Genomic DNA, 144,179 nt, shown 5'->3' on the forward strand with positions numbered 1-144,179 from the left:
CAGACGATCCCGCAGGTTTAGAAGCCGGATGTGGTCCTGGGCTGGTGTGGTTACACGTGGTCTGCGTTTGTGAGGCCAGTTGGACGTACTGCCAAATTCTCTAAAACGAAGTTGGAGGCGGCTTATGGTAGAGAAATTAACATTAAATTATCTGGCAACAGCTCTGTGGACAGTCCTGCAGTTAGCATGCCAGTTGCACGCTCCCTCAAAACTTGAGACATCTGTGGCATTGTGTTGTGTGGCAAAACTTCACATTTTAGAGTGGCCTTTTATTGTCCCCAGCACCTGTGTAATGATCATGATGTTTAATCAGCTTCTTGATATGCCACACCTGTCAGGTGGATGGATTATCTTGGCAAAGGAAAAATGCTCACTAACAGGGTTGTAAATGAATTTGTTCTCAAAAGTTGAGAGAAATAAGCTTTTTGTGCACATGGAACATTTCTTGGATCTTTTATTTCAGCTCATGAAACATTGGACCAACACTTTACATGTTGTGTTTGTATTTTTGATCAGTGTATATGAACAAGGTGAAATATATTTCAGTCATAGTGTCAGAATTCACTGCTGTATTAAAGAAATTCAGAGTTAACTTGTTGACATGCGTGATGTATTGTTGTCTCTACCTTCTTGCCCTTTGTGTTGTTGTCTGTGCATAATAATGTTTGTACCATGTTTTGTTCTGTTACCATGTTGTGCTGCTGCCATGTTGTGTTGCTACCATGTTGTTGTCATGTTGTGTTGCTACCATGCTGTGTTGTTACCATGCTGTGTTGTCATGTGTTGCTGTCATGCTATGTTGTTGTCTTAGGTCTCTCTTTAATGTAGTGTTGTGTTGTCTCTCTTCTCGTGATGTGTGTTTTGTCCTATATTTTTAGGAGGCCTTTTGCCTTTTGGTAGGCCGTCATTGTAAATAAGAATTTGTTCTTAAACTGACTTGCCTAGTTAAATAAAGGTTAAACAAAAATAAATAAATAACCAGGCCAGCGCAGTGCAGTGCAGCTCGTTAAAATAAACAGGTTCTGTTGCAGATTTAAAGCCAGATTAACTCATTGCTGAATGTATCCATAATCATGAACGAGTAAGCATTGACAAGAATCCACCTGGTCACCCATCAATCCCATCAAACACCTTAACTCCAACAATTACATTGTTTTAAATAAATCAAAATAGTAAACAAAGTATACATATGCCTTTTATACATAACATATAAATATCAGAATTTGAGTCAACATTAAATGATTTATTCATCAATGCCACAAACCTGGGACATCGAAGAGCCCCCATATGAATGATTATTACTATCCAAGAGTGCACAGAATCTTCTGCTTTTCCATTTGAGAAATTAGACCAGCACTAATAACACAAAATGTAAAACAGCATATTGAGATTTTGGTGGGTGAGTTACAAATGGAAGATCTGGATGCGTAAGGTAGGTTTTATGTAAAATTGTACATAAAATGTATGTAAAACTCCAGCAGAATGAGAAACACACTTAACAGACTCAAAACAAGGATGCCCAGACTAAATGCAGCTATATCAACAGCCGTCTTGTCAATTTAGGTCCATATTGCTGATGTCAATTGTGAGCACTGCATTTTCAGTCTGTACCCCAAAATATGACAGCATAATACAGGTGAGAAAAAGTAGCAAAAACAATACACCACAACACTTTTAAAACGTGTTCCTGAGTCTAGATGTCATCAAATCGGGAGAAGTACAAGTGAAGGAAGCAGCAGAGGGAAAATGGGTGAAGGTAGGGCGGGTTTATAGAGATAAGATGGAGAGTTCCAAATTGTCTGAAGTTGAGGGACCATGGGCCAAAAAAGGCATAGTGTGGAATAAGGGGTAGCTAGAGAGATGGTTTGCCATGGAACAAACATAAAATGGGGTGCTGGTGTTCTTCTGAACCCCTTTTAGGTCATTATCACAAATATCCAAACCCTGTCCAGTCATAGTCGAGGTTTCAGTTGCAGCATTCAGATCGGGGTCATAGTGTGTATGTGAATCACAATATTAAAGGTGCACTATGCAGAAAACACTCCGCCATTTTCTGGTTGCTAAAATTCTAATAGTTCGCCTAATTTCAGTTTATGTGACAAAACATGAACTGATTTGGTATGTTGATTATTGATTGTTAGAGCTGCGCTGGTACAAAACGCTTCACACACTTCCTGCATTGACTGAAAAAGACCAAAGCAGGAGAACAGTGTTCCAGGTTGAAACAGCTTACCTAGTAGAGAGATGATAAGACTCAGGCACACCCATTGGTTCTGTAATAGAGAAGGTGCAAATAAGGTTTGCAATTTGACATCAACAACATTACAGTAATTCTACCTCAAAAACAAATGTGTGAATACCAACTAAATTCATGGATTGACTTTTTTTTCTGCCCATTCCTAAAAGCATTTGGAGATTGGCATGTAGGCTATTTGGCACGCACAGTTAGGCCCTAAAGTTCAGGTTTAGCATACGCGCTAATGCCAGATAGCCTAAAATAATGAGATAAAAAAACTCTGTGTAACCTATAGATGTAAATTGCACAAGAATGACACATGTATGGAGGTATTGTTTTCTCTTTATTCAACCTGCCACGTCACCCACCAGCCTTCCAACAACACAGTATTTCATGACCCTACACCCATCCCGCAAATATAACCACGGGGACTACTGGTAAAAGTCACACCGTGCATCACTAGGCTACTGCCTCTCAGACCTTTGCAACATTTGTTTCAATTTTCAAATGCGATCTCCACTGGCCCAGAGTCAGGACGAGACAGACAGCTTTTCTCTGAGTGGCGTAGTCATGCATCATCAGCATATTTTTTATCCAAAGACATGTCAATAGAATAACAGGTCAAATGAAATGCAGCTGTTTAGCTGTCTCTCCAGTTTCAGTCTGAACTTGGAAGTGATTATGTTAGCTGTGTAGTTGGCTATAGCAAGAGAGAAGAGCCTGCAAAGCGTGCCAATAGAACGAACCGCAATGGAACGAACAACGAGTCAGTTTGACTGGCAACCCTAGATTTGTGTCGGGGACTACAGTATAATCTCACGGAGGGATGAAATAGTACCATATAAATACATTTGTCAAAATAACGTTTTCATTTAATTGGTAACTCTGTTGTAGAGAAGCAATTGTGCCACGCCCTCTCATATAAAACTGCTTTAATGTATGCTTCATAATACACAGTTAACGTAAAATCGTTACCTAAAATAGAATTCCAATAATAATATCGACATGAAAAGAATTTTGGGTTTTGTATCTACCAGACATGATCATCATTCATCAAAACATTACATTTGTTAAGGCTGAACTCCCAACGTGATGTTTATCAAATAACATGATGTTCAGTCATCTCACAGACATTCAGTGTATCAAAAGGTGCTCCAAGGTCTAAACTTGTCCATTACAAGACCTTTGTTTTCTGTTTCAGTTGCAATTTTGTGACGTGTGCACTAATGAATATGACCCATTCTCTAATCCACTGCAGTGTGTCCATCTCACCTGCTGGATGGGCAGCTCATGCAGTCCTCCTTCTCAGGACCTGTGCACTTATAGCAGGTGGCATTTCCAATACCTGCTCAGGTACTCACCTGAAAACAGAGAGGGAGAATATACTTACACAACCCTACCTAGGACCTACTAGAACTCATATCACACACCTGACACCTATCTGTGGTATGACAAATACCCTTTTTATACTACTGAGCTGAGCAGTGTCATGCCGAAACGAGATGCACTGCGCTGGCCTGGTTATTTATTTATTTTTACTTAACCTTTATTTAACTAGGCAAGTCAGTTAAGAACAAATTGTTACTTACAATGACGGCCTACCAAAATGCAAAAGGCCTCCTGCGGGGACGAGGGCTGGGATAAAAATAAATTATATATATAAATATAGGACAAAACACACATCACGACAAGAGAGACAACACAACACTACATAAAGAGAGAGCTAAGACAACAACATAGCAAGGCAGCAACACATGACAACACAGCATGGTAGCAACACAACATGGTAGCAGCACAAAACATGGTACAAACATTGTTGGGCACAGTCAACAGCACAAAGGGCAAGAAGGTAGAGACAACAATACATCACACAAAGCAGCCACAACTGTCAGTAAGAGTGCCCATGATTGAGTCTTTCAATGAAGAGATTGAGATAAACTGTCCAATTTGAGTGTTTGTTGCAGCTCGTTCCAGTCGCTAGCTGCAGCGAACTGAAAAGAGGAGCGACCCAGGGATGTGTGTGCTTTGGGAACCTTTAACAGAATGTAGCCTTTTCTGGGTTTTTGGAGTCATACCTTGTGGGATTGGCGATAGTCTGAGAAAAATGTAGGGAGTCCCATTGCTTTAGGACTTGGTCAGGTGGTTTAAGCATGTCCCAGTTTAGGTCACCTAGCAGGACAAATTCAGACTTAGTGTAAGGGGCCAGGACAGAGCTTAGGGCAGGTAGGGTACAGGCTGTTGCTGATGGAGGACGATAGCACCCAGCAACAGTCAACAAAGAGCTATTTGAAAGTTGAATGCTTAAAACCAGCAAATCAAATTGTTTGGGGACAGACTTGGTGGAGACAACTGAGCACTGAAGGTGATCCTTGGTAAAGATTGCCACTCCCCAAACTTTGGAAGATCTGTCTTGTTGAAAAAGGTTATAACCAGAAAGGTTAACATCAGTATTCAAAACACTCTTCCTTAACCACGTCTCAGTAATGACCAACACATCTGGATCGGAGCTCTGAACCCACACTTTCAATTGATCCATTTTAGGTAATAAACTTCAAGTGTTAACGTGTAAAAACCCAGGCTTTTACGAGCAGAAATCAGTGAAGCAGATATCAGAGCACAAGTCAGAATTGGGGTTAGCAACAGTAGATGGGCCAGGGTGTACATGCACATTTCCAGATATAATCAGCAGTAATACAATCAAGGCACGGCAGAGTACAGGGAGAGCTCTGCAGTGCTGATTTATGACATCTGAATGTGCATCAGATGGCAACAAGATCATATTGTACAGCAATTTCATTAGGTAACATGAATACAAAGCCGGCGAGAGGTGGTTAGAATAGGATGAGAGGCCAAACGTCCGTGTAACCAATACTGCGTTGGCAGAAGAAATATCAGCCCCAAAATATCAGCCAGCGGAGAGAAGCACGAGACTGAACTTCACTCTTTCTAGAGTTTTCCCCTTTAGTTAATACTAAAGCCACAGTAGCCTACATGGCCTCTGTTAAAACTGTAACATAAAGCAGGTACAGCCTCAGTGTTTACAGTAAACGCGCACCGGAAGTTGCACAGAATTTTCACAATGTTAGAGGGAACATTGGCTGTGACACCCCCACTCCAACCTCCACCCTCTGTCAGTCATGTCCTACCACACGTGGGGGGCGGGTCACAGCCTTCCGAGGGTAGCAGTGCGAGGTCACTGACTGTGTGCTCTGGCTTTCTGAGAAAAGCTGAATTGTTTTCAGGGGCTAAACAAAAGCATCTCTTTGTGCTATAAATACAGTGGGCAGAAGCTCCCGTTCAGATGAGCCTGGGCTACTGCCATACAAATAGCCCCTCTCCCCAACACACACACACACGGGAGGGGTGGAACAAACGACTATAACCGCTCAAAGAAAGAAAGAAAGTGTCACTTTGGAGAAGCGGAGTTGTTGGAGTGATGCAGTTGGCTGACCCTCAGAGGGCAATCTCTGACAGCAGAAAAAGCATTTTGCGCTGCCTGTTATGGACCCTAGATACCAGACCTGGATTCCTATTTACAGTGCATTTGGAAAGTATTCAGACCCCTTGACTTTTCCACATTTTATTACGTTACAGCCGTATTCTAAAATGGATTAAATAAAAATGATCTAAACACAATACCCCTTAACGACAAAGCAAACAGGGTTTTAGAAATGATTGCACATTTATTTAAAAAAAATCTGAAATACCTTATTTACTTAAGTATTCAGACCCTTTGCTATGAGACTCGAAATTGAGCTCAGATGCATCCTGTTTTCATTGATCGTCCTTGAGATGTTTCTACAACTTGATTGGAGTTCACCTGTGGTAAATTATATTGATTGGACATGATTTGGAAAGGCACACACCTATTTATTTAAAGGTACGACAGTTAACAGTGCATGTCAGAGCAAAAACCAAGCCATGAGGTCGAAGGAATTGTCTGTAGAGCTCCGAGACAGGATTGTGTCAGGGCACAGATCTGAGGAAGGGTACCAAAAAGATTTCTGCAGCATTGAAGGTCCCCACGAACACAGTGGCCTCCATCATTCTTAAATTGAAGAAGTTTGGAACTACCAAGAATCTTCCTAAAGCTGGCCGCCTGGCCAAACTGAGCAATCAGGGGAGCAGGGCCTTGGTCAGGGAGGTGACCAAGAACCCAATGGTCACTCTGACAGAGCTACAGAGTTCCTCTGTGGAGATGGGAGAACCTCCCAGAAGGACAAACATCTCTGCAGCCCTCCACCAATCAGGCTTTTATGGTAGAGTGGCCAGACGGAAGCCACTGCTCAGTAAAAGGCACATGACAGCCCGCTTGGAGTTTGCCAACAGGCACCTAAAGGACTCTCAGACCATGAAAAACAAGATTCTCTGGTCTGATGAAATCAAGATTTAAATCTTTGGCCTGAATGCCAAGCGTCATGTCTCGATGAAACCTGGTACCATCCCTACGGTGAAGCAAGGTGCTGGCAGCATCATGCTGTTGGGATATTTTTCAGGGGCAGGGACTGGGAGACTAGTCAGGACGGAGGCAAAGATGAACGGAGCAAAGTACAGATAGATCCTTGATGAAAACATGCTCCAGAGCGCTCTGGACATCAGACTGGGGCAAAGTTCACCTGGAAAAAGTAAAGTGGTCTGAATACTTTTCCGAATGCACTGTATATCATTCACAAGTATTCTTGATTTAATCTCTACATATACTAAATAATATACAGTACCAGTCAAAAGTTTGGACACACCTACTCATTCAGGGGTTTTTCTTCATTTTTACTATTTTCTACATTGTATAATAATAGTGAAGACATCAAAACTATGAAATAACACATAAGGAATCATGTAGTAACCAAAAAAAAGTGTTAAACAAATCAAAATATATTTTATATTCTTCAAAGTAGCCACCCTTTGCCTTGATGACAGCTTTGCACACTCTTGGCATTCTCTCAACCAGCTTCACCAGGAATGCTTTTCCAACAGTCTTGAAAGAGTTCCCACATATGCTGAGCACTTGTTGGCTGCTTTTCCTTCGCGCTGCGGTCCAACTCGTCCCAAACCATCTCAATTGGGTTTAGGTCGGGTGATTGTGGAGGCCCGGTCATCTGATGCAGCACTCCATCACTCTCCTTCTTGGTCAAATATCCCTTACACAGCCTGGGGGTGTGTTGGGTCATTGTCCTGTTCAAAAACAAATGATACTCCCACTAAGCGCAAACCTGATGGGATGGCGTATCGCTGCAGAATACTGTGGTAATCATGCTGGTTAAGAGTGCCTTGAATTCTACAGTGTCACCAGCAAAGCACCCCCACACCATCACACCTTCTCCTCCATGCTTCACGGTGGGAACCACACATGCGGAGATCATCCTTTCACCTACTCTGCATCTCACAAAGACACAGCGGTTGGAACCAAAAATCTCAAATTTGGGCTCATCAGACGAAAGGGCAGATTTCCACCAGTCTAATGTCCACTGCTCGTGTTTCTTGGCACAAGCAAGTCTCTTCTTCTTATTAGTGTCCTTTAGTAGTGGTTTCTTTGCAGCATTTCGACCATGAAGGCCTGATTCACGCAGTCTCCTCTAAACAGTTGAAGTTGAGATGTGTCTGTTACTTTAACTTTGTGAAGCATTTCTTTGGGCTGCAATCTGAGGTGCAGTTAACTCTAATGAACTTATCCTCTGCAGCAGAGGTAACTCTGGGTCTTCCTTTCCTGTGACAGTCCTCATGGAGCTAATTTCATCATAGCGCTTGATGTTTTTTGCGACTGCACTGCTCAAAGTTCTTGAAATGTTCCGCATTGACTGACCTTCATGTCTTAAAGTAATGATCGACTGTCGTTTCTCTTTGCTCCCGAGTGGTGCAGCGGTCTAAGTCACTGCATCTCAGTGCAAGAGGCGTCACTACAGTCCCTGGTTCGAATCCTGGCTCTATCACATCCGGCTGTGATTGGGAGTCCCATAGGGCGACGCACACATGGCCCAGTGTCGTCTGGGGTAGGCCGTCATTGTAAATAAGGATTTGTTCTTAACTGACTTGCCTAGTTAAATAAATTATTTGAGCTGTTCTTGCCATAATATGGACTTGGTCTTTTACCAAATCGGGCTATCTTCTGTATACCACCCCTACCTTGTCACAACACAACTGATTGGCTCAAATGCATGAAGAAGGAAGGAAATTCAACAAATTGACTTTTAACAAGGCACACCTGTTAATTGAAATGAAGCTGGTGGAGAGAATGTCAAGAGTGTGCAAAGCTGTTATCAAGGCAAAGGGTGGCTACTTTGAAGAATCTCAAATATATTTTGATTTGTTTAACACTTTTTTGGTTACTACATGATTCCATGTGTTATTTCATAGTTTTGATGCTTTCACTAATATTCTACAATGTAGAACAAATGTAAACCCTTGAATGAGTAGGTGTGTCAAATTTTGACTGGTACTGCATGTGTGAAATTTGTTTTGATTTAGAATGGACCATTATCAGGCACCTGTCTCGAACAGGGGCAGTGGAAAAAAATACATGTCATCTGTGTACTTACAGAGCGAACTGGTTCACTTTCATGCCAGTCAAGTAGGCTATACTCCTGTTGTAAAGAGAAGCAATGTGCTTAATATTAGGAAAGTTGAGAAATAAATATAGTAGGCATAGCTTATAGAAAGCTAATGGGATCCTCTTTTTAATCGAGGCCATGAAGTGTTTGACTCGATTTTCCATTGATGTCGGAGTGATTAGAGGGACAATAGAGTGCTGAGTACCAGGCAGTTAACAAGTTTGGTAGGCTACTAATGACCATCAGCAGCATCAGACCTGGGAGAAGCCTAATTACCGTGACTAAGAGGTCACGTGGAATTTGACTGTCATCATGACTCGTGACCGCCAGCGTGGCTGTAATACGGTCTACGTAACAGCCATTAGCTGATGCCGATTTTTTAAATAATTTGCCTACTTCACCCATTATTTTCTTTTTGCAAAAATGTTTTGTGTAGATCCAGTAGTTAGCTACACTGCTGCATGGCAAAAAAAGTAATGAACTATTAAAAACACTACGTAGATTTTAATTATGTGTTGGACAAAAGTCTCTTCGGATCAAAATGTCTGCTAATGGGACCAAATACAATTATATTAGATACATCCTGTAACTTCTTGCTAAAACTTGAACTTACAGGAACATAATGTTGAGTAAGGAACAGGCTGGGAGGTTTATCATACAACCAGTGTTGTGTTCATTAGGGCTCACAACAGAAAACGTTTTATAACTTTTCATAATGTAAAACTAAAACTTGCATTTCTTATAAAACAATTCCAGGTAGTCCCTCCCTGTTTCAGCTAGTTATTTTTCCATTTTGTGTCTAATAAACACGACCCAAATAAAGTGGGGGAAATTATTAAATTCACAACGACCATAAATGACCAACAGAGCCTAGCAGAAAAAACGACAAAAAGATAAACAGATTAACCATTTTAATAAAAAAATAACATTGAAGTAAAAAAAATCCCAGACTAGGTCTTGGAGGAGTAATGCCATTAATATATATATATAAATAACATTGACACTGGTGTACAATAATAACAACCTAGTACTCTGATACCAACTATCTAAGTAATCTAAGTAATCTTCAACAATGACCAAGAATACATTTTTGTTCATCCAAAGGGATCAATCAATTTTTATTTCAAATCAAAATCATCAGTACAACACAACTACAGTAATTGTTCAAAAGGTATAAACCCACATTGAGAATCTTTATTGGAACACAGTGCTGTATCCACCTCAGTATGCCTTCTGGAACAGGATTTATCAACAGGTTTTTCCTCAACCACTACAAAAGTTGAGTCCCATAGCCTGTATATGACAGAGACAGACCGTGGTTACATTTTGCAGCACCAACCATTGTCATGGACTCTCAGAGGCGCTTACAACCTGAGTCGTGTTCATCGGAGCACACAACAGAAAACATTTCAATACGTCATGCAATCTGTTTTCTTCCGTTTGGTGCCTAATGAGCATGACCTTTATGAAATGCATGCCGTTTGCTAAAGTGTCACGGACATGTCTTGAATGTGTGGCAGCTCGCAAGGATAGAATAAAATTGAAATGAAGTCCACCAAAAACATCTATCATATCAAAATCGTTAGATGATCAAGGTCAATACAGTACCAACTCTGTTTGAATGCAATGACGTAACCGTGCAATGTTGTGGAATAAAGCCCTGATCGTGCTGCTGTTTGTGAAAGTGCAATGGCCCCATAGTCTCATGTAGCAGTAAGATATGGGTCTTGTTCATTAGGGCACGCAATTGTAAAAAAATTTACCAAAAAAAAAAAAAGTGTTTCCTATTGGACGAGATCAGGTAGTCCCTACCTGTTTAAGTCATTTTTCTTACGTTTTGTGCCTAATAAACATGACCCCGATTTAGGTAATGTGGTGTGGAATGATTTGTCTGAACCTAAGTGAGTCAAAGGTACCTGTAACATTTCCTCTCTCACACGCACACACTACCTGAAACATAGATGACAGTTTAGCAACCTCTAATTCCTGTGGCACACAATGGCTACATGTAGAATGGGGACATGATTTTCGCAACTATCAATTCAAGTGTTTGCACAATCCTGCTGTGTGCGTGCGCGTGCGTTCATGTGCGCATGTATCCTCACTTAGCAGATAGCAAACTTAACCCAGACAGTTTTCACATTATTGAGTGAGCTTTTACGTTTATTTACAAACACACAGCCGGGAGTTGGTACGTTCATCAGCTTTCACCTGTGCATTGTTAATCTTGACGAGGAGGGGAACACGAAGGGAAACAGATTCACAAGGTTCCTCCGGCAACCTACACATCCTACACTGGAAAAGGGTACAATTATTTTGGCATCGATGCTTTGGTCACAAAATACCGACACATTATTTGTTTTCATTTTTTTAGTAAGGCCCAGTTGCTACTGTCGCCCTGACCACATGTCCCAGAACAGGAAAAGGTAGGTTTGTTGTAGTTCTGTCATCACACCTCCGACGTAGTCCCTTAAGAGGCACATATTTTCTTATAAATTATGTAACTGAGTGAGCAGGCTGGGGTAGAGGGGTGCCGCCCCCCCCCATCCCCTTCGCGGGATGTCCAGTCACCCTTTTAGCGAGCATGTTCTACAGCACAGTTGCTGCAGCACTTTCCTCTGGCACAGATTGTTCTTTTTCACGAGCACACAGAAACTGCCTTCCGCCCAAAATTCTTCATTTGCTTTCCACCGACCAGGAAGAAGAGATGGGGACGACGACACGCAGAACCGTGGGATTGGTCAGGAGAGGGGTCAGGTGACAGATTTTGATCCATGAGAGATGTGAAGTTCATTGGAGGGGAAAGATTGTAGTCCAGCAGGAATGATTGGATCCATGTCAGAAAGTTAAAACAGACATTTTGGGAAAAATAGAAAAACATTTAAATTAGTTTCAAACAGGGACAATTTCAAGTGATTTTTCATCAGAGATGACTTTGCACACAAGAAGTGGGTCGCCAGTCTGTTGTAACCTCAATTTGAAATAATGGACATTTAAACTTGCAGTGCACTCAAAAACCAAGAGAGTGTCTTGAGTTGGTTACAAGCTGAAGTGATTCATTACCAGATAGTCAATAAAACACTTTCTCTTGGTTTCAGTGGGTCATGGACAGACTGGGGATGACACTTTGAATACAATCAGAACATCTTAAGAAAGTTCTTGACCATAGAGATGCCACAAATCCTGTTTTACTAACTACAGTACAAACACCCCAGTACAGTAGGTAGAGTTTGTTTTACGAACCACAAATAAACTCATAAAAGCAGAAGGCAAAGAAATGGATTGGCCTTAATGCCGTTGCCCACGCGTTCACAGACGCAATAATGGCAAAGATAGGGGTGGGCTTTCTTTTCAACTCTATGGTCACGACTCACAAACATCATTTCTCGCAGACAAATGGGCCCTGTAGGCTAGGGCTGAAAAGGTTAGCTGAGTCACCGGAATGCCAAAAACATTTTAAACACGCACAATTTAGACAAGATGTAAAAGGGAGATTGGGATAGATTAGGTAGGAGTGAATACACGAGCAAAAGATCGCGACAAAAAAGGGCCTACTAAAAAGGTAGGAGAGAATATGGAAAAGAGCGATAACGAGAGAATGTGACAGATGAGTGTGAGGGGCAGATAGGAAGAAAACTAGATGAGAGGGGAGAGCTAAGAAAGTCTACGGAAGTCTAAGGAAGCTGCGACCTGCGCAGTGACCAGCCACCGCTAGAACGAGCTCCTGAAATAAAGAGTCTATGATATACATTAGAGGGGTCTCTAGTACTCACCATCTTTGCAGATGGTGCTGACCACACACACTCCTGCCTCTAGGTTATAGCCGTTCACACAGGTGCTGCAGTTCGTCTCGCCGGGCCCTGTGCAGGAGTAGCAGCTGTGGTCACACCTGGGGGAGGGGGGGGGGGGGGGGGGGGGGGGGGGGCTAGAGCTAAAGTTTGGGCAATTGAAGGCACACTTTCCACAAAGCCTGTGAGTAGAGGTAGAGGATTAAAGGAGGAAACAGCAGGTTTAAGGGACCATAGATATAGGACAGATGTTTGGAAGATTAGAGGCCGGTTTGAGGCAGTTAAACATGCCAGGATAAACATGCCAGGTTTGTAGGGAGGTGTCAAAAGTGAGGAGGAAGTGGAAGGTGTGGAATTTGTGCGCGTCAATCCGACTCACTTCCTGCAGGACTTGTTGACGTCGCCATTGTCCAAGGTCTGCTCGGCCATGTAGTATCCCACGCTGCATGTGGACACACAGCGCCACTCCTCCATTAAGTAGCTCTCTGCACACTTGATACACGCCTCCATCCCCGTGCCTGCAGAGAGACGGTGAGCAGTGCAGAGACTTCACTTTGGGCAAAAGATAGAAATTTACTTTGGGCAACTGAGTAGTAGTAGGCCCCATCTTTCCTTTGTGAAAGAAGCGTTACCTGCACAGGTGGCACACACTTGGTGGCACGGCACGCAGGTCCTCCTGTGGCCATTGTAGTAGGTCCCGGGGTCACAGGTCATCTGACATCTATTCCCCTGAAGACTGGAGAGAGCAATACACTGAATTACACATTCACACATTAGTACACAACGCACCTCTCTAGCAACCGGTCTCTCTTTTTCCTACATTAGTCTGACACCATAAACGAAATCATACACTATACATAGTCCAGTGGTTTTTAAATCCCTTCTCTGGGACCCCCCACACGTTTCAAAACATTTTTTGTAGCCCTGAACTAGCTCACCTGATTCGCCTTTTCAAGGGCTTGATGATTAGTTGACAAGTTGAATCAGGTGTGCTAGCTGTGGAATAGTTAAAATACTTGGAACGGCTAGAGAGGATTGTTCAGAAAAGTCTGTTCAAGAACAGCAGGTTCTAAACCTCATTCTGAGAAGTTGCTGTGAGGACATGTTTCTGTGGTGCACTGAGCTGAAAAACAGCTGGGCTGGGTTATATTAGTTCCATTTCCCAGAAAGGATTTGGGTTTCTGTCCTCCCTCTTTCCTGTGAATGGTGAAGAGGAGTGACTGTCTGTGGTCTTGCGGCATTCGGAAGGATTACTGCACACGTTACCACCTCTGTCTCAGACAGCACTGAACACTAGCAGAAGCAACCCGAGGCAGGCTGGGTTCAAGACCACAACGTTCTGAGATGCTGCAAAGTGTTTTGCCCTCGATCTAACTGGAACGGTAATCAAGATGATCAAAAGCCACCAAAAACTCCACGAGACACGTCAAAATGGTTCACTGGACTGTTTGGTGATTCGACTACTACTAGAAACCAGCAGCGGGTGAGGGAAGGGATGTTGGAAAGTGGGTTTGCCTTGGCGTACCTCGTCCCTGGTTTGCATTCGGTGCAGATATTAGACGTGATGCACTTCTTGCAGATTTCATTGCATCTCCTGCACATGTTGGAATCTGTAACGCAAGAGAAGACAACGTCTAGTCACGTAGGGACCAAAGAGGCATTGGGAGGGTTAGGAGGATTGGTGTGGGGGTCAGAGGTGAGTGAGGGAGAAGAGGCTGAGTTTGAGGATGGTGGAGGAGGGGGTGGGTTCAAATCTGGGCCTCAAGGTTTTCAGCTCTGCTGGTTTTCTTACTTCCCCTCTTCTCTGGGACTGATTCAATCAATCAATTAATCAAATCAATCCACCGCCTACCGGGGAGAAAAGAAAACTGGAAGTATTTCAGACTTCGAGACCTATATTAGAATAATCCTTGTGTGTGTGTGTAGGTGTGTGTGTGTGCGTGTAGACCTGGACTTGCCGTGGTCCAGATAGAAGCCGTCCACACAGCTGGCCACGCAGGTGTTGGAACCCTCGTTAAGGTGGAAGCCCGGCCTGCAGGTGGAGCACTGGTCGCTACGACTACCAACACATGTCTCACACACAGACGAACACTTCTTACAGCGCTTCCTGTCGTCGCGGAAAAACCCGGAGGGGCACTCCGATACGCACGTCCTGCAGCGGAGAGAGGGAGGAGGAGAGGGTAGATACGGACGGAAGGAGGGAGGAGAGATAGAGGAGAAATATGTGTCATTATCATTGCGGTTATCGGCTTACGGGAACAGGCTAGAGAAAAGAAACTGAGTGCGAGGCTGGATTTTTGCACTCTGACCACTGTGATAAATCTCAATCCACACGATTCCAGAATAACAACCCCTCTCCCCCTGGGGGAGCAGACAAAGTTCGCGGCCTGAAGTTATACACATCATATGTTTGTGCGCGTATCGGCTTATATGGCTGCATTTGAGAGTGCGAGTGTGTGCGTTGGAGTGTGCGTTTCTGTACGGTGAACAGGTGCATTCTTTTAACGCACATCTGCAGAGATGACTCCATAAACCTCCTTTGCAGCCTTCGCTCCCACACTGTTAAAAAACAAACAAAAAAACCAAAAGGTGAAACCGTGTGCTCCAAAATTTCCCTCCCACGTTGGCTCACCCTCCCCCTGCCAACCCCACCCACACCAGTTTGGCGAGGTCATCAAAGAGAAACATACGGATATAATTATGAGCATTAAAACGACACCCCCCCCCCCCCCCCCCCACCCATTTCTTTCCACCCTTCCCAAACCCCCACTCCAGCACTCCGGGGTTGGAAGTAGTGGGAAAACACTGTGTTCTTAGGAGGGCTAATGATGAAGTTTTACAGAACAAGACAGAGCAGCCAAGCCCTCACAGGCTGTCTCCAGGTACCTGCAGGCTTCTTGTTTATTAGTGTACTGTGTTCGGCTGCTCGCAAAGACAACAGGTAATCACAGTGGACTTCACGGTATGCCCTACTGAACACGTCTTGTCACGACAGTTCTCACTGTGTGTCAATGATCGGGTAACCCCCCACTTCAATCAGTGCAAATGAGTGAGAGAAGGTGCAACATTCCTAATACTGCAGTCCGACCAATGACTATCGCCTAAATCATGAACAACATCCGATGTTGGTGAATTCAGGGGGGCAAATATATTTTTTTAAAGCTGTTTTTAATGGGGACAAGAGCAGAAGTCCCTCCCCGTTTCAGTCCGTTTTCTTCAGTTGGTGTCTAATGAACATGACCCAGCTTTTGGCCTGCAGGAGAAAGCCAGAACACTGACATGCTAACCTGGTGTTGTTCTTGAACTTGAGGAAGTAATGGAGGCAGTTGATGCACTGGTGAGGTCCGGGGCCTTCACAGCCGTTCTCGTTGCACTCACTGTCACAGAGCCCTGGTAAAGAGGATTTGTTAAACAGAGCATTATGGGTACTGTAGTTTCTCATGTTACAAGGGTGGAGACTTTATGAATGAGACAAAAACGGACTAAAGGGAGGTGACTGGTATTCCATCCAGTGAGCGAGTGAGTGTGTAAGGTGTTCCTTGTTGTGCTGAAGGCAGGAGAATGTTATGTCTAACGAGCGTATATAAAAGTTGGGGTCATAATGTTATGTTCTGTTGCCATGGCTGTGTGCTGTGGCTTATCAAACAGGCTAATGAGTATCAGCTGCCTCACTGTAACCTCAAATATGCTCACATTGGGCAGCAGGTAGCGTAGAGTTTAGAGTGTGGGGTCAGTAACCGAAAGGTTGCGCATTCTAATCTGTCGATGTGGACGTATCCCTAACTGCTCCAGAGTCGCCGTCGATAATAGCAGAGCCTTTCCGCGACCCCACTCTCCGAAGGTTTCTCCAATGCTTCCCACAACTGTTGAGCGTGAAAACCCAGCAGCATTGCAGTTCTTGACACAAACCGGTGGCACTTACTACCACACCCCCTGTTCAAAGGCACTTCAATCTTTTGTCTTGCCCATTCACCCTCTGAATGGCACACATACACAATCCATGTGTCAATTGTCTCAAGGCTTAAAAATCATTCTCTAACCTGTCGTCTCCTCCCCTTCATCTACACTGACTGAAGTGGATTTAACAAGTGACATCAATAAGGGATCATAGCTTTCACCTGTATTCACTTGGTCAGCCTAAGTCATGGAAAGAGCAGGTTTTGTACTCAGTGTATAAGCACCCACCAAATTATTATTATTAGTTTACGAGAGAGGGAACCCAAGGAGGTAAACAGAGGGGGAGAGAACAGCGAGAGAGAGAAAGAGAACAGAGAAGGAGGACGAGAACAGAGAAGAGGGAGATAACAGAAAGGGGTAGCAAGTGAAGGAGAGAACAGAGAGAGGGAGAACGAGAGGGAGAGAGAACAGAGATGGTAGAAAGTAAAGGAGAGAGCAGAGCGAGAGATAGGGAGAAAACAGAAAAAGGTACAGAGATCTGCAAGGAAAGCGGTTCAAGGTAGTGCGAGAGGAACAATAAAGAGGTAGCAAACAGAGAGTTAGAGAACAGACAGAGAGGTAGAGAACAGACAGAGAGGTAGAGAACAGACAGAGAGGTAGAGAACAGACAGAGAGGTAGAGAACAGACAGAGAGGTAGAGAGAATCAAATGTGTATTCTATATAGGTTCACTTGGTGTAAGTGCCTGGCCCTGATCCTTTTCCCTTCCCACTTAGTCTCTCCTCCGTTTGCTCCCCCCTTTCCTACTACGTCTCCCTTATAACAATATTCTTGTATTCTGTCCTCCATCTCTTTTTCCTTACAGTTCCTCCCTCCGTCATCTTCCCCACTCACCGTTGTACTCCTCAATGAACTCTTCGTCTGCAGGGGGCTCGGCCGAGCGGGGCTTGTCGCTGCGCATGGAGGAGTACGGGTGCACAGAGGTGCCATAAAGCACCAGGGACCACTCCTTCAGCTTGCCTGGGGGTTGTGTCGCCCAGCACAGCAGACAGACAGACAGACAAAGAGAGAGAGAAAGAAAAGGACACATCGGTATACTGCTAAGCAATATAACTGTGGTTATCTCGAGTATCATTTAAAAAAAGAGGCAATCCTAAGTCAAAACAATAAAGTGGTCTCCCCGCCCCTGTTCCGGTTAAAAGCTTAGGGATGGGCCTGGAGAAATGTAACCACTCTCAAATTCAAAGACAGAGCTATGGATGCAAGACCTGACCATCTATGACATCAAAATGATCGTTTTAACCATATAGTGTTTGTTTACATTGTTTACAAACATTGGAGGAAAACAAGCTCATATTTGGGGTTCTGATGGGGTACGACAGTTGAACTAAGCTCATGAGGCATTTATGTTATATTCTTCACAAATCAATGGGTACATATCATTAATTTCTAAGTTCAAAAATGGATGCAGCAATAGCAGATTGCCCCTTTAAGGGGATAGTTGACTTTTTTAAAGCATATTTTCCATTGGTACGGTCACTCCTTTAGACAGAGTGGCTTCTCTAGTCTACTGTACCTGGGACCTTCTGGCTGCGGAGCTGCGAGGGGGAGTCATGGATCTCCAGGATCCAGTCCCCAGCCGCCTTCTCCCCCCAGCAGTGAGTGGTCATAAACTCCCAGTTCTTAAAACCCTCCATGGAGTGGTCAAACAACCTAGAGGAAAGCACACAGGGACCACACTGTTCGACCACATTCAGACAACACACTGGAAAGACACAGAAGTAGAACGTTTCTTCATTCCTGGTCCTGGGAAGCCACAGGAGCAGGCAGGCTTTTTTTATATTCCGGTCCAGTACCAACACACCTGGTTCAACTAATCAACGGCTTAAGGATTGGTCGAATCTGTTGTGTTAGTGCCAGGAAGAAACGCTGGTGTGTAGAGTGTGAGAGGAATAGAACTGAAGGGGAGGTTCACCTGTTGGCGAGCAGCTGGGACTTGGTTCCCGAGGGCGACGTGAGGTTGATAGACAGGTCGCCACGGCGTGGGTGCGTGATGGTGATGCGTACGACCACATGCTCCAGGTAGATGACATGGTGGTTGAAGTTGTCGATGCAGCCGGTGGCCTTGTACACGGAGCGCACCAGGTGCTCTGGGCGGATCGTCCTGCACGCAGAGGGAAGCAACCAATCAGATGTCAGTGTCAGAGCAGTCACCCAATCAGAATCTAAATCTGACAAGATAGGAAGTGGAACTCACAGAGTAAACGAGCCAGGTGCTACCCAGCTATCATGGAGTATTGATTCATCTCAACACTGGGTTATTGAGCGCACACAATCAATCAATGTTCAAATATTTACTTTCAAGAGGCTCTAGTCTAGTTAATATTACTTCATTTAATTGGTCTGATTTGAATAGAATTGAATTCACAGCTGGGTCCGCAGCATATGGGCCATTAAAGAACAGACAGCAGAGTTTAGATGACCAAGCCAGAGGATGGCAGTGGGGACGGGTGACACCCTGTGTATGCTCCTAAACACGACACCAGAATCCACACTAGTGTGTGTGAGTAAATGAGTTGGGGTGTAGATCTATCTGCATGTAAGTGTGCTTGGGGCAGTGGTGTACCGTAATTTTACGGGGCCTGAGCAAGGTAACTTTCTACAATTCTACACATTTTGCCATGGGGCAAAGAGAAAAATGTAGTTTTATAGCTAATCTCCTGCAATTCTACACATTTTGCCATGACGCCGAGAGAAAATGTTGCCGTTTTAAATCTAATTTCCTGTAATTCTACACAGATTGCCATGGGTCAGAAAGAGAGAAAAAAACAGTTTTATAGTTAATCTCATACTTTAAAACTGCAATTGCGGGGGCTGTGGGGGTGTGAGGTACGCTAGTGGCTTGGGTGGGGTGCTGGGAGGAGACAAACAAACCAGATGATGACTTCCCTGGCGGGCTTCAGATTCTACGTTTTTTTCTCCAATGCTCCAAGGAGGAGAAGGCCCAGACATTACCAAATGCAATGGAGGGGCCAGCCAAGGGGTGTCTCAGTGCAGAGACCTACTGGAAGATGACGACAGGAGAACAGCTCCAGAGCAAAAACAAACTGCACTGCCAAAAGCACCCTCCGTTCTGCCCGAAAAACCTGAGGGGCCACAGCCGGCGGTCCTCAACTCACATTCTACACACACACTCTCTCAAACACACATAACCAAGATGGGCTTCCCATAAGATTCCTATGGTCTGGCCAGCATGGGGCTGAGAGATAGGGAGCTCGACTGGGGAACTAACATGAGGCGGATTGGTTCCATTCAAAGCCAGTAAACTAAACTGTGATTGGCTCTTTAATGTGTTCAACAGGAGCCCAATTAAACATCCAGCTGCAAAGGGAGAAAAAAAAAAAGCACAAAAAAAAACAAGCAGATCAAATTGTAAGGGAATGTAAGAATGATTGCAGGGTTTGGAACCAAAATTATTTTCCAATAATTTAGTTCAAAACATTTATAAAAATGTTCCTTTTTTTGTTACGACCACCAAATTAAAGTTCTGAACCAGCTCAATCCAAGAAAAAGTACCGGTTTATATTGTTCCTTTCTGTTCCTTTTTAAAACCTCAAAATATATATATTTTTTAAATTTTGCTCGACATTAAATTACTTCACCAATCAGAGCGGATAGAGCAGTTTGCTGTGGAGCGGATAAGCGATTTAATCTGTATAGTAAAGTCGTTAAGAGAAAATAGTATTTTGCCATAACAGCATGGTTTAATCCTAATGAAAGACAAAACACACACTGTGCTGCCAGTCACAGTGCAAGGCGCAAGATGCAACTGACATTTTGAGGGTGAGGAGAGAGGCTGGAGGAAGCTTGCCTTGAAGCGCTGGGCATCTTGTTATGACATGCATTATCTGAATTGGGCCCACAGAATTACACATATGGAGGAGCGGCTTCTATAGAGGAACTTTGAATGTCTTTGAACTTCCGAGTCGGTTTAAAGTTGGACCAGAGCAAAGGTTCGCTGTGTGTGCTGAGCAGACCTAGAATTAAAAACACGTCTTATCTTTTTACAGTTAATAAATCCAACGTGAACACAATAAATCCAGCTACAGTATCCTTAACTAGCATTGAAAAAGTAAATCCACTCTTCTCTAATTAAACATCTCTCCCTAATTTCTGAATTACTCTTGTAACCTATGCTTCAGAGGGGAGGGGCAGGTAGCCTACAGACACATACGCGCACACACCCACTGGCTAAGATTTCCAGCGAGCAGGCAGATGCTAGAATACGTTTCTGAGTGAGAGCTTTGCATAGGCTTTTTGTTGCAATGGAACAAAAAATGACCAGAATGTAAAAGAAAGTTATTAACCTGTTCCCATCCTTTTAAAATAACAGTTCTGTTCCGGAAGAGTATAGATCACTTTAGTTTTCAGTTCAGGTTCTGTTCCGTTCCTCAAATAATTATGTTCTCCAGTTTTATGTTCTTCTCGCTCGACCGATTCCAAGCCCTTAGATGATTGTGTGTGTGTGTGTGTGTGTGTGTGTGTGTGTGTTGTGTGTGTGCATTTTAGGGATGTGACAAATGTAAAAAATGTCTCAACTTAAACCATTTTTTATTCTCAAAAAAAAAAAAAGCATAAAATGACATGATTCACAATTCAGATATGGTCCCGCATATGTTTTTAAGGTCTCTATTGAGGGCCTCTCCTCCGTGTTCTCAGTTCTCAATACATGTGACTACATGTCCCACTCCTCATCAATGTGATGGTTCGTTGCAGTGATGTATGACAACATGTTCATAGATGTCCAACAACCGTTGTTAACGCCACATACGGTGTTGGAGAGCTCTTGCTTTGTACTTGCAGAGCAATCAACCATTGTACAATTTCTCCATCGGGGCCGTCACGGTTTTTTGACATGCCATCTTGTAGTCTGGTTCTAGATATGCCATTAGGTAATTGAGGCATACATCCTCTACCATTGACAATGGCTGCATATCAACTGCAATCAGTGCTGTGATTTTCTCACTCCGTCCCTCATCACACTGCTGCCAGCAACTGGTTGGGTCTCAAGGTGCCTCCCTTTCAGCATTGCACCTGTACTGTCACTGTAGCTCACTTCCACCTCTCAAAGTTTGCATTTCACCACCTTCTCATTTAACTTAAAGTATCGCCATACAGGACGTCGCTACTGTCGCTTCCCTGTCTCACTCTGCCATTTTACAAACTGTTAACGACGATAATTTGAAAGATGCATATTGCCTCCTACTTACCGCATTGTTGCATTAGTTCTTTTTTTATTTTTTTGTCTTGATGATGATGATGATGGATGATCGGGAGCAGTTGGTCGTTTTGTGATACCTGCACTGTGATTTTAATTGAAAAAAAAAAAAATATCTAACGTTTTCAGCTAGGGATTTTTTCTAAACGTTAACGATCCCAAAGGAATTTAAACGTCACAGCCCTAGTGTGTGTTCATGCATGCGTTTTGTATGTGTGTTTATGCATGTGTGCTAATACTTGGCTGGCTCCGCTCAGTGTGCAGAAGGAGCTTGCAGAAATCCCATACATGTGGGTACATGAAGAGCTTTTGGACAGAAACACACACATGAACACAACCCTTGGTTGCTGTTAAATATAATGTATTTCTCAATAGCTCTGAACAGATTACATTTGATTGGTTGGTTGATTGGGTAAGGACAGGTACACTAGGGAGGTGTTGGCTGTGTAGTACCTGATCTGGCGGTCGGCACTCTCTACACAGATGTGCTGGGCGGGGACCTGCTTCCATCGCTCCGCCTCCTTCACCATAGCCTCCGCATCCATCAGGCCAAAGCCATACAGGTGGCTGACTGCAAGACAGGCCCACCGTCAGTCAATCCACACAGCCAATCATAAATTGTTCAAAACCACACATCACTTCAATACATTTCACAGAACCATATACATTTCTAGTGTCTGTAAGAAGGATTTGCCCCGATAAGCACAAATGTGTTGCCTTAGTCTGAATAGTTTTTAAAAATTCCCTGATCTAAACATCCTATCCCACCAAAAAAAGAAAATCCAGACAGTTTACAAAAATGTATAACAACCTGAAATGTTTTCATGAGATAAGTATCCACTGCTTTTTTTTATGACAGAGCTTGAGTAATTTGGCCCAGAGGAATGGATAAATATCACAGCCTTGATTCAGGATTCTAGAGAATTAAGTATTGACACAAAGGAGGAGTAGATACTTATCATTTCAGATTTTTCCCCCACCTAATTTGAAAGCAAAAAATGTTTTAAGTAATAATTGTGCAAGGGCGTGGATACTTTCTCCGCCAATTTTTATTCATGCCTTAGAACAGTGGTCACTAACCTTGTCTGAGTCAAGATCACTTTGAGTCAAAATGCAAGCCAAGATCTACCGCTCAGAAATAAATACACACACACAATATATTTTTTACATAACTTAAAAAACGTAAGCCTATGCAACATTAACCAATTAAAAACAGTTCTGTAGCAATGAGGTTCGGATTGGCCAGCGGAAGTCCTATAGGTGCACTTGATTTGCTCTTTGGGCCTGCCGGGTAGGCAGAGTTCTACCTTCAGACACATGAAATGCTTCAAAATGGGAACACTTTGCCTTCCCGGTTCTAGGGCTGCTGAATGAAGTGCACCTACCACCAACAGCGCAAATCAAATAAAAACATAGGAACGCAAGGCTTTCTCATAGTTTTTTTTTTACAGAAATGTTTGGTGATCAACTAGGAATGGCTTCACGATCGACCGGTTGGTGACCACCGCCTTAGAACAACCAATCAAAACAGCCTTCCAACCAAAGCAGTATCACAGCAAAACATCAGTAAGTTAACCCAATCCACATAGCCAATCAAATATTATTTCCCCATCCCTCACTCTTTAAACCTCCGCTCTCCATTTCCTCTGGATGAACTCCCCACCTCCCTTTTCTCTCTCACTCGTTTTCCCAATCCTCTTTGAAACAGCCGCTTGGAGAAACTCCAGGACTGCAGTCTCAATCTCACACACTCACATTCCACAAACACACACACTTCTGAAGCGAAGTACTCCGCATGGAATCCCTGACAGGGAGTTGGCAGGCGCTGGGATGGTTTATGGTGAGTGACTGGGCTAAGAGTAAAGTGAAGGGTATGAAAGAGAGAGCGGAAAATGGGGTGAGTAGCTGAGGAAGGAGAGGAGGCGAGCAGTGTTAAGCACCGTTGTATCCAGCAGCGTTGGTCTTCCAGTCAGGGGCGTTGAGGTGGCCGGCTCGAGACGTCTTGACAATGATGTGCTGAACATCCCTCCACGACAACAGAGGACTGGGGGAGAAATCACAAAACACCACAGAAACATACAGGTAACCAACAATATGCACAGACTTAACACTGTTTGTGTGTGGGTGTGTGTGTAGGGTGTGTGTGTAATGTACATATGGTGCATGGGTGTTTGCGTGTAACAGAAAGAGAGTGGGAGAGTTAGGTATAGCAGATACAGTATGCCCATCCATTCACCTCCCTCCCAGCTCCAATCTCACGTGATAACCATTACAAGATGGCATCCATGTGTCCTTTGATGTAAAAACGGTGCTTATATATATTTTTTTAAGTAGGTCACCAAGTTTCCTGGGAATCCCTTCATATGCTGTCCAGATGCTCCATTATTTTCTCCCGCTCTCATCTCTCCCTCATCCGCTGAGCACAGCATTTCGGAACATTCCGAGGCCGCAGATTTTCCTAGAAAAATACTACTCCGCAAGGATATAGAGTGGGGTCTGAAATGATTGACACCCTTGATAAAGATGAGCAAAAATGACTGTATAGAATAAATCATTCAAATACTACGGTATATTGTAAGTTTAAAATGTTTGGGAAATTATATTATACTAATACAATTGATCAGAGAAAGATATTTTGTTTAACAAGTAACACAAAAAAATTCTCAAAAAAGGTAGGGGTCAAAATTATTGACACCCCCTTCCAATACCAATCAGGCCGTGATTGGGAGTCCCATAGGGCGGCGCACAATTGGCCCAGCGTCATCCGGGTTTGGCCGGTGTAGGCCGTCATTGTAAATAAGAATTTGTTCTTAACTGACTTGACTAGTTAAATAAAGGTTACATTTTAAAACCGCAGGTTTTCAATGGGTTTCAAGTCCGGAGACTGAGACGGCCATTTCAAAATGTTGATTTTGTGGCCAATTAACCATTTCTTTGTGGATTTTGATGTATGTCTAGGGTTACTGCAGACCTCATCCTCCACATACAACACCCGTTCTGCCAGTCACATTCTGTTAAAGGTCCCGAAAGCACAGACATCGCTGGGTCGCTCCTCTTTTCAGTTCGCTGCAGCTAACGACTGAAATGAGCTGCAACAAACACTCAAACTGGGCAGTTTTATCTCAATCTCTTCATTCAAAGACTCAATCATGGGCACTTTTACTGACAGTTGTGGCTGCTTTGCGTGATGTATTGTTGTCTCTAACTTCTTGCCCTTTGTGCTGTTTTCTGTGCCCAATTATGTTTGTACCATGTTGTGTTTCTACCATGTTGTTGTCATGTTGGGTTGCTGCCCTGCTATGTTGTCTTAGGGCTCTCTTTATGTAGTGTTGTCTCTCATATAATATATATATATATATATATATATATATATATATATATATATATATATATATATATATATTTTTTTATCCCAGCCCCTGTCCCCGCAGGACAGTAAATAAGAATTTGTTCTTAACTGACTTGCCTAGTTAAATAAGAAGAAGAATTAAGTTATGGTCTTGCTGGAAGACCCAGTTGCAGCCAAGTCTCAGCCTCCTGGCAGAGGCAACCAGATTTTTGGATAAAAATGTCCTGGTACTGAGTAAAGTTCATGAGGCCGTTGACCTTAACTGACCCAGGACCAGTGGAAACAAAATAGCCCCATAACATCAAAGATCCACCACCCTATTTTACAGTAGGTATGGGATTATTTTCTGTATAGGAATTGTCATTTTGACGCCAAACCCACCATTGGTGTAAGAGGCCAAAGAGCTCTATTTTTCATGTCATCTGACCAAAACACCAGTTCCAATCCAAGTGCCAACGCTGTGTCGCCAACTCCAGACATTTACAGTTGTTGGGTGACATGAACATCTGCCAATAAGGTGTCAATTTCAGACCCCACTCTATATACACTCCCCTCCAAATGTATTTTGACAGTAAAGCTAATATTTTAAATGTGGCTCTATACTCCAGCATTTTGGATTTCAGATCAATGTTTCATATGTGGCAACAACAGTACAGAATGTATTGAGGATATTTTCATACATATCCGTTTTACCGTTTAGAAATGAAGCAATTTATGCATCTAGTCCCCCCCTCTCCCGAGTAGATAAATGTTTCTGAACACTTCTAAATTAATCCTTGCCATGATTGATAAAAATCATGAATGAATCATGAATAATGGTGAGATGTCATTCAGAGGCTACAACAAAACATCATTACCAATAATAGGGGAGGTTAGCATTATTTTTTGGGGGGGGTTAATGATCTTTGCGCCTCTAACCTTCTAACTCATCATTACTCACAATTAATTCCTAATTATACATAATCATGGTAGCATCCACATGAATGTAGCAGTGTTCAGAAATATATACTCTTACTTACAATAAAAGTAACTCCAACATGGCGCAAGACATTATTCACCATTCAGTTTCCTATTGGCCAAAAAGATCATCCAAAATACAAACAAAACAAACCGCAAATGCATCCAACAAGTTTGTACCGTCACAAGCTTTTTGTGCAAGGAATATGGGACCAAATACTAAACTACTTAATACACTAAGTGAATTTGTCCAAATACTGACTTCTTCAAATGGCCAGACTAGAAACAAAGTGCTTTCATTTCTAAAACGGTAAAACAGATATGTATGAAAATACCCTCAAATAAAAAGTCACATTGTGTACTGCCTCCTAAAGGAATTTATCATGGAATAGAGAAAACCTTCACGGCTAACCAATGCCATCAACCTCTTGAACACTAGTGGGAGAGTATGTTTAAGTGTTTCACTTCCCAGGAGTCATCCGCTCTCCTGCTCGCTGTCCAACACTCACTCGGTTCACTACGTTTTCCAAAAAACTAATTGAGGTGAAAACCAGAAGCTGTCAGCATGGGCGCCAGTCATGGCATATCAATTCCATAAGGAGTTGAGAAGAGACTAGAAACAGACTGGCACTCACAGGTTAAGAAGCTATGTCTTCTGAAGGGAAAAGCAAGGGTGTCCCAACTCCAATTTACCATCCATGAAAACTCTGATTTATTGACAATTAAAACCAACCAATGTTCACTACTCCATCCATAATTCACATTCTATAAATGTTTCATTGTCATTAATGTTGTGCAATAACTAGGCCATCTAAAATCATTTGAACTCTGCCGGATAGCGCGCGCACACACACAAACTGTTCCCACAGCTCGTTTGGTCCCCACAGATCCGACATCAAACCCTGCTGATGTCGGAGAGTCTCCTCTCATGTTCTGACTGAAGTGTAATTATGGTATAAACATACGGGTGTAATATGAGGCAGAGGGGGAAGATAAGCTGGCTTTCAAATGACAGAGCAGACCTGCTCTCAGCCCCTCTCGAAAATATGTTTATCAAAGTCGGCCAGCTCTCTTTCCTATACCAGATAACCGCGGATACCATCAACAGCGCTCAAAGAGTTGTGGCCAATCTGATCCGCTTGACGAGTGTGTGTGCGGAGCAGTTGGTGTGTGTGGGTGAGTGAGAGAGCGAGAGGGTGGAGGGGGTGCAGCAGAGAAAGAAAGAGTGAAAAAAAACAGGAGAGAATTGTGATAAGCAATGTGAGCAATGGGATTGATTGACTGACTGGCTGGGTGAACTGAACTAACTGCAGTGCACAGGTAGTGCCGTGTGAATCCCTGAGTTAAGGTTAATGAGCTTACTTAGCCTCCAGGGCCAGCGCGATGATCCCAGCTGCCATAGGAGCAGACGCTGAGGTCCCCGTGTGGCTGTCTGTGCAGCGCTGCCGCAGATCTGTGGTGATCTACAGCGGGAGGGAGGAGGATGGAAAGAGAGGGGAGGGAGGGTTAAGTCCTGTGGATCAGGGGGAGATTGAGGCACACCTGAGACTGCACACATTCCAGCTTTGATACGCTGCCATGCTAGAGATGACACACATGCACACACGCACTACCCTGCTGTTCCCGAAGGTACCCAGGAAATCATTTCCCAGCCAAAGAGGACCACAGGGAGTGGAAAGGAGGGAAGTATTTTTTTGCAGGTGCCTCAGCGATCTAAGACACTGCATCGCAGTGTAGCGGCGTCACTACAGCCTGGGGTTTCATTACCGGCCGTGACTGGGAGTCCCATAGGGCGGCGCACAATTGGCCCAGCGTCGTACAGGTTATGGGAGGGTTTGGCCGGGGGGGGCTTTACTTGGCTCGTCGCACACTAGCAACTCCTTGTGGCAGGCCAGGCGCCTGCAGGCTGACTTCGGTCGTCAGTTGAACAGTGTTTCCTCCGACAAATTGGTGCAGCTGGCTTCTGGGTTAAGTGGGCGGGTGTTAAGAAGAGCGATTTGGCAAAACAGTGTATGACACGACTCTACTTTGGCCTCTCCCGAGCCCGTTCGGGAGTTGCAGCGATGAGACAAGATCGTAATCACGAAATTGGGGAGAAAAAGGAGGTAATTATTATAATTTGTTTAAAAATATAATAGTAATAAAATAAAACAAATAAAAATTGCAGGTGCAAAAAAAACATCTGTTCCCATTGCATGGCCTTAGTATATCAAGGGCGGGAGAGAGCTTAGCGTTTTGCGCCAAATTCAGTCAGTCACAATAAAAGCCATCAAAGGGATCCCTTGCTGACCGACCGGCCGGTCACTTCAGAGCTGGAAGACCATCTATAGACGCTAACATATCCCTGTTGTTGGACTGAAGACACCAAAGGGCTTAGAATGGGGAAACCAGCTTGTATCTGGGTCACAGTGAGGGAGGAAGGCCTGATTGAGAAAGCTGGGTCCTGCTGGTAGAGGATCTGGGGCTGTATTCATTAAGCGTCTCAGAGTAGGAGTGCTGATCTAGGATTGATTAGCCTTTTAGATCATAATAAATAAGATATATATGCACAGGGGGGACCTGATCCGATGCGTTTACAAATACGGGCCCTGGAGTAGGACGTTGTGTGCATGACCGTGTGTGTTGAGTGCTGGTCATTGTTCTGTGTGAGTCTGGAGAGCAGCGCTGGCCTGGCTGGTTCTTAGTGACTGCTCTCCTTCTCTCGCTCCCTCTTTCTCTGCTTGGTCTCTAGAACCTCTATTGGGAATGTGGCAAAACACTGCCAGACAAGCTGGGACAACAGTCACTGTCTGTCTGACTGTCTGCCCCAATGCACCCTGGGCCAGCGGTGGAGAGTAGGAGGGGGTTAGCCCAGGACACACAGCTTGACCCCGACACACTGACCTCATTCACCCAGCCTTGGGTTCAAAAGCCATGGGTTTTAAAAACAACCAAAGCTTGTTTGTCCACACAGGAATCGGTTACGTGTTCGTATGCCATCTAGTCAGCCTAAATGACAAAGCACATTAGTGCCCTCTCTCACACACACGTTACGTTAGTCCATCATATCCCAGGATGACTTCCACTTCTGAGTTCACAGTGGATTTTTTGGGTGACTGAAGAGTCCAATCCGAGATCCACAAACTTTATCGCAGATTTGTACCTTGTCAGCTCGGGGATTCCGAACTTGCAACCTTTCGGTTACTAGTCCAACGCTCTAACCACTAGGCTACCCTGCCGCCTCAAACCCACAGACCTGGAGGATGCCGCTGCCGACCGGTCCACCTGGCTGCAGCTCTGCCAGAGCGGTGTACAGAGGCGGGAGGAGGAGAGGAGCACAAAGAAACAGTAAAAATACCTGCCCTCGCCAACACGGACTGCGCACGGACTGCCTGCGATAAAGCTCTCTCTCCTGAGCTGTTTTTACTGTTTCTTTGTGCTCCTCTCCTCCTCCCGCCTCTGTACACCGCTCTGGCAGAGCTGCCGCCAGGTGGACCGGTCGGCAGCGGCATCCTCCAGGTCTGTGGGTTTGAGGCGGCAGGGTAGCCTAGTGGTTAGAGCGTTGGACTAGTAACCGAAAGGTTGCAAGTTCGGAATCCCCGAGCTGACAAGGTACAAATCTGTCATTCTGCCCCTGAACAAGGTAGTTAACCCACTGTTCCTAGGCCGTCATTGACAATAAGAATTTGTTCTTAACTGACTTGCCTAGTTAAATAAAAGTTTTTTTAAATGGTGCACTTCTTCAGCTGGTCCTTGTAGCGCTGCATCTGCCCCCCTACAGACCGCCGGCCAAGATGTAGCCGGCCGTACAGGATCTTCCGCGAACAAGCGCTCACAAGAAATTCTAATGACATGCCCAAGCCAGCAGTCGGTGTTTGGGTGACCATGGCCTCCATACTTTTGCAGTTGGTAAAAGCAAGGTGATTCCCAGGATTCACTGCAGGCATCTTACGTGGAATCGCTCGAGCTGCGGCGACTAAGTTGTGTGGATGGGGAGATCCCTGTTTTAGAAGACCCTGCGTCTGAGTTTCCCGAAGGCAGCTGATGCTTAATCCTGTTTAGAATTGAGGTCGATGCTGCAGTCCTCCGTGAGGATGCTGCCCAGGTATTTGAATGACGGGACTATTGCCAGTGATTTGTGTTCAATGGTGAAGACAGGCATGGTGGGTGGAGGGCTAGCTCCATTGGCAGACCACCTCGGTCTTGGTGGTGTTGATACAATCCCATCCTGCTATAGACCCTCACAGCCGTTACAAAGACAGACTGAAGGTCAACGGAGTGTGGGCCACAAGAGCTCACACACACCCCTCAACTATCAGACAGTCGTAGTTCGCTCTTCCCTCTGCTGCTGTATGTTGTGGTAAGAATGGAGGAACAGCCATACACAAGCGCACACACACAGTCTCTCTCTCTCTCTCTCTCTCTCTCTCTCTCTCTCTCTCTCTCTCTCTCTCTCTCTCTCTCTCTCTCTCTCTCTCTCTCTCTCTCTCTCTCTCTCTCTCTCTCTCTCTCTCTCTCTCTCTCTCTCTCTCTCTCTCTCTCTCTCTCTCTCTCTCTCTCTCTCTCTCTCTCTCTCTCTCTCTCTCTCTCTCTCTCTCTCTCTCTCTCTCTCTCTCTCTCTCTGAGACAGACTTACTATCTTGCGGTCGTAGTTCTCTCCGCTACTGTAGGTGGTGGTGAGGGTGGAGGAGCACTCCTCCAGGTACCAGGGCTTGCGTCCGCTCTCGGCGGTGCTGGAGATGGAGATAGTGTAGATGCTGTTGGTGTAGCCGTCACAGGAGCAGTGGTCCCGGCTCCGCCCGCCGTTCCCTGACGCCCACACAAAGATGGAGCCACGCCCCTTCCTTCCCTGGCAGGAAATCAAATCATTGTCAATTAGATCAGAGGCGGGACTTCCTGCCCGTGGGAACAAACGTTCTTCCGCCACCTGGTGCCGAAATGGTAATAGCAGGTGCACGCAGCAGTGGCAGGGGAATGAGCACATTAATTACATTAGCCCAAATTACTTAATGGAGCGGGACTATCACACAGCTTCAGTAAACAGAGATATTTACATAGAAATGCAATTACTTGAGCGGGCATCCCCAATCAAATGAAGTCAATGATGCCAAAATGCCATAATTCTATTTATATGGGTTTTTATTGGTGACTCTACTTGGCAGAGAAACTTGAGGGAGCCTACTGCTCTGTGAGCTCTGACTCACTCTCACTCAAACACACACAGGCAGACACGCATGCATGCATGCATGTACACACATCCACACACAGAGGGGATAAAAGGTGGAGGGAAGCACTTCAAAAGGCCTCTGTCAGCCATTGATAAGAGATAGAAGCCCCTCTGAGTGAGGAGAGAATCAAACGCTGAGAGAAAACTGGGACCAGCTTTGAAGGGAGAGGGAGGGGAAAAAAAGAGGGAGAGAGCGAGAAAGAGAGAAGCTGTGCGAGAAAGGAGGGGAGAGATACAGAGGGAGTGTGACAGAGAGAGACAAAGAGAGCGAGAGAGTGAAAGAGCAGGTAGGGAGATGATGACTTATTGAAGCAAGAGGGAGACCGACAAAGACGAAAAAAGAAAGAAAAAAAAGAGACAGACAGACAACCAAAAAACGTTTACGAGAAAATTAGCTCAAGATACCTAAGAGAGCGTGGGGACTGGGTCTGGGGGACCTGCACCCTCTAACCTAACAACAGCAACACACACCTCTCCCGAACAGGTCAGTAATATTTCACAAACATACGCGGGCTAACACATTTTCTCCTCCCTTCCAACTGGTTACACAGTCACATCCCCTTTCTGTAGGCCAACCTGCCACACACACCTTCAACCATCTGTCATAATAGTCCAATGGACTCTGTAGCTTCCATGCACAACAAAGACATACACTGAGAACACAAATCATTAAGAACACCTGCTCTTTCCATGACATAAACTGACCAGGTGAGTGCTATGATCTCTTTACATTTATTACATTTTAACAGATGCTCTTATCCAGAGCTACATACAGGATCAATTAGGGTTAAGTGCCTTGCTCAAGGGCACATCAACAGATTTTTCACAGTCGGCTCTGGGATTCAAACCAGCGACCTTTCAGTTATCGGCCCAACACTCTTAACCGCTAGGCTACCTGCCACCCTTATTGATGTCACTTGTTAAATCCACTTCAATCAGTGTAGATGAAAGGGAGGAGACAGAGTAAAGAATTATTTTTAAGCCTCGAGACAATTGAAACATGGATTTTGTATGTGTACCATTCAGAGGGTGACTGGGCTAGGTAAAAAAATGTAAGTGCCTTTGAGCGGGGTATGGTAGTAGGTGCCAGGCACACCGGTTTGAGTGTCAAGAACCGCTGGGTTTTTCACGCTCAACAGTTTTCCCGTGTGTATCAAGAATGGTCCCCCACCCAAAGGATATCCAGCCAACTTGACAACTATGGGAAGCACTGGACTCAATATGGGCTAGCATCCCTGTGGAACGCTTTCATCGCCTTGTAGTCCATGCCCCGACGAATTGAAGCTGTTCTGAGGGCAAAGGGAGTTCCTATTGTTTTGAATACTCAGTGTACGTAACCCACCACCAAAATCTAACCATTGTTTTACTTTCTCTATAATCAAAATGTAAGCAGCATGTCTGACTCAGCAAGGAGAGGGCACTCTGACATCATCACAAGCGACCTTGTGAAGTCAACTCCCCTCCACTTAACCCCTAGGCTAAGCTCTTCCTTTGAGCCACCTCCACAAAACGCTCATGAATATGGATACAGCACATGAATATGCTAATCAGGCCAAGCTCTTTAATCGAAATGTCTAGAAGTGCCCCCGAGGCATTGATTACACTCTGGCCGCCCAGTTACTGCCTGCGTTTGTCCAAGTCAATGTGTATTCTTCGCCCCAGTCTTCTTCTGAGAGCGAATTGGTGTTTTGATCGTGGGTATAAGTCTGTATACTTAATGTGCATGTCTACTGTGTGTGTGTGTGTGTGTGTGTGTGTGTGTGTGTGTGTGTGTGTGAGATGCACCATGCGGATGCCGTTCTCGAAGGCCTGCCTTGCCAGGGAGGCGGGGCCGTCCACGGTCTTGCCGTCGTCATCAGGACCCCAGCTGGCGCTGTAGATGTCAATGTGCTGCGGCTGCAGACTCAGAGACTTGGCCTCCACCATGTCTGTCACATCACCGTCCAGCATCCGCACCCCTGACACACACACACACACACACACACACACACACAGTGAAACAACAGTACATTTGGCACACACAGTTTACATCACACACTCAAGCACAGTTGCATAGAGTAAACCCAACACTCACCCCCTATCCGTGCGTTGTAGGCAATTCCCACAGTGCAATGGGAGTTGTTAGCAGATGCAGCAACTTCCCCAGCACAGCGTGTTCCATGCCTGGAGAGAGAGCAGGGACACTTTACATTACGCACATAAACACAGAAACACATTTCCACACTCCCACAAGCGCACATTTATAAAACTCACACAAATATGTAAACAGATACACTGAAGAACGCACAAACAGTCAGGATAGCATCGGACACCCTGCACGTTCCGGTAAAGACGCATGGCGGAGAACTAAGTGGAGTTCGACTGAGTTCAACCTACGGCCTGGAGGAACAGGCCTACTCATGGCCAGTAGCAGGGGCTGAGTCTTGTTCAGAAGGGCATGCAATGGAAAACGTTTCATAGCTTTTTCATTTTCCTCAGTTTGGTGCGTAACGAACATGGCCCTGCTGTCAGAGGCAGCAGCAGCTGCACTGGGTTACATACAGCCCTCAAATATTTTCACAATGTGAAAGAGACAAATGTTTTGCATGTCCCCGAGCCCTCAACAAACAAGGGTAACATTCCGCCACAGACTGTAGCGACAATCGGCCAGGGTCAGTGACCAGAGCAAACAAACAAGAGTGACTTTTAGGAGGACGAAGAGGCAAAGTCTCTCGCTCGGCATGACCAGCCCTCATGCCGAGAACATCTGGACCAAGCGGCCCAGAGTCGCCACTGATTGCCGTCATGGCAACCCCAGCATCTAACCCGTGGCAGGCAGACGCGCACACCCTCGCTAGCTTATGGTTTCCACTGTACTGTATTCCATCACCTGGCTAGAACCTCCCTCCACAACACAGCTCTTCCCCTATAGCGGACAAATAGTAGGGAACATCCAAATCCTTTAGCTCCGTTTGGCGTCACACAGCTCCATGTTCTGCCTGTTGCCTGCGTCTCCTCTGCGTACGCGTGTGGAGGGTGGTGTGTGTGCTCATGTTGTCTGCTCTCAGCCCATCTCTGTTCCATGCCTGCTCCGCATCACTCTGAACCACACCATTTGTAGGATGACTAAAGTTCAATGTCAATAACACACTGACTAGATCAAGGTGATTCCTTGGTTCAGCCCACAGAAGTGGACTTCTACATTATAGCAGAGATTCTATCACATGGAAATGTTCAAATTCAGCAGCGGATACGTTCCTCACACAGGAAATAAGCGGAAAGAACAGCTTGTTCTCCTCTGGAAAAAAACACACACACACAAAGGTAACACACACACACACACACACACACACACAAAGGTAACACACCACACAGCGGATGCAAGTTTAGTGTCCGTTTACTTTGAACATCTGTGAAACTGCTGGTTTAAAAGAAAGGGACGGTAGAGTGGACTGTAACCAATCCATTCTGGTCTCTTTGGTTGGTCTGGATCAGAAGTGGCGAGTCCTCATTCTTCAAATCAGTACCGTGTCATAAAATAAAGCTGGGGCAAATTGGAACTCCTACGACCACACTCGCGCGCTCCTACCACCACACTCGCGCGCTCCTACCACCACACTCGCGCGCTCCTACCACCACACTCGCAGACGTATCAGATAGGGACGTCTGGAGAGCATCAGCAGTTAGAGGGGAGCCTTCATAAAACCTCTCCCCTCTATGTTCCCCTCTATGTTCGTATGATATCGGAGACTGGACAAGTTGGGACAGTGCAAAGATACAGAATCTGTCTGAAAAGCGTGTAGTGTGTAAGCTTTAGGTAGCAGGAACACACTAATGGCTGTGTTCCAGTATCCCCTCTAGCAGCATACTGCCTAGAATAGAATAGTCCAAAAACACTCTGACAGCCAAACTGGCGCAGGACACAGGGCTCCCAGGCAGAGGAGAGTTCCACACACACACACACACACTACTACAGAACTATACAGATAGCGAGCGCAAACACACACAGCGGAGAGCGATGCTGTGACCCGGTATCTTACTTGTTCTCATTGCTGGCATCATAACGGGGCATGGGGTCCATGTCATTCCCGTTGACATCATAACTGGCCTGGTTGTCCTGGAAACAGAGGAAATACCTTCACCATCATGGTGTTCTTATGGCCGAGGGCGGAGCAGCAGAAATCGGCCAATGGCATGAATATGCAACATACCCCTACCCCATTCCAAAACCCACCCACCCACACATACCCCATTCCAAAACCCACCCACCCACACATACCCCATTCCAAAACCCACCCACCCACACATACCCCATTCCAAAACCCACCCACCCACACATACCCCATTCCAAAACCCACCCACCCACACATACCCCATTCCAAAACCCACCCACCCACACATACCCCATTCCAAAACCCACCCACCCACACATACCCCATTCCAAAACCCACCCACACATACCCCATTCCAAAACCCACCCACACATACCCCATTCCAAAACCCACCCACACATACCCCATTCCAAAACCCACCCACACATACCCCATTCCAAAACACATACATACCCCATTCCAAAACCCACCCACACATACCATTCCAAAACACATACATACCCCATTCCAAAACCCCCACACACACATACCCCATTCCAAAACCCCCCCCCACACACACACATACCCCATTCCAAACCCCCCCCCCCCCACACATACCCCATTCCAAAACCCCCATTCCAAAACCCCCACACACACACCCCATTCCAAAACCCATACATACCCCATTCCAAAACCCATACATACCCCATTCCAAAACCCCCCCACACACACATACCCCATTCCAAAACCCCCACACACACACATACCCCATTCCAAAACCCCCACACACACACCCCATTCCAAAACCCACAACCACATACCCCATTCCAAAACCCCCACACATACCCCATTCCAAAACCCACCCACACATATCCCATTCCAAAACCCACCCACACATATCCCATTCCAAAACCCATACATACCCCATTCCAAAACCCCCACACACACACATACCCCATTCCAAACCCCCCCCCCCACACACACACACACACATACCCCATTCCAAAACCCCCACACACACACCCCATTCCAAAACCCACAACCACATACCCCATTCCAAACCCCCCCCCCCACACACACATACCCCATTCCAAAACCCCCACACACACATACCCCATTCCAAAACCCACAACCACATACCCCATTCCAAAACCCCCACACACACCCCATTCCAAAACCCCCATTCCAAAACCCCCATTCCAAAACCCACAACCACACACATACCCCACTCCAAAACCCCCATTCCAAAACCCACAACCACACACACATACCCCCATTCCAAAACCCACAACCACACACACATACCCCCATTCCAAAACCCACAACCACACACACATACCCCCATTCCAAAACCCACAACCACACACACATACCCCCATTCCAAAACCCACATACCCCATTCCAAAACCCACATACCCCATTCCAAAACCCACATACCCCATTCCAAAACCCACATACCCCATTCCAAAACCCACATACCCCATTCCAAAACCCACATACCCCATTCCAAAACCCACATACCCCATTCCAAAACCCACATACCCCATTCCAAAACCCACATACCCCATTCCAAAACCCACATACCCCATTCCAAAACCCACATACCCCATTCCAAAACCCACATACCCCATTCCAAAACCCACATACCCCATTCCAAAACCCACATACATACCCCATTCCAAAACCACATACATACCCCATTCCAAAACCCACATACATACCCCATTCCAAAACCCACATACATACCCCATTCCAAAACCCACATACATACCCCATTCCAAAACCCAACCATACACATACCCCATTCCAAACCCACAACCACACACATACCCCAATCCAAAACCACAACCACACACATACCCCAATCCAAAACCACAACCACACACATACCCCAATCCAAAACCCACAACCACACACATACCCCCTCCAAAACCCACAACCACACACATACCCCCATTCCAAAACCCACAACCACACACATACCCCCATTCCAAAACCCACAACCACACACATACCCCATTCCAAAACCCACAACCACACACATACCCCATTCCAAAAACCCACAACCACACACATACCCCATTCCAAAACCCACAACCACACACATACCCCATTCCAAAACCCGCAACCACACACATACCCCATTCCAAAACCCGCAACCACACACATACCCCATTCCAAAACCCGCAACCACACACACACCCCATTCCAAAACCCACAACCACACACATACCCCATTCCAAAACCCGCAACCACACACATACCCCATTCCAAAACCCGCAACCACACACATACCCCATTCCAAAACCCACAACCACACACATACCCCATTCCAAAACCCACAACCACACACATACCCCATTCCAAAACCCACAACCACACACATACCCCATTCCAAAACCCACAACCACACACATACCCCATTCCAAAACCCACAACCACACACATACCCAATCCAAAACCCACAACCACACACATACCCCATTCCAAAACCCACAACCACACACATACCCCATTCCAAAACCCACAACCACACACATACCCCATTCCAAAACCCGCAACCACACACATACCCCATTCCAAAACCCGCAACCACACACATACCCCATTCCAAAACCCGCAACCACACACATACCCCATTCCAAAACCCGCAACCACACACATACCCCATTCCAAAACCCACAACCACACACATACCCCATTCCAAAACCCACAACCACACACATACCCCATTCCAAAACCCACAACCACACACATACCCCATTCCAAAACCCACAACCACACACATACCCCATTCCAAAACCCACAACCACACACATACCCCATTCCAAAACCCGCAACCACACACATACCCCATTCCAAAACCCACAACCACACACATACCCCATTCCAAAACCCACAACCACACACATACCCCATTCCAAAACCCACAACCACACACATACCCCATTCCAAAACCCACAACCACACACATACCCCATTCCAAAACCCACAACCACACACATACCCCATTCCAAAACCCACAACCACACACATACCCCATTCCAAAACCCACAACCACACACATACCCCATTCCAAAACCCGCAACCACACACATACCCCATTCCAAAACCCACAACCACACACATACCCCATTCCAAAACCCACAACCACACACATACCCCATTCCAAAACCCACAACCACACACATACCCCATTCCAAAACCCACAACCACACACATACCCCATTCCAAAACCCACAACCACACACATACCCCATTCCAAAACCCACAACCACACACATACCCCATTCCAAACCCACAACCACACACATACCCCATTCCAAAACCCGCAACCACACACATACCCCATTCCAAAACCCGCAACCACACACATACCCCATTCCAAAACCCGCAACCACACACATACCCCATTCCAAAACCCACAACCACACACATACCCCATTCCAAAACCCACAACCACACACATACCCCATTCCAAACCCACAACCACACACATACCCCATTCCAAAACCCACAACCACACACATACCCCATTCCAAAACCCACAACCACACACATACCCCATTCCAAAACCCACAACCACACACATACCCCATTCCAAAACCCGCAACCACACACATACCCCATTCCAAAACCCGCAACCACACACATACCCCATTCCAAAACCCGCAACCACACACATACCCCATTCCAAAACCCGCAACCACACACATACCCCATTCCAAAACCCGCAACCACACACATACCCCATTCCAAAACCCACAACCACACACATACCCCATTCCAAAACCCACAACCACACACATACCCCATTCCAAAACCCACAACCACACACATACCCCATTCCAAAACCCACAACCACACACATACCCCATTCCAAAACCCACAACCACACACATACCCCATTCCAAAACCCGCAACCACACACATACCCCATTCCAAAACCCGCAACCACACACATACCCCATTCCAAAACCCGCAACCACACACATACCCCATTCCAAAACCCGCAACCACACACATACCCCATTCCAAAACCCGCAACCACACACATACCCCATTCCAAAACCCGCAACCACACACATACCCCATTCCAAAACCCACAACCACACACATACCCCATTCCAAAACCCACAACCACACACATACCCCATTCCAAAACCCGCAACCACACACATACCCCATTCCAAAACCCGCAACCACACACATACCCCATTCCAAAACCCACAACCACACACATACCCCATTCCAAAACCCGCAACCACACACATACCCCATTCCAAAACCCGCAACCACACACATACCCCATTCCAAAACCCACAACCACACACATACCCCATTCCAAAACCCACAACCACACACATACCCCATTCCAAAACCCACAACCACACACATACCCCATTCCAAAACCCACAACCACACACATACCCCATTCCAAAACCCACAACCACACACATACCCCATTCCAAAACCCGCAACCACACACATACCCCATTCCAAAACCCGCAACCACACACATACCCCATTCCAAAACCCGCAACCACACACATACCCCATTCCAAAACCCGCAACCACACACATACCCCATTCCAAAACCCACAACCACACACATACCCCATTCCAAAACCCACAACCACACACATACCCCATTCCAAAACCCACAACCACACACATACCCCATTCCAAAACCCACAACCACACACATACCCCATTCCAAAACCCACAACCACACACATACCCCATTCCAAAACCCACAACCACACACATACCCCATTCCAAAACCCACAACCACACACATACCCCATTCCAAAACCCGCAACCACACACATACCCCATTCCAAAACCCGCAACCACACACATACCCCATTCCAAAACCCGCAACCACACACATACCCCATTCCAAAACCCGCAACCACACACATACCCCATTCCAAAACCCGCAACCACACACATACCCCATTCCAAAACCCACAACCACACACATACCCCATTCCAAAACCCGCAACCACACACATACCCCATTCCAAAACCCGCAACCACACACATACCCCATTCCAAAACCCGCAACCACACACATACCCCATTCCAAAACCCGCAACCACACACATACCCCATTCCAAAACCCACAACCACACACATACCCCATTCCAAAACCCACAACCACACACATACCCCATTCCAAAACCCGCAACCACACACATACCCCATTCCAAAACCCGCAACCACACACATACCCCATTCCAAAACCCGCAACCACACACATACCCCATTCCAAAACCCGCAACCACACACATACCCCATTCCAAAACCCGCAACCACACACATACCCCATTCCAAAACCCACAACCACACACATACCCCATTCCAAAACCCGCAACCACACACATACCCCATTCCAAAACCCACAACCACACACATACCCCATTCCAAAACCCACAACCACACACATACCCCATTCCAAAACCCGCAACCACACACATACCCCATTCCAAAACCCGCAACCACACACATACCCCATTCCAAAACCCGCAACCACACACATACCCCATTCCAAAACCCACAACCACACACATACCCCATTCCAAAACCCGCAACCACACACATACCCCATTCCAAAACCCGCAACCACACACATACCCCATTCCAAAACCCACAACCACACACATACCCCATTCCAAAACCCACAACCACACACATACCCCATTCCAAAACCCACAACCACCCACATACCCCATTCCAAAACCCACATACCCCATTCCAAAACCCACATACCCCATTCCAAAACCCACAACCACACACATACCCCATTCCAAAACCCACAACCACACACATACCCCATTCCAAAACCCACAACCACACACATACCCCATTCCAAAACCCACAACCACACACATACCCCATTCCAAAACCCACAACCACACACATACCCCATTCCAAAACCCACAACCACACACATACCCCATTCCAAAACCCACAACCACACACATACCCCATTCCAAAACCCACAACCACACACATACCCCATTCCAAAACCACAACCACACATACCCATTCAACCACAACCACACACATACCCCATTCCAAAACCCGCAACCACACACATACCCCATTCCAAAACCCGCAACCACACACATACCCCATTCCAAAACCCACAACCACACACATACCCCATTCCAAAACCCACAACCACACACATACCCCATTCCAAAACCCGCAACCACACACATACCCCATTCCAAAACCCGCAACCACACACATACCCCATTCCAAAACCCGCAACCACACACATACCCCATTCCAAAACCCGCAACCACACACATACCCCATTCCAAAACCCACAACCACACACATACCCCATTCCAAAACCCACAACCACACACATACCCCATTCCAAAACCCGCAACCACACACATACCCCATTCCAAAACCCGCAACCACACACATACCCCATTCCAAAACCCGCAACCACACACATACCCCATTCCAAAACCCGCAACCACACACATACCCCATTCCAAAACCCGCAACCACACACATACCCCATTCCAAAACCCGCAACCACACACATACCCCATTCCAAAACCCGCAACCACACACATACCCCATTCCAAAACCCGCAACCACACACATACCCCATTCCAAAACCCACAACCACACACATACCCCATTCCAAAACCCGCAACCACACACATACCCCATTCCAAAACCCGCAACCACACACATACCCCATTCCAAAACCCACAACCACACACATACCCCATTCCAAAACCCACAACCACACACATACCCCATTCCAAAACCCACAACCACACACATACCCCATTCCAAAACCCACAACCACACACATACCCCATTCCAAAACCCACAACCACACACATACCCCATTCCAAAACCCGCAACCACACACATACCCCATTCCAAAACCCGCAACCACACACATACCCCATTCCAAAACCCACAACCACACACATACCCCATTCCAAAACCCACAACCACACACATACCCCATTCCAAAACCCACAACCACACACATACCCCATTCCAAAACCCACAACCACACACATACCCCATTCCAAAACCCACAACCACACACATACCCCATTCCAAAACCCACAACCACACACATACCCCATCCCAAAACCCACAACCACACACATACCCCATTCCAAAACCCACAACCACACACATACCCCATTCCAAAACCCACAACCACACACATACCCCATTCCAAAACCCACAACCACACACATACCCCATTCCAAAACCCACAACCACACACATACCCCATTCCAAAACCCACAACCACACACATACCCCATTCCAAAACCCGCAACCACACACATACCCCATTCCAAACCCACAACCACACACATACCCCATTCCAAAACCCGCAACCACACACATACCCCATTCCAAAACCCGCAACCACACACATACCCCATTCCAAAACCCGCAACCACACACATACCCCATTCCAAAACCCGCAACCACACACATACCCCATTCCAAAACCCGCAACCACACACATACCCCATTCCAAAACCCGCAACCACACACATACCCCATTCCAAAACCCGCAACCACACACATACCCCATTCCAAAACCCGCAACCACACACATACCCCATTCCAAAACCCGCAACCACACACATACCCCATTCCAAAACCCGCAACCACACACATACCCCATTCCAAAACCCGCAACCACACACATACCCCATTCCAAAACCCGCAACCACACACATACCCCATTCCAAAACCCGCAACCACACACATACCCCATTCCAAAACCCGCAACCACACACATACCCCATTCCAAACCCACAACCACACACATACCCCATTCCAAAACCCACAACCACACACATACCCCATTCCAAAACCCACAACCACACACATACCCCATTCCAAAACCCGCAACCACACACATACCCCATTCCAAAACCCGCAACCACACACATACCCCATTCCAAAACCCGCAACCACACACATACCCCATTCCAAAACCCGCAACCACACACATACCCCATTCCAAAACCCACAACCACACACATACCCCATTCCAAAACCCGCAACCACACACATACCCCATTCCAAAACCCGCAACCACACACATACCCCATTCCAAAACCCGCAACCACACACATACCCCATTCCAAAACCCACAACCACACACATACCCCATTCCAAAACCCGCAACCACACACATACCCCATTCCAAAACCCACAACCACACACATACCCCATTCCAAAACCCACAACCACACACATACCCCATTCCAAAACCCGCAACCACACACATACCCCATTCCAAAACCCACAACCACACACATACCCCATTCCAAAACCCACAACCACACACATACCCCATTCCAAAACCCACAACCACACACATACCCCATTCCAAAACCCACAACCACACACATACCCCATTCCAAAACCCACAACCACACACATACCCCATTCCAAAACCCGCAACCACACACATACCCCATTCCAAAACCCACAACCACACACATACCCCATTCCAAAACCCACAACCACACACATACCCCATTCCAAAACCCACAACATACCCCATTCCAAAACCCACAACCACACACATACCCCATTCCAAAACCCACAACCACACACATACCCCATTCCAAAACCCACAACCACACACATACCCCATTCCAAAACCCGCAACCACACACATACCCATTCCAAAACCACAACCACACACATACCCCATTCCAAACCCACAACCACACACATACCCCATTCCAAAACCCGCAACCACACACATACCCCATTCCAAAACCCACAACCACACACATACCCCATTCCAAAACCCGCAACCACACACATACCCCATTCCAAAACCCACAACCACACACATACCCCATTCCAAACCCACAACCACACACATACCCCATTCCAAAACCCACAACCACACACATACCCCATTCCAAACCCACAACCACACACATACCCCATTCCAAAACCCACAACCACACACATACCCCATTCCAAAACCCACAACCACACACATACCCCATTCCAAAACCCACAACCACACACATACCCCATTCCAAAACCCACAACCACACACATACCCCATTCCAAAACCCACAACCACACACATACCCCATTCCAAAACCCACAACCACACATACCCCATTCCAAAACCCACAACCACACATACCCCATTCCAAAACCCACAACCACACATACCCCATTCCAAAACCCACAACCACACATACCCCAATCCAAAACCCACACATACACTGAGTGTACAAAACATTAGGAACACCTTCACTATAAGGTGTCGAAAGCATTCCACAATGATGCTGGCCCGTGTTGACGCCAATGCTTCCCACAGGCTGGATGCCCTTTGGGTGATGGACCATTCTTGAAACACACTGGAAAACATTGAGCGTGAAAACGCCAGCTGCGTTGCAGTTAACATGCCTTCTGAATGGCACACACACAATCCATGACTCAATTGTCTCAAGGCTTAAAAATCATGTTTTAACATGTCTCCTCCCTTTGATCTACACGGATTTGGATTTAACTTCTTGACGCTAGGGGTCAGATTTATAAATATTTTTATTTTTAAATAACGTTCCCAAGGTAAACGGACTATTTCTCAGGTCCAGATCGTAGAATATGCATATAATTTACAGATTAGGATAGAAAACACTCCAAAGTTTCCAAAACTGTCAAAATATTGTCTGTGAGTATAACAAAACTGATTCTGCAGGCGAAAACCTGAGGAAATATAACCCGGAAGTGATTTTTTATATATTTTTTATCTGTGTCTCCTGGCCAGTCTTTCTTCCATTTAAAGGGGTATCAACCAGATTCCTTTTCCAATGGCTTCCTCAGGCTGTGACCAGGCTTTAGACATAGTTTCAGGCTTTTATTTTGAAAAATTAGCGAGATATTTCAAAACTAATCAGGTGTCCTCTGATTAGTTCCTGCGCGCGAGAGGGGTAGCTCTCCATTTTCTTTTTCTCGCTTATTGAATAGGTTACGGTCCAGTTGAAATATTATCGATTATGTTTGTTAAAAACAACCTGAAGATTGATTATAAAAAACATTTGACATGTTTCTACGAACATTACGGACACTTTTTGGAATTTTCGTCGAACGGAATGAGGCTTTGGTTTTCTGAACATAACGCACAACCCAAATGGCATTTTTTTGTTATAAAAGTAATATTTATCGAACAAAAAGAACATTTGTTGTGTAACTGGGAGTCTCATGAGTGCAAACATCTGAAGATTATCAAAGGTAAGCGATTAATTTTATTGCTTTTCTGACCATGCTAATTTGGGGCTAGCTGTTGTAGCATTGATTGATACACTCACAAAAGCTTGGATTGCTTTCGCTGCAAAGCATATTTTCAAAATCTGACACGATAGGTGGATTAACAACAAGCTAAGCTGTGTTTTGGTATATTTTACTTGTGATTGCATGATTATAAATATTGTTAGTAATATTTTGCGCCCTGCAATTCAGCAGTTGTTTAGGAAAATGATCCCGCTAAAGGGATCCGTAGCGCAGAGAAGTTAACAGGTGAAATCGATAACGGATCATAGCTGTCACCTGGAATCACCTGGTCTATGTCTGGGAAAGAGCAGGCGTTCCTAATGTTCTGCACACTCAGTGTACATGCACCCACAAACATACAGTACACACTCACGTAGTTCTGAATGAGGTCGGGGTGGTTCCTCTCTATGCCGTCATCCAGGATGGTGACCACCACGTCTTTCCCCGTGTAGCCCCTCTTCCACGCACCCACTATGTTCATGTCTGACTGGCAGTTATGGATGTCATCGTTACAGTGCTGGAACACACACACACACACACACACACGTCACTGGAATAGTGCTGAAACAAAACTAGCAACCCACTTATGTGGTCGTTATAATCCTGGAACAAAGAGCCACATCTGTGTTGTGGCAACAGTGTGTCTCCGTGCTGTTGTGCTGCTTGTTGCTACTTGGCTATCTGCCAAACATTTCATTTTTTACTTTTAATACATTTACCAGCTTCTTAGTTTTTTCCTCGCTCTACTTTTTTCATTAAACTTTTTCACCCCGGATGCTTTATCTGGACATGGTTCTTCTACAGGACCTCCACCAGCCGAAAAAGCTAAGTAGTAACATTAACATTATGCCATCTAATTGCAGTTGCTGTACTCATAATATACAGGAGAACGATCCCCTTATGGTGAGGATAGCCGTGTTGCAAGCCCAGCTTTAGATGCAATCGTTAGGCAAGGGTCATTTCAGTGTAGGAAAGGATGAAACATCGTCTGTGCCACCAGTAAGTACAGATAGTAGTATAAATCCCCTCGCACAGTCCCCGCAGCCGGACAACTTTCTCAAGGCTTCTGGAAAGAAATGCTGTCGGTAAGCTCAACCGGTGTCGCTCATTCAGCCGACAGAAACTTTCAACAGGTTCTCCCCATTAAGCAACGAGTCGGAGTCAGAAGCCGATCCTTCTCAGGCCTCTCCTCCACCCGTTAGGGGTCTGAGCTGCCGAAGCATTTCACCATTAGCTCTGACAAATTGAAAACCCTAGTCATTGGCGACTCCATTACCCACAATATTAGACTTAAAAAGAATCATCCCGCGACGTAAAGGCTAATCTGAATATGGTGCTGGCTAAGGCTAAAACTGGCGAGTGTAGAGAGTATAGGGGTATTGTTATCCACGTCGGCACCAACGATGTTAGGATGAAACAGTCAGAGGTCACCAAGTGCAACATAGCTTCAGCGTGTAAATTAGCTAGAAAGATGTGTCGGCATCGAGTAATTGTCTTTGGCTTCCTCCCAGTTAGGGGGAGTGATGAGCTCTACAGCAGAGTCTCACAACTGGCCTGCTGAGGAGTGATGGACTCCATCCTAGCTGGAGGGGTGCTCTCATCTTATCTATGAACATAGACAAGGCTCTAACTCCTCTAGCTCCACAATGAGATAGGGTGCAGTCTGCCAGGTTAGTGGAGTCTGCCACTAGCACAGTCAGTGTAGTCAGCTCAGCTATCCCCATTGAGACAGTGTCTGTGCCTCAATCTAGGTTGAGAAAAACAAAACATGGCAGTGTTCGCTTTAGCAATCTCACTGGAATAAAGACCTCCTCCATTCCTGTCATTATTGAAAGAGATTGTGATATCTCACATTTCAAAATAGGGCTACTTAATGTTAGAACCCTCACTTCTAAGGCAGTCATAGTCAATGAACTAATCACTGATCATAATCTTGATGTGATTGGCCTGACTGAAACATGGCTCAAGCGTGATGAATTTACTGTGTTAAATGAAGTCTCTCCTCCTGGTTACACTAGTGACCATATCCCCGGCAAATCCCGCAAAGGCGAAGGTGTTGCTAACATTCACGACAGCAAATTTCAACTTACACAAAACAAATTACTGCCTTTTTGTCTTTTGAGCTTCTAGTCATGAAATATATGCAGCCAACTCAATCACTTTTTATAGATACTGTTTACAGGCCTCCTGGGCCATATACAGCGTTCCTCAATGAGTTCCCTGAATTCCGATCGGACCTTGTAGTCATACCAGATAAGGTCACCAAAAATGTAAAAATTAACATTCACATGGAAAAGTCCACAGACCCAGTCAAAGGCTTTCGGAGCAATCATCGACTCAGTGGGGTTTGTCCAACGTGTCTCCGGACCTACTCATTGCCATAGTCATACCCTGGATCAAAAGCCGTGCTATAAAATTCTCGAACAACCCAAAGATTCCCTTCCAGACTCCCTCCACCCACCCAAGGACGTTGGGGTACACAAATCGGTTAACCACCTAACTGAGGATCTACATTTAACCTTGCGTAATACCCTAGACGCAGTCGCACCCCAAAAACTAAAAACATTTGTCACAAGAAAGTTTCTCCCTGGTACACAGAAAATACCCAAGCAAGCTTCCAGAAACTTGGAACGGAAATGACGCTCCACCACACTGGAAGTCTTCCAACTAGCTTGGAAAGACAGGACCGTGCAATATCGAAGAGGCCTCACTGCTGCTCGATCATCCTATTCTTCCAACCTAATTGAGGAGAATAAGAACAATACAACATTTAATTTTGATACTGTCCACAGCTAACTAAAAAGCAGCATTCAACATGAGAGGATGGCATTCACTTCAGCAGTAATACATTCATGAACTTCTTCAATGAAAAGATCATGATCGTTAGAAAGCAAATTACAGACTCCTCTTTGAATCTGCGTATTTCTCCAAAGCTCAGTTGAGTCTGCACAGAACTGCCAGGACCTAGAATCAATGGAGACACTCAAGTTATTTAATCCGGTATCTCTTGACACATTCATGAAAACAGTCATGGCCTCTAAACTCTCAAGCTGCATACTGGACCCTATTCCAACTAAAGTACTGAAGGAGCTACTTCCTGTGCTTGGCACTCCTATGTTGAACATAATAAATGGCTCCCTATCCACCGGATGTGTACCAAACTCACTAAAAATGGCAGTAATAAAGCCTCTCTTGAAAAAGCCCCACCGTGACACAATCCCCCCCCCCCCCCCCTTTTTAAATAAAAATAAATAAATCATCCTACATCGATTCTCCCATTCCTCTTTAAAAAATGAAAAAGCTGTTACGCAGCAACTCACTGCCTTCCTGAAGACAAACAATGTATACGAAACGCTTCAGTCTGGTTTTAGACCCCATCATAGCACAGACTGCACTCGTGAAGGTGGTATATGACCTTTTAATGGCGTCAGACCAAGGCTCTGCATCTGTCCTCGTGCTCCTAGACCTTACTGACACCATCGATCACCATATTATTTTGAGATTAGAAACCCTAATTGGACTACACGGACAAGTTCTTGCCTGGTTTAGATCTTATCTGTCAGAAAGATATCAGTTCGTCTCTGTGGATGTTTAGTCCTCTGACAAATCAATTCCTCTAGGTTCTGGTTTAGGACCACCGTTGTTTTCACTAGAAAATTCTACCTCTAGGTGATGTCAGTTGGAAACATAAGGTCAACTTTTACTGCTATGCGGACGATACACAGCTGTACATTTCGATGAAACATGGTGAAGCCCCAAAATTGCCCTCCCTGGAAGCCTGTGTTTTAGACATAAGGAAGTGGATGGCGGCAAATGTTTTACTTTTAAACACGGACAAAACAAAGATGCTAGTTCTAGGTCCTAAGAAACAAAGAGATCTGCTGTTAAATCTGACAATTAATCTTGATGGTTGTACAGTCGTCACAAATAAAACTGAAGGACCTCGGTGTTACTCTGGACCCTGATCTCTCTTTTGACAAACATATCAATAATATATCAAGGACAGCATTTTCCCCCATCTTCGTAACATTGCAAAAATCAGCAACCTTTTGTCCAAAAAGCATGGATTAGCTTAAATGCATCATTTTGTCACTTCTAGATTAGACTACTGCAATGGTCTACTCTCCGGCTACCCAGATAAAGCACTAAATAAACTTCAGTTAGTGCTAAACACAGATGCTAGAATCCTGACTAGAACCAAACCATTTGATCATATTACTCCAGTGCTAGCCTCTCTACACTGGCTTCCTGTTAAGGCTAGGGCTGATTTCAAGGTTTTCCTACAAAGCACTACATGGGCTTGCTCCTACCCATCACTCCGATTTGGTCCTGACATATATACCTACACATACGCTATGGTCACAAGACGCAGGCCTCCTTATTGTCCCTAGAATTTCTACACAAACAGCTGGAGACAGGGCTTTCTCCTATAGAGCTCTATTTTTATGGAATGGTGTGCCTATCCATGTGAGAGATAAATGTCGAGACCGAGTGTAAGTCTTTACTGAAGACTTGTCTCTTCAGTAGGTCCTATGATTGAGTGTAGCCTGGCCCAGGGGTGCGAATGTGAACTGCAAGGCACGGGAGTGACGAACTGTCCATGCTGTCTCTGCCTGGCCGGCTCCCCTCTCTCTATTGGGATTCTCTGCCTCTGACCCTATTGCGGGGGCTGAGTCACTGACTTAATAGTGCTCTTCCATGCCGTGCCTAGGAGGGGTGCATCACTTGAGTGGGTTGAGTCACAGACGTGATCTTCCTGTCCAGTTTTGCGATTCCTCGGGCTCGTGCGGTGGAGGAGATCTACACAGCCTCGTCTCAGGGTAGTAAGTTGATGATATTCCTCTAGTGCTGTAGGGGCTGTGCTTTGGCAGTGGGTTTCCTGCCTGGTTGGTCCTGTCTGGGGTTATCGTCGGACGGGGCCACAGTGTCCCCCGACCCACCCCTCTCAGCCTCCGGTATCTGTGCTGCAATAGTCTATCTGCCGGGGGGTTAGGGTCAGTCTGTCTTATCTGGTGTCCTGTGTGAATTTAAGTATGCTCCCTCTAATTCTCTCTCTCCCTCCACTCCCAGAGGACCTGAGCCCTAGGATCATGCCTCAGAACTACCTGGCCTGATGACTCCTGGCTGTCCCCAGTCCAACTAGTTGTGCTGCTGCTCCAGTTTCAACTGTTTTGCCTGCGGCTATGTAACCCTGACCTGTTCACCGGACGTGCTACCTTGTCCCGGACCTGCGGTTTTCGACTCTACCGCACCTGCTGTCTCGACTTCTGAATGCTCGGCTATGAAAAGCCAACTGACATTTACTCCTGAGGTACTGACCTGTTGCATTCTCTACAACCACTGATAATTATTTGACCCTGCTGGTCATCTATGAACGTTTTAACATCTTGAAGAACAATCTGGCTTTAAATGGCCGTGTACTCTTAAAATCTCTACCCGGCACAGCCAGAAGAAGACTGGCCACACCTCAGAGCCTGGTTCCCCTCTAGGTTTCTGCATTGCTTGCTGTTTAGGGTTTTAGGCTGAGTTTCTGTATAGCACTTTGTGACACCTGCTGATGTTAAAAGGGCTTTATAAATACATTTGATTGGTTGATTGATTCCATAGCAATAGGCCCTGTTTTCGAATCCTTTGAAAATGCAACTTTCCCTCCTCCGTTCTTTGAAGTAATGATTGATCTGACATTTGTTGGACTGGTGAAAGCTATGAACTGGAATTCTTGCTTTAACCTGTCCAATCATGCTAGATAAGTTATTAGTCCAAGGAGGAGAGGAAGGAAAGGAAGCATTTTAACCGTTTTTAAATAGGTCCAGAGATGGATGGAGAAAGTCAGTTGTAGACTAATGTCCAGGTGAACAAACGTCAACAGACGTGAACATGGACAAAGACTAGTAAATCTCATACATAAACAGGAAACACTCATGACTGATTATAACCGATTATGAAACTGGACAGATAAGTGGAAGCGCAAAAGTCAAAGTATTGGCATTATCTTTGCCAAGTTAACCATTGACAGAACCCAGAAGAAGAGAAAAAGACCGGAGCGCTTACCAACTGCACAAAATAGTAATGATTTGTATGTGACTAGCAGCCACAAGTGAGTGAAGTATTCTTTCTGTGTAGAGCTGCATAGCTTGTGCAGTCTAGACGGCGTCATCTCACACTGCTGTATGCATTTAAATCCTCTCTGTGTCATTAGAAAAGGTGTGAAAAGATGTCTAGACATTAGCCGCGCTACACCCTTAGCCGCGCTAAGCCCAAGATTCACTCTCACACACACCCTGTGGACCCTCCATTAAGTGGGTCAGGGTGGTGGTGAGTCCGGTGACCCTGAGTCCTGGGGTTTGGCCTGATCTGCATACTCACGATGTACCACATACTGCTCCACTTGGCGTCGTTGAAGAAGATGGACTGGGCGGGGCTAGTCTGGGCGGGGCTGGAGAGAGGGTGAGGGGCCGCCTTGTAATCCCTCTTGATCCGCCTCTTCACCACCTGCTGCTGAATCCACTCCACCTAAAGCAGAGGGCATACCATTGGACAGTGAGTAAAAACAATATCAAACAACAAATCACTGAACAGGAATAAGAAGGGATTACGGGCAAGCATGTTTTGGGTGGACAATGGGAGATGGAGGAATATGTGTGGAGAAATACATTAACAAAGGTAAACACTGGCAGACAGACAAGTGTGCACATATGCATATGCATGTGCGCGCACACACACATCAAATCTCTCAAACCTAATGGATTTATTTCACAGAATTCCTTGGCTCATCTCAGAAATTTGGGAGCATTGGGTAGGGTTTTTTTCGATTTCAAAATCAGGATGATGGACAAGGAAATCTCAAACCTGGCCAGATTAGAGCCCTATACTTGATATGTAGCTACATAAATGACTGCTGTATCTCACTTTTGCACAAGGGTAGTGAAGTAGACAATCATATCAGAGGGAAAATATGTCAGTCTCTCCAGAGAGCGGAGGAGAGAAAAGAGAGCGGAGGGGGAAAACTGAATAAAAATGGAGAAAAGAGAGCGATGGGGTAGACCAAGAAAAACACAGGCAGAAAGATAGAGGGGGGTGGGGGACACCTAGGATGTAGTTGTGAAGTCTAAAATGGAAAGAAACAAAAAATACAAATGTAACAGTGATGGCGGGCGATCAGACTGGTGCAAAGACAAGACAGCAGGCACAAGTCTCTGCTCATTTTACTCTGTCATTAACATCAGGTTCAAAGTAACCGTTTACACACCTCACTAAGCTCAGAACAGCAGAGCCATCAGCATGTGTGTGTGTGTCTGTCTCTCTGTCTGCCTGCCTACACCATGTCTATGTCCGTGTGTTCGTGCATGACGAGTGGTAAGCCTTACGCAACAGTCCTCAGACAGTCACCTGGACAGGAGGTCGGACCCCAGCAGTCAGTCATCCATTAGCTCCCACCACTGACTTGAGAGGGAACTAAGAGGGAGAGGAACCGGATCTGAACTCTCCCTCTTCCTTCAGATGGTGAACTGGACTGGGGGCTTTTGAAATACAACAGCTTCTGCTTTGCCCCTTCTTAAGGGTTTGCAGGTGGCTCTCTCTCTATTGCAGTCTCTGCCTCTCTCACTGACTGGGTCAGTAACCAAGGGCAACCAGGATCCAAAAGGGCCAGCCGTACAGCAGGAGCGCCAGTTGAAGTCAGACGTTTGTAATGCATACTTCCTTCGTTTCTCGCTTCCTTGAAGGGATCACTGATCTGACATGAACGTATAAGTAGAAGTGATGGGGTCCTTGCCTATCCAAATCTGTTATAAATCAGTGATTACTTTGAGGAAGTCTTGTATGGCTCAGTTGGTAGAGCACGGCGCGTGCAATGCCAGGGTGGTGGGTTCGAAAATGCATCCACTCACTACTGTAAGTCGCTTTGGATAAGAGAGTCTGCTAAATAAAAACAGATATTATATATATTTTTTAAATAGGGTAAAAGGTCCCCAGGGTGAGGTCACACTCAAGCACCTCTTCTCCAAGCCACGGAGACCTGTGTGCCAACAGGTAGACCGCACAACGCACACACACAAGGCGTGCCTGCTACACCCATCGGACTCTCACACAAACACACAGAGATGACTGGCATTATACAACTAAGCATAACAATGTGATTAGTTAAATAACCGACTACACACACTGAGTCCAGAGCACCCATGATAGAGTCCTGCCCAAAATGAGACTGGCATCAGAATGATAGGACACTGATCCCTGAACAGACAGACTCCCAGCTCAGACTGCAGGGCCAGCTGACATCATTTACACATCTCCTTCCTGTCAACCCCTCACACAGAAGAGAAAGCAGAGGAAGAAGACAGGCAAAGAGAACACTGCGCTCTCTCTCTCGCCCCTCCGTGACGCCTGTCAATGCCAAACTGCCTCCTGCCCCGAGGGGAGTATTGTGGAATATGTTCAAAACGGCCAATGTTTCAAGCGAGTATAATACATCTCACATTGATGACAACTACGCTCAGCAGCACTATGGTTGGGCGACTTTTCGGCGGCGTGCTGAACTACAATTGCGCCCTGGACTGTACGCATCATCAGGGCAAGACCAACGGCGGTGCTCTGAGACTCATCGATGACCCGTCTGGGAGGCCCGCGAACACTGAGGTGGCGATCGTGACAGGCTTACCTTGGGCTCCATCGAGATGAAGCTGTGGCCACCGCGACTGGACAGCGTCGATCTTTTGATGGTCCTGCTGTGAAAGAAGTGATAGTGGTCCTTCAGGTCGCCAATCTGCCGAGGAAAACACACACCATCGGTCTACAGTAAACACACTGGTTGCATCCGAAATGGTGTGAATTAGGTTGGAATTTCAGATGCATTCACTGGTTATGTACCAAGAAGACATCAGGAGGTGGCATTATGAATGTAAATGAGACAGAAATATAAAACATTTATTTATTTATTTGGCCCTTAAGGAAGTAAAAAAACAGCAACCGAGTTTGACGGGAAACACAAACCTCCTAAACAAGACAGACAGAGACAAATAGTCTGTGTTTTTAACGGATCATTTTGTTTATGAATTATTAAGTGATTAAAAACACATCACTCTGTTACCAAATCCGAAAAGCTGTAACAAAATGACTGCAATTGAATTGGCCACAATGTGAAATCATAGTCAGTAGAGCACAGTAAAGTAAAGTATAGTTAAATACAGCACGGTAGAGTTCAGTACAGTAGAGCACACATGAGTAGAGTACAGTATAATATACTCTACTGGACTGTGCTGTCCAAACATGTGAAACATAGACGTCTATGATTGGTTCAGATTTGGTCCGGTCTGGACCAACCAAATTTGGTCTTGCTTAGGGGCGAAGCTTGATAGAATATAGCCAAGTGCAAAGTGCAATGGAGGATGTTTTGTGTACCTATTCAGATACATCACCATGAAGAGAATGACGTTCATATGCATTTCTGTTAAATACAGATCAAAAACCAGTGACGTAATTCGGTTACCAGAATTATGGATTTAACAGGTCACATCAATAAGGGATCATAGCTTTCCCCTGGATTCACCTGGTCAGTACATGTCATGGAAAAAGCAGTGTAGTTGTATGGTTTGTTAAACAATGATTTTAGCTTGGCATACATTTGAAAGTGAAAAAAAAAAAAGTCTCAGTGTCAACTGTTACAGTGGAATTTCTCATAGACCCAGAAGTCAGGCGTTTGACCGCGTCACTGTCAGAACGTGGAAGACAAGGCAACAGCAGGTAGCCTACAGGGCATTCGGAAAGTATTCAGACCTCTTGACTTTTTCCACTGTTACATTAAAGCCTTATTCTAAAATGGATGCAATTGTTTATTTTCCCCTCATCAATCTACACACAATACCCCATAATGACAAAGCAAAAACTGGTTATCATTATCAGCTGACGCCGACCAGCTGGTAAGTGTCTTCACTGACATCAACCTATCCCTGACCCAGTCTGTAATACCATTATGTTACAAGCAGAACACCATAGTCCCTGTGCCCAAGAACGCCAAGGCGACCTGTCTAAATGACTATCGCTCCGTAGCACATCTGTAACCATGAAATGCTTTGAAAGGCTGGTCATGGCTCACAACAACAGCATCATCCCAGACACCCTGGACCCACCCCGATTCGCATACGGCCCCTCAGGGGTGCTTGCTTAGTCCTCTCCTGTACTCCCTTGTCCACCCACGACTGCACGGCCGTGCACGACTCCAACAGCATCATTAAGTTCGCAGACGACAACAGTGGTAGGCCTGATCACTGATGACGATGAAACAGCCTATAGGGAGGTCAGAGACCTGGCAGAGCGGTGCCAGGACAACAACCTCTCCCTCAACGTCAGCAAGACAAAGGAGCTGATCGTGGACTACAGGAAACGGAGAGCAGAGCACGCCCCCATTCACATGGACGGGGCTATAGCGGAGCGGGTTGAGAGCTTCCAGTTCCTCAGTGTTCCACGTCACTAAGGATCTATCATGGTCTAAACACACCAACACAGTGGTGAAGGCACGGCAACACCTCCTCCCCCTCGGGAGGCTGAAAAGACTTGGCATGGGCCCTGACATTTCTACAGCTGCACCATCGAGAGCATCTTGACTGGCTTGGTATGGCAACTGCTTGGCATCCGACCGCAAGGCACTACAGTGGGTAGTGCGTACGGCCGAGCTCTCTGCCACCCAGGAACTCTATACCAGGCGATGTACTGATGCTACAGTTTACTATCCGTCAGTTTTATTCCTAGTTATATTTACATACACAACATGGCCATAAGTACACGGACACATGCTCGTTGAACATGTCATTCCAAAATCATGGGCATTAATATGGAGTAGGTTCCTCCCCTTACTCCTATAACAGCCTCCACTCTTCTGGGAAGGCTTTCTACTAGATTTTGGAACATTGCTGCTGGGACTTGCTTCCATTCAGCCACAAGAGCATTAGTGAGATCGGGCACTGATGTTGGGCGATTAGGCCTGGCTCGCAGTCAGCGTTCCAATTCACAGACCCAGAGCATTATTCCTCCTCCACCAAACTTTACAGTTGATCCTATGCATTGGGGCAGGTAGAGTTCTCCTGGCATCCGTCAAACCCAGATTTGTCCATCGGATTGCCAGATGACAGTGTTGATTCATCACTCCAGAGAACACGTTTCCACCGCTCCAGAGTTTTACACCACTCCAGCTGACGCTTGGCATTATGCATGGTGATGTTAGGCTTGTGTGTGGCTGCTTGGCCATGGAAACCCATTTCATGAAGCTTCCGACAAACAGTTATTGCGCTGACGTTGCTTCCAGCGGCAGTTTGGAACTTTGTAGTGAGCGTTGCAACCGAGGACAGACCATTTTTACACGCTTCAGCACACGGTTGGAAAGAAGGCATCCTATGACAGTGCCACTTTGAAAGTCACTGAGCTCTTCAGTACTGGCCATTCTACTGCCAGTGTTTGTCTATGGAGAGTGCATGGCTGTGTGCTCGACTTTATAGACCTATCAGCAACGGGTTTGGCTGAAATAGCAGAATACACTAATTTGAAGGACTGTCCACATACTTTTGGTCATGTAGTATATCTACCTATCTCGTATCCCTGCACATCGACTCAGTTCTGGTACCTAGTGTATAGCGAAGTTATCGTTACTCATTGCGTATCTACTACGAAGCGTTTAACATTTTCTTGTATTTCTCCATTTTCTTTCTCTCTGCATTGTTGGGAAGGGCCATAAGCATTTCACTGCTAGTCCACACATGTTGTTTACGAAACATGTGACGAATACAATTCCAAACATTTGATTTGAAATGTGATTTTATCAGGCAGACCCTTATTACTTTGAACCATGAAATACTAGACAGTAACTGTTGCGTGTGAGGCACCTGTTATTCCACCGTTGTTGAGCCTAATGACTACACTCCCCCTTCATTCAATCATTGTATGTCCCGTTTGTAATAGGCTGATCCCCGCCACACACACACACACACACACACACACACAAGCCAGATACTATCCCGGGTTCAAGTTTCAAGTTTTAATCAAGGCACATAAGAATGAAGGTAGCGCGTTCGGGCTGGCCCTGTGGGAGGACTCTCCACTGTGTCCCCGGGCCCCGTGGCTAACCTTGACATTTGAACTTCAATCCGAGTGACAACGAAACACCACGGTTCAATATCAAAATACGTTTTATTTATCAAACAAAAACACCAGTGCAGGATTTGATTTTGAAAGTCATTTTGAAAGCTATTTGAAAATATATAACTTTGAGGAGAACCACAAACATACCTGTCCCATATTCTTATAGCCATATTTGCCCGCTATCCGATCAGCGATGTCGTGTCCCCCGTTTATCCGTACAGCCCAATGGTTGGTGTAAATCCGAGCTTTGCACCGGACAGACGTAAAACCGAGCAAGAGCGCCAGGACGCACATCAAGACTATTCTCAAAGCGGCGTTCCAAACCATCTTCCCCCGAGCCTCCCGTGTGTCCCTCTTCCGACTAGGCAAACAACCAAACTTCTCTTCTTGCCGCAGGCAGTGCAAGCAAGATTGTCGTATAACTGTTCGCTCCACATAGACTACACGCAAGGAAAGAAAAAAACGGAAACCGAAAAATGCCTCAAAAGCCCGTTAGACGGTCCTGTTCTGTGTTCTCCGCGTGCATGGAGAGTTCGAAGTTTGCGTTTGTCTGAGTATTTCTCCGTAGCAGCAGTGAGGATGATATGGCTGAATCTATGGTCTGAATACAGTGCTCTGGGTTAATTTCTTTCACCCAGAACTCGGATGGTGGTTCTCATTCTCCCTTTACAGTGGCGGAAAAAAACGAGCGACACTCTGAAGAGTAAGAACGACTAATGCTGCGTTCGTAACCAAGTGGGAGATGGAAATGTACCAATTGAATTCGTAAATACCAGTTGGATACTTTCATGTGCTTTGAACTCGTTGAAAAACGCCGATATGCTATGGCCAACAAACTGCGTCACTATGAACTAAAAGTACAGCTATCATGCTTATATACAGTGCTCTGGGTTGTAACACATTATATAGTATAAATAATGTTTTGTTGCGTTTAACTGCCGAAAATGCTGTATCGAGGTAATTTCCTTAGTAGGTGAGGTCAGCATGTGTGGGAGAAGTCTGAGCTCAGGGATGATAGACGAGTTTCCCACTAGTAATTACCAATTGGATGTCAGTTCAAATGAATGTTTTCCAGGCATATGTTGTAAAATCCCACTTTCCACTTGGTTAAAAATGCAGCATAACCCTTGGTGCTGCCAGAGCTCTGCTGGGTCTTAAAGGCACACCCAATTAGATCTCAAGATGGTCTATCAGATACTGTATCTATGACTGAGAGACTGTTGTTGTTGAATAGGCCCTCTAAAAGCTATTGTTATTTGCTAATTGCTTGATATATCAGAATATTGCAGGCGGGGTTAGTGTGATTTGGAACAATGTGCCAGACTTTGTTACTTTGTAGGCTTAACTATTTAAATTGTTACAAATGATTTCTGCGCACAAAATAGGGAAAGCAACATTTTACGCACTGGGCTGGGCTTATTAGGCTTAAAAGACAAGATGGAAATGGTGAAAATCCCTTGTGTAGATTGCTATCATGAAGACCCCAAGCAAGTAATAACTAATTATTGCTGCCACCTCTCTCATCAGTGTTCAGCTTCGTTAAAGATGTTGCACAGTAGACTACAATCCACTAACATTTGTCACGGTAGTAGGCTAATGGTGTCATTATTGAGGTTGGGGTTATTTGTCAGCCAATTTGAGGCCTACTGATTACTAGGTTTTTGTTTTCGTGGCAGTTGCTTGGAGTAACTCTGCAGCAAGCCAGGGACAGTGCACACAGAAAATCTGTGTTCCGCCTCAAACACAAGTAGCAAATCAGCATAATTGCTCTAATTGCGGCCAATTTCTTGGTGAATGGACCCCGCTGTCAAATCTAACAACAAGCGGGGGACAAGAATATCTCACGGTCCTCCAAAATGAGATGAAAGGAACCAAAAACACCCCATGACCGCGAGCATTCAGTGCAGAGACGGACTTGTAATCTAAAGCATTGAAAGGAGAAAAAACAAGCAATGATTTGAGAACGAAATCAACTACCCAGCTCACGACCCCCCCCCCCCCCCCCATTCTCTGTGCGGCCTCACTGCTGTGGGGCCAAATCCAGCCCCCCCTATTCGGGAATGAACCGTGTGAACCCCACAAAACATCTTTGTCGACAGCATCTGAGAGAGCAGTAGCGAGTGACAACAAACATCGGCATTCCTGCGTACATTCCTGCTCGAGTTCATTGAAATGTTCAAGGTCGAGCCTACATCCACCATTGAGACGCCACTATTAGCCTATTTTGAACCATTGTGTGACACGGAACTAGTTGAGCTGGATAGAAACATCAAGTATGAGGCAACAGAGTTATAACAGCCTATATAACCTAAATATATTATCTTCACATAAGGGGGGCTTGGGGGTCTTTAGTTGGGGCCCATTATTGGGCTTTCCCTGTAGGGAAAAGGCCTCAGTTTTACACACCTGTACATGGAAAATGTAGATTTTTTTTTAACGTGCCCCCTCAAAAATACAAAGGCGGGTGAGGGCCAATCGTATTGCTATGCAGGGGCTATCTATGGCACAACAGATCAAACATTAGTCCTCCTACTACAGCAGCATACAGGGCCAGAGTGATTCATTCCTGAGAGGCAGTAGCCTCGTACTACCATGATGACCTTGCAAGCTTACATTCTGTTTTGCTACACAGATTCAGTGATTGATTGATGAAGTGAAAGGAGAGTGCAGCAGTGAGGCTGGTTGTGGATCAGGATAGAGAAGCAGAGCCCTGCTGGAAACCAGAGGCATGAGTTAATTACCAAGTGGCCAAGGTTAGACACATTCATAATGATCAAGACAAATCAGGAATGGAGATAGCTTTTTAATAGAAAGGACTATTAAAACTGTCTGTCTCACGCTACCTCTCTCTCTCTATCCGGACCTTTCTTCTTTCCTCTTGCTTGCACTCTCCTTCCCCACTCTCTCTCTCTGGGTTGGCTTCCAGAAAGCGAGATTGGACTTTGACCTCTGACCCAAGAGCTGTGTAGACTTCTGTAGTTGAGCACAATGGCACCAGCCACTCACCCTCCCTCGTCCTGTCTCGTTTGGTCAGAATACGGAGCTCTACATTGTGGGCCACAAGATTCTTCTTTGTTTTGTCGAAATATAATATATATATGGATACATACAGTACTACTACTTTCTATCATGTAGTTTAGAGAACACTGTCTGCACCTACACATAATTTGGGTACTTGTATATGGTAAGACAATAGTATGGGTCGTTCCACAAAATTAGTGTCTTTTGCGGCCATTTAACACTTTAAGTAGAAATTGTGCACTAATATATCATTTTAAGAGCCTGTTATATTCAATGAGGTACCCTTATTATAGACCACATGGGCTGTGTTTATACAAGCAGCCCAATTCTGATATTTTCACTAATTGGTCTTTTGACAGCTCTGAAAAATATCTGATGTGAAAAGATCTGATTAGTCAAAAGCCCAATTAGTGTAAAAACATCAGAATTGGGCTGCCTGTGTAAACACAGTCATGGAGAATTCAATAAATCCGTTTTTTAAAGCCCTAGTTATTTCGTTGCTTTGACAAAGTCAGTTCTGAAGATTATTTATTTCATGTGATTAGTGATTCATTTAAAGACAAAATCTGACAGTGTTACGTGAACTGAACTCTTGTTTTTATTTTTTTTATTCAAAATAAACATTGAACATCTAATAGTCAAATCAGTGTAAAAGCAGGTGAGCTGGTTCTACTCGTTGGCCATTTTCTGGTGGAGAACTGATCGAGCATAACACATCATCCCTGTTACCCATAGATAGACAGGCTAGAAATGTTAACACTTTATATTTGTGAAGCTTGCATTCAATTTCCCCCTCCCTGTTGCACACATACAGTGCATTCGGAATCTATTCAGACCCCTTGACTTTTTCCACAATTTGTTACGTTACAGCCTTATTCTAAAATGGATGCAATTGTTTTAATCCATTTCCTCTGAATGTCCTTGAGTGGCCCAGCCAGAGCCCGGACTTGAACCCAATCAGCTGTGCAGCAACGCTCCCCATCCAACCTGACAGAGCTTGAGAGGATCTGCAGAGAAGAATGGGAGAAACTCCCCAAATACATGTGTACCAAGCTTGTAGCGTCATACCCAAGAAGACTCAAGGCTGTAATTGCTGCCAAAGGTGCTTCAACAAAGTACTGAGTAAAGGGTCTGAATACTTATGTAAATAAGGTATTTCTGTTTTTTATTTTTAATAAATTAGCAAAAATGTCTAAAAACCTGTTTTCACTTTGTCATTATGGGGTATTGTGTGTAAATTGATGAAAAAAAGTGTATCCATTTTAGAATAAGGCTGTAACGTAACAAAATGTGGAGAAAGTCAAGGGGTCTGAATACTTTCCGAATGCACTGTAAGTATCCATTTCCCTTGTCACAAAGGGATTTATAGCTGATATAAGATTAAATCATCAATCCTGTCACTGTCCTTGTTATCCGTAATCCTTGGGACGTTCCTACCCCACTGAAGTTGAAATGTAAAATGGTTAAGGTAAGGGTTAGTGTTAGGTAAGGGTTATGATTAGGGGTTAGGGTTGCGGCGTCCCAAAGATCCCAGATAGCATCAACCACCCTGTTAGAGTGCCTGTAACTTTATTTGGCACTTCAAAAATATATTATATTAATTCAACCTCTTGAGAAGGGAAAACATGTTTTTTATTAAGTTGATGACAATGTTAAAATTGGGTGAAATTAAGTTCTGTTCCACATCTCAAAAGGCACCGGATTGGTGGAATGACCCATGTACATTCCATAAGACATTGAGTTATATTCAATGGGTATATCCAACAGCAGGAAATGTTACGTGGCTATAATAGATGTTAGCTCAAAGGTAATGATCCTGTATCTTATAGAAGCTCAGCTGTATCTTTATAATGAGTAGAACAGATTAGCAGTAGCATTTAGAATCAGCATGTTTAATGTTCCAATTTTGTTGAGCAATTTTAAGTTGACTATGGTGGAAACTCCCTCTAGTCGTACCAATAATTACACCATTCTAATGCTTTATGACTAGAAGGGTTCAAGTGCACATTTTATTATAAGCGTACAGAATCAGGATCTGGCCTAAAACAGGCACCTAATAGAAGTCCTAATTCCAAGACCGCTTTTCGCCCTCCAGTGGTGAACAACCACATTACAGAGAAGGTATTTTTGGTAGTCTGGGGTAGGATTCTGCTGTTAAAAGCCCACGCAGTGTACCACCTGTGTATTCTCATCATGAGTGATGCTCCATAGACCTGCGTGTGCTTCTCTCTCTCATGCTGAGCTGCCATATGGCATGGGAACAAACCACTAGCTGGAAACTACAGTAAGCCTGAATACAGTGCCTTCAGAAATATTTACACCCCTTGACTTCTTCCACATTTTGCTCCAGCCTGAATTTAAAATGAAGTTTAAAAAAATATGTGTCACTGGCCTACACACACACAATACCCCATAATGTCAAAGTGGAATTATGTATAAAAAAAAAAAAAAAAAAAAAATTACAAATGAAATACTAATGAAAAGCTGAAATGTCTTGAGTCAATAAGTATTCAAACCCTTTGTTATGGCAAGCCTAAATAAATTCAGAAGTAAACATTTGCTTAACAAGTAAGGATGTAGAATAAGTTGCATGGACTCACAGTGTGCATTAAGTGTTTAACATGATTTCTGAATGACTACCTCATCTCTGTAACCTACATATACAATTCTCTGTAAGGTTCCTCAGCCGAGTAGTGAATTTCAAACACATTCAACCACAAAGACCAGGGAGGTTATCCAATGCCTCACAAAGAAGGGCAGTTATTACACTTTGGATGGGGTATCAATACACCCAGTCACTACAAAAATACAGGCATCCTTCCTAACTCAGTTGCCGGAGAGGACGGAAACTGCTCAGGGATTTCACCACGAGGCCAATGGTGACTTTAAAACTGTTACAGAGTTCAACGGCTGTGATATGAGAAAACTGAGGATGGATCAACAACATTGCAGTTCCTCCACAATATTAACCTAATTGACAGAGTGAAAAGGAAGCCTGTACAAAAGGCACTAAAGTGTGTGTTTGTGTATATATATATACACTGCTCAAAAAAATAAAGGGAACACTTAAACAACACAATGTAACTCCAAGTCAATCACACTTCTGTGAAATCAAACTGTCCACTTAGGAAGCAACACTGATTGACAATAAATTTCACATGCTGTTGTGCAAATGGAATAGACAACAGGTGGAAATTATAGGCAATTAGCAAGACACAATAAAGGAGTGGTTCTGCAGGTGGTGACCACAGACCACTTCTCAGTTCCTATGCTTCCTGGCTGATGTTTTGGTCACTTTTGAATGCTGGCGGTGCTTTCACTCTAGTGGTAGCATGAGACGGAGTCTACAACCCACACAAGTGGCTCAGGTAGTGCAGCTCATCCAGGATGGCACATCAATGCGAGCTGTGGCAAGAAGGTTTGCTGTGTCTGTCAGCGTAGTGTCCAGAGCATGGAGGCGCTACCAGGAGACAGGCCAGTACATCAGGAGACGTGGAGGAGGCCGTAGGAGGGCAACAACCCAGCAGCAGGACCGCTACCTCCGCCTTTGTGCAAGGAGGAGCAGGAGGAGCACTGCCAGAGCCCTGCAAAATGACCTCCAGCAGGCCACAAATGTGCATGTGTCTGCTCAAACGGTCAGAAACAGACTCCATGAGGGTGGTATGAGGGCCCGACGTCCACAAGTGGGGGTTGTGCTTACAGCCCAACACCGTGCAGGACGTTTGGCATTTGCCAGAGAACACCAAGATTGGCAAATTCGCCACTGGCGCCCTGTGCTCTTCACAGATGAAAGCAGGTTCACACTGAGCACATGTGACAGACGTGACAGAGTCTGGAGACGCCGTGGAGAACGTTCTGCTGCCTGCAACATCCTCCAGCATGACCGGTTTGGCGGTGGGTCAGTCATGGTGTGGGGTGGCATTTCTTTGGGCGGCCGCACAGCCCTCCATGTGCTCGCCAGAGGTAGCCTGACTGCTATTAGGTACCGAGATGAGATCCTCAGACCGCTTGTGAGACCATATGCTGGTGCGGTTGGCCCTGGGGACCTCCTAATGCAAGACAATGCTAGACCTTATGTGGCTGGAGTGTGTCAGCAGTTGCTGCAAGAGGAAGGCATTGATGCTATGGACTGGCCCGCCCGTTCCCCAGACCTGAATCCAATTGAGCACATCTGGGACATCATGTCTCGCTCCATCCACCAACGCCACGTTGCACCACAGACTGTCCACCTCATCAGGAGCATGCCCAGGCGTTGTAGGGAGGTCATACAGGCACGTGGAGGCCACACACACTACTGAGCCTCATTTTGACTTGTTTTAAGGACATTACATCAAAGTTGGATCAGCCTGTAGTGTGGTTTTCCACTTTAATTTTGAGTGTGACTCCAAATCCAGACCTCCATGGGTTGATAAATTTGATTTCCATTGATCATTTTTGTGTGATTTTGTTGTCAGCACATTCAACTATGTAAAGAAAAAAGTATTTAATAAGAATATTTCATTCATTCAGATCTAGGATGTGTTATTTTAGTGTTCCCTTTATTTTTTTGAGCAGTGTATATATATATATATGTATATATATAAATACATCACAATACTGAGTACCACTCTCCATATTTTCAAGCATAGTGGTGGCTGCATCAAATCAAATTCTATTGGTCGCATACACATATTTAGCAGATGTTATTGCTGGTGTGACGAAATACTGTAGCTCCAACAGTGCAGTGATATCTGTGGAGGTCAAAAAAAAAAAAAAGAATCTGAGGTCTTGGCTGATTTCTTTTGATTTTCCCATGATGTCAAGTAAAGAGGCAGAGTTTGAAGGTAGGCCTTGAAATATATCCACAGGTACACCTCCAATTGACTCAAATGATGTCAATTAGCCTATCAGAAGCTTCTAAAGCCATGACATCATTTTCTGGAATTTTCCAAGCTGTTTAAAAGGCACAGTCAACTTAGTGTATGTAAACTTCTGACCCACTGGAATTGTGATAGTGAATTATACATGAAATAATCTGTCTATAAACAATTGTTGGAAAAAATCACTTGTGTCATGCACAAAGTAGATGTCCTAACCGACTTGCCAAAACTAGTTTAACAAGAAATTTGTGGAGTGGTTGAAAAATTAGTTTTAATGACTCCAACCTAAGTATGTAAACTTCCGACTTCAACTGTATATACAGTACATTCAAAAAGTGTTCAGACCCCTTGACTTTTTCCACATTGTTACAGCCTTATTCTAAAATGGATAAAAAAAATATTATTTTGTCATCAATCTTCACACCATACCCCATAATGACAAAGCGAAAACAGTTTTTTAAAAACAGAAATAATCTTATTTACATAAGTATTCAGACCCATTGCTATGAGACTCGAGATTGAGCTCAGGTGCATCCTGTTTCCATTGATTATCCTTGAGATGTTTCTACAACTTGGAGTCCACCTGGGGTAAATTCAATTGATTGGACATGATTTGGAAAAGAACACACCTATCTATATAAAAGGTCTCACAGTTGAAAGTGCATGTCAAAGGAAAAACCAAGCCATGAGGTCGTAGGAATTGTCCGTAGAGCTCTGAGACAGGATTGTGTCGATGCACAGATCTGGGGAAGGGTACCAAAACATTTCTGCAGCATTGAAGGTCCCCAAGAACACAGTGTCCTCCATCATTCTTAAGTGGAAGAAGTTTGGAACCACCAACACTCTTCCTAGAGCTGCCCACCTGGCCAAACTGAGTAATCGGGGAAGACGGTCCTTGGTCAGGGAGGTGACCAAGAACCCGATGGTCACTCTGACAGAGCTCCAGAGTTCCTCTGTAGAGATTGGGCAATCTTCCAGAAGGATAACCATCTCTGCAGCACTCCACCAATCAGGCCTTTATGGTATAGTGGCCAGACGGAAGCCACTCCTCAGTAAAAGGAACGACAGCCCACTTGGAGTTTGTCAAATGTACCTAAAGTCCTCTCAGACCATGACAAACAAGATTCTCTGGTCTGATGAACCCAAGATTGAACTCTTTGGCCTGAATGCAAAGTGTCACATCTGGTGTAAACCTGGCACCATCCCTACGGTGAAACATGGTGGTGGCAGCATCATGATGTTGTGGGGATGTTTTTCAGTGGCAGGGACTGCGAGACTAGTTTGGATCAAGGGAAAGATGAACAGAGCAAAGCACAGAGAGATCCATTATGAAACTCTGCTCTAGAGCACTCAGGACCTCAGGCTAGGGAGAAGGTTCACCTTCCAACAGGAGAACGACCCTAAGCACACAGCCTAGACAACGCAGAAGTGGCTACAGGACGGAGCCCGGACCTGAACGAGCACCACCGGAGAGACCTGAAAATATCTGCGCAGTGACACTCCCCATCCAACCTGACTGAGCATCTGCAGAGAATGGGAGAAACTCCCTGAATACAGGTGTGCCAAGTTAATTTTTTTATACATTTGCAAACATTTCTAAAAAAAACTTTTTTCTTTGTCATTGTGGGGTATTGTGTGTAGATTAATGAAGACATTTTCTTACAAATAATTTTAGAATAAGGCTGTAATTTACACAATGTGGAAAAAGTCAAGTGGTCTGAAAACTTTCAGAATGCACTGTATGTATATATATGGGATGTATAGACATTGTGGCCAGTATGTTATTGGTTTGCTTGTAATCGCTAAGGACTAGGGAGTTAAGATAAAAGATAATGAAACGGAGCAAAGCACAGACAAAATTCTAGAGGAAACCTGGTTGTCTGCTTTCCACCAGACACTTAGATGAACTCACAACAAGGCCAACTCTACACCAGAGTTGATTATCAAGACAGTGAATGTTCCTGAGTGGCCAAGTTAGTCTTGATTTAAATCTACTTAAAAATCTAATGTCAAGACCTGAAAATGGTTGTCTAGTAATGACTAATATCCAATTTGACAGAGCTTGAAGAATTTTTAAAAGAAAAATGTTGCACAATCCAGGTGTGGAAAGCTCTTAGCGATTTACCCAGAAAGACTCAGCCGTAATCGCTGCCAAAGATGCTTCTACAAAGTATTGACTCGGAGGTGCGAATACTTGTGTAAATGATATTTCGCTGTATTTCATTTACAATACATTTTCATTTATTGTTTTCATTATGGGATAGTGTGTAGATGGCTGAGAATTTAATATTTAATCAATTTTGAATTCATGCTGTAACAAAATGTGGAATAAGTCAAGGGGCATGAGTACTTTGAAGGCACTATAGGCATATGCTTACACACAATGTATCACAGCCTACAAACTAACGTAGTTTGTAAAGTACAAACCTATGTTACTGGCTTTGTGTATAATATAAACATAGCAGCCAACCTTCAAGCAGCAATTGTTAAGATTAAGGTTGCATACGCAGTTGACCGTTCTTTCTACACTGATTAAAATAAAAAACATGTAAAGTGTTGGGCCCATGTTTCATGAGCTGAAATAAAAGATCCCAGAAATGTTCCATACGCACAAAAAGCTGATCTCTCTCAAATGTGTTTACATCCGTTAGTGAGCATTTCTCCTTCGCCAAGATAATCCATCCACCTGACAGGTGTGGCATGTCAAGAAGCTGATTTAACAGCATGGTCATTACACAGGTGCACCTTGTGTTGGGGACAATAAAAGGCCACTAAAATGTGTCATTTTGTCACAACACATGACTCAAATTGAGGGAGCGTGCAATTGACATGCTGACTGCAGGAATGCGCATCAGAGTTTTGCTAGACAATTTAAAATGTTAATTTCTCCACCATAACCCACCTCCAACTTCATTTGAGAGAATTTGGCAGTACATCCAACCAGCCTCACAACCGCAGACCACATGTAACCATGCCAGCCCAGGACCTCCACATCCGGCTTCTTCACCTGCGGGATCGTCTGTGACCAGCCTCCCAGACAGCTGATGAAACTGAGGAGTATGTCTAATATTATTATAATTTTTTTGTTTAACCTTTATTTAACTAGGCAAGTCAGTTAATAACAAATTCTTATTTACAATGACGGCCTACCGGGAAACAGTGGGTTAACTGTCTTGTTCAGGGGCAGAAAGACAGATTTTTACCAGGTCAGCTCGGGGATTCGATCCAGCAACCTCTCGGTTACTGGCCCAACCACTAGGCTACCTAAAGGCCCTTTTGTGGAGAATAATTCTGATTGGGGAGCCAGGCCTAACCAATGGGTGGGCTTATGCCCTCCCAGGCCCACCCATGGGAGGGGCGCAGTTGCACCCCTGCCCAATATGTGAAATCCATACATTAGAGCCCAATTAATTTAAAATTGACTGATTTCCTTCTATGAACTCTGTAAAACGGTTGACATTTCTGAGTTTATATTTTTTTGCGATTAGAGATCCAGCTGTAAAGGTTACAACTTGAGCATCTCCAGAGATCTTGCTAGGGTTTCTGAGGATGCGTATTGTGCATGTTAAGCCAATGTGAAATTAAATTGCTGCCAAATTAGCAGTGCGCTCGCTAGTGTCCACCCTTCTGCAATTGACATCTGTGCTGGTTCAGTGGTATGGACCGATGCTTGAGTAAGGTGTTGTGGTATATCTGGTCAATTCGAGCTCTGGTTAGGAAAGGGACAACACGACACAAACATACACACATTTATGACAACATCCAAGACCACAGTCTGCCTTGACAATAGTCCCTCGCAGACAGACAAAGAACTTCTGCGCAAGACAAAGTTACAGCGCAGAACTTTTATTTAGAGGTAAACAATGGTTAAAATTACATTAAAATATAAAATTTGAATGGGCAAGTCTTTGAGGGGGATCGATGCGGGGAGGGCACAGAGGCGCCCCCCCCTCCCCAAAGCCCCCCCACCAGAAACAGAAAACAGGGAAGGGGGAAGAGATCTACGGCTACAAAATTGAAATGGAGTTTTAAAAGAGCGTCAAAATGAGTGGGATTAGCTGGGTCACTCAGATGTGTATAAAAAAGGAGACAAATGCAGTTTGTTAATGTGAAAACCCTCCATCTGAGATGTCCTCATTTCATCAGTGTTAAAAGCTCATTCCATTTCTCTATAGGAGTTCAGATTTTGCTGTAACGTCTTCCTGCAGTTTTGAAAAAGTGAACAAAAACGTCCTTCAAAAATAAAAATGCAGCCACCACATTTCTTGTTCTACTATTACATATACAGTATATATATTTATATATATAAATACATACATAAATATCTTACATGTACAACCAATTTGAAAAAGGGAAAAGAAAGAAAATGTTGTAAGGACTTTGGGGGTGAGGGAAGTTGGAGAAGGAGGGTTATGTTTGGGCAGTGTGTTTTTGTTTAGCTCCACACACAGAGCCTTTAGGATGGGGGGGCCATGGTAGGACAGACTCCCCTAGGTGTCACCACAGTGCCCTTCAGTTGGCCCAGTAAGGGCTGCCATAGCTGGACTTGTTGCCCTGGCTCTTCTGCTGCATGCTGCTGGACTGGTTGCGCTGACCCGGACCACCCTGCAGGGGGGGCGAGAGAGCGCACACATACACCCAAGTCAATAGGCAGGTTTCAATTGACCCACGTTTATTCGGCCAAAGCAATGTCAAAAAAAAAAAAACATGACATGTGTAACGGAAACGGCAGCTATAGGAGAAACGTTCTACAAGATTAATCTTTTAATCCGTCCGACAGGTGGATTTTAATTTTGTCTGCAAAAAAATGCTGGGAACTGTGTGGGGCACGTGATGTCATCATATAACTATAAAGCTCCACTCCACATTCAATTCTAAATGCCTACTGCTTGCTAAATCAATTTTTCAACTATATAAATAGTTTCTTGCAGGACAAGGATTATCTCGACTTTCAAGAATGCCCGAATTGCGTCGACCTTGCTTTTCTGGTTGGCTGGATGCAAGTTTCACCATCCAATCATTTAAAATCTAGTCTACAGGAGTGCAAGTTTCGCCATGGAGGCGTGGTACAGCTCACCAGGAGACCATGCATATGGTGTTTATTAACAGCAAGTGGAGAATACAAGTCTACGGTGTTTATTAATAACAGGTTGGGGGGGGGGGGTGTTACCTGTCCATCTTGGGCGAGGTGATGGTGCAGCATCTGGGAGTGGGGCTGCTGGTGGGCAGGCAGGATGTGGAGGAAGGGGGCTGGGGCGTAACCAGGGGCACCACCGGGGTTCAGGGGGCCTGTGCCCCCCAGGGCAGACGGCAGGCTGAAGGGAGGGGGGGTTCCCGTGTGGAAGCCCTGCTTATCAAAAGCCTGGTGTGGGGTGAGGGGGCAGAAGACCATTATATTATGTCATGCCTGAGTATAATCCTAAATGTATCCTTATGTTTCAATCCTGTGGTACTGAGGTTGTGTGCTCCTCGATCAGACAGCATTGCTATTAACCACAATTAATCCAACCAGCCGTTTAAATTCAAGTCTATTCGTTATTCTCAGACATGACTTCGCTGAAACGCCCAACAGCTACAACTAAACACCAGGTGTGGACTGACTCACCTGTGTCTTGCTGTACATTGAAGCACCCATTTCAGGCACCCCTCCACTGCTGCCCGAGCCGGACAAACCTGGAGCTGTGAGCGAGAGGACACATCAAACAACATGTCAGTTTGACCCTGTGAGGTGGCACGGCGCCAGTAGGCAATGTTCAACATTTCTAGTGAGGGAGTTCACCATTTCAAGAGTTAGTAGTATTTCTTAGTAGTGAGGAAGGTGTTTCAGAACAGTAGTAGTAAATCACGGCGGATAACAGTGAAGGAGGCGGGGAGGGGGTGCGTCCTGGGGCAGCCAAGTTCAATGAGTGTACCTTTCCCTGGGCCGCTGCCAGCTGATTTGGCCTGTGACTGGGCAGAGCCTCCGTACCCTCCCTTACTGTACTCCCCCGCGTGGCCCTGAGACAGGTCGTCAAAAGCTGAGAGAGGAATGGAAGAGGACCAGGAGGACCGAGTGAAGTGGAGGGGGGAGAGTAAAAAAATAAAAAAATAAAGACAGCAGAGGAGGAAGGGGGAGAAGAATCGAGAGAGAAGCAATAAGGTACCTGGCTAGGATAGCATGTGAACAGCGACTATATCCGGCAGAGGTGGGACGGGGGGGACGGCATGCTCGCTAAGCAAGATCTCCCTCTCAGCCACGCACACAACGGACACACACGGTCTGATTTCAGGTCATCCTCTCACACATACCTGTTCCATACGTGTGCTGGCCGTAGCTGGGCTGATGCTGTTGGTGGTACTGGCTGGAGGGGTTCCCCAGGCCCATGTTGGGCTGCTTGGCCGAGGCCGGAGGCACAAAGACGGTGGGGCCGTACTGGAAGGCGCTGGGCACCCCGGGCATGCCGGCGTAGTAGGGCAGGCCGGTGTAGCCGTAGCCCGGGGGCAGAGGGGGGTTGAGGAAGGCCTGGTTCTGGGTCTGCTGGCCCTGGCTCTGGCCTTGGCTCTGAGCTTGGGGGGGCTGCGAGGGGCCCTGTGAAAGGCTGGTGGGGGGAGCCGGGGATGACGAATCCCCTCTGCCAAACTTGGTCGCTTCACCTAAACAAGAGAGAGGAGAGATGGTGATCGATATGAAAAAAAGGCAAATGCATAGAAGGGGATGAGAGGCAAAATGGGTTTTTGTTTGTGGGAATTTATCTATAATTATTTCTTAAAGTTTATTTTTGATGTGCAGTATTATTTTCAACTTTTAGTTGCTAATCAAGTACTGAATACAAAAATCTAGTTTTCTAAACCGAAAACATTTAACTAGCCTACTTATCCAATCAACTAGCTAATTGTTTGGATTCGAATACTAGCCACTTCTCTTATCTCCTGGATAGAAGGCCGGACCAAAGAATAAGAAATGGCAGCAACTTTCCTCCACTACAAGGATTCCCCCGAAGTTTTAGATTTTTTTAAACAACCCTGTGCAAGTAGCTCAAGAACAGCCTTATGCAATACGGGATCTTCTGGAAAACATGCAGACCGCAGAGGCAACGAGGCGGTAGGAAACCGATCAGCAAATTAAAGTCTAGTGTGCACTCGCAATGCGAGCAGTACAACAAGCACAACGAAGTTGGACAATACATTTTACTTGCCAGTTCTGCAGGCTATTGACGTCACCCACTCCAGTCCATAAAGAGCGCAGCGGACCAACCAAAATGCAATGAATCCATTTCCACCAACGCCTCAACACGTTTTACAGTCTACAATACATAAAACAAGTCTCCTCTTCTGTATAAGTACATGACAATGATATGATCTGCCTCACTGAAAGGATGTAGCAGCTCCACCTGGATACAAATGCATTGAAAAGGTGCACAGCCATATTTTAAACGCACAGATTGCTGCCAGTTCAGTCTTTTGAGTGCCTTGCTTTTAAAAAGTAAACAACCAAAATCCTATTCTTGTTTACTGCCTCCCCAAGACAAGCACCTCTTACCTCAGTTTTCTTAACTATAACCAAAAATATAGAAGCGCAACATGCAACAATTTCAAACATTTTACCGAGTTAGTTCATAGAAGGAAATCAGTCAATTGAAATAAATTCATTAGGCTCTAATCTATGGATTTCACCTTACTGGGCAGGGGAACAGTTATGGGTGGACACACTTGGGAGCTAAGCCCACCAACTGGGAAGCCAAGCCCAGCCAATCAAAATTGAGTTCTGCCCCACAAAAAGGCTTTATTACAGACAGAAATACTCCTCAGCACCCCTCAGATGATCCCGCAGGCGAAGAAGCTGGATGTGGAGGTCCTGGGCTGGCGTGGTTACACATGGTCTGCGGTTGTGAGGCCGGAGGTTGGTGCGGTTTGCACAACGCATCACCGGGGGCAAACTACCTGGCCTCCAAGACACCTGCAGCACCCGATGTCACAGGAAGGCCAAAAAGATGATCAAGGACAACAACCACCCGAGCCACTGCCTGTTCACTCCGCTATCATCCAGAAGGCCAGGTCAGTACAGGTGCATCAAAACTGGGGCCGAGAGACTGAAAAACAGCTTCTATCTCAAGGCCATCAGACTGTTAAACAGCCATCACTAACACAGAGAGGCTGCTGCCTACATACAGACTTGAAATCATTGGCCACTTTAATAAATGGAACACTAGTCACTAACATTATTAAAGTGGAATTGTTTAAAGTATCTTACATTAGTTAGCTCATATGTATATACTGTACCTTATACCATCTATTGCACCTTGCCTATGCCGCTGGGCCATCGTTCATCCATATTTATTTATATATATATATATATATATATATATATATATACACACACACACATATTCTTATTCCATCCCTTTAAATGTGTGCATTAGGTAGTTGGGAATTGTTAGATTACTTGATATTACTGCACTGTCAGAACTAGAAGCACAAGCATTTCGCTACACTCGCATTAACATCTGTTAACCATGTGTATGTGACCAATAACATTTGATCAGTTGATATACTGCCAAATTCTCTAAAATGGCGGAGGCGGCTTATGGTAGAGAAATGAACATGAAAATTCTCTGGCAACAGCTCTGTTGGACAATCCTGTAGGTCACAGCATGCCAATTGCACGCTCCCTCACAACTTGAGACATCTGCGGCATTGTGTTGTGTGACAAAACTCAGCACATTTTAGTGGCTTTTATAAAAAAATATATATATATATATATTTTTTTTAAATTGTCTCCAGCACCTGTGTAACGATCATGCTGTTTAATCAACTTCTTGATACGCCACACCTGTCAGGTGGATGGATTATCATGGCAAAGGAGAAATGCTCACTAACAGGGATGTATGTGTGCTGAGAGAAATAAGCTGTGTGTATGTAAGGAAATTTCACCCCAACACTTCACATGTTGCATTTATATTTTTGTTCAATAGAATAACCTCTATGCCACACCCTCGCCGACACACATTTGGGAGACTAACATCCACGTTGACTCACACAAGTGCTCTGTGGCTGCTGACTTAACTTGCTGGACTTTGTGCAACACGTAAATGCTCCCACCCACAACCGTGGACAACACACAAAATGGACCTTATTATCACTGGCGATGTCACTGACTTGGCTGTCATCGAGCTAGGCGTCTCTGGCCGCAAGGCTGGTGACACACTGACCGCTCCAACTCCTCTCCACCAACTAAAGGGCACCATTAAATTCCGCGACCTGAGGAAACTCAACCCATTCCTCTTTCAGGAACACATCCAGCCCACCTTTTGAGTCTGACTGTAGTGAGCGGGCCCTTGAAGACATGGTCAGTCTGTATAACAGCACTCTCACTTATACCCGGAACATCCTTGTGAAGTAACGTTCCAACGCTCACCTCCTTGGTTCACACAGTCCCCCCGACTGAAAATCCCAGATCCCAATCGCAGATCTATTGTCTGGGGCCAAGTCACCTTTCATGTAATAACGTCATGACCATCATATTAGGGAAAGAGGATCATTTTGTACATGTACTGCGAGTTTGACCAATTCCAGTTCCCTTGGTTAGGGGATCGCCAGGATAATTTTTATGTAGGACTGAGCAGCTCAGTTCTGTAAAAAAAAAAAATTCTACTCCAAAAATTAGGAAAATAAATTGATACTGACACCACCTAAAATATAATTTCCACCTCTAGAAATGTGCCCAATAACATGTAAAAATGGTTAATTAATTATAACATATTGGACCATGTGCACATAGCCTATGCGTGGTCTATAGTATCAGATGTGCTATTAGCAATAAGCATTATCACCTGTAGCCCAACTGATGAAGCATCATGGCTATAAAATGTACATCGGCTGAAGCATGGGGTTCGTCCATCTGTATTTACCCCATTGGACACTACATCCTGATTGTTATTATAAACATAAATCTTTGTTCACTTTAAAATATTCAATTTTTTTGTTTATATTGTTTTTATTAAGCAACACTGCTCTCAAAACTGTTTTCCCGTGATCGCATTAAGAATTGTTGTGCATTGGTCTGCTTGTCCAATGGCTCTCGCAAGGAATATTTAGCTAGGATAGAACACACAAGCCGACTAGGTAAATAGGTCAACTACTCTATGGGGTTGTCTGATTTTGCTTTAATAACATTACATGGCAAAAATAGTAGCACTGGAAATTCCATCCTGAGCGATAAAGTATAGGCTTTGAATGACTTCGCCAGCAGCTACAGTAGGGTACACACCGCTGTCTGAGGTGAGCGCATGATTGTCATTAACCAATCACGCGTGTCAGTTCAGTGCACATTTATTTGGGAATATATTCATTTCGTAGAACAGACACGCTTCTGTCTATTAGGCTAAGTCACCTCCAAACCAGCCTTCTGCTACCTTGCCTCTCGCTTATGGAACGCTCTCCCTGACCATGCGCCTCCATCATTGGGAACTTATTATTATTATTTTGTTTTAAATACCGGCCAAAAAAGCCACTTCTACAGACTATTTTTCACAGTCCTAGTCCCAATGTATTTAGTGTTAAGTTCATGTTTTAAGTATCCCTATATTTATGTTATTACGGGGCTATCACTCAGTCAAGAGTGCGCATGCGTAGGAAGTCTTGTCGTTGTTGGACCTGGCCTTGAGTGTAATGGCTACCTTGTAGTGTGTACATATAGTAGAGTAAACTTTGTTAAACTGGAACCTTGTCGTTGTGTCATTTCGAGTTAACATTGGTAGCAGAGGATGGTTTCTAACTACAACGTGCCACCTCGCTTCGACGAGAAGAGGTCTTACGAAAGTTCGTCAAAATGAACTGGGAATCTGGATACGCGTTACTAATCTGGACGCGAAAAAGCAAGCACTTGCGGTGGTATTATCGCTCGAGGGAAGAGCGAGAGATACAGCACTGGAAATACCCGTTGAGGATTTGAACAAGGATGACGGTATGGGAACTTTGATCACAGCACTGGATTCTGTATTTCTCAAAGAAGAGAAAGACCGTGCCTACGAGGCATATTCAAACTTTGACAGTATTACGAGAGATATTTCGGTTGCAATGGCAGACTACATCATTGATTTCGAACAGAGGTACAATAGAATGCGCAAGTACGACATGGTTCTCCCAGATGCAGTGTTAGGGTTCAAGTTGCTAGACACTGCTTGTCTAGATGGTAGGGAGAAACAGTTGGCTTTGACTGCTTGTACTGTGCTGACTTTTGCATCTATGAAGTCGGCACTAAAAATAATATTTGGTGAGAAGACGTCTGTCGCGCCAATAACAGATGGAATGCAAGTGAGTGACGCAGCATATTACACCGAGCAGCACAGAAAAGGCGCCAACAAGTCACATTCTCAAGACAACCAGAAGAGGGCGCCATTTCCCGGCACAAATCCACTGGACAAATATGGAAGGAGATCGAAATGTGCAATTTGTCAAAGCACTTACCATTGGGTTAAAGACTGTCCTCATAAAAATGAACAAGTTAAACTAACAGAGGAAAATGTAAACAGAGAGAGAGCAGTGTAACATTACACTGTTTTCAAATGAATCTGCTTCTGATACTGAGATTTTTATAGTTGAATCCTTAGGATCTGCTGTGATTGATACTGCATGTACACGGACAGTGTGTGGTGCAAAATGGCTTGATAGCTATGTCAGTGAACTAAATATGAAAGAAGTACAAAATATGATTGACACACCAAGCAACAGAGCTTTCAAATTTGGAGATGGGAGAATTGTCCATTCTACCAAGAGAGTTAAGATACCAGCAAAAATTGGTCAGACTTAAGTGTCACATTGAAACAGAGGTGGTCCCTACAGATATCCCCTTACTATTAAGCAAAGCTTCCCTCAAGAAGGCAGAGGCTGTACTAGACATAAAAAATGACAAGGCAGTGATGTTTAAACAACCAGTGACTCTTGAACTTACTACCTCAGGCCACTATTGTGTAAACATTTTAGACAAAGTCATCACACAGAGTCCATGCAAAAATGAGATTCTGACTGACACAGAGCACATGAAGATTCTGACAGTCACAGAGAACATGAGCACTAAAGAAAAACACAAAGTATTGTTAAAGCTTTACAAACAGTTTGGACATGATACAGTTAACAGACTTCAGAAGTTACTCAGCAGTTCAGGGAATAATGATGATAAGTACGAAACTGGAAACAAAGTGTACTACAAACGAGTTGACTGTCAAGAGTGGAAAGGACCGGGAGTAGTCATTGGTCAAGATGGTGTGGTGATATTTGTGAGGCACGGAGGCATGATTGTCAGGGTGCATCACTCAAGATTGCGGAAAGTAAATGATCAACAAGATAGAGGGGCTGTTGCTGAGAATCAGTCTCCTAATGAAAATGACAAAAAGGACACAGTAACAGACACAAACCTACCAGATGTCGCATCCGATGATATGGACACCGAAACTAACACAGGAAATGGAGCAGAGACCTTCAACCATGCCACAGGTAATACTGTTGAGCGTTCAAATGAGGAAAACATTCAACAGCCACATGTGTTAAGAGAACATGGTTGTTCCAATCTGAAAACTGGACAACCTGTTAAATACACGGACAGAGAAAGTGGTATTCCACATACAGCAACCGTCATTGGACGAGCAGGAAAAGCAAAACACAAGAACTGGTACAACTTGCAGTACTCTGAACCAGCTACACTTTCTGGTACAACAGGGTCAGCTGACCTGCCACTTGTAGATAATATCAGAATTGAACCAATGGAAAATCGAGAAAAACAGAATGACATTCAAAATGATGATGTACTTGAAACAAAGGACGTGTCATTTGACTCAGCTAAGCTAGATGAGCTCAGTAATTGGAGGAAAAATGGAGTGTTTGAGGAAGTCAAAGACATTGGCCAAAAGTGCGTCTCAAGAAGGTGGGTGTGTACCCTTAAAGAATCCTTAACTGGAATAGTGCCCAAAGCACGTCTAGTGGCTAGAGGTTTTGAGGAGCTGGCTGCTAAAGAACTCCCAAAAGACTCACCGACATGCGCCTCAGAGTCACTCAGATTGCTGATGTCAGTGATCTGCCAGAAAAAATGTAAACTTAATTCCATAGACATCAAATCTGGATTTTTGCAGGGAACAGAGCTGTCAAGGGACATTCACATCCGACCTCCGTCCGAAGCTAAAAGTGAAGGAACACTGTGGAAAATAAAAAAGTGTGTGTATGGACTGGCAGATGGATCACTCTACTGGTATAACAAAGTCAAGGCAACAATGCTGAATACAGGTGGAAAAATGTCACAAGTGGATCCTGCAGTCTTCTATTGGCTTGATCAAGACTGCAATGTGACTGGAGTACTTGCCTGTCATGTTGATGACTTTATCTGGGGTGGCTCACAGACCTTTGCTTCAACTGTGATTCCACACCTCAAAGCTGTTTTCTAGGTTGGCCATGAGGAGCATGATCATTTTTGTTATGTTGGCATAGAGTTTATTACAGTTGATGGAAAAATACTGATGCAACAGGAGAGCTATATCAAGAATCTTCAACCTATCCACATGGATTCTTCAAGAGCCGTACAAAGGAATTCCCCTCTGTGGAATTGAAGCTGGTCAATTGAGGTCAAAGATGGGACAAATTTTATGGGCTGCGAGACAGAGTAGACCTGGTTTGATGGTTGCAACTTGGCATCTAACACAAAACACGCCACTGTACAAACCATTCATGAGGCAAACAAAGTTGTTCGTAAACTGAAATCACAACAAGTGACTTTAAAGTTTCAGCATGTTGGAAAAGATGACTCTTTGAAACTAGTTGTCTTCCGTGATGCTTCGCTAGGTTATCACTGGTGGGACAAAACGGCACTTCCTACCTGTAGTTTGTGTCACTGACAACTACTCCTTAGTTGATGCTGTGAAGTCAACCAAGTCTGTCACAGAGAAAAGACTTTGAGATTAGCAGCATCAAGGAACTTATTCAAGCACAGAGAATCCAGCGGATTCTGTGGTAGACCACAAAGGAACAGCTTGCTGACTGTCTGACTAAAAAAGGAGCATCCGGTCTTGTGCTCCTACAGGCTCTCGCTCCTACAGGCTCTCAGTAATGGAAAGTGGCAGCTTGAGTAATACAAATAAGAACTGTCACACAACCCATTTGTAATGGGGATCTTGAATAATACTTGGACATTTAATTATGTTGTTGATGTTTTATTTGTCTTTAAAGAAAAGGGGGAGATTGTTAAGTTCATGTTTTAAGTATCCCTATATTTATGTTATTACGGGGCTATCACTCAGTCAAGAGTGCGCATGCGCAGGAAGTCTTGTCGTTGTTGGACCTGGCCTTGAGTGTAATGGCTACCTTGTAGTGTGTTCATATAGTAGAGTAAACTTTGTTAAACTGGAACCTTGTCGTTGTGTCATTTCGAGTTAACATTTAGCACCCATCCCACTATGCCATTTTACCTGCCTTGATTCTAAAGGCATGTTTTTATTGTCTAATGTTTCTCCTCCCACAGTAGAGTTGAGAACTCACGAAAAACGATATACAAATTAAATGTATTATTATTAAATAGTATGTATGAATAGTTCCATCGCAGGATGGGGCTGAATCAGCCATTTGTTCAATTCCTTAGTCAGAGGAGATGGGAGATTCAGTCATTGAGGTAGTCCACATATTAAGATTCAGCTATGTGCTTGTAACCATCATCATCTCCATATTATGGTGAACACACAAGATTTGGTTCTGGCCTCAGAGATTAGTGCATTTGTAAACGAGTGTGCAACAAGCATTACCTGAGTATGGATTGTTGGCTAGCCCATCTCTGCCAGGCATCGTTGCCGTTGTACCAGGGAATGGGACTCCATAGTAGTCCTACAGAGAGATGGAGAAACACACCAGCTTAAACGAGAGACAGAAGGAGAGAAAACATCACCAAATAAATCAGATTCTACACAGGAGATGGGAGGTTGTCATTGAGGTGGTCCACATATTAGGATTCAGCTATGTGCTTGTAACCATCATCATCTCCATATTAAGACGGGCACAACAGACAATATTAATCATTAACATTTATTTATGCCTGTCTACTAAAAGTACATCTAAACCAGAGACCATTCGAGAGTCCATCTGGGCAAACAGAAATGTGTGCTGCATTGCTCTTCATCTACACAAGTGATGTTCCATGTGTGAAAGGTCACTCACCATAGGCAGACGAGACTGAAGCATCTGCAGGTCCTCATAGCCATAGATCTGCTTTAGAGCAGGACAAAGACAATGAAAACAGGTCCGTTGATACATCTCAACTGAAATAGTCAACAACAACTCGCTAAGCAAGAATCAATGGCGGGCTAGAGAGAAAGACTAGAGAAATGGATGGGAATTCATGAAACAAAAAAAAAAAAGAGCAAGAGCGCGCAAAAGGAAAGAGGGATAGCGTAGTTACCGGGTATGCAGGAAGCAGGCCTCCAGGGCCCATAATGTACTGATTGGCCAACAGAGGGGGCACTCCTTGGGCCAGGTTAGGGGGGGGTTTGCCTGTGGAACATCAGAATGAGAGAGGAAGAGGAGTCAAAAATCACACTGGTCTATAAATCAACGGTCAAATAAGCAGAGGGAGTAGGACAGGGTTTCCCCAAACTCTGTCCCCGGGATCCCAAAGTGTGCCCGGTTTGTTTATCTAACACCACACAGCCAATTCAAATGATCAACACTTGATTAGTTGGTTATTATAATCAGCTGTGTAATGCTAGGGCAAAAAACTAAATGTTCCGGGAACAGAGTTTGGGAAACCCTGGAGGAGAACCATTACGTGACCGTAACAAACCTATGTGTGACGGCAGGGTTCTCCTGGACTCACCCGAGGTGGTGGTCAGCAGAGGTTGGGCGGTGCGCCCGGCGGCCGAGAGGGCGGCGTTGCCAGTCAGACCAAGCCCTCCGGGGCCGTGCATCATGCCATTGGAGCTGCTAACAGCTGCGTTGATCGAAGGGCCCGAGGAGGAGAAGGCGTGGAGACTGCTGTTCTCCTCACTGGTCATCTGTATGGTAGGGTGGGGGAAGAGAGAGTTAGCCTGACAGAAGCTTAGCTTTAAATCGGTTGCCTTTTTCGTCTCCAGCGTTTGTGCTTATTTAAGATCAGTCCCTCGGCGATCAACAACTATAGACACACACCGTCTAGGAAGTGTTTTACGTCAGCCCAAGAAGAGGCGGTGCTTACCGTGAGGGAGGAGCTAGTGGAAAGGGCAGATCCTGATGAGTATGTACTGGTCACATGACTGGAGAGAGAGCAGTAGAGAAAACAGGTAATGTTATCAAATCTGTAGTGTATTAACCCAATGAGTCACACCATAATGCAAGTGCATTTGACCTCTAACCCCTTTTAACCCCATAGAATCCCCCCCAAAAATCTGTCAGTTTAAGCTAGATACATTTTCTTTTGCATTTGATTAGTCCCAATCCACAGCATTCGCCGACGTCGCACTGTGGTAGAGCTAGAGCGGTGTTTGACTGAGACATAACGAAAAATCGGTCTCCTCACAAAATCTGTAGTGTCTGAACGGTTTGGGCTACAAACTTATGACCCCCTCTATGGAAAGATGATTCTCACAAACACGTGTTCTTCGTTTTGCTCTACGACCCACACAAGCATCTTGGGACTCGTCTGAAGTCGGTACAGCCGATCTGCCAACTTGTCTGTAGCGTCCGAACAGTTTGGGCTGCACACTAATATGACCCCTCTGTGGAAAGGTGACTCACGAACATGTTGGTTTTGCTCTAGGAACCCACAGGCCTCATCTGAAGGTCCCCCGGTAACAGTTTAAAAAATATATATGAATTGAAGTATATGGAGAATGTTTAGTGCCCCAAAAAAAAAAAAGTTCAATCCATTTAAAATATATATTTTAAAAAATCCACATACACCAGTCAAAAGCTTGGACACACCTACTCATGTAAGGGCTTTTCTTTATTTTTACTATTTTCTACATTGTAGAATAATAGTGAAGACATCAAAACTATAAAATAACACACATGGAATCATATAGTAACCAAAAAAAAAAAGTGTTAAACAAATCAAAATAGATTTTATATTTGAGATTCTTCAAATAGACACCCTTTGCCTTGATGAGAGCTTTACACACTCTTGGCATTCTCTCAACCAGCTTCACCTGGAATGCTTTTCCAACAGTCTTGAAGAAGTTCCCACATATGCTGAGCACTTGTTGGCTGCTTTTCCTTCACTCTGCGGTCCGACTCATCCCAATTTGGTTGAAGTCGGAGGATTGTGGAGGCCAGGTCATCTGATGCAACTCTCCTTCATGGTAAAATAGCCCTTACACAGCCTGGACAATGTGTTGGGCCATTGTCCTGTTGAAAAACAAATGATAGTCCCACTAAGCCCAAACCAGATGGGATGGCGTATCGCTGCAGAACGCTGTGGTAGCCATGCTGGTTAAGTGTGTCTGAGTGTCACCAGCAAAACACCCCCACACCTCCATGCTATACGGTGGGATATACGCATGCAGAGATCATCCCTTCACCACACACAGGTCGGAACCAAAAATCTCAAATTTGACCAAAGGACATACCTCAGACTGAATATAAAAAAATATTAAGATTGTTATTTTGCCTGCCAGTCTGAGATATGGCTTTTTCTTTGCAACTCTGCCTAGAAAGCCAGCATCCCGGAGTCCCCTCTTCACATTGAGACTGGTGTTTTGCAGGTACTATTTAATGAAGCTGCCAGTTGAGGACTTGAGGCGTCTGTTTCTCAAACTAGACACTAATGTACTTGTCTTCTTGCTCAGTTGTGCTCCCACTCTTCTATTCTGGTTAGAGCCAGTTTGCGCTGTTCTGTAAAGGGAGTAGTACACAGCGGTGTACAAGATATTCAGTTTCTTGTCAATTTCTTGCACGGAATAGCCTTCATTTCTGAGAACAAGAATAGACTGATGAGTTTCAGAAGAAAGTTCTTTGTTTCTGGCCATTTTGAGCCTGTAATCAAAACGACAAATGCTGATGCTCCAGACACTCAACTAGTCTAAAGGACAGTTTTATTTGCTTCTTTAAAACAGCAGAACAGTTTTCAGCTGTTCTAACATAATTGCAAAAGGGTTTTCTAACGATCAATTAGCTAATCCAAGTTTATAATTTTAAAAGGCTAACAACGTGCCATTGGAACAAAGGAGTGATGGTTGCTGATAATGGGCCTCCGGGCGCCTTTGTAGATCTACCATAAAGAATAAATAAAAAGCCGTTTGCAGCTACAATAGTAATGTCTACACTGTATTTCTGATCAATTTGTTATTTTAAAAATGGACACTTTTTTGTTGCTTTTCTTTCAAAAAACAAGGACATTTCTAAGTGACCCCAAACTTTTGAACGATCGTATATATACTGTATTTTATACCATCTATTGCATCTTGCCTCTGCCTCTCTGTCATTGCTCATCCATATATTTTTATGTATATATTCTTATTCCATTCCTTAGATGTGTGTGCATTAGGTAGTTGTGGAATTGTTAGATTACATGTTAGTGCAGCAATATCTATCGGAACTAGAAGCACAAGCATTTCGCTACACTCGCAATAACATCTGCTAACCATGTGTATGTGACCAATAAAATGTGAAATATATATTTTGATTTGTTTAACACTACATGGTTACTACATGATTCCATATTTTTTATTTCATAGTTTGTCTTCACTATTATTCTACAATGTAGAAAATAGTTAAAATAAAGAAAAACCCTTGAATGAGTAGGTGTTCTAAAACTTTTGCCGTGTCCTGATCTCTCTTGTATCTTATACAGACACTGTATAGGGGGGACGACAACTTTGTTCCATGTCGTGAATCTTAAATCAATGAGTTTGTATGAGCTAATAGCAGTAAGGCCAAACAAAAATGTTAATAAAATACAGATATATATTTTTTTATATTTCTAGATTTCTTAATTAAAAATCAAGTAGATCAATGATTCTTGGTGTGACCTTTTTAAAGCAATTCCATATGGCTTGGTAGGCTTAGACTGCAGCGAGTTAAACATTGTGTGTTTGGATTCGTCCATTTCTTCTGCAGCCGTAGATACCATTAGTGTGTGTGACTAACACTAGAGCACTGTTTGAGACAATGGTGGATCCTGAAGGGGCCCGGGTCTTTAAAAAAAAAAGTCTGTTAAGTCCAAATGGTTTGAGCTAAAAAAAAACGAGACTCACACAAACATGCTTTGCTCCATGACCCTCACACAAGCTATACAAGAGTCGTTAGAAGGTAAGGAGTTCTTCTAGACAGATCACAGGAAAACCCAGGACAGTGTTCATAACACTGTAATAAGCTCACAGTTGCTCTCACAAACACCAGTTGTCACTGATTAGTTGGATATTCATTTCCCAGCAAACAAACAATCTGTACTTACATCATTCATATAAATTCATTTTTATCAGGTTGGTTTGGTGGACCTTATTTTTTCCAATTGACATTAGTCAATAAAACTCATGAAAGCAACTGTTTATGTCAAATTGTGTGGTCTATTTGTAGCCCTGGTTGTCCTGAAAATAAAATGGTTGTGAGGCTAAATATAAGGGCTGGACATGCAGATAAATGAAAAGACAACGTTTCCTGGGGTCTCGGGACTGATAGGGATAAAAAGGGTTGAACCAACCGATAACAAGGACTTCAATTCTAGGAGTCAACACGGGAGATTCAGTCATTGAGGTAGTCCATATATTAAGATTCTGCTATGTACTTGTAAATATTATCATGAGAATGACTAGGGGGGTGAGTTATGGGCTTACCTGCTGAGGGATGTCAGGGGGGCGGAGTGGGAGGGCATGGGGGCCGGGGAGGGAACATGGTGGACGGGGCCACTTTCACTGCTCATGGGGGGCGACTCTGGCTTTTGGGTACGAGAGGCCAATGACGTTGCTGAGAGAGAAGAGGAGCGAGACCGACAGATAAGCAAGCATGCTGGACTCATTTCTGTCTTAAACATGAACTAAGAAAACCTTTTCCTTCAAAAGGGTTTCTGTTTTGTCAACCACAAATTCTCATGGGTACTTACAGTCCTGTGGGCCCGGTGTCCTCATGCCACAATAGCCATTCTGTGAAAGAAGACATTGACACTCAGAGGGCAATCTGATTTTACTAACAATGATACGTCCTGTATCAGTGGCCACAAGCCTTTTGAAAGGGTGTTCTTGGGCATATTGTGCTGTTACATTAAAGCTCTAGTAATCTTAAAATCACGCCTAGTCTCGGAAAAAAAATGTCCATTGACCATAGGAGATTCAGTAATTGATGTATTCTACATAATAATCAGATATGTGCTTGTAACCATCATTAGCTCCAGGTTTACAAGTGACAGGAGTTGTCGTCTTAATCGAGTCAGAGACAGTGTCTATAGTGTGGGTTACTCACGGTGAGAGGGGTGGAGGGGGCGTCTTTGCTCTGGGAGTAGCCCAGGTGCGAGGGCATGCTCCGTGGAGTGCCACTGTCCACTCTGCTAGCCGAGGGGTTGGAGGAGGGCGGAGCGGCGCTGGGGAGACCCAAGGAGGGGGAAGGCGTGGCACTGGGCAAGCCCAGAGACGGGGAGGGGAAACTGGGGTCCGACACAGGAGGCATGGACGGCAAGCTGCCCAGGGGCTCACTGCAACAAAGGGAAGAGCTAGTGTGAGACAAGTTCACCTTGGCCTCTACGCTCATACAGCAGTGAGACTAATTAAGCTAATTAATTTGTATTTATTTGAAACACACCTGACAGGTCCAGGTTTTGAGAACAAGCTACTCTGGGGTTGAGGTACGGCTATGGAGGCCGGCTCCCTGGCAGACTCAGCCTGTTGGCCCATGTCAGTCACACTGGGCTCCGAGCCAAAGTCCAGAGCCCCAAACTGCACGTTGAGACCAGACACGTCTGCCGAGCCTGGCATCTCCACCGCAGACGAGGGGATCTGAGAAGAGAAAGCGAGAGACGTAAAGAAAGAGGGTGAGGAACATTTACACATGAAATCACATCAATGTACATACGCTATTCACAGTGTGATTAATGAGCACACTGACATTTCAGACCCACTGTGTAAGAGCATGCAAAGTTACTCACTACTTGCAGATGTTTACAAATAGAGAAACACTCCTTGTATGTACCCACTGAGTGAGCAGGCAGCCTCAATTTCCACACACGTTTCCTAACCTTGGAGGGAGGTGGTACTCTGCGTCTTTGGGTCTTGATCTGCCTCTGTGGGGGTTCAGCCATGGGGGCCTGGTGGTCGAGAGCCAGCTTGACCCCGGGGGAAGGCTCGTCTCTGGGAGGCGGGGGCCTGGCGTTGTAGTGGCCGTGGCCAGGGGGAGTGGGGACCGAGGGGGGAAGAGACAAAGGCTCTGCCTGGGGCAGAGAGCTCTGCTGGGCCTGCTGCTGCCGCTGGGCCAGTTTGCTGAGGACAGGGGACGGCTCTGGCTGCATCTTCAGATCCACTAGAGAAGACAGAGAGACCGACAGAAGGGTTTATAGTGGTATTGGGAGTACAGTAAATACATGCATGGAAAAACTTGTGCCAGTATGACTGCTGGTCCAAAATTGACTCCCTTCTCCTTCCCCTTCAATGTTTGCGCCACCACCACTACACTGCTTACACCTACCCAGACTCATCAGATCTGGGGTTAGGACCCAGGGGATTGGACTAAGGAAAAAAATAGGGACCGGATATGTGCGGCAGCTTTTACAACAGAACTCTGACTTAAGGTTCTTGGTGTACCCTGATGATTCTCCTCCCCACTGTGTCACTGGGGGAGAGGTAGAAAGAGAAGTTGAACAGAGTGATAATGTACTGGGGGAAAAATGCTAAAATTAAGTTTCAGCTATGTGCTTGTAACCACCATCTCCTATTCGACAAGCCGATAGACAGACAGACAATGACGTACCCACACTTCAAACTTGATTTCCGTGTGATAGTACCTGCGTGTGTCTTAAGTTGAGAGGTTGGAACTGGGCCATGCTCCACTCTTGGGGCCTTGAATTCGCTGGCGGAAATGGGCGAGGGGACTTCAACTGCAGGTGGACCGGATTCTTTGGCGACACTGCCGTTGCCCGCTGTGACCAGCTGCTGATTGGGCCGCGGGGCGAGCCGGGGCCCGTTGAGCTGCTCTGGTATCCTGACCTCATCCGGGGCCGGCTTGGGCCCACTCAAAGCCCCAAAACCAGAGCCCAGGACTGAGGACTGTCGGGGGGGGGGGGGGGGGGAGAGTTGATAATGTCTGTCTGAAAGCATTTCCAGGTGTCTAAATTCACTTGAGAGCATAATACTAGTGTGTATGTATAAGCATAAGAATATGAATGCGTGTAACCATGTTGCGGGCATGCGTTCGGCTGGCTGCCTCACCAGGGAGGCAGGGGCGTAGCTGTTGGCGGCGGCACTGGCGTAGCTGTGTGTGGCGGTGCGAGTGCCATTGTGATGGGAGTTGGTGAAAACCAGGCTCTGGCCCCCGAGGCCCTCGGTGGCGGGGGGCTCCATGCCACCCAGCTCTGCCTCCACGCCACCAGTCTTGGGCAGCAGCAAGCCTAAGTCCACACTACAGAGGGGGCGATAAAACAACCAGCAGTTTACAATGGGACACTGAATGCAAAGTGTTGTGTTGTACCCGGATACTGCTTTGTCACGATTAGATATCACTTCAATTTACTTATGATGCGTCTCATTTATATCTCAATGAGAAGCTGAGCAGAGTGAGAATGTAATGGAAAAATAATGTACTTATAGGACAGAAGGAGATTCAGAGATTGAGGTAGTCTACATATTACGATTCAGCTATGTGCTTGTAACCATCATTATCTCCATCATTTGAAAGGCCGGTACAGAGAAACGCATACCAACCCCAGCCAATGTACTTTTTTGTTTTCGTGCTAGCAGAGAGAGCCAGAGGTACTCAAGTATTTCATGGGTATAGTGTGCTTTACTGTGGTGAGTATTAGATTGGAGCCCTTACTTGTGTCCAGGTGTGATGTGGTTTGCAGAGGCAGTGAACACTTTGGTCTCAGACAGCTGTTGATAAAAACAGAAACATCAGGAAGAGAACCTTTGTTGTGTGTGTGTGTGTGTGTGTGTGTGTGTGTATCCACTGCAATATAAAGCCAAAAGTGGCAAACACTTACATCCTCATTCCAGTCTTCCGCAGCCCAGTCTTCTAAGGTGCCTCGCCATGTTCCTCCTACGCGGGTAGGGGACAGTAGGGGTACATAAGTTAGACACGTCTTCATGCCTGGCCTACTCTGGCCAACAGAGCTCAGTCAGCACAATAACATCTGGGTTGTATTCATTAGGACGCCTCCTAAAGAAAACGCATCATAACAGAAAACAAAAAAAAGTGTTTCTTATTGGACAAACCTAGGTAGTCCCTTCCTGTGTTCTTCCCGAATTAACACAGCCCTAGTTGTTTACTACTACACTTTAAAGCTCTAAAACATACAACTTGTAAAGGAGTGGGCCTTCATTTCACACCTCAGAGAAACCCATTTGGCCATCTAAAAATCAACTGGCGTGCCAGAAAGGTCTCACCTGTTCCATCGTCAATCCCCTCAGTTTCCCAGGTTTCCTGGCGAGACCCGCCCGAGTTGGCGTTGTAGTCAGCAGGGTTGAAGAGTCTGGAGGCGAAGAGGGGTTGTTTAGGGGTTTGTCTGTGTGTAATCATTAAATCGCCAGTATTCAGCAATGCTATGATACAGTGAAACAGCCACCCACACACTAAAGACCTCCTGGATACCGGGCTGAATAGACATGAACAGCGGGAGACAACGGGTGGGCTCTTTCCAACTCACCCCATCCCCTGAGAGGAGAACCGGTTCCCACCAGCTGCTCTTCCTCTGCCGCGACCCCCCGACCCTAAGGACACACAGACACACGTCTGACCTCTGCTGCAAGACACACAAACCCCTGTCTAATAACCACACGTGAAGTTTGTGAGTAAAAAAACAAAACAGACATACGTTTTCCGCACACGTCTGATATGTTGCTTCAAAAACACACAAGCATAGATTAGAGGGGGGCATGTTAATAATGTGCGAGTTCCACGTCTAGACCGGTAGAGAATTTTGAACAGACTAAAAGCCTAACGTTACTTGCTTATCAGAAATCAGTGTTTAGACTTCAGCTTGACAACAGCGACACCATTTGAAAGGCTTCAGATCAGTATACGAGAGCGGGCTTAGCCTAGACAGATTAAGTTAAGACGTATGAGGAAACACATCTAGAGACAGCAACTGCCGTCATAGGCACCCCTGACCCGACCCTCACACTATCCACGTCTGTCTTTGACTGTCCCAACCAAAACAACCCCCCATCCCGGCACCCTCTCCCTAGCAGCTGCAGGACACAGTACATTTCACACGTTGCATGGCACTTGTGGTAATAGCTGGGCGACACAAATAGACACATTGCCAACTAAAATTCTACACCCACCCTACCAGACATACAAAATGCCCACATCACATGCCATTTTGGGGAGACAAGGGCCCCGTAGAGTAGAGAGAGTGGGTTTCGCAAAACTAAGATCAGGGAGGGTTATTGTGGAGGCTATTGTAGCGTACAGCATAGTAGTGGAATTTTATTGGGGGGGCACCAGTGTTACGAGAAAAATAAAAAGAGCCAGAATAATTGTTCTAATAACTAGGCTTCACTGTAGTATCCTAAAGAAAGGAGCCGGTCACGGTTGCACCACTGCCACAATGAAAACAGATGTGTTTTTCTAGCCCAAGATATGTCTAGCCCAAGATATGAATAACCAGCGCTACATATTTCCTCTTTCCATCACGCATTTGCGGGCCACATTTTTCCATCCATGTCGCGGGCAGTTCTAAAACTAGGTCGACTCGCGAGCCGCTAATCATTTGTTTGCACGTTGTTCAGTTATCTAGCTACTTAACAATCCGGTAACTTGACCAGTATATCCAAACATTTGAGGGCACAGAAATAAAGGGAAAAGGGATAGCTTCTTCAGGAGATCAATGGCCATAGCAATGAGGCGGACTGATCTCTTGCATGTTGTCAAAAAAAAATTTTTTTAAGAGTGTGTACAATTTTCAAAGTAAGGCAAGGGTACAAACTAGTGAGGGTGCACAAAGGTGACATTTGTCACACCGAAAAAAATCCTAGAACTGCAAGAAATGTCTATTTTCAGAGTGAGGTCATCGCAAGCCCAGCGTTTCACCAACGATGTGATACTACTGTGATACTGGGGCGGCAGGGTAGCCTAGTGGTTAGAGCGTTGGTCTAGTAACTGAAAGGTTGCAAGTTCAAATCCCCGAGCTGACAAGGTACAAATCTGTCGTTCTGCCCCTGAACAAGGCAGTTAACCCACTGTTCCTAGGCCGTCATTGTAAATAAGAATTTGTTCTTAACTGACTTGTCCAATTTGTAAGTCGCTCTGGATAAGAGCGTCTGCTAAATTACTTAAATGTAAATGTAATACTAGGCCAAGTGTCACGACACCAAGCACTATCGTGACACCACAGGGTTCCCATTGCATCAAAGCTAGAGAACGTGGCTACATTATTTTCTTAGTACCAGTAACACTCACCTCTGCCAGCAACGCCTCTCCCCCTGCGACCACGGTCTGCCCCTCTATCTCCAGGACCCATTTCAAACACATTCTCCTCTGACCGCACTGAAAGGTAAGGGGGGGAAAAAACACAAAAAACAACGACATACGTCAACACACTCGCAAAACAAAGAGGCGATTTAACAGTTTCCAGAACATTAAGGACACCTCTTTCCATGAGACTAGCTGAACGCTGTGATCCTTTATTGAGGTCACCTGTTAAATCCACTTCAGAAATCAGTGTATATGAAGGGGAGACGACAGGTTAAAGATTCATTTTTTAACCTCGAGACAATTGAGACATGGATTGTGTATGTGTGCCATTCAGAGGATGAATGGGCAAGACAAAAGACTTAAGTACCTTTGAAAGGGGGATGGTAGGTGTCCCTAGGGCTGTGGCGGTCATGAAAATGGACTGCCTGTCTCACAGTAATTGACCTTTAATAAACAAACACGTTTAGCTAAATCCATACACCTGGTGCCTAGGCTATGGTCTAGTTCATTTATAGCAGACAAGATATGCTTATAATTCCCATCATATGATTTTAGTTATATGAATACAAGTGACCATATAGCTAAATAAAATAGAAAGGCTATTTCTCAAATGATTGCCACGGGAGTGTGCACATTGAGCGGCTATTACATGTGGTGTAAACAGTGATTTGAAACAGGTCTTAAACACAATTTAGAATTATTTAGCAACCTTCGTGATAAAGCATAGAATGTCTTAGAATTCAAAATATGGGCAGCATGATGCAATTTGATGATTGATGATTTGAAAAAGCCAAAGGCATTCGCTCGGTTTCTGGCCTAGACTGCACACGCAGCCAGTCTCATTCCCAAGTGATAATGTTCTTCTCACCCATCAGACTAGTCGCAATTTAATATTGTCTATACATATTATACTAATAAATGGAAACCAATTTCACACATTATTAACGGGCCATTATCAGGGCATGTCTTTCGTATGCACCAACTTGGTAATAGCATATAGGATGCCTGTCCCGTGTTGCCAGTAGGCTACTCCGGATGTAAAGTGAATCATTGCGCATTAGGAGTTGAGAAAAAAATAATATTATGACTAGAAAGCTGGGATCCTCCTTTTAAGAGGCCATCAAAACTCGTCGCACGTGATTCCGTATAGCAATGTTGCGCAATGACTGGACTTAGAGAAACACTTATTTTACTCCATGCATCAACCAGCTGTTTGGGGAGCTGCCTCTGTCTGTGCGACAGGCCTATTCCTCTCAAACTCTATGCCAGGGCTCTCCAACCCTGTTCCTGGAGAGCTACCCTCCTGAAGGTTCACTACAGCCTCAGATGTTTAGAATCTGATTCAGCTTAGTCCAAATGGCTACCGTTGCGTTTGGCTTAGAGTTTGAAACAAGATCGACATAAAAATTGGATTGCTACTTTAATACAGCAGATTTTGGGTTCTAGCAAATAAAATTGTTAGCGTCATTTATAATCCCCCCTATTCCACCACCCCTCCCCTGATTAGAGTCAGACCAACCGACAACAAAACTTCCACTTACAGCTATTTTTACTCACATCTACAGCACATGTATAATGATTTCCTAATTTCCTCTTTCTGCAAGTGCTGGATTTTCCCCCACAGCGGCCAATCCACCATTCAGTGTGATCTTAACTCCAAACCTCCGATGTCCACAGTATACCATTTTGCAATACATCCCTCCGAGGGTCTTGAACCTCCCCATTTGTAATATTTCTACCAATATTACCTAAGGGTATAGTGATATTTCCCATTGACTGATCGTGTTTTTCCAGATCCTAACATTACAGTTTGCATGTCCACCTGAACCCTAATATGACGTGGCCACCGTTCACTCTTCGTCGTTGCGCAAATTTAGTCACTATGCCATTTCCTTTCTGCATCTAAGTTATATTGCCGAGACTACCTTTAAGTGAAAGTGATATTTTTTATTTATACTAATAATTTGAAGCAATTTATAGTTTAATGGGTGGCAGACAGACTTTCTTTAAGAAAGTACCTCTTCTAACTGTGGCAGAGCCACAATATGTTGGTTGTAATTTTGTGTTGAGCATACACCTCCATACACTTAGTTACGCGTGACAATTTTACTATTTACAATGTATTCATACATATTATACCTATTTTTTCTAAGAACATTTGTTTTACCCCCTCAGTACATTTGAGTTTAGTCATATTACTTGCTGTAATATTTGATCGCCTTACCTGGAAGATGAAGTTGCAGCCAACTCTGTATGGCTTCATTTACGCTAGCTGTTCCCATAGACTTCCAGTCATTGAGCCAACAACTATCTCGGCAGAAATATCTACAGTACTAGTCAAAGGTTTGGACACCTACTCATTCAAGGGTTTTTATTTTTACTATTAGCAAGTTGGTTAGGCTACTCAGCGCCATACCTTTACAGAGCACAGTTTGAATAGTTACCGTGACTCAACGATCACGTCGAATTTGACCACATTCATGACTCTTGACCGCCGTTGTGGCGGTAATATGGTCACTGTAACAGCCCTAGGAGTCCCACTCTCACCTTCTCGGCTACGGCTGGTTCCACGGCCCCTCCTGTTGGGGCCCCCGCGGCCCCGGCTTGCCTCGCGATCCCTCTTCTCTCGGTTGTCCTTCGTCTCAGAGGGTCCTCCCTCCTTCATGGGGCCTCGCGCCTTTTTCCCAACCGTCTCCCAGGAGGTCTGAATGACAAAGAGACCTTATTGCAAACACAAATACACTCAACACTGAAAAAGCAAACACGAGAATACTTTGAGCGCGCAAACTTGGGACTGACTAATAAAGTAGTTAAAGAGCCTACCTGCAATTGGAATTCATTTTTGTAGGTAAGTTAATGATGTATAGTTCAACTGTCATACTCTATAATAACCCAAAATACAAGCTAGTTTAACTTCATAGTTTGTAAACAATGTAATTGTGATCAAACACTGTTTAGCAGGGCACTCCAAACCTGTCCTTGGAGAGCAACCCTCGCGTAGGTTTTCGATCCAACCTTAAGTTGTAACTAACCTGATTCAACCAGCTAATTATTAGAATCAGGTAGGCTAGATTAGGGTTGCAGCAAAGACCTACAGGACAGTAGCTCTCCAAGTACAGGGTTGGAGAGAGCTGTTCTGTATAGGCTGAAAACATGATTTAAACTATCATTTGGATCTCATGTATGGTCAGTACTAGCATCCATAACAGTCTAAATTTGAGAGTGGTTACACTTCTCCAGCCCCATCACTCAGCCGTTTACCAAAACAGTAGCAGGGTGTTTGCTTTGTGGATGTTTGAACTGCAGATTGCCCCTTTAATTAGAGTTAGTGTCACTGGATGTGTATTCATGTGTCAGAGCGTGGACCTCACTGTGTCAGAGGTGCTTTCCAGCAGGAAATTGATGGCTCTGTTGACATCCTCGTTGCAGTCATGGAGGGCCACCATACACTCATCTTGGGTCTTCCCAGTCACCTCAATCAGCTGTGGGAATACACACATATGATCAGCACTAGGCAGCAAGTAGTCTAGCGGTTAAGAGCATTGGGCAAGTAACCAAAAGTTCGCTGGTTCAAATCCCTGAGCCAGCAAGGCAGTTAATCCCCCAACAACTTCTCCCCGGGTGTAGATGACAGTGATTAAGATGGGTTGAGGCGAAACACGGAAGACACATTTTGGTTGAATTCATTCAGTCGTGCAGCTGACTAGGTACCCCCTTTCCCCAAGTAGACCATTTTTAACGTTTAAACTGCCATTTAATAATTTCTTTACTAATTTTCCCCTTAAAACTAAGGGAAATGGTCCTCCCGAGTGCCGCAGCAGTCTAAGGCACTGCATCGCAGTGCTTGAGGCATCACTACAGTCCCGGGTTCGATCCCAGGCTGTGTCACAGACGGCCGTGACACCCATGAGGCGGCGTACAACTGGCCCAGCGTCGTACGGGTTAGGAGAGGGTTTGGCCAGCCGGGATTCCCTAGTCACGTTGCACTCCAGAGACTCCTTGTGGCTGACCTCTGGCGCCTGCGGGCTGACCCCGGGCGCCAGTTGGATGGCGTTTCCTCCAACACATTGGTGCGGCTGGCTTCCAGGTTAAGCGAACAGTGTTTCAAGGAGCAGTGCGGCTTAGCAGGGTCGTGTTTCGGAGGACACGTGACTCTCGACCATTGCCTCTCCTGAGTCCGTAGGGGAATTGCAGCGATGGGACAAGACCGACTTCCAATTGGATATCACGAAATTGGGGAGGAAAAAGGGGTAAAAGTACAAAAGAGGAAAATGAATAAAATTCCACTTGAATTCACAATGCAGCTGTCGGCAACGGGTTGGGTCTCACGGCGAGTTCCTTTCAGATGATTAAACATTGCACATGTACTAACATTACTGTACCCCAACTCCACCTCCAAAAGTTGCCATTTCCTTCTCAAAGTATTGCCATACGGGACTTCGCTGCGGTCGCTTGCCTTTCTCTGACACATTTTTCTAACCGTTAACAGCAATGACAGTGGAGGAGACTCCTGGTGTGGACTCCATTTCTGAGTGTCAACATTCGATTCTGCTAGAAATCGACTCCTACGATTGTGTTTTTGGGACAGACCAATTAGTTGCTGTACTTCCAGATACACAAACACTTGGATCTTTCATAGCAAATTAACGAGGGATGGAGTAAGAGGGGCACAGTATAGGCAGGCCGGCCACTAGGCAGAGAGCAAGAACCGTGCACCAGGCTCATCTATCGGCTACAGCCATATCTCTCAATTTCTTGGCTTGCAAGTTCAGTAAAGCAGGACCTAATCAATAAATAGGGTAGGATATTCTAGCCACAACAAACCGAAGACTGAACAAACTCGCATCATTAGCTAAAAGAAATAGCGTGGGCTGTAATCATTAGTTTGGAACTAAAACGAGTTTCAATTGGACAAAGTGAGGTAGGTCTCGGCCGTTTAGTTTGCTTCCTTCGCGATACAGAATGGGCGTAATGAATGCGACCCAGGCGAGCCAGCGCGAGGGAAAGAGGGGCCACCACGGGCTGTCTTGGTAATCTGCATCTGGGAATGTCTTATTCACCTCTTCTGGTTTTATTTCAAATTAAAACATTGCCCAGGCCTTTATCGTGTAGTTAGACGTGTAGTAAGAAATGTATATATTTTGTGATAACTGCACTGTGAATTTAATTTTATGAGGAATTCTTTGGGGGGAGGGTTAGGGATTCTTAACGTTAAGGATCCAAATTTCATTTAAATGTTCACTGCCCTAATCAGCACGTGCGCACATAAAACAACTTAGCAGTGCCGACAAAAACACTCACAAATACAAAGAGGATACAAACAGACATGTGTGGGATGAGTGTACTGTACTTAAAAATCATACAGACTGCTATACAAATGCCACGTTCACCACATCTTTCACACACTGTCCTCACCTGTTTGACCTTATCCTCAAAGTCGGCATCATTTTTGTCGTAGATCATCTGGGCAAGCCGAATCTGTTCCGCTGTGGCCTGCATTCAAAAAATAGAGTAGTTACACCCAGGTGACCTCCATTTTTTTTGTGTGTGATAAGACTAGAAGGTGATAGGCACATTTGAAATATGTACTGGTGATGGCAGGAATAACATGAGAAAAGATTATGCGACCCCTGTGTATGGTATAACAAAGGCTTGTTGGGACATTAAGTCAAGTTGGCCAAGACATGAGTATATGTAGCTCTTGAAAACCATTCTCCATACGTAGGGTTTTCAGCGGTTACATTCACCAACGGTTGGCACCATGTGAACTACAACTCTGATGCTGCGTCTTAACATTTAGAAACGGCAATAATAAATCACTTTCAAAATGGTTTGAAACATATGCCGATATGGCCTTTATCTTTCATGTCAGCTAGAAATTATCTTTCCAATAAAAAGATTCTACTATGTTACTGGTACCATAAGTGTAAGGGGGGGGGGGGGGGGGGGGCATAACTGATTTGACGAAGTGCAGGCAGACGCAGCAGAACACGTAGAAAAAACTATTTATCTGCACACTGCAGAGCTCCCAGTGCAATGGGTTAATCAAATAAAAACATTTTTAAATCCATTGCATCAGAGCTATACGCAGCTACATGTTCTAGTACCAGTCACCTCTGCCAGCAACCAAAAGTACACTGTACAGTGTTGCTACTCTGAAATTGTGTATGAAACTCACCTGTATCTGTTTTTGTGGCTGTGTGGTTTGTGTGGTGGTGGGCAGCGCTCTGTCTCGAGTTCCTCGAGCTGGATTGCTGACCACTGAAGTCATCATATACAGTATATACAAAACAATGTATGTACAAAATAGAAAAATCTGAAACAGATCAATGGAGGGGGAGGCAGTCAGTCAAATGGACATCATAATCATTTCAACCTCACAGGACTACTTGTACTGAGTCTTGCTTTTGTCGTCAACTTTGCCTGTGCCATGTAAGACTATAACCCTGTCCATAGCTCCTCATGTTTAAATTTAGACACCGGGCTGTTCTGGTGTCAACTTACATCTCTCACGCACACATTCAAAAACATTCTCACAAACATAGATGTAATGGTCAAACAAGCATCACTCATACATCTGGCTACAATCAATTTTATTGAACTAAATGGCAGCTATAAGTACTGGCAATTTATAAATAGTTTTATTGCTCTGTTGATAGTGGCGAATGTGGATTTGAAGCTAGCGTTCAACATTATAGCTAGGCATTCAAACCACAGCGCCTAGTCCAAATCATGGGGCAGCCATTTGGGATTGCCCAAAAAAGTTCAGACGTGCCAATGGTTCATGACATGTGCCCGTGAAGTTACTAAAAACTACTAACGTTTGCCAGCTAGCTAAATTAGGCATCGCTATTAACGGAAAGCCAAGTGGATATATAGCCTAGCTAGCCAACCAATTGACAAATTAAGTGTGATTCTGATAATCTAATGATAGTGCGTAGCTGGTTTGCTAGCTCTCGTCTAGCTAACAAAGCAGCTGCCATTGTTGTTGTGACAGCTGTGTTCTCTAATCGGGGTGGGTACACAAATGAACAAACCGGATTCGGTTAGCTAAATAACTAAGCGTCTTTGTAATCGAGAAAAAAATATATATAAACTATATTAATGTAAGATTTGTTAGCTAGGTTTGCTAGCTATTTCCAGAAATAAGAGCATCCCAAAATGAGCTTGGTCGAGCGCTTTATTATTTTGATGATTCACAGTAAAGACGATGACTTACAAAATAGGTAATGACGCGTTAACGTAGCTAGTTATAACGTTAACATTGCCAATCTATTCTTTGTTCACATGTCTAAAGTAAGCTTGGGCAAAGACCAAACTGTCTGCCTCGCTCTAAACGTTAAATAGATAACGTTAGCTAGCTAAATGTTTACTAAATTACTGTAACTATAGTAGTTAACTTCAGTATTAAGCCCATAACGCCCGTTTGATAGCTAGCTAAGTATGCTACCGCAGATAACTTGGTTTGCAGTCACTGTCAGAGACCAAAATAAACAATGTTGGACGGAGCTCTTTGTGTAAACGGCTAATATTAGCCAGTTAGCTAGTACCCCTAGCTAATGATTTATGATAATGGTCGCTCTTTGAGGAACAGTCGCCCATACACTGTACTCCACACACGTGGACGAATAATATTACATTAAAGAATAACATGCAGCTAGTAACGTTATATCTACAAATTGTATACAATAGTACAATGTAACCCGCTAGAAAGAAGTGTGGACATAGCTAGGTAGCTAGCTATTTGACCCGTGAGTTATCTGGCTAGCATGCTAGTTAGCATACATTTTTAGCATTTGAAAACGATAGCACAATGTGGATACGCTAGAGCTAACTTAGCACTGAAGTGGCTAAGCTAACTGGCAACGTGAAATGATGGCTCGGTCGATCTATTTTCGGAGTATCACTACAGTAAAGTGGATCAACCGTATTTTTGTTGTTGTTTATGATTATCATAACAAACCTTTTTCTTTCTTTACCTGCTAACACGCTTCACTCAGCCAGCAGCAGATGCCGTCACGTGACACACCGCGCCGTTGTTCAACCCCGAATAACCGAACCAGCCACTAATAACAGGCCTAGCAGATCAGGTTGTTTTACGCACTCTGCGGGTGTACGTGCTCGCTCCCTCCACCTCGGAACGCGCTGTTGATAAGTCAGTGGTTGGTTGGCCTCATTGGCATTTGATATGGATGGCTCTTGTTGGTATTATGCCACCTGCAAGCTACTTATGACAGCTCAAGGAATCATCTTCTGTTCATCCTTATCTACCAAAATGACTAAAGAAAGGGAAGGTATTACAGACATGTAGACATAGAGCAAAAAAAACAGAATGTGATTAAACTATTTTGTGAGCTCAAACCCCAAATGTTAGTTACAAATCAAGAGACAGATGGTACAAAGTCATTTATTTCAACCCCACTATCTTCTATGGACACAAGCGAAGCAGTACATTTTAGATAAAACATTTAGTCATTTAGCAGGCGCTCTTACCCAGAGCGACTTACAATCAAGTGCATTCAACTAAGGTAGACCACACATGTGTATAACAATAATTGAAAGAAAAATCTAAATAGCCGCTATATGCAAAATCAGGGGCTCGGATGGTCTTTACTGAGCGGCGGCTGCAATAGAGAGGCAGGCGAGGTGGCATCCCGATGAGCCTTTGTCGATGAGGAAATAGACCGCCATTGCCCTCTGTCCTATTGTTGAAGTTATTATGTGACTTGTTAAGCACATTTCCACTCCTGAACTTATTTAGCCTTGCCATAACAAAGGGGTTGAATACTTATTGCCTCAAGACATTTCAGGTTTTCATTTTTCATTAATTTGTAAACATTTAGAAAAACATAATTCCACTTTGACATTATGGGGTATTGTGGTTACGCCAGGGACAAAAAAATCTAAATTTGATCCATTTTAAATTCAGGCTGTAACACAACAGAATGTGGAAAAAGTCAAGGGGTGTGAATACCTTCTGAAGACACTGTAGATACCCCAACCAGATGCCATGGATTACAGGCAAGGCGTCAATACAGGACTAAGATGTAATCCTACTACGCCAGCTCTGACGTTCTACAGATGTGGCATTACTTGCAAACTATCATGGGTTACAAAGGGAAACCCAGCCACGAGCTGCCCAGTGACACAAGCCTACCAGATGAGCTAAATACCTTCTATGCTAGCTTCGAGGCAAGCAACACTGAACCATGCATGAGAGCACCAGCTGTTCCGGACGAATGTGTGATCTCGCTCTCCATAGCCGATGTGAGTAAGACCTTTAAACAGGTTAACATTCGCAAGGCCGCGGGCCAGACAGAATACCAGGACATGTACTTAGATCATGCACTGACCAGCTGGCAGGTGTCTTCACTGATATTTTCAACCTATCCCTGACCCGGTCTGCAAACCCAACTTTTTCAAGCCGACCACCATAGTCCCTGTGCCCAATAACGCCAAGGTTACCTGCCTAAATCACTTGCCCCGTAGCATTCACATTTATAGCCATGAAATGCTTTGAAAGGTTGGTCAAATCAAATCAAACTTTATTTGCCACATACGCTGAATACAACAAGTGTAGACTTTAACGTGAAATGCTTACTTACAAGCCCTTAACCAACAGTGCAGTTCAAAAAGAAGAAAATATTTACTAAGTAGGCTAAAATAAAAAGTAATTAAAAAAAAAAGATCAACACCATCATCCCAGACACCTTGGACCCATTCCAATTTGCATACCGCCCCAACAGATCCACAGATGACGCAGTCTCTATTACACTCCACGCTGGCCTCACCCAACTGGACAAAAGGAATACCTTTGTAAGAATGCTGTTTATTGACTACAGCTCAGCATTCAACACCATAGTCCCTTCCAAGCTCAGGACCCTGGTACTGAACATCTCCCACTGCAACTGGATCCTGGACTTCCTGACGGGACACCCCCCGGTGAGGGTAGGCAACAACACATCCTCCATGCTTACCACCAACATGAAGCCCCTCAGGGGTGTGTGCTTAGTCCTCTCCTGTTCTCCCTGTTCACCCACGACTGTGTGGCCGCGCACGACTCCAACATCATCAAATTTGCTCACCACAAGACGGTGGTAGGTCTGATCACCGTCGACAATGAGGCAGTCTTTAGGGAGGAGGTCAGAGACCTGGCAGTGTGGTGCCAGGACAACAACGTCTCCCTCAACGTCAGCAAGATAAAAGAGCTGATTGTGGACTACAGGAAATGGAGGGTCGAACAGGTCGAGAGCTTCAAGTTCCTCAGTGTCAACATCACTAAAGAACTATCGTGGTCCACACACATTAGCACAGTCGTGAAGAAGGCATGGCAACGCCTCTTCCCCCTCAGGAGGCTGAAAAGATTTGTCAAGGGCCCTCAGATCCTCAAAAGGTTCTAAAGCTGGCCCATTGAGAGCATCTTGACTAGCTGCATCACCTCTTGTTACGTCAAATGCAAGGAACTGGATTGTGTTTACAGCATGAGTGGTCTCAAGTACAGTACCAGTCAAAAGTTTGGACACACCTAGTAATTCAAGGGTTTTTCTTTATTTTTTACTATTTCTACATTGTAGAATAATAGTGAAGACATCAAAACTATGAAATAACACATGGAATCATGTAGTAACCAAAAAAGTGTGGGAACTACACATGCTGAAATCATCTGTTCACCTTCTCTGCGTCTCAAATTTGGACTTATTAGACTAAAGAACAGATTTCCACCGGTCTAATGTCCATTGTTCGTGTTTCTTGGCTCAAGCAAGTCTCTTCTTCTTATTGGTGTCCTTTAATAGTGGTTTCTTTGCAGCAATTTGACCACGAAGGCCTGATTCACGCAGTCTCTTTTGAAGAGTTGATGTTGAGATGTGTCCTGTTACTTGAACTCTGTGAAGCATTTATTTGGGCTGCAATTTCTGAGGCTGGTAACTTTAATGAACTTATCCTCTGCAGCAGAGGTAACTCTGGGTCTTCCTTTCCTGTGGCAGTCCTCATGAGAGCCAGTTTCATCATTGCACGTTATGGTTTTTGCAACCGCACTTGGAGAAACTTTCAAAGTTCCTGAAATGTTCCAGATTAACTGACCTTCATGTCTGAAAGTAATGATGGACTGTTGTTTCTCTTTGCTTATTTGAGCTGTTCTTGCCATAATATGGACTTGGTCTTTACCAAATAGGGCAATCTTCTGTGGGGTGATTGACTCAAACACATTAATTGACTCAAACACATTAAGAAGGAAACAAATTCCACAAATTAACTTTTAACAAGGCACACCTGTTAATTGAAATGCATTCCAGGTGACTACCTCATGAAGCTGGTTGAGAGAATGCCAAGAGTGTGCAAAGATGTCATCAAGGCAAAGGGTGGCTACTTTGAAGAATTATCAAATATAAAATATTTCTTTGATTTGTTTGGTCCATATGTTTTATTTCATAGTTTTGATGTCTTCACTATTATTCTACAATGTAGAAAATAGTCAAAATAAAGAAAAACCTTTGAATGAGTAGGTGTCTCCTGTAACGTCCTGATCAGAGTTCTTATGTGTTGTGCTTGTTTTAGTGTTGGTCAGGACGTGAGCTGGGTGGGCATTCTATGTTGTGTGTCTAGTTTGTCTGTTTCTGTGTTCAGCCTAATATGGTTCTCAATCAGAGGCAGCTGTCAATCGTTGTCCCTGATTGAGAATCATATATAGGTGGCTTGTTTTGTGTTGGGGATTTGTGGGTGGTTGTCTTCCGTGTCAGTGTTTGTGCCACACGGGACTGTTACGGTTAGTTCTTTTTGTTATTTTGTATTGTGTATAGTTTTCGTGCTTATTAAATCATGGAAACTTACCACGCTGCACATTGGTCCTCCGATCCTTCTCGCCTCTCCTCGTCTGAGGAGGAGGAAGAGCTAGACTGCCGTTACAGAACCACCCACCTAACTTGGACCAAGCAGCGTGGCAACGGGCAGCAGCGACAGCAGCAGCGGCCAACTACACAGGACTCCTGGACATGGGAGGAAATTATGAACGGTAAAGGACCCTGGGCTAAGGTTGGAAAGGATCGCCTCCCATGGGAACAGCTGGAGGCAGCTTGGAGAGCAGAGGCAACCGGAGAGAGGAACCTGCGTTACGAAGGTATGCGGCTAGCACGGAAACCCGAGAAGAAATCCCAAATCCCAATTTCTTGGGTGGGGGCTAAAGGGTAGTGTGGCGAAGGCAGGTAGGAAACCTGCGCCCACTTCCCATGCTTACCGTGAAGAGCGGGAGTACGGGCAGACACCGTGTTATGCGGAAGAGCGCACGGTGTCTCCTGTACGTGTGCATAGCCCGGTGCGGGTTATTCCACCTCCCCGCACTGGCCGGGCTAGATTGAGCATTGAGCCAAGTGCCATGAAGCCGGCTCAACATATCTGGCCTCCAGTACGTCTCCCCGGGCCGGTGTACATGGCACCAGCCTTACGCATGGTGTCCCCGGTTCGCCAACACAGCCCAGTGCGGGTTATTCCACCTCCCCGCACTGGACGGGCTACGGGGAGCATTCAACCAGGTAAGGTTGGGCAGGCTCGGTGCTCAAGGGAGCCAGTACGCCTGCACGGTCTGGTATATCCGGCGCCACCTTCCCGCCCCAGCCCAGTACCACCAGTGCCTACACCACGCACCAGGTTTCCAGTGCGTTTCCAGAGCCCTGTTCCTCCTCCACGCACTCTCCCTGTGGTGCGTGTCTCCAGCCCAGTACCTCCAGTTCCGGTACCACGCACCAGGCCTATAGTGCACCTCGAGAGTCCAGGGTGCCCTGTTCCTGCTCCCCGCACTAGCCTTGAGGTGCGTGTCTCCAGTCCGGTACCACCAGTTCCGGCACCACGCACCAGGCCTACTGTGCGCCTCAGCAGGTCAGAGTCGGCCGTCTGCACTGCTCGTCTGCCCAGCGCCGTCTGCACTGCCTGCCTGCCCAGCGCCGTCTGCACTGCCTGCCTGCCCAGCGCCATCTGAGCCGCCCGTCTGTCCCGAGCCATTAGAGCCGCCCGTCAGTCAGGAGCCGCTAGAGCCGTCAGCCAGTCAGGAGCCGCCAGAGCCGTCAGCCAGTCAGGAGCCGCCAGAGCCGCCAACCAGTCAGGAGCCGCCAGAGCCGCCAGCTAGTCAGGAGCCGCCAGAGCCGCCAGCCAGTCAGGAGCCGCCAGAGCCGCCAGCCAGTCAGGAGCCGCCAGAGCCGCCAGCCAGTCAGGAGCCGCCAGCCAGTCAGGAGCCGCCAGAGCCGCCAGCCAGTCAGGAACCGCCAGCCAGTCAGGAGCTGCCTTTCAGTCATGAGCTGCCCTTCAGTCATGAGCTGCCCTTCAGTCATGAGCTGCCCTTCAGTCATGAGCTGCCCTTCAGTCCGGAGCTGCCACTCAGTCCGGAGCTGCCACTCAGTCCGGAGCTGCCACTCAGTCCGGAGTTGCCCCTCTGTCCTGAGCTACCTCTCTGTCCTGAGCTACCTCTCTGTCCTGAGCTGTCTCCTCTATCTAGGGGGGACCTTTGTGAAGGTTCCTAGACCAGGGTCGGGGGCGAGGGTCGCCACTCAAAGGACGCTAAGGAGGGGGACAAAGACAATGGTGGAGTGGTGTCCTCGTCCTGCGCCGGAGCCGCCACCGCGGACAGATGCCCACCCAGACCCTCCTCTTGAGTTTTAGGGGTGCGTTCGGAGTCCGCACCTCGGGAGGGGGGTACTGTAACGTCCTGATCAGAGTTCTTATGTGTTGTGCTTGTTTTAGTGTTGGTCAGGACGTGAGCTGGGTGGGCATTCTATGTTGTGTGTCTAGTTTGTCTGTTTCTGTGTTCAGCCTAATATGGTTCTCAATCAGAGGCAGCTGTCAATCGTTGTCCCTGATTGAGAATCATATATAGGTGGCTTGTTTTGTGTTGGGGATTTGTGGGTGGTTGTCTTCCGTGTCAGTGTTTGTGCCACACGGGACTGTTACGGTTAGTTCTTTTTGTTATTTTGTATTGTGTATAGTTTTCGTGCTTATTAAATCATGGATACTTACCACGCTGCACATTGGTCCTCCGATCCTTCTCGCCTCTCCTCGTCTGAGGAGGAGGAAGAGCTAGACTGCCGTTACATCTCCAAACTTATGACTGGTACTGTAGATGCGCTTGTTTTGAGATCAATGTGTGCACATTTTGTTCATATCCTTTGCTAGTTAGTGAGTTATTAGCCCAGTTCTAGATCATTTTAGTCAGAAATAGGGGAGTGATCATTTTTTCTCCTAGAGGGGCAGTGTTGTATTTTGAGACATGCTTGAATAAACTAAGTAGCCAATAGGCAGAGGGTAGCATAATTTGTCTGATTCTCTGTAATTTTAACATTTTATTTTGTAAAGTGGTTTCTTGCATCAAAAAACACAACAACATTTACAATGAACTCCTTGTCTGAAGGACAGGTGGATAAACAGGTTAATGTCAAGCCATGGAATGTAGGCCTACATTGAACACCACACATTGGCTGCTACTGTAGGCTGAATGAGAAAAGATATTTCCGCGTTAAAATGTTATGGTATGCATTTTCTCCATTGTTTTTGATGGTAGGCCACTCTGGTATGCCTACATTATGATCAAGTAGCCTACTTGACCACTGTTAAAACTGTAACATAAAGCAGGTACAGCCTCAGTGTTCACAGTAAACGCACGCTGGAAGTTGCACAGAATTTTCACAATGTTAAAGGTTGCGCTCAGCAGACTTGAAATTTGCTCAGTGCCGAAAAGAATTAGAGGGAACATTGGTGGTAAGTACGGCATCACTGGGGTACATCACTGGGGCCGAGATCCCTTCCATCCAGGACCTCTATACCAGGCGTTGTCAGAGAAAGGCCCAAAATATTGTCAGACTCCAGCCACCCAAGCCATAGACGGTTCTCTCTGCTACCGCACAGCAAGCGGTATTAGTGCACCAAGTCTAGAACCAACAGAACCCTGAACAGCTTCTACCCACAAGCCATAAGATTGCTAAACAAGACTGCTGAATAGCTAATAAAATGGCTACCCGGACTACCTGCATTGATCCTTTTATGCACAAATACTGGACACTCACACATACTTACACTGACACCACAACACACACACACACACTATATACGCCCACACACACATAACATGCGCACACATGCATACTGACACCACACACACACATTTTCACACTCAACATATACTCTACTGTCTATTATCTATCCTGTTGACTAGTTCACTTTACCCCTACCTATAAGTACATAGCTATCTCAATTACCTCATACCCCTGCACATCAACTCAGTACTGGTACTCCCTGTATATAGCCATGCTATTTTTACTCAAGATTTTTGTAATTCACTGTGTATTTATGCCTTGTGTCATATCAATTTTTATATCATTTTTGAAATATTTATCTTAACTCTGCATTGTTGGAAAAGGACATGTAAGTAAACATTTCACTTTTAGTCTACACCGGTTGTTTTACGAAGCATGTGACTTTTCTTTTTGAGTGAATTGTGCAATACATTTTCTACTCTGAAAACTAGGATTTTCACACACAGTACCTCCATCAGCTGGCAAGACAGATGAACAACTGGCAGACATCTTCTTTGCGCCTGAATTTCAAAGACCAACCACAGAGGATAGGCCTACCACATAAAAAAAGTGATTTTTCTTCCATGTATATTTAATCTCTCGTGGACAGACTACCTAAACTACCAAAGTACAACATTAGACAACATTATAATGATTCCATAACTTTTTATGGTAAGTTCCTCGTAGCAAAATTCTTGAAATGACAGAGGTTGGGAATCTCCATAGAGATAGAGGACTCATCTTTGTATCTGTGCCATTATAGTGTCTGTGACAGCATGGGCAGCACCATTGAGGCTATCTCCATTTTGATGTAGCACATTTTCTTCTTCACAATTGGCTGATCCCTCCTGATTACCCGGTTGGACATGACTCCAACAGGATCACCAGGAGGCATTAGACAATGAAGTTGGAAGTCCCACCCAGTTGACTACATTGTAATGGTGGAAGCCCTCAATGGTGCTGTCCATGCTAAATGGCCTTTTGGCCACTAGAGGACTCTATCATTCTCTATGGGAATCTCATTATTTGTGATACAGGCTAAAGTAGTACAGTGCCTTAATCATGAAGGTACTGACTATAAGTGTTTGTTCCTGTAGGCTACTGTTAAAAAAAATACAGCTCACTCCACACAAGTTCACTCCACACTCACACAAATGATTTGCCTGGTGTAATTTAAGGTACGTCAGGCAGGTTTGGGGTCAATTCAGCTTTCAATTCAGAAACAGAACTGAATTGAAATTCACTCCATGAATTCAAAATGACTAATAGTTTTCAACAAGGATTTTTCAGTTGGGTGAGGTAGGGCTGTAGCAGAGATCTCAGGCTCTGAACGCACACAGCCTTCTGCTCCATGATCTCCTCCAGTTTCTGAACGTAACTCCCTAATGTCCTGAAGAATAGAGGGACCGGTGAGACAGACAGGGAAGGAAGTTGGATCAACAAATGGTAGACAGTCATGGAGAGCACTACTCTCAAACCAAGTGTCCTATTCAGCAACAAAAATAGTAATTGCAATGAATCTAATGAATCCAATCCATGATTTACGAGCTAGTATATTTAATACTTGTATATACAAGGTGCTGAGTTCTCACCATGTCAGGCTGTTGGCACAGCAATGTCCCCTCTCTACGACACAGAGACTCTATCTGCTTCAACTGCTCCCAATGGGTCTGCACAACACACCACCTGACGAACACAAAATGGAGAAATGGAGAAAGAGAGAGAGAGAGGGGGGGGGGGAGAGAGAAGGAAAGAGGAAGAGATGGCAAGGGATAGAGCCAGGATGAGTAAGGAACCATAAACCTACACATTGTTCATGCTACATAACAGATAGACTTGAACTTACTGGGCATGCTCCAGGGCTTCCTGAGTAGAGAAGGAGAGGATGGCTGGGGGTCCAACGTGCTTGAACAGACCGTTTGGAACGTCTGGACTGCTTGAACCGCTGAGATGGCATGGAGTGTGGCGATTAGGAGGACTGTTTGAACTGGGCGATTGAGATTGGTCCTGCAAAATGTTAAATTGTACGGGGTTGATCATTTGTTGGAGAATTTGTACACTAGGGATGGAGGAGTTGGGTGTATCCTGAAATGTGTGTTTAGTCGTGATGGGAGGCTTATGTGTACGTTGTGGTATATGGGTGGAAGGCAGAGGGTGTGATGTTTGTGTGTTGGGCTGGACTGGGCCTTGGGAGCACTTGGTTGTGTGTGTATTGGATACAGTGAGGTTGTGTGGTGAGTGGAAGTGTGGAGAAGGGCCAGGGGGACAGGTAGAGTCTCAGGAGCCTAGGACCTCCCTCCCTAACTTGGCTGGGGTTTTCAGGATTCCTCTTTGGTCTTGGACAGACACCAGGGAGACCACAGGGGCAGATGGTTTGGTCATAGCTGGACAGAACAGACAACACAAGAGAATTCGAGCAACATTTGACCTTTTTTAAATATTTTTTTTTACACGCAATCCCCTAACAAAACCGCAATTCTCACAAATGAACAATGTCAATGAGAAGGTGGCAAGTATTTACAGGGATATTAAGTAAACAATGCGGGGGGGAAAAGCATTGCACAAACTTGTGTATGTGACTCACCCATTCTCCAGAGAGGAGCAGCGTCCATCTTGGATCTCCTCTGATCCATGTGGCCTTCACCACTCTTCCCATCTATCACTAGAGTGGGTACTAGAGACTGGCCACCGTTCACCACCCCTTTTCCCTTTCCACCTTCCCTAGGCAGGAGGGAAGGGGAGTAGGTGCTGTGTGGTACCTGCTGGCAGAGGAAGGAGTCTGTGGCTGCCAGCCAGTCTACTTGAAGCAAGGAAAGTGAGAGGGGGTCCATGGTGCATCTAGAAGAATCGCCCGAGGACTCACAGTGTGGTGGTGAAGAAGGGGGCATTTGAGCCACAAATCCAGAATTATTTTGGCTCTCAGGGGGAAGCCTTGTGGTGCCAACCACTGCTCCCCTCCTTGTCTGCACAAAGGACAGAAGGGGGGTGGCAGGGTCTATCTGACGTAGCAGCTCAGCACCTGGTAGTGCTGTCCTCTCTCTGGGGCTCAGTGGTACTCCCTGCTGGCAGGGGCAAATGGGGACATTTTGGAAGTGTAGGCACAGGCCACTGGAGCTCTGGTTGATGTGCTTGGACTCCAGGGACAGGTCGTTGAGCTTGGCTGGGGGCGGGGGTGGAGAGAGGGGCCTCTCGGCCAGAGCGTGGTGGCTGCAGTGTCGGTAAAAGCTGTCGTTGTCACTGTTGCTGTCTGTGGAGTCGCGGGTGAAGTCATTAACGGCAACCTCTCCTTCCTCCTCTGTGCTCCATTCAGCTTCTAGCAGCATGTCCTCTTCTCCTCTCTCCTTGTGTTCCCCTGCCCACCCCCTCTTCTCAAATGCCCCGCGGAGGCTAGATGGTAACCGTTCCTCCTCCCCAAGACGCAACACAGCCCCTGTCCACCTGCCGCCCTCTTCTGACTCGACCACTCTACACTCCGGCCAGGCCCATCTCCCTCTCCTCTCCTCCTCCTTGGGTGACCCCCATTCGTCCCCACTCCCTCTTTCCACTCCTCCTCCTCCTGTCCCTCGGTCATCCAGCCTGCTGATGGTAGACAGCACGGATCCAGCTCCGGGGACGAGACACTCGAGGATGTGCTCTCCAATACCATCATCTCCTTCCTCAACATCATTATCGCCATTGTGGCAGTGGCTCTGAGACATGTTGTTAGAGAGGTGACTCTGTCCCTTCCCCTTTGCCTCCACTGTGACCCCTGTAGTCCCTTCCCTCCGGAGCGGGAGGTGGTCTCCCCCGGCCCCAGCAGTGGCCCTGTACCCAGCCAGCAGCTCCTCCAGACCACGGCAGACAGACGGAGAGGCAGGCAGAGGCTGCTGGAGCCACTGCATCTGCTGCAGCTGCTGGTGGTATCTTCTCAAATGCCTCTCTCTTTCCTTCTCGCTCTCCCGCTCCCTTGGCGTCTCAGTTTCTCTCTCCCTTTCCCATTCTGTACTAGTCCTCCTATCTCTCTCCCTGCCCTCTCCTAACTCTCTCTGTCCCTCAGCCGTCTTCTCTCTCTCCCTCTCCCCCACAATTCGGTCCTGCTCTATCCATCTCCTGCCCTCTCCCGCTCCTTTACTCGTAGTAGTCGTCTGCCTCTCTGCTCCTCTGAGGCAGGAAGCAGCAGCTGCCCTCTTACCTATGGCCATCTGGCTTGTAGTGGCTCTTCCTTCTCTGGGTATTTCCCAAAGGGTTGTCCTCCCCTCTCCCATTCGCTGTCTCATCACCCGAGCCACCCCATGGTCCTGTTCCGTGTTGGAATCATCTGTCTTCTCACGTTCCTTTCTGTGCCCTTTCTTTTCCACCTCTCTCTCGCTATCCTGCTTCCTCTCCCTCTCTCCCACTCCCTCACTCCTCCTGCGCCTCCAAAGTCCCTGGCCCAGTGAGCCCCTCATAGGTGTGGTGTGCTCCAAACAGAGGTCTTCTCTCCCTCTCCCAAAGCCCTCCCCCGCCCCCTGGCCCTTTGGTGTGGAGCAGAGCAGAGCTCCCCCTGGGGCTAACCTCCTGGCAGGGGTGCCAGTCACATTTGGGGCCTCCCTGTGTCCCCCCAACTTCACCCTTTCTGGGGGACTTTTCCCCCTGCTGGCACTAGTACCACTGCCTCTAGTCTGATCATGTTCCGGGGATGGGGACGGGGTGACTGTGGGCCGTCTTCTCCCCCCTCCCCCCCTCAGCTCCTTCACCCTGTAGAGCCAATAGGACATGATATATCACAGGCCAATGTCACTGACCAATTAAACAATGTCGTCAAAACTGTTGAGTCGGAGTGTGTGCTCTTATATGACCTACGTAATACGTAACACTCACCGGTCAGCGTATCTCAGCGTATTGAGTGTGTGTTTGGTTGCTAGGTGACTGGGGGAAACGTTTGCAATCATACATGTCTTTGAATCACCAACAAAGGAGTCCTTCAAAACCTATACAGACAACAAGGTAAACAGAGTTTGAACAAAGTGGTACTGACCCAAGTTCTATCATTCCCTGTGGACAACACAGTTGAAGCACAAGCCTGGTGTGGAGTTGCTCAGATGTGTTGTTGAGAGTTGAACCCGTGAACGTTTGCAATGTGTGTGTGGGATTCTTTACCTGCGTGAGCTTGCTCTGTCTGAACGGTGTGTGTGACTGCTCTTGGTCAAGAGAACGGATACATTCTTTCAGCTGAAACAAATAGGCTACATGTTAACAGCAATCCCATTTTATGTGTGTGTGAAAATGAACAATAAAGTATTGTATTGTATCCTATTGTGTGTGTGTTGTGCTCACTGCCAGTAGACTCTGGTTGATCCCTGCCCCCTCCATGCGACTCAGTCTGTCTGGGTCTCTGGAGTCTGCTGCTCTCTCACTCCCAGCCAGATCCACAAATGACATCCTACACAACACAGTGTGGGATACATCTGGTCCGATTACATCTGGTCCGAAAGCTACTGAATTGCACACACACACACACACACACACACACACACACACACACACACACACACACACACACACACACACACACACACACACACACACACACACACACACACACACACACACACACACACACACACACACACACACTCTGTGTACTGTAGCTAATCATACATAAAATAACACATTCAATCTCAGGTATATTGCTGAATATGTGTTTTATTTTAGATTATAAAATGTCCTAATCTTGAAAAAGTCGTCAAAAAAAATGTGTCTGAACTGCAATGTGCAAACTCCACATATACCTGGTTTATCATTTTCTATATATCACTCTCAAAACAAAAATATTGAAATGAGTTTTGCTACCTGGAACTAATTTGTCGAATTTGTCCTATAACTTATTATAACGTGACACTGACCTGCCAGTCTCCCGATGGCCAGAGTCTCTGAGCTGTATCTGGAGCAGAGCGTGGGAGCGGGACGACACAGGGTTGACTCCACTCACCCCCTGGGTACGCTCCCCTGTACCCCACAAAATCACCTGGAGGACGGAGAGAGGAGAAGGTGGGGAGGATAAATGAGGAGGGGTGGAGGCAGGAGAAGCGATGAAAGGAGGATGGAATGGAGAAGGGAAATAAATCAAAACAGCAAGGCAGGGAGGTAAAACAGACGAGAATAGGAAGAATGAGAAGAGAGGGATAAAAGTCTCACCTCCAGCAATGAGTTGACAGAGTCCACTTTGACCTCTCTTAGCCCTGCTATCTGAACCACTTGGTGCCCATCCTCCCTTGCAAACAAGCTTCATAGAGAAGACACAGGTGTCATTATAAAGAGACCAATCAGAGGTTTACTGGTTCACTTATTTCATTGGGTGGTTCATTGAGTGGTTCACTGAGTAGTTCACTGGTTCCGTGGTTCATTGAGTGGTTCACTGAGTGGTTGTGGTTCAACTGGTTCAGTGGTTCAATGTTATTATGAAGGGACCAATCAGAGAGCATGGTTATGACCATGTCATTGTGAAGGGACTAGAGGTCGACCGATTAATCGGCAGGCCGATTAATTAGGTCCGATTTCAAGTTTTCATAACAATCGGTAATCTGCATTTTTGGACGACGACTATGGCCGATTACATTGCATTCCACTAGGAAACTGCGTGGCAGGCTGACCATCTGTTATGCAAGTGTAGCAAGGAGCCAAGGTAAGTTGCTAGCTAGCATTAAACTTATCGTATAAAAAACAATCAATCATCACATAATCACTAGTTAACTACACATGGTTGATGATATTACTAGGTTAACTAGCTTGTCCTGCATTGCATATAATCAATGTGGTGCCTGTTAATTTATCATCGAATCACAGCCTACTTCGCCAAACGGGGGATGATTTAACAAAAGCGCATTTGCGAAAAAAGCACAATCGTTGCACGAATGTACCTAACCATAAATATCAATGCCTTTCTTAAAATCAATACACAGAAGTATATTTTTTTAAACCTGCATATTTAGTTAAAAGAAATTCATGTTAGCAGGCAATATTAACTAGGGAAATTGTGTCACTTCTCTTGCGTTCATTGCACGCAGAGTCAGGGCATATGCAACCATTTGGGCCGCCTGGCTCGTTGCAAACTAATTTGCCAGAATTTTACATAATTATGACATAACATTGAAGGTTGTGCAATGTAACAGCAATATTTACACTTAGGGTTGCCGCCAGTACGATAAAATACGGAACGGTTCCGTATTTGACTGAAAGAATAAACGTTTCGTTTTCGAAATTATAGTTTCCGGATTTGACCATATTAATGACTAATGGCTCGTATTTCTGTGTTTATTACATTATAATTAAGTCTATGATTTGATAGAGCAGTCTGACTGAGCGGTGGTAGGCGGCAGCAGGCTCATAAGCATTCATTCAAACTTTACTGCGTTTGCCAGCAGCTCTTAGCAATGCTTGCTTCACAGCTCTGTTTATGACTTCAAGCCTATCAACTCCTGAGATTAGGCTGGCAATACTATAGTGCCTATAAGAACATCCAATAGTCAAAGGTATATGAAATACAAATGGTATAGAGAGAAATAGTCGACACGTAATTCCTATAATAACTACAACCTAAAACTTCTTAACTGGGAATATTGAAGAACTGGGAATATTGAACCACCAGCTTTCATATGTTCTCATGCTCTGAGCAAGGAACTTAAACGTTAGCTTTTAAAAATGGCACATATTGCACTTGTACTTTCTTCTCTAACGCTGTGTTTTTGCATTATTTAAACCAAACTGAACATGTTTCATTATTTATTTGAGACTAAATAGATTTTATTTATGTATTATATGAAGTTAAAATAAAAGTGTTCATTGTTCATTCAGTATTGTTGTAATTGTCATTATTACAAATATATATATATATACAAGCCGATACCGATTAATCGGCCGATTTCTATATATATATATATAAATAAAAATCGGCTGATATATATATAAAAATCGGCCGATTAATCGGTATCGGCTTGTTTTGGTCCTCCAATAATCGGTATCAGAGTTGAAAAATCATAATCGGTCGACCTCGAGAATGGACCAATCAGAGAGCAGGGTTATGTTCAGTGATGTAGTCAATTAACTAAACCTCGAGTGCGAGTTGAGTCCCAAGTCTCTAGTGTTCGAGTCAGAGTCCAAGTTAGAGTGTCACATTATGAAATATTTTCTGAAAACAAAGTCAATACTACTGGTCGAGTTAAGTCAGTCCTGAACTTGAGTACATACACAATCACACACGCACCGTTTTCTATGGTCCAACAAGTCGTAGAGCTGGCCACAGTAGATCTCAAAGAAGCTGACATAGACATAGACGTGGGACGGGACTGTAGAGTTGCCACAGTCCTGGGTGGAGTGCAGTTGGGTAAATATGTCCCTGGCAGCCAGAGCGTATAGCCCCTGTCTCTGAGGAGGACAACCCAGCATGGTGTGTGTCTTCCCTGCTCCCGTCTGGCCGTATGCAAAACAAGTGGCCTTGCCTCTGCCAACGTACATACAGACAGAACTAGGTCACACAATATCCCATTTCAAATCAAATCTAATTTTATGTGTCACATGCTTCGTAAACAACAGGTGTAGACTAACAGTGAAATGCTTACTTATTTGTTAGCCCTTCCCAACAATGCAGAGAGAAAAAATTGAGAAATAGTAGAAGAAATAGAAAAATAGGCAAATAATAACACAAGGAATAAATACACAATGAGTAACGATAACTTGGCTGTATACACGGGGTACCAGTACTGAGTCGATGTGCAGAGGTACGAGGTAATTTAGGTTGATATGTACAGTTGAAGTCGGAAGTTTACATACACCTCAGCCAAATACATTTAAACTCAGTTTTTCACAATTCCTGACATTTAATCTAAGTAAAAATTCCCTGTCTTAGGTCAGGTAGGATCACCACTTTATTTTAAGAATGTCAAATGTCAGAATAATAGTAGGGAGAATGATTTATTTCAGCTTTTATTTCTTTCATCACATTCCCAGTGGGTCAGAAGTTTACATACACTCAATTAGTATTTGGTAGCATTGCCTTTAAATTGTTTAACTTGGGTCAAACGTTTCGGGTAGCCTTCCACAAGCTTCCTACAATAAGTTTGTGAATTTTGGCCTATTCTTCCTGACAGAGCTGGTGTAACGGAGTCAGGTTTGTAGGCCTCCTTGCTCGCACAAGCTTTTTCAGTTCTGCCCACACATTTTCTATAGGATTGAGGTCAGGGCTTTGTGATGGTCACTCCAATACCTTGACTTTGTTGTCCTTAAGCCATTTTGCCACAACTTTGGAAGTATGCTTGGGGTCATTGTCCATTTGGAAGACCCATTTGCGACCAAGCTTTAACTTCCTGACTGATGTCTTGAGATGTTGCTTCAATATATCCATATAATTTTCCTCCTCATGATGCCATCTATTTTGTGAAGTGCACCATTCTCTCCTGCAGCAAAGCACCCCCACAACATGATGCTGCCACCCCCGTGCTTCACTGTTGGGATGGTGTTCTTCGGTTTGCAAGCCTCCCCCCTTTTCCTCCAAACATAACAATGGTCATTATGGCCAAACAGTTCTATTTTTGTTTCATCAGACCAGAGGACATTTCTCCAAAAAGTACGATCTTTGTCCCCATGTGCAGTTGCAAACCGTAGTCTGGCTTTCTTATGGCGGTTTTGGAGCAGTGGCTTCTTCCTTGCTGAGCGGCCTTTCAGGTTATGTCGATATAGGACTCGTTTTACTGTGGATATAGATACTTTGTACCTGTTTCCTCCAGCATCTTCACAAGGTCCTTTGCTGTTGTTCTGGGATTGATTTGCACTTTTCGCACCAAAGTACGTTCATCTCTAGGAGACAGAACGTGTATTCTTCCTGAGTGGTATGGCGGCTGCGTGGTGTTTATACTTGCGTACTATTGTTTGTACAGATGAACATGGTACCTTCAGGCATTTGGAAATTGCTCCCAAGGATGAACCAGACTTGTGGAGGTCTACAATTTCTTTTCTGAGGTCTTGGCTTATTTCTTTTGATTTTCCCATGATGTCAAGCAAAGAGGCACTGAGTTTGAAGGCAGGCCTTGAAATACATCCACGGGTACACTTCCAATTGACTCAAATTATGTAAAGTAGTCTATCAGAAGCTTCTAAAGCCATTACGTAATTTTCTGGAATTTTCCAAGCTGTTTAAAGGCACAGTCAACTTAGTGTATGTAAACCTCTGACCCACTGGAATTGTGATACAGTGAATTATATGTGAAATAATCTGTCTGTAAACAATTGTTGGAAAAATTACTTGTGTCATGCATAAAGTAGATGTCCTAACCGACTTGCCAAAACTATAGTTTGTTAACAAGAAATTCACAAGAAATTTGTGGAGTGGTTGAAAAACGAGTTTTAATTACTCCAACCTAAGTGTATGTAAACTTCCGACTTCAACTGTACACGTAGGTCGGAATAAAGTGACAAGGCAACAGGATAGATAATTAACAGTAACATCAGCGTATGTGATGAGTCAAAAGAGATTATTGCAAAAAGGGTCAGTGCAGTTATTCCAGGTAGCTATTGCTTAACTATTTAACTAACTATTAGCAGTTTTATAGCCTGGGGGTAGAAGCTGTTCAGGGTCCTGTTGGTTCCAGATTTGGTCATAGGTACTACTTGCTGTGTGGTAGCAGAGAGAACAGTCTGTGACTTGGATGGCTGAAGTCTTTGACAATTTTTAGGGCCTTCCTCTAACACCGCCTGGTATAGAGGTGCTAGATGGCAGGGAGCTCGGCCCCAGTGGTGTACTCAGGGTTCGTACAGGCAGTGGCAAGTCATATTCACGGACCATTCATTTTTTAATAGTTCATATTATGCAATTGTTTCTAGTCGCCAACAGAAAAAAACGACTTATTTACTACATACATAGGCGGTAAGTCAGTACTGATGATTTTGTCATTTGAATAGCAGAGTTTTGGGACATGCCTACTGGTGAACACACATTTCCTATTCACATTACTGCACAACTCCAGCTTAATGACTGGGTGGGCTGTGTGAGGGAAACGGCACGTGAACGGCCACCAGAAGGGCATGAGCACGACTGCCGCTTGATAAGGCGGAATATCGCCGGCGCCCTGTGAATGAAAAGCTCTGGATGTTGCTGCAGAGAAAAAGTCACATAATGTCGAACTGGCGCCAGTGCAGGATGCAGCGTTGTGTCTTTCCCCCTTCATGTGGCTCTTCAGGGCCGATTCACAAAGGGCCGATTCACCCAGTCTGACGCATTTTTTTGCACCTTACATGGTGTGGGTTGGTTGGGTCCAGTGATGTAGTGGTAAAAAAAGGTGAGTAAACTATGCTTAACAAAAATATAAAACGCAACATTTAATGTGTTGGTCCCATGTTTCATTAACTGAAATAAAAGAGCCCATAAGTGTTCCATATGCATAAAAGCCAGGTTTGAATCTACATTTTCCCGGCAGTTTAGCTATCGATGTGATGTTTGGCGGCGCCTAATCAGTCAGTTCTGTACCTACCTGGCTGAGTGGCAGTGAGGGTGGAATGAGCGAGCTCGCCTGGCAACCGCAGCACGAAACACGTGAGGCAATAAAATTCAGTAGTCTGCCTGGAAATTAATTTGCAAGACCAATAGATTTGTATAATATTTTTCATAAACATATTTGATCAGTATCTGTTCTCCTCTCATTTTAATTCAAGTACTTTTCAAGTACCAACCTGAGAAAATGTCAGATTTTTAAGGTATTCCAGTACTTGAATTTTAGAGTGCCAAATTCAAGTACTTTAAGCACCTTGTGCGAACCCTGTGTCCTGGGCGTACGCACTACCCTCTGTAGCGCCTTGCGTTCAGATGCCAAGCAGTTGCCATACCAAGTGGTGATGCAGCCAGTCAAGATGCTCTCAATGGTGCAGCTGTAGAACTTTTTGAGGAACTGAGGGCCAATGCCAAATCTTTCCAGCCTCCTGAGGGGGAAGAGGCGTTGCAATGCCCTCTTCACGACTGTGTTAATGTGTAGTTCTTTAGTGATATGGACACTGAGGAACTTGAAGCTCTCGACCTGTTCGACCTGTTTGAGCGCAACTGTTTTAGGGTACATTACAGTAAACAACACCTAGTTGCTCCTCTGCAGTTACATTATTGTGTTACAGCACGGGGGGAATATGGCTAACAACGACAGACTTTTCTTATTGGAGTCCTCCCCGTTTTCTTTTGTTTGGAGCCTAATGAACACAACACAAGGTTCCTTACCCGTTGAGAACATGCTGTATCAGCGGAAAGGCTGTTTTCAGGTACACATCCACATTGGAGCTCTCTTCCCCAAACACCTCATCATAATTAAACCTGTGCTGTGGAGGGGACCAGAGAAGAGTGCAGACACACACACAGATCAACACTGTGTTACAAGGATCAGGGGGGCTGAAGCTATATGAATAATATTTATGTACCTTAACTTGGGTTGCAAAGGGTAGGAAACATTCCAGTAAATTTCCCGGAAATTTTCCATGGGAAGTTAAGCCCTGGAATTTCGGGAATTTTGCTTAAATTCATTAAAACAGTTAGCTTATAACAGTGAACCTTTTTTGTGGGATACACATAAGGCAAATCTAGGTCTTGTGGCATATTTTGGTTAAACTATCCCCAATTCAATGGAATTACAACCCTCTGCATGCACAGTGCATTATTCCATCACGTTCTTTAACTTTTTTATTTCACCTTTATTTAACCAGGTAGGCTAGTTGAGAACAAGTTCTCATTTGCAACTGCGACCTGGCCAAGAAAAAGCAAAGCAGTTCGACACATACAACAACACAGAGTTACACATGGAATAAACAAACATACAATCAATAATACAGTAGACAAGTCTATATACAACATGTGCAAATGAGGTAGGATAAGGGAGGTAAGGCAATAAAGTAATTACAATATAGCAATTAAACACTGGAATGGTAGAATGTGCAGAAGATGAATGTGCAAGTAGAGATACTGGGGTGCAAAGGAGCAAGATAAATAAATAAATACAGTATGGGGATGAGGTAGATTGGATGGGCTATTTACAGATGAGCTATGTACAGGTACAGTGATATGTGAGCTGCTCTGAGAGCTGGTGCTTAAAGCTAGTGAGGGAGGTAAGAGTCTCCAGCTTTAGTGATTTTTGCAGTTCGTTCCAGTCATTGGCAGCAGAGAACTGGAAGGAGAGGCGGCCAAAAGAAGAATTGGCTTTGGGGGTGACCAGTGAGATATACCTGCTGGAGCGCGTGCTATGGGTGGGAACTGCTATGGTGACCAGTGAGCTGAGATAAGGTGGGGCTTTACCTAGCAGAGACTTGTAGATGACCTGGAGCCAGTGGGTTTGGCGACGAGTATGAAGCGAGGGCCAGCCAACGAGAGCGTACAGGTCGCAGTGGTGGGTAGTATATGGGGCTTTGGTGACAAAACGGATGGCACTGTGATAGACTGCATCCAATTTGTTGAGTAGAGTGTTGGAGGCTATTTTGTAAATGACATCGCCGAAGTCGAGGATCGGTAGGATGGTCAGTTTTACGAGGGTATGTTTGGCAGCATGAGTGAAGGATGCTTTTTTGCGAAATAGGAAGCCGATTCTAGATTTAATTTTGGATTGGAGATGTTTAATGTGAGTCTGGAAGGAGAGTTTACAGTCTAACCAGACACCTAGGCAAGAGCATCCTGTCTGGTGCAGAGATCAACAAGGCCTATGGTGTCATCACTACCGTGTCTTGCCACCTTGGCCTGGATGAGGGCAAGGTTCTTGGCAGTCTGGCGAAGTACACTTCCAAGCAAGGGCTTTGGGATGGAGATGCAATATGGCAGTCGTGCCAACTTATCTCATCAGCCACCTGGTTGAATTGACTTTGTGGATCTGAGGCTCTTTCCCCTGTTGCCTCCATCATCCTCCAAATCCCACCAACATCAGCCGCCTCAGAGCGCAACTGGTCCTTGTTTGGGAACACACACACCAAAGCACACAACAGGCTGACCAATACAAGGGTTGAAAAATTGGTTGCTATCTGGGCAAATTTTAGGCTTTTTGAGCCTGACAACGAGCCATCCTCAACAAGGTTGGAAAGTGACAGTAAAGATGAGGCCTCAGAGTCTGATGTTCAAGAGGTGGACATTGACGAGGTCCAGGGAGAAGACATGAAAGCCTGAGAGGAAGACAACCAAAGCTTTAGTTTCTAGAATATAATTTTACAGATTTATGTTGAAAATGTTTTTGGGAGATGCAATGGATCATTGGGGATCATTCAATATTCCCTTTCTTTTGTTGTTCAGTGAAATCATCCCATGTGAAAAGTCAACTCATTTAATTAAAGTTCAATTCTTAACTAAATAGTTTTTTAAATTTCTATTAGAAGGATTTAATAATTTGCAATTATGTCTATTTATGATAAGGTAAAAGGTTTATGTTTCTGTTTCCATATGATATGGTAAATATATCCAATGCAAAACAACTTCTACATTTAAATGGTATTCATATTAATTTGCATATTTTTCCGTTAATTCCCATATATTGCAGTTAATTCCCACAGAAAGTTTCCACCTCTGAATATTCCCCAAAATGTGCAACCCTAGCCTTAACACTGGTTAATACTGGATGATGTACACAGTACATCCAAACATACAGATATAGGATCTTAATTTGATCAGTCTTTTGGTTGTTGAGAATGTTCCTGCACAGCAGGAAATGCAAGCTTGTAGTGTATTTGCGTTTTAAAAAGGCTTCTAAAGTTTGTAATTTCTGAAATTCAGATTTGACTTACACTAACGAAAAATGTATCAATGTAAATGAACTATTATCCACATAATAATTCACATTTTCTGTTGTTGCAGGATATTTTTTCTGCTGTAGCAAACTGGCCCAAATTTAAGATCCTATGATATACAAACATATATAATGTCTCCTTTATTGTACCTACATACTGTATATTCACGGTCTGTACTGTATACATTGCTATATTCAAGTCTTGCTAGACTCTGTCCTCTGTGACTGTGTGATGTAACCTCTGGGTGTACTGTACATTAGAGTTCTGCTACCCAACCTGAGCCCGACAGGCCCCGACATTATACATCGGGTTACGGCCACGTTTTTCATCAATAACTAGGGTACGGGTAGGGCTCGGGTATCACTAAATTGATCAATAAAATGTTGAAGATGAGCCATTTGCGCGTGCTCTGCTGCGCAGTAGTCATATCTGACTAAGATCATAACGTGGCGTCAGAAGTGCTTCAACCTCGTCAAATATAAGACTGGAGAGATTATTTCACCAAAAATTATAATTCTCATTGAGTTTTGTCGGAGTTTAGAGTGACGAAAAGAAGCTAACCGCTAACTGCTCTCTCGTGTCTCTTCATTGAACAAAGCAGCCCAAGCGGAGCCATTGCTATGGATACTTAGACTCAGAGCGCCATGAGCAGAGCGCATGCAGACTCACAGAGTGAGTGACAAAGAGGAGCAGCTCATGGATTTACTAACGGGGGAAGTTATTTCTGGTTTCGGGCAGGGCCGGGCCTTAAATTTAGCAGAGGCAATCGGGCCTGGGTAGGGTAGGGCCTGACCGTCACCAGCATGGGTAGAAGCTCGGCTTTAAATTCATGCCTGTGCAGGGCTCTACTGGACCTGGTACCTACTTGGAGTATGTACCGGGTCAGGTCCACTGCCTCTTTGCTCTCATGGACCACAACGGAGTCTCCATCATGGGCTGTGACCACGTCTGCCTCCCCTCTCCTGTTCTCAGCATAGGTCAGGGGCCTCTTCCTCACACACACACTGATCCTCTGCTCACCTACCTCCCTACAACACACACACACACGCACAAATTACAGGTCTTTTGAACAACAGTAAAATTAATAAGAGAGCGTTACCTTTTCCAACTAACCAAGTGTGAGGGGCAGTTATTTGGAGAATGAAAAGAAGTAGGAAAACAGATGAAAGGAGAGACAGCAGCAGACCAGAGACTACCAGCCTAGTAACCCATACATTAACAACAACAGCATTATACACAATTGAAACATAATACAACTTACTTTCTGGTTGACACCGGGCTACTCAGGGGCAGATCATAGTTGCAGCCAAGAGTTCTCCTCGATTTGTACATGTATGTGGGCTCATCCGTCCTCCTGGATGTCCCATCCGCCTCCCGGCGCACCTCAGGTCTTGGCCTGCTGCCGATGGTCGTCCCCTCCTTGTAAATGCAGACGCTCTGACAATGGGTAATTTTGCTGTTGCTCCTGTGCATTGTGGTCCGTCTGACAGTGTGCTTGTGAGGAGAGCTACGCCTCGGCGTCCCACTGATCTGGGTTCTGTGTATGGGTGACCCTCTGCTGAGGTCGCAGCGTGGTTGGGGTTTAACCCCTGTGTTCGGGCTCGGGAAGGGGTGGACACCAGCCCCCCTGTGACTGTCATAGTCACTGAGCCATCCGCGTTTGGGCTCGCTAGACCTACCATCACCATCAAAATCTAGCTGCCTGCATGTGGGGACTTTGCTGCCTGAAGTGAAAGTCTTTCTTGTTATCACAACTCTATCGTCATCGTGGCCCCCATGGTCCTCCTCTTCCTCTTCCTCCAGAGACTTGACCAGCTGTACCAGATGGAACAGCCGGGCACGGTCCCCCATGCTGTGGACCCCTAAGCTCGAGTAGTCGCCCATGGTGAGCAAAGACAGGTGTCCAGCGCGTCTCAGTCCCATGGCGGTAAAACAAGGGTAGTGACGCTGAAGCCCGACCTCGCGCAGGCACTCGTACAGGCATGATGTCATCGCCTCAACTGGTTCCTTCTCACCTCTGGCATGTGTGCGCAATCCCTGTGAGAGAATGAGCGGTGGTCATTCCATTTGGTTAATGTTGGAGCGCGCTGTCCCCAAGGCGGCACAACCAAATAGACCTTCAGTAGCCTTGTCTACAAATGTATAAACCGGTGGCACATTACAAGACAACTCCCTTGCTTACACCTTGCCTTCCTCCGTGCTTTTTGTTGATGAATGATAGCCTACTCTTGTGGCTGGGTGTGCTGCATGCTTTGGTGCTGAAACTTGACACTGCTGATGGTGGCACTACGTCACACATTGCAGTGTAGCAAATATGATAAATATAGATGAGCCAACAGAACAACAGCTGTCATAGCTTTACAGTTATGTTGACAGCTGCAGTGTTCTGGCAGCTGTCATGAAAACTCTGAACCAAATCAAGTGGAATTTGGAATAGGAATTCACTGGGATGTTGTTGAGGACCCAGGGGAGGAAAATGCTGTAAACATTTAAATAATAATTTTGTCTCTCGCCTTACCTGGCTACATTATATAAGTTAACCTTCTTGCAAGTGTGCTGGCTGTAGTTTTTACAAAGCAAGGTGAGGTGCCAAGCAAATAGGTTAGTCCAAAAGTGCCCACATCACTCACCAATGTTCGAATTTCGAAGTCAGTCTCCTCTTCGGGAAGATTAACTGACCAAACGAGCTCTCCGTCTCGTGTATCAAAGCTAAGAAACTAACATACCGGTATGCATTACATTTTTAAACAGTGGACATCTCCTTCCCACTGTTTCCATACACAAAAAGCATCTCCATAACAACGGTTTGAGTTAGCGCATTTCTTCCCGCTGTAAACTCAGACCAATGAGCATACTGCTGCTGCATGTGCATTGAGTTGAGAAAAAAGGCAGAATTAGTTTGCTTTGTGCGCCGGCTGCTGGCGAATCGGGAACCATTCCATTTCCGTACGGCGCGCTGCACTCACATGGCTCCTCGCGTTTTGTCTGCTGTTCATTAGCTGTGGGCCAAAAGCTGTGAGAGTTAACGTGATAATTTTTTTGGTAGGGAAGACTAAGTTTCTTTCATAAACATCTAAAAATAGAGCCCTTTTGCCGTGACATTGTGTATCGCAATGCCGTGACCCGGATTCGAACCGGGGTTGCTGCGGCCACAACGCAGAGTACTAACCACTATACGATCACGGCGAGCTACCAGGACGTGCCCCTCTATGGGAGAAATTTGTATTTGTAGTGACGTTGACAAAAAACTGGCCGCGTATGCCACGTATTTTAAATTGTATTTTTACCTTTATTTACCTAGGCAAGTCAATTACGAACAAATTCTTATTTACAATGATGGCCTACCAAAAGACAAAAGACCTGCGGGGACGGGGGCTGGGATTATAAATAAACATAAATAAATAAATGACATATATATATAGGACAAAACACACATCACGACAAGAGAGACAACACAACTACATAAAGAGAGACCTAAGACAAGAACATAGCAAGGCAGCAATACATGACAACACAGCATGGTAGCAACACAACATAACAACAACATGGTAGCAACACAACATGACAAGAGAGACAACACAACTACATAAAGAGAGACCTAAGACAACAACATAGCAAGGCAGCAATACATGACAACACAGCATGGTAGCAACACAACATAACAACAACATGGTAGCAACACAAAACATGGTACAAACTTTATTGGGCACAGACAACAGCACAAAGGCAAGAAGGTAGAGACAACAATACATCACGCGAAGCAGCCACAACTGTCAGTAAGGGTGTCCATGATTGAGTCTTTGAATGAAGAGATTGAGATAAAACTATCCAGTTTGAGTGTTTGTTGCAGCTCGTTCCAGTCGCTAGCTGCAGCAAACTGAAAAAACGAGCAACCCAGGGATGTGTGCTTTGGGGACATTTAACATAATGTTACTGGCATAACGGGTGTTGTATGTGGAGGATGAGGGCTGCAGTAAATATCTCAGATAGGGGGGAGTGAGGCCTAAGAGGGTTTTATAAATAAGCATCAACCAGTGGGTCTTGCGACGGGTATACAGAGATGACCAGTTTACAGAGGAGTATAGAGTGCAGTGATGTGTCCTATAAGGAGCATTGGTGGAAAATCTGATGGCCGAATGGTAAAGAACATCTAGCCGCTCGAGAGCACCCTTTCCTGCCGATCTATAAATTATGTCTCCGTAATCTAGCATAGGTAGGATGGTCATCTGAATCAGGGTTAGTTTGGCAGCTGGGGTGAAAGAGGAGCGATTATGATAGAGGAAACCAAGTCTAGATTTAACTTTAGCCTGCAGCTTTGATATGTCCTGAGAGAAGGACAGTGTACCGTCTAGCCATACTCCCAACTACTTGTATGAGGTGACTACCTCAAGCTCTAGGGAGAGTCAGGGAGAGTCAGTCTTCTTATCAAACCACATTACCTTTATTTTGGAGGTGTTCAGAACAAGGTTAATGGCAGAGAAAGTTTGTTGGACACTAAGAAAGCTTTGTTGTAGAGCATTTAACACACAATCCAGGGAGGGGCCAGCTGAGTATAAGGGTGGAGAGGATGGTGGACATCCCAGCCACTTGGCAGTGTTGGCACTTCTACTTCCTACCTAATGGGCAAGTGGACATTACTTATACAATCAAGTCAAATTATATATGGCCTTTTTTTAACATCAGCAATCGTCACAAAGTGCTTTTAAAGTAACCTGGCCTAAACCAGGAGAACCAGGGACATACAGGGAACCACTGCTCCTGCTATCTTAAATTCTGTCACCGAGTAGGCTGATACCCCTTTAATGGACCCAAGAGCCATAGGTAAGGCTGTACATTGCAATATGAATGTCAATACGCACAATGGGGTGATATCTGACAGAGTTCCCTAATATGATGAACTACGATGCTAATATTTGTGTAAACTCTTCAGAATCGTAATATGTGGGTGTCATCGATTAGCCTCATACCCCAATTTATGGATCCGAGATCCATATACAGGAGATAAGGGTGTATAGTGCATAGAAGTATAACCCCCAATGCAATTCTAATACATAATCTAATACATAATCAGTGGGATTTCAACATCTTAAATGATTGTCTTTCGTTGCATTTATATAACAACATTCTGACCTTGTTTAGCATGATCTAGTCCAAATATGGCACGATTCCACTATTTCTGTACCCGTTTGAATCCCTTTCATTTTATTTTGAAGGGGAAAGGCAAATTCCACTATTGTGGCTAATCCTTGTTGTGGCTAGCTTCGGAGGGGTGAGAGGCTGTCAGGTGAGGATGTGTCTGTGGGTGGTGGTTGGAAGAGCGCGCTTGTTTGAAAAGGAAAAGCTCGGTAGCTACTACCAAAGAAGAACATCAAGACGAAGCAGCTGCTTTACAAGGCCTGAGTGTTCCACGACAAAACGATCGGCATTCGAGGGGTTCGACTTCAAACGAGGAAGTGAAATAGAATCCAACGCATTATATTGTGGTAGGCGGTTTTAGCAACAGCTGTGCTGGACTGTGGTCGACAATAATGATTAATGATGGTGTGGGTGGGGATGAAAGTGAAAAGGAAAAATAACGGCCCTGCTATATACGCTGCTAACAGCAGTGGCACTTCTAGTGTTGATAACGTGAAGTGAAAAACAATGTAGTGATGTGTCAAGTTGTAATCGTGTTTGATGCGACCACGGGGGTCTGTCTCATCTAAACCCTAAGATTATGAAAATGAAAACGCTCAATGGGAAGAAAATCACAAGTCATGTCAATGAGCTTTGGCTAAACTGAGGGGAGGGTCATTTCTGGGGTTCCACTATCTATGTCCATATATTATTTAAAAGAAAATGTAGAGGGGGGCATAATGGTTGAATCCAAAAGTCTGTTCAGTAAGAAAGAGGGGCAAAGAAGTGAAAGCCTGTCAGTACTATTAATGTTTGAGAAGGTTTTACGTAAGAAAGTACAGATGGGCTTCCTGGTTTTCACTGTTAGAGAGTTTGGCCCGCCTCCATTAAGGTGTTTTAAATGCCAATGCATGGGACATGTAGTGGCTCTGTGCAAAGGAAAGAAAGGATGTGCCAAGTGTGGAGGGGCACATGATTATGGTGAATGTGGGAACAATGTCGAGGTTTAACTCTTGTAATTGGGGTGGGAACAGAGTGCCACATTTGGTGGATGCCAGGTACAGAAAAAGGCTAGAGAGGCCCAAAGATATAAAATCACTCATAACGTCTCTTATGCAGAGGCTGCAAGGCAGATTGATGGAACTATTAGGCAGAATGATGGAGATAATAGGGCTACTCCTGGAATAAGTGGACCTACTGTAGGAAATGTTGCTTATGTTGGTCCAGACACAGATACCAGACCTGTTCAGAAATCTTGTTCTCACATGTTGACTCCTAATAATAATACTAATGATGGAATGTCTCAGTATGATGATAATTAGAGTTATGTTTTTTGTTATCCTTCAGTGGAATGCCAGAAGCCTCATTGCTAACGGTCAGGAGTTTTAAGAAATATGTTATTGATTTAGAGATCAAACCTGATGTGATATGTTTTCAAGAAACATGGCTTAGACCACATCTTGATTTTATTATTTCTGGTTATTGATCAATCAGATCTGATAGATTGGACAGGGTGGTGAGTGTGCTAAGGGAAGGTCTTGAATATCATAATATAACTGTCCCATACGAATGTGTGATGGTGGGAATCTACAGTGCAGGTAGTAATATTAAGTTACAACATTTTTACAACCCTAGTCATCAACTATCTGTAGCAATGTTTGATGAAATATCAGGAGAATTGGGCTCTAGAGAGATATGGTATGGCAACTTTAATACGCATAGTTTATGAGGAAGCACACATACAGATGCTAATGGTACTATTGTGGAAGATATGATGGAAACCAGCATTAGTGTGTCCTAACGATGGATGTGGTACAAGAGTCGATGTTGTGAGAAGGGTTACATCCTGCCTGGACCTCACACTGGCTTCTAACTCTATTGCATCTGTGTGAATGTAAGGTAATGAATGATTCTACTGTTGGAAGTGATCATTTCCTGATTTCATGAACTTTGATGTTACTATTCCAGGTAGAGTACCGTTCAGAAGATGGTGCTTTCATAAAGCAGACTGGGAAAAGTTTGGTGATCATTGCCTCAAAGTCTGTTGGAGAGCTGTCTTTGTGCGGCCTATGTGACAGCTCTGATTTTGTGTGCTGCGAATGTATATGTGCCAGTGAGTGAAGTGGGTGGGGAAAAAAGGAAGGTGGTTCCTTGGTGGACTGAAGAGTGCGCTGTAGCTATTCGAGAAAGAAATAGGGCTTACAGAGTGTTGAGTGTTGCATAGCAATATGACTCCTGAGAATCTACTTGATTTCCAAAGGAAGAGGGCTTTAGTACGTAGGGTCATTAAGTCTGTCAAGAGAAATGCATGGAAACAGTTCTGCTCTACAATAGGCAGGGTACTGAGCTGGGGGATGTATAGTCTATGTTGAAGAAGATAACTGAAAGAAGCAAGTTCAAATTTTGACTCAAATTCCAGGTTTGGGTCAACAAATTGCCGAAACTGATAAAGAAAAATCGGACTTGTTGGGGAAGACATTTGTTAGGGTACATAGTGGGGTTACTTTGAGATTTTAAATGCTCGTGTTAATGGGTATAAGAAAAAGGATACTTTTGACTCTTCTTTGGATGCTGTTTTTACCATAGATGAGATGCGTTCAACCTTAATAAGCTGTAGATATACAGCCCCAGGTCATGATCAGTTGTGCTTTGTAATGTTTAAGCATCTACAGTGGGGCAAAAAAGTATTTAGTCAGCCACCAATTGTGCAAGTTCTCCCACTTAAAAATAAGAGAGAGGCCTGTAATTTTCATCATAGGTACACTTCAACTATGACAGACAAAATGAGGGAAAAAAATCCAGAAAATAGGATTTTTTGTAGGATTTTTAATGAATTTATTTGCAAATTATGGTGGAAAATAAGTATTTGGTCACCTACAAACAAGCAAGATTTCTGGCTCTCACAGACCTGTAACTTCTTCTTTAAGAAGCTCCTCTGTCCTCCACTCGTTACCTGTATTAATGGCACCTGTTTGAACTTGTTATCAGTATAAAAGACACCTGTCCACAACCTCAAACAGTCACACTCCAAACTCCACTATGGCCAAGACCAAAGAGCTGTCAAAGGACACCAGAAACAAAATTGTAGACCTGCACCAGGCTGGGAAGACTGAATCAGCAATAGGTAATCAGCTTGGTTTGAAGAAATCAACTGTGGGAAAAATTATTAGGAAATGGAAGACATACAAGACCACTGATAATCTCCCTCAATCTGGGGCTCCACGCAAGATCTCACCCCGTGGGGTCAAAATGATCACAAGAACGGTGAGCAAAAATCCCAGAACCACACGGGGGGACCTAGTGAATGACCTGCAGAGAGCTGGGACCAAAGTAACAAAGCCTACCATCAGTAACACACTACGCCGCCAGGGACTCAAATCCTGCAGTGCCAGACGTGTCCCCCTGCTTAAGCCAGTACATGTCCAGGCCCGTCTGAAGTTTGCTAGAGAGCATTTTGATGATCCAGAAGAAGATTGGGAGAATGTCATATGGTCAGATGAAACCAAAATATAACTTTTTGGTAAAAACTCAACTCATCGTGTTTAGAGGACAAAGAATGCTGAGTTGCATCCAAAGAACACCATACCTACTGTGAAGCATGGGGGTGGAAACATCATGCTTTGGGGCTGTTTTTCTGCAAAGGGACCAGGACGACTGATCCGTGTAAAGGAAAGAATGAATGGGGCCATGTATCGTGAGATTTTGAGTGAAAACCTCCTTCCATCAGCAAGGGCATTGAAGATGAAACGTGGCTGGGTCTTTCAGCATGACAATGATCCCAAACACACCGCCCGGGCAACGAAGGAGTGGCATTTCAAGGTCCTGGAGTGGCCTAGCCAGTCTCCAGATCTCAACCCCATAGAAAATCTTTGGAGGGAGTTGAAAGTCCGTGTTGTCCAGCAACAGCCCCAAAACATCACTGCTCTAGAGGAGATCTGCATGGAGGAATGGGCCAAAATACCAGCAACAGTGTGTGAAAACCTTGTAAAGACTTACAGAAAACGTTTGACCTCTGTCATTGCCAACAAAGGGTACATAACAAAGTATTGAGATAAACTTTTGTTATTGACCAAATACTTATTTTCCACCATAATTTGCTAATAAATTCATTAAAAATCCTACAATGTGATTTTCTGGATTTTCTTTTCTCATTTTGTCTGTCATAGTTGAAGTGTACCTATGATGAAAATTACAGGCCTCTCTCATCTTTTTAAGTGGGAGAACTTGCACAATTGGTGGCTGACTAAATACTTTTTTTGCCCCACTGTACCTGATGAGGTCATACATGTTCTCCTGAGATTATTTAATAAGATTTGGAGTGAGGGGGTTATACCTTCTGGTAGGAAACGTGCAGTAATATTACCTTATGTAAAGCCTGGTAAGCACCCTTCATGTGCTGAAAGTTATAGACCAATAGCACTGACCTCTAATTTGTGTAAACTGATGGAAAAGAGGATAGTCAACAGATTGTCATATTTCCTGGAACATTGAGGTTTAGTTAGTCAATGTCAAAGGGGATTCCGTAAAGGTAGATCTACTTTGGATGCATTAGTAAACCAGGTGTAAGCAGGTGAGCAATGAAGTTGAAAAAACTGTGGTCATGAAAGAAGGAATGGCTACGGTCTTTTTTGACATTGAAAAGGCTTATGACACTAAGTGGAGAGAAAGCCTACTGATTAACATGGGAAAACTTGGTATTGGTGCGAGATTATATAACTGGGTTTTGGCCTTATTTAATCCCTCTTTCAAAGTTAAAATAGGATCCATTTTATCTGATGCCTATGGAGTCCTATTTTGTTCAACATTACGATTAACAGTGGGTTTTCAAATGGAGGTAGGGGTGTTGGGGCTTCCCTATATGCTGATAATGGAACTATTTGGAAGAGGGGAGGGAATGTCTCGTGATCAAATCTATTCAACAAGCTATAGTGGATGTTGAAAGATGGTCGATTGACTGGGGTTTAAATTGTCAGTGGTGAAGTCTTGTTGTTCTCGAAGAAGAAAGTTGCTGATAATATACAGTTGTTTCTGTATGGACAACCTATGAGGAGGGTTTCTAAGTATACATATTTGGGTCTATGGTTCAATGAGCGATATACAGTTGAAGTCGGAAGTTTACATACAGTTAGGTTGGAGTCATTAAAACTCGTTTTTCAACCACTTCACAAATTTCTTGTTAACAAACTATAGTTTTGGCAAGTCGGTTAGGACATCTACTTTGTGCACGACACAAGTAATTTTTCCAACAATTGTTTACAGACAGATTAATTCACTGCATCACAATTTCAGTGGGTCAGAAGTTTACATACACTAAGTTGACTGTGCCTTTAAACAGCTTGGAAAATTCCAGAAAATTATGTCATGGCTTTAGAAGCTTCTGTTAGGCTAAGTGACATCATTTGAGTCAATTGGAGGTGTACCTATGGATGTATTTCAAGGCCTACCTTCAAACTCAGTGCCTCTTTGCTTGACATCATGGGAAAATCAAAAGAAATGTAGACCTCCACAAGTCTGGTTCATCCTTGGGAGCAATTTCCAAATGCCCGAAGGTACCACGTTCATCTGTACAAACAATAGTATGCAAGTATAAAAACCATGGGATCACGCAGCCGTCATACCGCTCAGGAAGGAGACGCGTTCTGTCTCCTAGAGATGAAGGTACTTTGGTGCGAAAAGTGCAAATCAATCCCAGAACAACAGCAAAGGACTGTGTGAAGATGCTGGAGGTAACCGGTACAAAAGTATCTATGTCCACAGTAAAACGAGTCCTATATCGACATAACCTGAAATGCCGCTCAGCAAGGAAGAAGCCACTGCTCCAAAACCGCCATTTAAAAAAGCCAGACTACGGTTTGCAACTGAACATGGGGACAAAGATCATACTTTTTGGAGAAATGTCCTCTGGTCTGATGAAACAAAAATATAACTATTTGGCCATAATGACCATTGTTATGTTAGGAGGAAAAAGGGGGAGGCTTGCAAGCCAAAGAACACCATCCCAACTGTGAAGCCCTGGGGTGGCAGCATCATGTTGTGGGGGTGCATACTTCCAAAGTTGTGGCAAAATGGCTCAAGGACAACAAAGTCAAGGTATTGGAGTGGCCATCACAAAGCCCTGACCTCAATCCTATAGAAAATTTGTGGGCAGAACTGAAAAAGCGCGTGCGAAAAAGGAGGCCTACAAACCTGACTCAGTTACACCAGCTCTGTCAGGAGGAACGGGCCAAATTTCACCCAACTTATTGTGGGAAGCTTGTGGAAGGCTACCCGAAATGTTTGACCCAAGTTAAACAATTTAAAGGCAATGCTACCAAATACTAATTGAGTGTATGTAAACTTCTGACCCACTGGGAATGTGATGATGGAAATAAAAGCTGAAATAAATCATTCTCTCTGCTGTTATTCTGGCATTTCACATTCTTAAAATAAAGTGGTGATCCTACCTGACCTAAGACATGGGATTTTTACTAGGATTAAATGTCAGGAATTGTGAAAAACTGAGTTTAAATGTATTTGGCTAAGGTGTATGTAAACTTCAGACTTCAACTGCACATGGACAGATCATCTCATAAATGTTGAAACCAAGTGTAAGAAGGTGTTGAATCTTATGTGCTCGGTCTCTGGTTATGAATGGGTGCTAATAGACAATTGTTGATGGACTATATTTTGGTTGGAAAGCTTGCTGATGAGTGGTTTGAGGGAGTTGGAGGTTGGCCCTTCTGTGGTGATAGGGGATTTTCCTCCATGGTTACTCCCAGATCCTGTTCTTGATCTAACCTTGGTAGAGAAAAGGAAAGATTGGTCAGAAGTCAGTGATATTTAGGGAAACTGGTTGACAATTACATTGGTAAAAGTATTTATGCTTTTTTTTACCGCTTTTCATAGATGGATCCAAGGACCCAGATATTGGGTACAGAGGAGCAGGCGTTTGCGTTCCTGAATTTGATCTGCAGATATGTAGAAGACTAGATGAACTGTCAGTATACTCCGTTGAACTGTTGGCAATAGTAGTTGCCCTCCAGTGGGCGAAGGACATACAACCTGTTAGAATTATAGTATGCTCAGATTCTCTGTCTGTATGGAATAGTTTATAATCTGGTAAATCTAATAGGAGTGACCTACTATTGGAGGTATTCATGTAATTATGGAGAATTGAGAGAATGGGTGTAGTAGTGAGATTCTGCTGGGTCCCAGCACATTTGGGTGTGGAAGGGAATGAAATTGTAGACTAGTTAGGCAAAAGAGCTTTGAAACAAGATATAATTGATATTAATGTGGGTAGAGGTGAGGCCAAATGTAAGATCAGAGCCTTTATATGCCCTCCAAAGAAAGGTTGGTGGACCAAGATTCAAAATTCAGATTAGGAAGGAAGAGGTGGTATTTGCTCGATTGCGCTAACATTGTACATTGAACTCGTCATTACATCTGGTTGGCAAGCATGTGAATGGTTTGTGTCTGGAGTGTATGGTCGATGAAACAGTGGAGCATGTGTTGTTATATTGTTGTAAGCATGTTGGCGAGGGAAAGATTGAAGTGTAGGGTCATTGAGGTTTGGAAGGGATTTTGGGGGATGGGAGAGGGTCTATTAGAAGTTAGTAGGGCTCTTTTTTATTTTCTCAGAAGTAGTTAGATAGGAGGATTTAGAAATGTTGTAAACTGTGAATCACCACACACTTCAGCACAGTAAGGAGATTATTTATTAAAGAAGAATGGTAGAAAGTGTAAGCAGAGTGAGCTGTACGCCGGATCGAAGACCGGAGGAGAAATGGAAGTGAAAGAGGGCGAAGTATCGGAGGTGCTAGGTGTGGTGACATTTGTCAGAGCTAGATGCTTGCACCGAGGGTCAGGATAAAGATGACTCTGTGACCGTAGGAGTGACATTTTTTGAAAAGGTGGACCCTTTTGGCTGATCCATTTGTGGTTTCAGGGTGGCTGAAAACAGAGTTCGGTCCTGTGCAATCGGTGACGGTAACCAGAAGTGGTCTTGTGATAATTGTTTGTGTTTCTGCTGGCCAGAGGGAGCAGGCGCACCGCGTTAAACGAATGGGGACAAGGGAGGTGAATTGTTTTGTTGTCAAGGAAAGGGTGCCATTGAGAGGAGTGATTACTGGGGTAGGGGTAAATGTGAAAGTTGACCAACTGAAAGGGAAGATTCCCAGTGTTTGTGATACTTGTCGTTTGGTGCGACGCAGACAGGGTGGCGAAACAGAAGAGTTGTTGTCTGTCCTTTTGAGTTGATGTTGAGTCTTTGCCCGACAAAGTGATGTTAGATATATGTTATCCCTTACGAGATTTTGTGCCAAAAGCATTACGTTGTTACAGGTGTCAAGCGTATGGGCATGTGGCAGCAGTGTGTAGGAGGGAGGTGTGGGAAGTGTGCAGAAGGGCATGAGACAAAGGAATGTGTAGCATTGGGGAAAGTAGTGGTATGTGTTAATTGTAGGGGTGCCCATGGGGTTGGAGATCAGAAATGTCCTGTGTGAGAGAGGCAGATTGAGGTTTCCAGGGTTAGAGTAGAGCAGAAGTTGTCCTATGCTGAGGCAGTTCAGAAAATAGGGGGAGGGATCCTGAGAGGAGTGGTGTGAGTAACAAGTGATACAGTACATGTTTCAGTAAGATTAGATTTTTTTGCATTTATAGCAATGGTTATCAACTGTACTGCAGGGATGGAACGTAAGTCACAGAAAATTGAGGTTGTGGTGGCAGCTGCAGAGGTATTTGAGTGTGCAAGACTTGACGTCAGAAGAGTTACAGGGTGTGTTAAGTGGCCTGAGGTAGGTCTAAATATATTTAAATAGTGGAGTAGGGTGGTGGGTTTTTAGTGAGTGTAGGGTGTTTATTTTTGTATTCTTATTTTTTTAAGGCAAAATAAGGAAGTTATACTCCAGTCTAGTAGGTGACGGTAATGCAACATTTATTGGACGCCAACCGCCCTTAAACCTCATCGAAGAAGAATTGGCTAGCTTCACACAGGTATGGCGCGAGGCAGCAAGTGCACTGGAATCTGTTGAAAGCAAACTGCGAAGTGAGGAACGAGAGAGAGAAAATGAAGTTCTTACACACTTGGATTAATTTATATCACTGTAGTTATTTTAAAGAGATTATGCTTGTCGGACGGCTTTAAAACTAAATCATAAACGTTCGTTGAGTTTGACTCTAGTGGAGAAGCTTGCTATGCTCGCGCACACAAACAAATGACTGAAAACAACCCGCTGGACGTGCCGAGACGGTACACACCTATCGACAGAGAACGGACGAATGACATGGGCAACATTTTAGAAACACCCTTTGTCGTCTAATTTATTATTACACAAGTTAAACTGGTTGGAGATCAAAGACGCTAGCAAGCTATATTTTGAACGTTTCGATAGAAGATAATTTGTTAACGGCACCCCCTCCCGCCAGGATAAAATAATAACATATATGATCAGATTGAGGAATATGCGGCGTTAAAAACATTTGTCACGTCATAAAACCGTATAGGAATATTTTAGTCTCTACCAAAAGTAGCTTCCTCATTATCTACAGAACTGTCAACAGAGCTAACCGCAGTTTGTCGCTTTGTTTACCTCGCTACTGTAGCTAGCTAGCAAACGTTTTTAGAGCAGGCTGCACAGTTGGATGGATAACGTTAGCTAACCTAGCTACCAACTAAACGTGGTGCCACCACTGGTGGGTAATGCTTGCAGCCCCTCTATATGACAACCAGCTATTGGTTGTTGGGACGAGCAATTTGAATTGGTCCTGATTTATTTGACTGGCTTTTAGGAAAGCTTCCAAAGAGCGAGTGCAAACGGGGTCGTCCGGTTTTCAGCCAGTCTTCATTGCCACTGGGTCACCATGGCACAGCAGCAGATGCCAAGCTCTCAGAAGGCACTAATGCTTGAACTGAAGTCTCTCCAAGAGGAACCAGTGGAGGGTTTCCGCATCACCCCAGTAGAAGAGTCTGACTTGTACAACTGGGAGGTGGCCATATTTGGACCCCCCAACACACTTTATGAGGGAGGATACTTCAAGGTGAGGGAGGATTTCTTCTGTCATGTCTGTGGGCAATACACCTGATCTGGGACCTATAGCTAACTAGTCTATAGAGTATATAAATAAAATAACAAGAATCCAAACAGTAGCGTTACTTATAGTATATACAAACACACTTTTTTAGCCTTTCCATAGTTTTTTTGACCATATAAATAAACATTGCAATATTTTACGTTACAACTGAGTCTTAAGCTGTCACCCAGGAAGAACTTGCCACAACCCTCCAGTGGGTGTCGATATGCGACACACTATTTGTGAAAAGCCAGAGTATTCCTTCCCTCACACATCACTGACTCTCATTTCCCAGGCACACATGAAGTTTCCAGTTGACTACCCCTACTCTCCACCTACTTTCCGTTTCCTCACAAAGATGTGGCACCCAAACATATATGAGGTGATGTATACCACATTGTATGTTTGTCTTGATTTTATGTGATTTATGAGTTTATGGGCAATTGTTGGTCTTGCTGTGGAGAGTAACTTGTTGTTTGTCTACAGAATGGGGAAGTGTGTATCTCCATCCTTCACCCCCCTGTTGACGACCCACAAAGCGGAGAGCTACCCTCTGAGAGATGGAACCCCACCCAGAATGTCAGGTAAAATACTCTGTCTGAATATTTTCCGAATGCACTGTAAATGCTTCAAAATGAACAAAAAGTGATATTAGCTGATGAGTTTCTCATAGAACAAAAACGTATGAGATCTCCTAAGCCTGTGGTTACCACAGACTTTATTTTCGTAATTTATCCAAAAACCCTTGATAAACCCAATTTCCCCATAGGCTTTGGCCAACAAGCCATGGCGGAGTTAGCCTACGTTAGTGCCTTAAAAATACACAATTAGATTTTTTTTTAACCTTTATTTAACTAAGCAAGTCAGTTAAGAACAAATTCTTATTTACAATGACGGCCTATTCCGGCCAAATCCGGATGACGCTGAGCCAATTGTGCGGCGCCCTATGGGACTCCCAAATATGGCCGGAGGTGATACAGCCTGGATTCGAGCCAGGTACTATAGTAATGCCTCTTGCAATGAGATGCAGTGCCTTAGACCGCTGTGCCACTCGGGAGCCCATTACTATTGCTCTCTATACAGTGCATTCGGAAAGTTTTCAGAGCCCTTGACTTTTTCACGTTACAGCCTTATTCTAAAAAATATCCTCATCAATCTACACACAATACCCCATAATGACAAAGCGAAAACATGTTTTTAGACTTGATTTAAAAAAATAAATTAAAAAAACATACCTTATTTACTTAAGTTTTCAGACCTTTTGCTATGAGACTTGAAATTGAGTTCAGGTGCATCCCGTTTCCATTGATCATCCTTGAAATGTTTCAACAACTTGATTGGAGTCCACCGGTGGTAAATTCAATTGATTGGACATGATTTGGAAAGGCACACACCTGTCTATATAAGGTCCCACAGTTGACAGTGTATGTCAGAGCAAAAACCAAGCCATGGGGTCAAAGGAAGTGTCCATAGAGCTCTGAGATCGGATTGTGTCAAGGCACAGATCTGGGAAAGGGTACCAAAAAATATCTGCAGCATTGAAGGACAAAGAACAGTGGCCTCCATCATTCTTAAATGGAAGTAGTTTGGAACCACCAACACTCTTACTAGAGCTGGTCGCCTGGCCAAACTGAGCAATCAGGGGAGAAGGGCCTTGGTCAGGGAGGTGACCAAGAACCTGATGGCCACTCTGACAGAGCTCCTCTGTGGAGATTGGAGAACCTTCCAGAATTACAACCATCTCTGCAGCACTCCACCATTCAGGCTTTTATGGTAGTGGCCAGATGGAAGCCACTCCTCAGTAAAAGGCACATGACAGCCCGCTTTGAGTTCGCCAAAAGTCATCTAAAGGCTCACAGACAATGAGAAACAAGATTCTCTGGTCTGATGAAACCTAGATTGAACTATTTGGTCTGAATGCCAATCGTTACTCCTATAGGAAACCTGGCACCATCCCTATGGTGATGCATGGTGGTGGCAGCATCATGCTGTGGCAGGGACTGGGAGACTAGTCAAGATCGAGGGAAAGATGAACAGAGCAAAGTACAGATCCTTGATGAAAACATGCTCCAGAGCTCTTAGGACCTCAGACTGGTGTTAAGGTTCACCTTCCAGCAGGACAACAACCCTAAGCACGCAGCCAAGACAATGCAGGAGTGGCTTTGGGACAAGTCTCTGAATGTCCTTGAGAAGCTGTGCAGCGACGCTCCCCATCCAACCTGACAGAGCTTGAGAGGATCTGCAGAGAAGAATGGGAGAAATATAGTTGTGCCAAGCTTGTAGCGTCATACCCGAGAAGACTTGAGGCTGCCAAAGTTGCCTCAAAGTACTGAGTGAAGTGTCTTAATACTTATGTAAATGTGATATTTCAGTTTATTTTTAATACTTTTGCAAACATTTCTAAACCTGTTTTTGCTTTGTCCATTATGGGGCATTGTGTGTAGATTGATGAGGGGGGGAAAAACTATTTAATCAATTTTAGAATGAGGCTGTAACGTAACAAAGTGGAAAAAGTAAATGGGTCAGAATACTTTCCAAATGCACCGTATACCTAAAAGTTGAAGAATGGTGCGCAACATTTCAGGAGGATGTCTCTACATACTATTGTAAAACTCAGCTAAATGTTTAATCAACTGAACGTACCCCTGACATGCCTAGTGAACACGGCCCAGATGTACTCACCTGTGACCTTTTCTGTGTACTGTTTGTATATGAATATGTCTATTCAGGACCATCCTACTGAGTGTGATCTCTCTGCTGAACGAGCCCAACACCTTCTCCCCGGCCAATGTCGATGCCTCTGTTATGTTCCGCAAGTGGAGAGACAGCAAGGGCAAGGACAAAGAGTATGCTGAGATCATCAGGTACCTAAAATTCTGTCTTTTAACACAATGAAAACAACAATATACTCCTTCACACACACGACTAAACATGCAAATTCAGTGCAGTCAATCACTTAATTTTCTACCTGGAATCTTACTCTCTTTTACCCGTCTGTCTGACATTGTATTTACTGTTGGTTGTGCTCTCTCCCTCTCTTTATTTTTTCTCTCAGGAAGCAGGTAGTGTCCACTAAAGTGGAGGCGGAGCGGGATGGGGTGAAGGTCCCTACCACGCTGGCAGAGTACTGCATCCAGACCAAAGTGCCTTCCCACGACAGCAGCTCGGACTTGCTTTACGACGACCTCTACGATGATGACATTGAAGAGGATGACGAGGAAGATGAAGATGATGCAGAAGCTGGGTGCCAGATAGCCGGAGAGGAGGGGAACTGCTTAATTGACGAGGAAGACTCGGGCAACGAAGAGTCATGACCTTCCTCCTCTCGCTTTTTATCCCGCTCCTCCCCACACCCTTCCTACCAGTGACTCTGCTGCAGCCTCCTCCTATCCTTACTTTCTGATTCCTTACCACGTGCGCACACAAACACACACACTCTTGCTGGATCCATCCCATTCTTGACGGCTTCCCATAGCACTTAACATGCCCATATTCTATTAAGGCGCTCTACACCTGAAGCAGGGATTTTTAACAGCTTTATGGGGGTCAGATTTAATGGTTTTATTATGGCATTTTTCTTATTCTGCCATTTGAGGGGTCAGTTTTAAACAGTTCAACATAATCACATGCTTTATAATGCCACCAATCTGGTTTGTATGCTGTCTACCAGTGTTGCCAACAATATTTTTTGCGAGAATTCCTATTGGCTGCTTGATTTGTCGCCAGATGATGTTTTGCTGTTACCATGACATTTTCTCCCCTTCTCCCGCTGCACACCCCCTCCCCTTATGCTTCTGTACCTGTGTGTGCGGTGTTGCTGTGACTTCTGTTGCATAGGCAGCTTTTCTCACTTTCGTTTGTGGAATTATTTAGTGGGAAAAGTCACTAAAGGGTATCAAAACTCATCTCCAAGGCAGCCTGAAAAGTAGCTTAATTTGTCGCTAGGCACTTTGACAAATAAAAGTTGCTGTGGGGGTCTGAAAACTCACTGAATATAGCGACTTTAAGTTGGCAACACTGGTTTCTACCCCTCCCTGGGTTAAAATACACTCAAACTAGTTCTAATTCCATTGTGTTAAACCAAATCGTATTCAAACGTAAAAACACAATTTAAATTAACTCAAATTTGTTCTTAAGCTGTGGAACAGGGTGGTAAGATGCACTCAATTAACATACCCCTCTCTTACTCTCTCACACAGTCAACAAGATGAAGACTCTTCAGTTAAATAAATAAACCAAAAACCTACTCTCTGTATTGCCCTGGCAGGGATCTGAACACAAAAAGGACACTGCAATTTTTGCTTGGTTCCCCATGTTTCTCAGAGTCATCCACTCAAAGATCGCTAGCAGATAGGAAGGGTTGGGTACTGACTCCCAACATGCATATTTTCAACCAGAGACCGTAGAGAAGCAATCTCTGCTCCAACTTCTGAGGTGAAATGCACCTGAAACTGATAAAGGGTTTCTGAGACAGGATGCTAAGTCTCACGCCTGATGTCACTTAAACTCTTGTGCCCTCAACCAGCGATGGATAATTTCCATGGGGACTGGACTGGCGACATGGCGTTGTTTCCTTGGTGACTGATTTGTAACAACCCATTCTTTCTATGCCTATGGGGGACTTGAACACCAGGGGTGAATGAGACAAGTGGACAACCCCCTCCACACCACAGAGCGTTGGAGCCATCAAACTGCTCTGCACAGAAAACAGCACTGAGAGAGGCAACACTGCTGTTTCAAGTAGAGACAATTTGTTCTGCTAGTATTTGCTGTAGTCAGTAATCTCCTGTTCAAGGTTTGATGAAAACGTCTCTCTTTACCCAGAAACACAGACAATGAATGCTGGATTACCATGGGAAGTGTTGGCCATTCCATAACACTTTGTTACAGCTGAAGTTTGGGGTGTGTATAAGCAACAGACCTGGATTCACATACAATTTGAAATCATTTGAAATGTTCCAAAAGTGCAAACCCCACTCACTGGACACCCCAGACTGTTGAAAGCAAACTATTTGATTTCAAATAGTATTTGAATGCAGGTCTGATGAGCCAGACATTGAGGTTAAAAATGCTTGGGTATAATGGAGTGAACTGAAAGCCACTTAATGTCTTTTGATTTTTCATTTGTTTGGTAGTCCTCAAGTGGTTCCAAAGTAAATGTGATTCATGATGTTTTGTTGCCAAAGAGATCTCCTCCCAGTGCCAGTCACAGGCCTGTGACCACAGATAGGTAATCATTACATAGAAAAGCATTCCGTTTGGGGACACGTAGAGCGCTTCATAACCATTATGATAATTTACTAGATATCAATTATGTTTAATTTAAGTTCAAGAATCGCTTAGAGACTTTGGGCTTGATTCAATCAAATGCACAGGGCAATATTTATGCAGTAGTATGTAGGCCTAAACATAGTGGGTAAACGAAGATATTGTGTAAACATTGCTAAGGCAGGGTGGCTTGGATCCGGCCCTTGGTGTCTTTCAGCTAATGTTACGTGTTTGTTTCAGAGTAGAAAATTCCCATTGTTTTTCATGGTCTAACTGAACTTACGTCATGAACGTTGACTGAAGATAAAATAAGCTTTCTTTTGTTAATCTAAGGCTTTATATTTGGGTTGTTTGTTGCACAAAGTCAAATAAATACAGAGTGCTGGAAATTGTCAAAGTGAGAATTATTTTTGCCATTAAAAACATCCACTTGTTAGATATTTGTTTCAATGAAAAAGAAAATGCATTCAAATGAAATGGCCCCCAAAAAGTTTGCTGATAAAAATCGGTGGGGTGAATGAGAGAAAGTCTGAAGATGGAAGCAGAGGCAATCGAGTCTCAATCGCAGGTGTCTGTAGCATTGAGCACCTCCCACTACTGATCTCCCTGTGTGGCACAGGAAGCTACTGAGTGGAGGATGGCTCATAATAATGGCTGGAATGGAATGGTATCTAACACATGGAAACCATTAGTTTGATGTGTTCGATACCATTCCATTTATTCCGTTCCAGCCATTACAATGAGCCGGTCCTCCACAATGAAGGTGCCAGCATCTGCCTGTGGTGTGAGGTGAGGCTCTCAACCTTCTAGCTTCTGTCCTTTTTCTTTGCAGCCACATGGGCCTGAAAATAGATAGTTACAGAGTTAAGAGCCATAAACACTGGATATTCCTGTATCAACAGGTTCAACTGTATAACAGTGCAACAACAGGCTTCTTATTTTTTCCTCGCAGTGCTCTCCAGAGTGATGAGAAGCGTCCGCTTCCCTTCCTCTGCTTTGCTGCGGATGCTGAGGCGATCACCTGGAGAGAAAACGTCTGCGAGGGCTCCAGGCTGGTAGCATCAACTACACTGAACAAAAATATAAACGCAACATGCAACAATTTCAAAAGATTTTACTGAGTTACAGTTCATATAAGGAAATCAGTCAATTGAAATTCAGTAGGCCCGTAATCTATAGATTTCACATTACTGGGAATACAGATATGCATCTGTTGGTCACAGATACCTTTTTTTTTTTTTTTAAGGTAAGGGCGTGGATCAGAAAAACAGTATCTGGTGTGACCAGTATTTGCCTCATGTAGCTCGGCACATGTCCTTCGCATATAGTTGATCAGGCTGTTGATTGTGGCCAGTGGAATGTTGTCCCATTCTTCTTCAATGGCTGTGCGAAGTTGCTGGATATTGACGGGAACTGGAATATGCTGTCATACACATCAATCCAGAGCATCCCAAACACTCAATGGGTGACATGTCTGGTGAGTATGCAGGCTTGGAAGAACTATAACATTTTGAGCTTCCAGGAATTGTGTACTGATCCTTGCGACATGGGTCCATGCACTATCAAACTGAAACATGAAGTGATGGCAGCGGATGAATGGCACGACAACAGGTCTCAGGATCTTGTCACGGTATCTCTGTGGATTCAAATTACCATTGATAAAATGCAATTGTGTTTGTTGTCCGTAGCTTATGTCTGCCCGTACCATAACCCCACCACCAGGCACTCTGTTCACAACGTTGACATCAGCAAACCACTTGCCCACACGACCCCATACACGCTGTTTGCCATCTGCCCGGTACAGTTGAAACCAGGATTCATCCGTGAAGAGCACACTTCTTCAACGTGACATTGGCCATCGAACATGAGCATTTGCCCACTGAAGTCGGTTATGATGCTGAACTGCAGTCAGGTCAAGAAACCTGGTGAGGATGACGAGCACGCAGATGAGCTTCCCTGAGACGCTTTCTGACAGTTTGTGCAGAAATTCTTCTGTTGTGCAAATCCACAGTTTCACCAGCTGTCTGGGAGAGTCATCTAAGACCATCCCACAGGTGAAGAAGCCGAATGTGGAGGTCATAGGCTGGCATGGTTACACGTGGTCTACAGTTGTGAGGCCGGTTGGACGTACTGCCAAATTCTCTAAAATGTCGTTGTAGGCGGCTTATGGTAGAGAAATTAACATTAAATTCTCTGGCAAACGCTCTGGCGGACAATCCTGCAGTCAACATACCAATTGCAGGCTCCCTCAACTTTAGTCATACAACACAATTCCACAGATGCCTCAACTACACATTTTAGAGTGGCCTTTTATTGTCCCCAGCACAAGGTGGACTTGTGTAATGATCATGCTGTTTAATTGGCTTCTTGATATGCCACACCTGTCAGGTGGATGGCTTATCTTGGCAAAGGTTTTTAGAAATTTGAGGTAAGAAAATATTTATTAAATAAACTAAAGTACAGTGCCTTCGGAAAGTATTCAGACTCCTTGACTTTTTCCACATTTTGTTACATTACAGCCTTATTCTAAAATGTAAAAAAAAAAAAAAAAAAAATCCTCAGCAATCTACACATAATAACCCATAATGACAATGCTTATTTACCTAAGAATTCAAAGCTTTTGCTATGAGACTCGAAATTGAGCACAGGTGCATCCTGTTTCCATTGATCATCCTTGAGCTGTTTCTACAACTTGATTGGAGTCCACCTGTGCTAAATTCAATTAATTGGACATGATTTGGGCGGCAGGTAGTCTAGT

At 44.7% G+C, this 144,179-nt stretch overlaps 3 protein-coding genes and 1 non-coding gene across 14 annotated transcripts; 1 reads left to right on the forward strand and 3 right to left on the reverse strand.

The window, feature by feature from the left end:
- Positions 1-9,882: 9,882 nt before the first annotated feature.
- LOC120063087 (proprotein convertase subtilisin/kexin type 5-like) lies at positions 9,883-58,474 on the reverse strand. 5 transcript variants are annotated; one of them, XM_039013228.1, is made up of 21 exons: positions 57,922-58,473; positions 54,305-54,409; positions 52,012-52,158; positions 46,019-46,162; positions 35,275-35,351; positions 33,330-33,418; positions 33,041-33,213; positions 30,665-30,877; positions 27,412-27,512; positions 23,684-23,787; positions 22,197-22,314; positions 18,441-18,629; positions 18,042-18,178; positions 17,360-17,485; positions 15,857-15,959; positions 14,528-14,721; positions 14,095-14,179; positions 13,202-13,305; positions 12,949-13,087; positions 12,555-12,641; positions 9,883-11,464 (listed from the first exon to the last, which is right to left on the reverse strand). In XM_039013228.1, the coding sequence occupies exons 1-20, from the start codon at positions 58,099-58,101 to the stop codon at positions 12,599-12,601; spliced, it is 2,571 nt and encodes an 856-aa protein (XP_038869156.1). In that variant the 5' UTR covers positions 58,102-58,473; the 3' UTR covers positions 9,883-11,464; positions 12,555-12,598. The 5 variants fall into 5 exon arrangements, 3 of the variants coding, with proteins under 3 accessions (XP_038869156.1, XP_038869154.1, XP_038869155.1); XM_039013226.1 differs by having other exon boundaries at positions 12,555-12,670; positions 57,922-58,472; XM_039013227.1 differs by lacking the exon at positions 15,857-15,959 and having other exon boundaries at positions 12,555-12,670; positions 14,518-14,721.
- An 11,005-nt stretch (positions 58,475-69,479) lies between these two features.
- On the reverse strand, positions 69,480-99,254 carry LOC120063088 (ubiquitin-associated protein 2-like). Of its 6 annotated transcripts, none has more exons than XM_039013235.1 (27): positions 99,170-99,254; positions 97,369-97,506; positions 96,606-96,683; positions 94,562-94,672; positions 93,738-93,894; positions 91,176-91,262; positions 89,419-89,482; positions 89,159-89,244; positions 88,756-88,811; positions 88,590-88,645; positions 87,986-88,175; positions 87,562-87,823; positions 86,800-87,080; positions 86,367-86,560; positions 86,031-86,259; positions 85,675-85,714; positions 85,409-85,538; positions 81,835-81,892; positions 81,478-81,655; positions 81,064-81,155; positions 80,823-80,870; positions 80,414-80,492; positions 71,943-72,287; positions 71,567-71,671; positions 71,260-71,333; positions 70,825-71,016; positions 69,480-70,259 (listed from the first exon to the last, which is right to left on the reverse strand). In XM_039013235.1, the coding sequence occupies exons 2-27, from the start codon at positions 97,462-97,464 to the stop codon at positions 70,167-70,169; spliced, it is 3,381 nt and encodes a 1,126-aa protein (XP_038869163.1). In that variant the 5' UTR covers positions 97,465-97,506; positions 99,170-99,254; the 3' UTR covers positions 69,480-70,166. The 6 variants fall into 6 exon arrangements, with proteins under 6 accessions (XP_038869163.1, XP_038869162.1, XP_038869160.1 ...); XM_039013234.1 differs by having other exon boundaries at positions 80,823-80,873; XM_039013232.1 differs by having other exon boundaries at positions 81,445-81,655.
- A 24,848-nt stretch (positions 99,255-124,102) lies between these two features.
- On the reverse strand, positions 124,103-124,174 carry trnah-gug. Its single transcript has one exon. It is a non-coding gene; the product is annotated as a tRNA-His (tRNA).
- Positions 124,175-134,754: 10,580 nt separating this feature from the next.
- On the forward strand, positions 134,755-141,810 carry LOC120063089 (ubiquitin-conjugating enzyme E2 R2). 2 transcript variants are annotated; one of them, XM_039013238.1, is made up of 7 exons: positions 134,755-134,877; positions 134,967-135,076; positions 135,872-136,120; positions 136,449-136,535; positions 136,640-136,737; positions 138,883-139,017; positions 139,209-141,810. In XM_039013238.1, the coding sequence occupies exons 3-7, from the start codon at positions 135,944-135,946 to the stop codon at positions 139,465-139,467; spliced, it is 756 nt and encodes a 251-aa protein (XP_038869166.1). In that variant the 5' UTR covers positions 134,755-134,877; positions 134,967-135,076; positions 135,872-135,943; the 3' UTR covers positions 139,468-141,810. The 2 variants fall into 2 exon arrangements, with proteins under 2 accessions (XP_038869166.1, XP_038869165.1); XM_039013237.1 differs by lacking the exon at positions 134,967-135,076.
- Positions 141,811-144,179: the final 2,369 nt, after the last annotated feature.

This window comes from Salvelinus namaycush, chromosome 18 (genome assembly GCF_016432855.1).
Source record: "Salvelinus namaycush isolate Seneca chromosome 18, SaNama_1.0, whole genome shotgun sequence".
Taxonomy (NCBI): domain Eukaryota; kingdom Metazoa; phylum Chordata; class Actinopteri; order Salmoniformes; family Salmonidae; genus Salvelinus; species Salvelinus namaycush.

What these genes read in the sequence shown, in the direction of transcription:
- LOC120063087 (XM_039013226.1), bottom strand. Translation starts at nt 58,101, where the DNA reads ATGGTTTGGAACGCCGCTTTGAGAATAGTCTTGATGTGCGTCCTGGCG. An exon ending in TCATCTCGATGGAGCCCAAG is followed by an intron (nt 52,159 to 54,304) that starts GTAAGCCTGTCA and finishes CCTCTGCTTTAG; the next exon opens with GTGGAGTGGATTCAGCAGCA. An exon ending in CGGCTTCTATCTGGACCACG is followed by an intron (nt 14,180 to 14,527) that starts GCAAGTCCAGGT and finishes CTTGCGTTACAG; the next exon opens with ATTCCAACATGTGCAGGAGA.
- LOC120063088 (XM_039013230.1), bottom strand. Translation starts at nt 97,464, where the DNA reads ATGATGACTTCAGTGGTCAGCAATCCAGCTCGAGGAACTCGAGACAGA. An exon ending in GGGGATTGACGATGGAACAG is followed by an intron (nt 88,812 to 89,158) that starts GTGAGACCTTTC and finishes CTACCCGCGTAG; the next exon opens with GAGGAACATGGCGAGGCACC. An exon ending in GAGTACCACCTCCCTCCAAG is followed by an intron (nt 86,561 to 86,799) that starts GTTAGGAAACGT and finishes TTCTCTTCTCAG; the next exon opens with ATCCCCTCGTCTGCGGTGGA.
- LOC120063089 (XM_039013237.1), top strand. Translation starts at nt 134,770, where the DNA reads ATGGAACGTAAGTCACAGAAAATTGAGGTTGTGGTGGCAGCTGCAGAG. An exon ending in ATGAGGGAGGATACTTCAAG is followed by an intron (nt 136,121 to 136,448) that starts GTGAGGGAGGAT and finishes CTCATTTCCCAG; the next exon opens with GCACACATGAAGTTTCCAGT. An exon ending in GAGTATGCTGAGATCATCAG is followed by an intron (nt 139,018 to 139,208) that starts GTACCTAAAATT and finishes TTTTTCTCTCAG; the next exon opens with GAAGCAGGTAGTGTCCACTA.